Genomic DNA, 109,099 nt, shown 5'->3' with positions numbered 1-109,099 from the left:
CCGACACCTGCATGCATTACACCACATTTCCGGGGGGCAGGGCGACCGATATGCTCCAAGTAGAGCACGGCAGGCCCTGTCCCTGGCTGGAGTGGGGGGAGGGAACACCGAGGAAGGGGGAACCCTGTAGTGCATAGGAGGGAGAGGGCAGTTCCTGGGTGCACCTAGAGGGAGGTATAAAAGGTGGGCACCATCTTAGTTCAGTGAGAAGTCAGTGGGAAGTCAGTCAGCTCAGTATCTGGGAGCAGAGGCTCTGCATGAGCTCTGCTCCGCAGGCAGGCCGGAGAGGGCGGCCGGAGCCTGGAGGAAGGAGAAGGAGGAAGAAGGAAGGAAGAGGAGAGGAGGAGGCTCCAGGAACAAGGAACGAAGGGACCCCAGGGGTGTGGACCGGCGAGTCGCCACCGCACGCCCAAATCTACCTGCATAGAAGGGTCAGGCCAAAGGGGGAGACCGGTCCCCGAAACTAGTGGAGGCGGGGAACTACCCTCAGCTAGAAACCGGAGGCTGTGACATTTCACGTGGCGCAGCCCCTCGCTACACCCGCTAGGAAGGCACCATATAGGGTCAGGGAAACTGGCGCCAAGTTTACCAGAGAAGGCCCGAGGCAACCGGACAGAAGCGAGGTCACTGGCGGGGTATGACAGGCCAGAGGAAGGACAGAAGGGGGTCCTGTGAAACGCTCCAAAGTTATCTGGGAGTAGACCGAGCCCATCACCTGGTGAACACAGTGCGACGAGGGACGTTATGACCAGCTGTAGTAACGTGGATAAAGAACTGTGAGTAAATACCCTGGACTGCATTACAGGACTCTGTCGTTACTGCTGCTCTCGCGCACCATCACCCCCAACATCTCCACTTGCTGCCCTGAGGCTATACTCCTCCCGTGGGGAGTTATACTATTTCCTGCTGCACTCACACCAGCCTCAGCGGTCTGCCCTGCAGTGGCGGTTCACTCTGGCCGCAATCCACGGGTGGTTTAGTCGGACATTTAATATCACAAAACCCTATAAGTAGACTTCCATTTGAGTTGACCACCCTGAGCCACGGGACCGGGTCCCCGCCACGCAAGGACTACAACCCCCAGCATCCGCAACGGGTCCGGTTCTGGGTATCCCCACACATGCGCGGCACAGGGGGCGCGTCAGGTACCTCTAAGCTTTTTACCTCTCGTGTACTTCTAAGCGCCTCTATATTAGGTTCCTCACATCTTAGGTATCGCTAGGCTCCTCACTTCTTAGGTTCCTCACATTGTAGGTACCTCTAGGCTCCTCACTTAGGTGCCCCACATCTTAGCTACCTCAAGGCTCCTCACTTCGTAGGTATTTAGAGGCGCCTCACTTCTTAGGTGCCTCTAGGCTGCTCACGTCTTAGGTACCTCTAGGCTCCTCACTTCTTAGGTACCTCTAGGCTCCTCACTTCTTAGGTACCTCTAGGCTCCTCACTTCTTAGGTACCTCTAGGCTCCTCACTTCTTAGGTACCTCTAGGCTCCTCACTTCTTAGATACCTCTAGGCTCCTCACTTCTTAGATACCTCTAGGCTCCTCACTTCTTAGGTACCTCTAGGCTCCTCACTTCTTAGGTTCCTCACATTGTAGGTACTTCTAGGCTCGTCACTTAGGTGCCTCACATCTTAGCTACCTCAAGGCTCCTCACTTCGTAGGTATTTAGAGGCGCCTCACTTCTTAGGTGCCTCTAGGCTGCTCGCGTCTTAGGTACCTCTAGGCTCCTCACTTCTTAGGTACCTGTAGGCTCCTCACTTCTTAGGTACCTCTAGGCTCCTCACTTCTTAGGTACCTCTAGGCTCCTCACTTCTTAGGTACCTCTAGGCTCCTCACGTCTTAGGTACCTCTAGGCTCCTCACTTCTTAGGTACCTCTAGGCTCCTTACTTCTTAGGTTCCTCACATTGTAGGTACCTCTAGGCTCCTCACTTCGTAGGTATTTAGAGGCGCCTCACTTCTTAGGTGCCTCTAGGCTGCTCACGTCTTAGGTACCTCTAGGCTCCTCACTTCTTAGGTACCTCTAGGCTCCTCACTTCTTAGGTACCTCACATTGTAGGTACCTCTAGGCTCCTCACTTCGTAGGTATTTAGAGGTGCCTCACTTCTTAGGTGCCTCTAGGCTGCTCACGTCTTACGTACCTCTAGGCTCCTCACTTCTTAGGTACCTCTAGGCTCCTCACGTCTTAGGTACCTCTAGATTGTTCACATCTTAGGAACCTTAGGCTTTTCACCTCTTAGGTACCACTAGGCTGCTCACCCTTTAGGCTCCTCTAGACGCCTCTCTTCTCAAGTATCCTTATGCTGCTCAAATTTTAGGAATGTCCGGGTTCCTCACCTCTTGGGTACTCCTAGGCTTCTCACCTTTTAGGTACTGCCAGGCTTTTCACCTCTCAGGTACCTCTAAGCTCCTCCCTTCTTAGGTTCTGCACATCTTAGGTACCTCTAGGCTCCTCAATTTTTAGGTTCCGCCCATCTTAGGTACCGCTGGACTCCTCACATCTTAGGTGCCTCTAGATTCCTCATATCTTAGGTACCTCTAGATTCCTCACATCTTAGGTACCGTTAGGCTCCTCGCCTTTTTAGGTACTTCTAGGCTGCTCACTTCTTAGGTTCTTCACATCTTAGGTACCTATAGGCTCCTCGCTTCTTAGGCTTCTCACTTCTTGGGTACCTCTAGACTAATCACTTCTTAGGTGCCTCACCTCTTAGGTTCCTCTATGTTCCTCAATTCTTATGTACCTCTAGACTCCTCACATATGATCCATAAAATTTCACATTATCATAATAATATCACCCAATCATACAAAAATCTGTTACCGAGAATAGATTAAGGAACATATCCCAAAACTACAGACAATCTTGACATACATTACCAGGGTCGTCCATTTCAGACAATTCCTAATTATTAGTCTAATTATTAGTAAATTCTCTGACAAAAAGTTGCTCACAAAGTGTTGCTGGAATCCCCAGCAAGCAGCTATAACATGTATGGACATTTGGAAAGAAGTGTTCTCAGTTCCTGGCAGCACTATGATGATATGGAAAATGAAACGTTACACTGTGCCCATTCATAACCATGAGTTGTCTGTGTAATGTCGGATAGGACAGGTCCTCCAGGGTGAGAGACGCTTTTTGTAAACGCTCTCCACCTTTCCTAAACCAGACACCCCCTTTATTTGAATACCTGGAAATATTTCAGGAAGACCCCAAAGCATTGAGGAAACCACAAGACAATGTAAATTGCATTACTTGACTAAAGGGACCATAAACACCACAAACCTTTTAGAGATCCTCCCACTTGTCTTAAGGCAAAAAAAAAGACATGAACACTCAAAACTTTTACTTGAAAATACTTTTAATCATCACCGTCAAACATGACCACATCGGGAGACCAAAGCAAGTCCACCTCCAGCTCCATCTCTCCAATATCACAGTCATGATCGGCAGCTATGACTTTTTTGTGTGCAAGTTATTGAATTTCATTAAAACAGAACAGAAAAACAATATCAACATCATAAACCAGAAAAAAAGCAAATATAGGCAAAAAAATCTATAGAATGATGGGAGGGTGGTAAGTTCCCGAGAAAGAGGAAGGGAGACAATGAGATGAACTCTATTAACAGTTCCCAAGGTCATTTTACTTTGACAGAGGAGAACATGTATCCACAATCCATCAACAATGTCCTTAAAGTTTTAGTAGAGTGGTCCACAGTTCAAGTCCCTGGATGGTGGAGGCTCCTAAGGCTGGTCATACACATTAGATGTCTGTTGGCTGAACGATGCTTTGGCCAACAGCCATCCCAGCCGACTTTCCCATACACAGAAGCGCTCGTTCGGGCAAGCGGCTTATGTGAGGGAAAACAATGCGATTGGCAGTCCCAAATCAGACATGCCAGATCGATTTCTCTCCCGACCATCCGTTGGCCGATGGCCCCCCATACAGATTCGTTGGCTGAACCCGAACTTATCGAAGCCTTAAGACATAGGAGAAGCCTCAGGGCACTCGTCCATTCTATAATGTAGTTCTGCCGATGACCCAAATTACATCTCAACTCTACTGCTCATTTAGATATCTCCAAAATTCACCTTAAAACGTAGCTTTATCTGTTTAATACAGGTCCTACAGAGCAAAATACACTCTTTATAAACGCTCTTCACCTTTTCTCATCCAGAAATCTCCTTTATTTGGTCAAGCAAGAAATCTAATCTCATGTTATGTACCTTCCCGTCTGAGGAGGAATGCAAGTCAAGAGTGAGAGAAGGGTCTCCTTCAAGACAATGGGATAATCTTACAGATTACAGGGTTCAAAATGTGACTGGTCAACATCTAATCTTATCGCTTCGTGTATTTGTGCAGATAGGGCTGGACCTCCTTTCTTCAAATGTCTCACCTTAAATCAATATTCTCAAGACAAAAGAATTTTCTCATTAGCAATGATAGAATAAAATAGAATAAGAGGAGGGGACACAAGTCAACCAGTGGGGGAGATTTCCTATTGTTTAGTAAATCTTAGGTGATCCGCTCAGTCGGGTCATCTGAAGTTCCTTGGCAAAATGCAAAATCTCCATCTCCATGTGCTGTTTTGGGGGCATGGCTGAAAACCTGTAACACCCACTATTTATTAGCAGACCCCTAGGTACATGAATTACCCCTAATAACTACAATGCTCTTCTTGTGTTTGGTAGAGGTGCATCACAGCAAAGTGACCATGACATCCATGACACGTTACTGAAATGGGCTCTAATGATCACCCAAAGATGGTGATCTATTTTCTCTGTTGTCAAACACTTCAGAGCCAGACTCCAGGATCAATGGGATCACCGACTGGAAATTAAGACCAGAGTGGTTAGTCCTCAGGAGACTAAACTGGACACATTGTGGCAAACCGTACTTTTAACCCCCCTCCTGACATAGGACGTACAGTATGTCCTACGTCGGGTGAAGGCATCTGTGGCAGGTGAGGTTTTTTTGAGGTGGTACAAAATGTTGAATTTTCTAGTGGAAATTGATACAGGATTTTTTTTCAGGAGTTTTTTGGAGTGGAAAAACTCCCCAAAAATTGTTCAAGAACACAACTTTACAGTGAGGGTGTAGGCTGTGTCATACAGCTGGCACCTGCCTCTAAAAACAGTGACCAGAGCTAGCTCCGAATGCAGCTTTCCAACCCCTTAGATGCTGCTGTAAATGTCTAACAGCAGCATTTACATAGTTTTCAACTATATGGGTGTCCGCCCTATACCACCTGCAGCTTTAAGTACCCTAGGGGGACTAAAAAATGATGTGAAATGTAGTTAACATATATATTGTGTGTGTATATATATATATATATATATATATATATATATATATATGGAAAGAATATATTAAGGCACCACTCCAAATAAGTTCAATTCTTAGAAAAAATTGACTTTATTGAGCCCAAATGGCAACGTTTCGGTTCACAGAACCTTTCTCAAGCTTGAGATCATCAGGTCATGTGACAAATGATACCAAAATAATTTTTTTGGTATATACTCCACTCGCCGTCTTTGGAGGAAGAAGAAGGATAAGTACAACCTCAAAAACACTATCCCAACTGTGAAGCATGGTGGGGGAAACATCATACTTGGGGGTGCTTTTCTGCAAAGGGGACAGGACAACTGCACCATATTGAAGGGAGGATGGATGAGGTCATGAATCGTGAGATTTTGGCCAACAACCTCGTTCCCTCAGTAAGAGCATTGAAGATGGGTCGTGGCTGGGTCTTCCAGCATGACAATGACCCGAAATACACAGCCAGGGCAACAAACGAGTGGCTCTGTATGGCCACAGCCCCAGTATCAGTATTTGGTCAGTATTCGGTCTGTATTTTTTCTCAGGAGTGGGAGCCAAAACCAGGAGTGGGTGATAAATGCAGAATTGGTGACTTGTTTCTATTATACCTTTTCTCTGATTGTTCCTCACCTGGTTTTGGTTCCCACTCCTGAGAAAAAATACTGACCGAATACTGATAGTGGGGCCGTGGCCTAAGAAGCATTTCAAGGTCCTGGAGTGGCTTAGCCAGTCTCCAGACCTGAACCCAATAGAAAATATTTGGAGGGAACTTAAACTCAGTGTTGCCTGAAAACAATTCTGAATGTCAATTCCCCCAAAAAACTACAATTTTCTGACACTGAATGGCTTGTTTTATCATTTTTTTAGGTTTTTTCTAAATTTAAAAGCACAGACCATTGACATAAAAAGGGTTAATATATATGTAATATAATTGCATGCAACAGTGACACCTACAGTCCCACGGTGGAATTGCGTCTTCTGTGACTTTTAAAGGGCAATTGTATTTTCTTAATTCTCTGTAATTTTGGCATGAGGGTGATTAGTTTACATATTTTTTATCTACTAATGAAGACTGATCATTTTTTGGGGAAATATGCAATTCATGTTCATTTTTTTTTCCTACAAGAATATATATCAAGGAATTGTTTAAGGTAGCAATCCCATAATGCAATGTTATTATGGCAATTAGCAGAAGTAGTACAATATAATACTATATCGGGGGGGGAAAGAAAAATCTCTTAATGGCAGGAGAAATGGTGTTCTTTTTTCAGATACAGCGCCACTCATATCAGTAGGTTGTGTCTGGTATTGCAATTCAGCCCCATATTAGTGTTGTAGACCAATTAGAATTACCCGATTGTAAATTACTATAAGGAAGACACTTAAACGTTTATAATAAATAATTATAATAGGAAAGTCCCATTTTTAGTGGAGTTTCCCTGTAAACTGGCCAGACAGATACAAGCCTCAGCCACATGTGCTGGCGCTTACTCACCCGCCTGTGATACATGGGGCAGAAAAGGTGACTTGTGAGCAATGATATGATCTACGCCATGCTGTCTGTCTAATTATTGGCTAAATCGTTGAATTGAGTAGAATATTTCCCATATATATATATATATATATATATGGTAAAAGAAAAATATATATATATTGTAAAATTATTGATGTCCTACCCCTAATTACCTATGTACCTATGTGTGCAAACATGGCAGCCTTTTGTGGCTCTTCCTCCTCCCAGGGCCATGAAAGCGCCATGAACTCCCTGCATTCGTGTTGCTGGGGAGCCAGTAGGGTCAGAAGAGACACCTTCCCCCATTTCTAGCATCTTAAGTGCTGCTGTCATAATTGACAGCAGCATCTAAAAGGTTGAACTTCTGCAATTGGCGCCAGCTCTGATATAGGCTGTATAACACAGCCGGCACCCCCGCTCTGTACATGCATTGCTCACATATACATAAATGTCGTGAATTGGAATCTGGGAGGAGTGAGCCCCCCAGGGGGCTGTGAACCCCATTACTTGCCCTGGTTCGCCAGGTGCTGGTGATAGCTTCACCCCCAGACAGGGTGCATCGTGCAAAATTGTGACTAAAGGTGCAACAGTGTTGATTTTTTTGGGATGGTCGCCGCAGCCTTGTGGTCATCATGTCACGCAGGCAGTGTCGCCATGTAGCCTACGTCGTTTACCGATCGGATTAATTTATTTTATATATTTATGTATAATTTTTTAATTGCTTTAATTTTAATGGGGCAAAAATGGGGTAATTTTAACTTTTATATCTTTTTAAAACATTTTTTCCCCTTTATACTGTATTTGTTTGTCCCCTTAGGGGACTTGAAGCTGCGATTGTCCAATCGCTTGTACTATACACAACAGTGCTACAGTAATGCAATGTATAGCGAAAATCACAATCTCCTATGAACGTCAGACACAGGCAGGCTTTCCATAATGACATGGACAGGGGTCCTCAGCAGACCCCCAGCTGTTGTGGTAACCCATTGACCCCCCCCCGTGATCAAGTCACAGGCACGCCGATGGGCTCATAGAATGATGCGCCCCCCTGCCGGCGCGCATTATGTGCTGCTGTCAGAGACTGACCGTCATTTAACAGGTTAACAGCCGCAGGCAGAGCTCCACTCTCCCCTGGTTGTTAAGGGCAGAAGATCAGGGACCCGACATAAGACATAATTGTACGTCATGTGTCGGGAAGAGTTTAAAGGGTTATTCCTCATCTTTATAGATGGATATTGACGGATAGAGCTTGTAAATACAAGCAGTTTTGCAATTTACTGCTTGTTTAAATTTGCATCTGTTCTTGAGATATTAACATTTTTCTATTGTTTACTACTCGTTGCCTGGGAGACCGACTAGCTTGTAAGCACTGTGCTGAAGCTGGTGGGGATTAGGAGGTAACGGCACGCTCCAGAAATCCTGGCCAGCATGAAAACAGCGCTTACAAGATCAATAGAAAGTAGCTTGTAAGCACAGTGCATATTCTGCTGTCCGACAGTGGTGGTCGGTCTCCTAGGCAATGCGTTGTAAACAAAAGAAAAGTATTAATATCCCAAGAACGGCTGAAAATTTTAATAAGCAGTAAATTACAAAATTGCTTGTATTTATAAGCTCTATCCGACAATACCCATTTATGAAGATAACGGAATAACCCTTTAAGTCACCCTCTTATGTAATCAGGTCATAGTGACCCCGGTCTTATCTGTCTTCTGATAAATCTGGAGCCATCGCTGGGAAGAGCAGGAATGTGCAACACAAGAAAGAAAATGTGTCCATAAAGCACTGTACACACCACTGGGGTATACAGAGGGCTGATATGAGGGTCCTGTCCGTACCCCGTATTCGCCTGTGCTTGTACTCGTGGATGCAGCCAGACCTCTATCTGCATGTTAATACCTTGCAGCGTCCTTCCCAATGGCAGGAAACCTCCCTGTTTTTTCTCTGCAGAATAACACTGCGCTTTTCGCTAGTTTGTCAGACGTGACCAGAATTGTACAGAATTGAAGTGATTCAGGTTCTCAGACACAGGCGGTATATAGTGAGCTAATACTGCCCCCTGCTGGAGATCAGCACCACGCACCACTGATTACTCACCACTGAATCTGGACTGATTTCTATCCTGGATCTATAAGACTCCAGTTTCGCCAAATTAGCAAAAGCGGAGTCCTCTTCACATTGAAGCCACCGTGGTAATCTAGATCTCAGCTGGAGGGGGGCTTCTCACACCCCTGTGAATGGCGTACCTCCAAGCTCCGACCGTCAGAAAAGAGGCGCACAGTACCCCAAGGAAATTTTTACACTCCAAACTCCTAACCTCCTCAGTCCTTTTGTGCGCCCACACAGAAATAGTGTCTTTAGTGAAGCCCCATAGTATTCCTCCCACAGTTTAATATGCTTTTTATGCCCCCCACACAGTATGACATCCTCACAATGCCCCATCACACTGTATGATAACTTTATATATATTTTGATAGCCGCCAATACCTCCACTCCATTGCCCCCACAGTATGTTGCCTCCAGAGTGCTCACCTTACATATTGTGAAGCTCCACAGTCTATCCCCTACATGATGCCCCCACAGCATGATGTCTATACAGTAGTGCCTCCCTTACATATCATATACATATCATAGTGCCCCCCAAAATGATGCCCCCATACATATTAAGATGCCCCCCAGTGCCTCCCACACAGTATGATGCCCCATAGCCCTCCACGCACTGTATGATGCCTCTCATACAGTATGATGCCCCCCCAAAAAACTACACACAGTATAATCCCCTACAGTGCCCCACACAAAGTATAATGCCAGCACAGTTCCCATACACAGTGTATTGTCCCCACAGTGACCTCACACAGCACTATGCCACCACAGTCCCAACACACAGTATAATGCCCCCACAGTGCCCTCACTTGGTATAATGCCACCACAGTCCCCATACACGGTATACTGCCCCCACAGTGCCCTCATATGGTATAATGCCACCACAGTGCCCATACACAGTATAATGCCACCACAGTCAACACACACAGTATAATGTCCCCACTGTGCCCTCACACAGTGTAATGCCTCTATAGTGCCCTCACACAGTGTAATGCCTCTATAGTGCCCTACACACAGTATGATGCCCCCACAGTGCCCCACACACAGTATAATGCCTCCACAGCGCCCTCCCACACTGTATAATGCCTCCACAGCGCCCTCCCACACAGTTATGGGCCACACAGTATGATGCCCACACATGATGTCCCACAGCGCCCCCTGTGCCCCTGGTATGGTTCTTCTCCATACCACCTCATGTCTTAAAGACGCTGCAAGAAAAATTTAGTTTTACATCTCACCATCAAAAGGAATGGCTGCCCATGTCTGTCCTCCAGAGACGCTAGTAGTGGCCCCCCGCTCTGGCTCACGGAGGGAGTAATAAGTGTGATATTTAATCTATGTATATAATGCCTGGAGAAAGGCTCTTAGAACAAGAGGACACCTGCCCGACTACCCGAAGAGTTAGCAAATTATATGCAAAAGCGTCCTAAAACCACCCGGCCAGTAGAGCAGACCAGACACACACAGGCCTTAGATGCAATATCTCTGCAGTTGTATATACTGTATATAGCATCACATGGCACTGGCTTGCACATACTGGTGCTCTCCGGTCACCCACATCTCCCTCCGCCTGCTTTATGCTTTCAGAAGCCAGGCAGTGACGTCAGAGCAGCTCCTGACCTGTTTTCCAGTGCTAGCTGCTCACTGTAGCCTGCCAGCTTCATTCATCTTTCAAGAATCCAATTCATGTTTAATGTGCTCCATAGAGGAGAGATCCGGATGGTGGGAGCCAAGCTCGGCTCTGGGGTATGATAGCGGAACATGGCATTCTTTAGATCTGCCGGCTCTGGGCCTGACGAGGGCTCATTAATGACAGGTGTCATTCAAGGCCAGACGCGGAGTCCTGATCTAGTACAACACATGCAAAATACATTGTACTCAGTCCCTATAGGCCTAAGCCAATACAGTAAAGCAAGCTGACCCTAATTTTTGCCCTACATTTTTTTCATTAGGATTTTAAAGTGTATCTATAGAGGATCTGTACTTTCCATAAATATATAATATTCTTACCCGGTGTAAATGTCGCTGTTCTCCTGAATCCGGCGATGTTTTTCTTTTGTTCCTGCACCTCTCCATTCCTGAGATATGGCCTCCTCTTCCCTGTGTATACATCTAGTCTTCTTAGACAAATGAGTGTGTTCCTTGAATCTTTTGTGGCCGTCTACTTAAGGGCCACGCCCACTTAGCGAAATGGCTGGATTTACATACAGCAAAGAAGGGGATGTATCTCAGGAACGGAGAAGTGCAGGAGCAAAAGAAAAACAGCGCCGGATTCAGGAGAACAGCGGCATTTACACCAGATAAGAAAATCACATATTTATTGCAAGTGACAGGTCCCCTTTAAGGTAAAAATCCACCATGTTCTTCTTAGTTTCACCTCTAGAGAGAGCTTACTGACTACAGGTCAGGGGTGGGACCATGGGTAGGAAGAGATGAAGCTCAATTTATGGTATTGATGTAGTGTTTCCATGTATCAATAGCATACTATTGATTCATTGAGAATGACGAAAGTAACAGGACCTAATCTGTCAGATGTATTTCCTACCCTAATATTTAAGGGATTATCCAAGACTTTAATATTGATGATTTATCCTTACCCTTAGGATAGGACAACAATAACAGATCAGCCCCAGCAAACAGCTGATTAAATGGGCTGCAGGTCACTGGGATGTATTGGTTCCCCCCTTTAATATTGATGATTTAGGATATCCAAGAGGTTGGACCCCCAGTGATCCTGAGAACAGTACTCCAAAACTTCAAGAACTGACCCCTTTTTTTGAATGATGAGGAGGTGCGCATGTTCGGTCTCCGCTCCATCGGAGCGCTGTATTTGGATTCCGCGGTCAGTTACATAGACAATGAATGGAGTGGAGGCTGATCATGTCCACTTCTACATCATTCAAGACGGGGTTCTGCAGTCAGACCCCCAGAGATCAGTGATTTATTGGATAGGAGATACCCCTCTACAGGATGTTTTGGGGTGCTTACTCTTTAATAGTGCAGAAAAGGGTTTGACTGGCTGAATGCCACGTAACACAACTAGGGAGGGGACAAAGAAAAATCTAATATAGAATCTATTGAGAAGGATGTGCAATATCTCTCATACTATGACCCTTTAACGATCTTTGAAACGTGACTAAGGATTCTAGCCAATGCCAGACGCCCATATACAGACAGCTGTTCCAGTGTACTTACTCCTCATCAGTGCAGAACAAAGTTTGGCTATCTGAAAGAGATCATCTTAATACAGCTTGAGAGGGGGACTAATGACCCTATAAGCCAGAGATGTATGTACGGGCAGCTGTTTCTGTATAATTAACCCTCATTAGTGCAGAACAAGGATTGCCTGGCTGAATGAGATGCCCTTAACACAACTTGGGAGTAGGGATTAAAAAAATCTAAAATGGAATCTATTGAGAAGGCTGCGCCTCTGATCCTATGACGATGTAAGTTATTGTCTAACACTTTAACAAGCCTTTAATGGTGACTAAGGATATTAGCCAAGCCAGGCACACATGTTCGGGCAGATATTTTGGGGTACTTACTCCTCATCAGTGCATAACAGGGTTAACCTCTTAATGCAGCTTGGGAGGGGGACTAAAGACCCTGACCCTATAAACCACACAACCATCCAAACGCAGCTATTTTGGGGTGTTTACCCCTCATTAGTGCAGAACAAAGTTAGGCTGGCTGAATGAGAAGTCCTTAATACAACCAGGTAGGGAGACTAAAAAAAAATCTAATTTGAAGTCTATTCAGAAGATTGTGCCATATCTCTCATCCTATGACCCTATAACGAGCCTTGAAATGTGACTAAGGAAATTAGCCAAGCCAGGAAGCCATCTATAAGGAACTAAACATTTTGTTGTACTTACCCCTCATCAGTGCAGAACATCTTTTGGCTGGTTGAATAAGATGCCCATAACACAACCTGGGTTGAAATCTACTGAGAAGGCTGTACTATATCTCTAATCTTTTAAGTCACTGGTGGACACAGACAGAAGAGGGCCCCTGTGCAAGAACAATATATGGGCCCTATTGCAGTCCAAAAGCTCATCATAATGTAAACTTCCACCTGCTATGGGGGTGGAAGTGGGCCCCCCTACCTCTCAGGCCCCTGTGTGGCAGCACAAGTTGCACCGATGATATATCCGCCCCTGCTTTGACCTAATGAGCTTTGAAAGACAACTAAGGATATTAGCCAAGTCAGACACCCATCTGCAGACAGCTGTTTCGAGATGCCTACCCCTCATCAGTGAAAAACTGAGTTTGGCTGGCTAAAAGAGACCCTCTTGATATAGCTGGGGAGAAGAACTAATGACCCTGAGGATACAAGCCAGACACCCATCTACAGGCAGCTGTTTCTGGTCACTTATCTCTCATTAGTGCAGAACAAGGATTGGCTGGCTGAATAAGATGTCCTTAACACAATTTGTAAGGGAGACTAAAAAAAACCCTAATATAGATCTTTCACCCTTTGACCCTTTAGCAAACCTTGAAACAGAACTAGGAATATTAGCCAAGCCAGACACCCATGTACCGGCAGCTGTTTCTGGTGACTTACCCCTCATAGTGCAGAACAAGGTTTGGCTGGCTGAATGAGATGTCCTTAACATAATTTGGAAGGGGAGCTAAAAAAAACAACCTAATTTGGAACCTTTCACCCTTTGACCCTTTCACAAGCCTTGAAACATAACTAGGAATATTAGCCAAGCCAGACACCCATCTACAGCAGTTGTTTCTGATCACTTACCCCTCATCAGTGCAGAGCAGAGTTTGGCTGACTTAAAGAGACCTTCTTAATATTGCTTAAGAGGGAAAAATAATGACCCTAATCTTATGACCCTGAACTAAAGCCCTTATTGACCCTCGGGGTGTATATAATTGGAGGATGGATTAAAGTGACTTGATTCTGCCTTTCCCACTGGCGGAGCCGGAGACGCATGTCCCCCCTTTTGATTATGCAGATGTAGCAGAGCTTAGTGTGTCACTGCAGCTGAGCAGAATTGGTCATTTTGTTCTCTGCCAGCTCAGAATATCACTTTTTTTCTGCAATCCAGGTATTCTTGCTCACAGATACAAGTGCGGCAATGCTTTCTGTATCTGATATAACATTCCAATACGCTGCAGAGACATTTTTTTTTTTTTCAGCAATGTCCTTATAAGGATGGACCCCTTTAAGGGAGATGGTTGATAAAGGGGTGGAGAGAATGGATGATAGGGAGGGAGAGAGGGAGATGAGAGCCAGCTCTACAGTTTGCTGGCCTGGACTGTAGGGGATGAGAATGTTTTAAATAGCATGGAATATGTTCACACAGTCACACAGCTCTGCATCACCAGAGACGGGCAGCGTACCTCCCGGCAGACGAGGTTAATGCCCTACTGATCACCGCCAGGTAAGTGCCGCTTCCCCATGCACGATTTAAAGGGCAACACAAAATCCAAAATCTTATTTTACGGATTAAGTCAGATATGAATTTTAGTGGATTTTTCCCATTTTTTTCCATGTTGCAGCTCCAGGATGAGCGATGACAGCAGGAATGCTTCTGACTTGTTGCAGTTTGCTTCCTGACATTGTTTCGGTGAAGTTGTGCCAGGGTATATATTCTACTCCAGATGGTGAAGTTGTGCCAGGGTATATATTCTACTGTAGACGGTGAAGTTGTGCCAGGGTATATATTCTACTCTAGACGGTGAAGTTGTGCCAGGGTATATATTCTACTGTAGACGGTGAAGTTGTGCCAGGGTATATATTCTACTCCAGATGGTGAAGTTGTGCCAGGGTATATATTCTACTGTAGACGGTGACGTTGTGCCAGGGTATATATTCTACTCTAGATGGTGAAGTTGTGCCAGGGTATATATTCTACTCTAGACGGTGAAGTTGTGCCAGGGTATATATTCTACTGTAGACGGTGAAGTTGTGCCAGGGTATATATTCTACTGTAGACGGTGAAGTTGTGCCAGGGTATATATTCTACTCTAGACGGTGAAGTTGTGCCAGGGTATATATTCTACTCTAGATGGTGAAGTTGTGCCAGGGTATATATTCTACTCTAGATGGTGAAGTTGTGCCAGGGTATATATTCTACTCTAGATGGTGAAGTTGTGCCAGGGTATATATTCTACTCTAGATGGTGAAGTTGTGCCAGGGTATATATTCTACTCTAGACGGTGAAGTTGTGCCAGGGTATATATTCTACTCTAGATGGTGAAGTTGTGCCAGGGTATATATTCTACTCTAGACGGTGAAGTTGTGCCAGGGTATATATTCTACTCTAGACGGTGAAGTTGTGCCAGGGTATATATTCTACTGTAGACGGTGAAGTTGTGCCAGGGTATATATTCTACTCCAGATGGTGAAGTTGTGCCAGGGTATATATTCTACTCTAGATGGTGAAGTTGTGCCAGGGTATATATTCTACTCTAGATGGTGAAGTTGTGCCAGGGTATATATTCTACTCTAGACGGTGAAGTTGTGCCAGGGTATATATTCTACTCTAGACGGTGAAGTTGTGCCAGGGTATATATTCTACTCTAGACGGTGAAGTTGTGCCAGGGTATATATTCTACTCTAGACGGTGAAGTTGTGCCAGGGTATATATTCTACTCTAGACAGTGAAGTTGTGCCAGGGTATATACTCTAATCTAGATGGTGACATTGTGCCAGGGTATATATTCTACTCTAGATGGTGAAGGTTTGCCAGGGTATATAGTCTACTGTAGACGATGAAGTTGTGCCAGGGTATATAGTCTGCTGTAGACGGTGAAGTTGTGCCAGGGTATATATTCTACTCTAGATGGTGAAGGTTTGCCAGGGTATATAGTCTACTGTAGACGATGAAGTTGTGCCAGGGTATATATTCTACTCTAGATGGTGACATTGTGCCAGGGTATATATTCTACTCTAGATGGTGAAGTTGTGCCAGGGTATATAGTCTGCTGTAGACGATGAAGTTGTGCCAGGGTATATATTCTACTCTAGATGGTGAAGTTGTGCCAGGGTATATAGTCTACTGTAGACGATGAAGTTGTGCCAGGGTATATATTCTACTCTAGATGGTGAAGTTGTGCCAGGGTATATAGTCTGCTGTAGACGGTGACGTTGTGCCAGGGTATATATTCTACTCTAGACGGTGAAGTTGTGCCAGGGTATATATTCTACTCTAGACGGTGAAGTTGTGCCAGGGTATATATTCTACTCTAGACGGTGAAGTTGTGCCAGGGTATATATTCTACTCTAGACGGTGAAGTTGTGCCAGGGTATATAGTCTGCTGTAGACGGTGACGTTGTGCCAGGGTATATATTCTACTCTAGACGGTGAAGTTGTGCCAGGGTATATATTCTACTCTAGATGGTGAAGTTGTGCCAGGGTATATATTCTACTCCAGGTGGTGAAGTTGTGCCAGGGTATATATTCTATCCAGATGGTGAAGTTGTGCCAGGGTATATATTCTACTCTAGATGGTGACGTTGTGCCAGGGTATATATTCTACTCTAGACGGTGAAGTTGTGCCAGGGTATATATTCTACTCTAGATGGTGAAGTTGTGCCAGGGTATATATTCTACTCCAAGTGGTGAAGTTGTGCCAGGGTATATATTCTACTCCAGATGGTGAAGTTGTGCCAGGGTATATATTCTACTCTAGATGGTGACGTTGTGCCAGGGTATATATTCTACTCTAGACGGTGACGTTGTGCCAGGGTATAAATTCTACTCTAGACTGTGACGTTGTGCCAGGGTATATATTCTACTCTAGATGGTGAAGTTGTGCCAGGGTATATATTCTACTCCAGGTGGTGAAGTTGTGCCAGGGTATATATTCTACTCCAGATGGTGAAGTTGTGCCAGGGTATATATTCTACTCCAGATGGTGAAGTTGTGCCAGGGTATATATTCTACTCTAGATGGTGACGTTGTGCCAGGGTATATATTCTGCTCTAGACGGTGACGTTGTGCCAGGGTATATATTCTACTCTAGACTGTGACGTTGTGTCAGGGTATATATTCTACTCTAGACTGTGACGTTGTGCCAGGGTATATATTCTACTCTAGATGGTGAAGTTGTGCCAGGGTATATATTCTACTCCAGGTGGTGAAGTTGTGCCAGGGTATATATTCTACTCCAGATGGTGAAGTTGTGCCAGGGTATATATTCTACTCTAGATGGTGACGTTGTGCCAGGGTATATATTCTACTCTAGACGGTGACGTTGTGCCAGGGTATATATTCTACTCTAGACTGTGACGTTGTGCCAGGGTATATATTCTACTCTAGACCTATACCTGCTCTGGTACATGTCTCCAGCACCAGCCGGGGGTCTCTGAAGTTGGTGCAATGATTCTAAAGACTTATAGGAAGGATGGCAGGTGAATACTGGATGCCCAAGTTTTGCTCTCAGGTGGATATAGAACTTCAGCAGATGGATGTATCGAACATCAGTTACGTGATGCGTTTCGGGAATGGGGTGCACTCTGAAATGCCTGGTGCAGCTGAAATAAAAATAATGATGTTGAAGTTTTATGTCCACCTGAGGGCAAAAATTGAGTATTGAGGTCCCTTCCTGGCTATATTCACCTGCCGCTCCCCAGACATATCTATGTGAGTAGTTTTCCAGTGACTGTGGCACCCTGGGCTTTGCCAGGCTAAATAAGTCTCTGTGTCTTTACGCAATGGCACAAGGTGGGCAGCTGAATTTTGTGGTGTCTCCTGGAAAGTACAATTGATTAGATGTGTCCACAACCCCCATCGTCAATCAACCATGATGTCAGGGGTTGTAATCCATCCTAAAATCATCTGAAACCTTAAGTATCTTCATGCATCTTACAAAGCTTCCTTCTCCCTGTGTCTGACTATACAGGGGTCCAGGGAGCTGAGATTTGGGGGCTTATATGGCAGGGTCCCCACCCTAAAGGTCTCCTGGAATATCCTTTTCCTATAGATAGAAGATAGTCGCTCTGCCAGGACAAGAATAGGTTTCTCCACTGTTTTTTCTTACTTCTTAATGAACAACCTGACAAACAGAACACTATATCTCAGCTTCCAGGATCCCCATCACAGTAAGACAGATACAAAAAGGAATATCGGGGAGAAAAGCCCACGCTCCGGGATAAAACTGGAGTTATAGATCCCCAGAGAAGAAGGGATTCTTATATTTTAGAAGGGAGGAATGTTATAGCAGCGTATAGGTATATACTAATATATGGTATATACTACAGTACTGATACAGATAAGTATACGTATATATGATATATACTACAGTACTGATACAGATAAGTATACGTATATATGATATATACTGCAGTACAGATATCGATAGGTGTATACTAATATATGATATATACTACAGTGCAGATATAGATAGGTGTATACTAATATATGATATATACTACAGTGCAGATATAGATAGGTGTATACTAATATATGGTATATACTACAGTGCAGATATAGATAGGTGTATACTAATATATGGTATATACTACAGTGCAGATATAGATAGGTGTATACTAATATATGATATATACTACAGTACAGATATAGATAGGTGTATACTAATATATGGTATATACTACAGTGCAGATATAGATAGGTGTATACTAATATATGGTATATACTACAGTGCAGATATAGATAGGTGTATACTAATGTATGGGATATACTACAGTGCAGATATAGATAGGTGTATACTAATATATGATATATACTACAGTGCAGATATAGATAGGTGTATACTAATATATGGTATATACTACAGTGCAGATATAGATAGGTGTATACCAATATATGGTATATACTACAGTGCAGATATAGATAGGTATATACTAATATATGATATATACTACAGTACAGATATAGATAGGTGTATACTAATGTATGGGATATATTACAGTGTAGATATAGATAGGTATATAGTAATATATGGGATATATTACAGTGTAGATATAGATAGATATATACTAATATATTTTATATTCTACAGTGCAGATATAGATAGGTGTATACTAATATATGATATATACTACAGATAGATAGGCATACATTATATATTATATTTACCTTGAGAAACAGTTTTATTTCTCGCTTTCACCCCTGAACTATCTATGTATCTATCTCATATCTATCTATCTATCTATCTATTATAAAGTATACATATTTTTTATTAAACAGCTGGGTATATACCTTGAACAAACCCTCTTATTAACAAGTGATATAGCCATTAGTGGGGTAATTAAAATATAACCTTTATTAAGTCAAATATAAAATAAGCACAAAATATTAATTGAATAACACAAAACAAGAACATATAAAGCACGAGGTGCTCCTCTACCGACACAGTCAGATCCGGGTGGAAAATCAGCCAAGGATGTTGATCTCAGTGGCACCTATCCGATTCAATAGATTGTAAGGTGGGGTTCAACAGAATCCTACTCATCTCCATGCCACCCAATACCAAACCGGCACGATAATAACCGGGAATTTAGTCTTCACAACAATTAGTGTCAGTGTTAGTTATTTAAAACATAAAATGAAATTTATCAATTTCATTTATACTCATCCCCATAGGATTATACACACTTGCTAGATGGTATAAAACAGGGGTGTCAAACACGCGGCCCGCGGGCCGCATGCGGCCCCTCCGGCTGTTTCTTGCGGCCCGCAGGCACAGACCCCATAACGATCGCGGCTCTCTCCAGCCGCCGCCGACATCAGCGCTGTAGTGCAGTGTATTGCCGCGCAGAGACCGGCTCTCTGCACAGCAATACCAGTGTCAGCCGCCGGCCAATCAGAGGCCAGCAGCTGACATCTGCGCATGGCAGTGACGTCATACGCCGCTGCGCTGGGACGCAGATGTCAGCTGCTGGCCTCTGATAGGCCGGTGGCTGGCACTGGTATTGCTGTGCAGAGAGCCGGTCTCTGCGCGGCAATACATTGCACTACAGCGCTGATGTCGGCGGCTGCTGGAGAGAGCCGCGATCGTTACGGGGTCTGTGCCTGCGGACCACAGGTGCAGAAAGGACGCCGAGGGAATGGAGGACAGGTGAGAATCTTTTTTTTTTATCTGTCATGTGAAATATAGCACACAGGACCTGTGCTCAGTATGGGGGGGGCACTGTGCGCAGTATGGGGGGGACGGGGACCCTGAGCACAGTATGGGGGACGGGGACCCTGTGCGCAGTATGGGGGGACGGGGACCCTGAGCGCTGTATGGGGGACGGGGACCCTGAGCGCAGTATGGGGGGAAGTGGACCCTGTGCGCAGTATGGGGGGAAGGGAACCCTGTGCGCAGTATGGGGGGATGGGGACCCTGTGCGCAGTATGGGGGACGGGGACCCTGAGCGCTGTATGGGGGACAGGGACCCTGTGCGCAGTATGGGGGGGCGGGGACCCTGTGCGCAGTATGGGGGGACGGGGACCCTGTGAGCATTATTGGGGGGACAGGGACCCTGTGCGCAGTATTGGGGGGACGGGGACCATGTGCGCAGTATTGGGGGGACAGGGACCCTGTGCGCAGTATTGGGGGACGGGGACCCTGTGCGCAGTATGTGGGGCGGACCTGGATGGGGGACATGTTTGCAACATGGGGACCTGGATGGGGGACATGTCTGCAAGATAAGGACCAGAATGGGGGACCATGTCTGCAATATGGGGGACCATGTCTGCAATATGGGGGACCTGGATGGGAGACCATGTCTGCAATATGGGGGATTTGGATGGGAGACCATGTCTGCAAGATGAGGAGCAGTTCAAAAGGTGTATAGAAAATAAAATGGTATCACTAAAAATGTCACTTTGTCATGCAAATAATGCGGCCCCCCAAATTAAATGTTTTTCCGTGTGCGGCCCATATGCTCAGCTGAGTTTGAGACCCCTGGTATAAAATAACTAAATTACCTTATTAGAAAAAAAGGGAAAGTTCTCGCCCAAATCTCCAGAGGTAAGAAAGATTCCACGTAGTTCCTCCTAGTACAGTGGACAAGGAGCCTCACTATTCATGCCCTTCGCTTATCCATGTCGGAGGTACTGTATCCAGATTATCTCCCAACGCGTTTCCTCTTATTGACTCATCAGGGGAGCTGCTGGTGACGGCAGGGATCTCTCCAGTCACTGCTAAATCCGCATATAACCTGGGTTCTATATCCTGACACATGACACGTAGCCAGGCGCTAGCGACGCGTACTGTGGCGGTTCACAGCTGGAGCGTGCGTTTCACCGCCCAGATGTGACTTCAGGAGCTCCGGATATGACGCGACCGTGAATTTGAGTGTGGCACATACAAAAGGGAGAGGGGACTTAACATATACGGCAGAATATAGGGATCCAATAACCGCAACTTTGTTGTAAGGACACCTGAGTATAGCAGTAAAAGGAGAGATCACTGCTGTCACCAGCAGCACCACTGATGAATCAGTAAGGGGAAACGCGTTGGGAAATAATCTGGATACCGGACCTCCGACCTGGAAATCTATGGGATCACTTATCTTATCTTAAGTTTTAGTAGTTGTCGGTTTTTCCGATATAGTTACACAGAGTTAAAGTCGATCCATCAGCTACCCTGGCAGCTCTGTAAATCCTTGTATTCAGGATTAAATAATTCTGGCATTCTGGCACATTTTTTCTTATAATGTCACGCAAGGTGTAGGAAAGACTAAGTGCAACACGAAGTGAAGGGGGAAAAGGGGGCCCAGGCTCTAGGGAAAGGGGGGAGTGGAGACCTCCTAGGCTGATCTAATATCACCCTGACTCCACTAACATCCCTATATTAGCTCTTCACCAATCACCGCACGTGAACCTCGCCCCGTCTTTCCCTGGCGTATGGCCCTGGCTAGGGAAGGGAGGGGGATGAGCGCTAGTCGATTTCCGCTGACCACTACAGACAACAAGGGGGAACAAACAAGGGAAGATAGCTTAGCTTTAGTTGACTTCAGAGAGATGAACATCCATCCTCAAAGCTCCAGAGAGGAAGAAGTAATGTACTTGCTCCGAGCCTTCACAAGGGGTAATGTGAGTATCGCCGGCACCTCCCTCAAGCAGACAGCAGGTATTTATACACCCAGGCCAGGGTGTTAATTAGCCAGAGGAAGGTAGCCGCTGGGTCCTAGAGAGACAGCCTTTAAGAAAGCGTCTGTAATGCCAAACGTAGAGATCTCCTGCAACCAACTGCAGGGCGACTGTCTGTCACTTCTGACACACCCGTGCCATATAATTCTCAATTATTCTTTCCCACAGTTTTTCCTCCTGAGAAATTATGAATAAATTGACAACTGTGTATTATCATTTGTGGGTGTGTCCCTGCATAGTCTGACACCGACAGCACTGATTGGACAATATCAGATTCTGTAGGGATACACCCTCAACTAGTAACACCCATTTGTCAATTTATTCCAAATTTTCCAGGAGGAATAGTAGAAGGAAATATCACAGCACAGTTATGAGAACAGATTCTATTCTGTATTGTATCCGGGAGGGTGTCCAATTTGAGACCTTCATGAATTAGCTAAAAAAGGAGGGTGGCTACAAGAAGGTCCTTATTTTGTGTACTATTAGTAAAAATATACTTGCCACTTAGAGAGGATCTGACCAGTCCTCAGCCTCTGCCTTTCCAACCTGTCACTACTTATTACGGTGCAATGTAATAGCGAGCAGTGTAACCATTAATTACTCATTATTTCTGCCCATAGCTTACATAATTATAGACAAGCTCCTTGAGTGACTGAAGACGAGTGTCTACAGCTTTCCTTTCTACAATATAGCCAGGATGACCTACATACATAGAGATCAGTGCCAGATTCGCCTCTGCTACATCTCTGCTTATGGTTCCAGGCGGGGTGTCAGTTCATGTAGTGCATTGTATTTGCAACTACAGTACTCACTTTAGTTGATAATGATTCTCGATTTGAGATAATTAAAGGGGTTGTCCAGGTTTAGGAAAATGACTGCTTCGTCCCCAAAACAGCACCACTCCTGTCTGCAGGTTGTGTGTGGTATTGCAGCTTAGTCCTATTTACTTTTAATAAAGCTGACTTTCAGTTACTACACTCATGGACAGGTATGGGGAGAAAGCAGCCATGTTTTTCTAATCATGTACAACCCCTTTAAGGGAAATCAAAAGATAATTATTGATTGCCTGTTCATTAGTTTATGGAAGGGAAAGTAAAGAACATCTTTTTTGTCCTGTGAAATATTAACCCTTTTCAGAATGATGATTAGCTGATCAGCCTATGTCCATATTTTAACTGTGGCCAGATGGGTATTTTTCCTGAGAAAACCCAAGCAAAAAAACAAAATGAGCATATACCCTGTTGTAAGTAAATAAGTAAATAGTAATAGTAAATGTAAGTAACATAGGGGACATAGTTAACACTATTTTGATAAAAAAAAAACCTTAAAAGCCATCCCACCGCGACAAGGTGACCCAATCGAGATGGTCCTATCCTGTCTCTAGTATTAAAACCTTAGCTTGTGTCAGACGACCTCAATGTGAATGAGGGCAGAGCAGGACCCAGGCCCGATTGTTGGGATATTTTCATGCAGCAGCCATTACAGGGGAAATGTAGTATTACATGGTAGCGATTCAGATAATTACAAAGACTGATGGAGTCTACTGATACGGTACAACTCTCCATTTTGATTTATACAGGGAGATCCTGAGTGAAGGAGTCCCCGCTATGATGTCCATATGCTATAATAGAGCAAACTGACAGGAGTTGTCTGCATGATGATTTTATAAAAATGCATACTTGCTAACTGTCCCAGGGATCCCCAGGACTCCTAGGACAAATTTCTAAATCCCTCCCCTAAAACTGGCTCCAGAGGATGTCTCACCTTTCATGGGAATGCCCCCAGACCATAGTGGAACATCCACTTTTGGGTGGGGTTTGCATAAACCCCACCCTATTTTTGGCCCAGGAGCCTCAGAAATTTCTGTGATAGTTGGCAAGTATGAAAGTGTATGAACTAAGGTAGTCTGGTAAAAAAATGATGCTGAACTGTCTACCGGGGAGCCATCATTTAACAATTCTTAGATTAGTGGAACGAGTGAAAGGGATTATTTATACAGAGGATCTTTCGCGAGGTCAAAAATGGCCAGTTTTTGCTCTTATTTTATTCCCTCTGCTCCCCTGAGTATTCTGTTTTTTTGTTCTTTGGAAATCAGCCATATGGTCCCAGAGATATAGGCCTTTTTATTTAGTGCTAATTTTTATGGTCTTTACAGGGAGCCTGGCTCACAGGATCCTCAGGGGCGTGTCTTTGGGCTGCTCTGCATTATTACCCTGTGAGCCATGCCCACTTGTAAAGACCACAAAAATTAGCACCAAATAAAAATGACGATATCTCTGAAACCGTATGACGGATTTGAAAAAAAAAAAAAAAAATCCCCAGAATACTCAAGGGAACAGTGGGAATACAATAAGAGCAAAAACTGGCAATTTGTGACCTGGTGACAACTCCTCTTTAAATGGCGGTGGGAATACATTTAGAAAGGTCTCTTCTTGTCACGGTTGTGTCAGGTGTGATAGACGGTCGCTCTGGATCCGGCTGTAGAAGGTCGCTGCACTTGGCATTGCAGAAGCCTTCTTGATCATCTCATCTCTGTAGTATAGTTATATTCTTCTCCCTTTAGGACCCAGCAGCGACCTCCACCTTCTGCTGCTGATTGACACACCCTTGCTTGGTAGTTAAAAACTCAGTTTCTCCAGAGAGTCGTCAGTGATAGTTCTATGTACCTCTGTGCAGGCTTGGAGTACTGGCAGTTGGCTAGTCTCGTCTTTGGTGACCTTGAAGGACAGTTGGCGTTATCTCTCTGGTGTCTGCTCAAGCTAAGTGTATCCCGTTTGTTTACCTAGTTGTCTTTAGTTTGTAGTGGGGCTTGACTAGTGCTCACCAAGACCTCTCCCTATCTAGGGCCTAGCTCTAGGGACACTCAGGGTTTAGGTTCCTGCTCGGCGGTAGGTGCAAAACCTATATAGGGATGGTAGGGTAAGCAGGATTATATTAGATCTGCCTAGGGGTCTCCACTCCCCCTTTCCCTAGTTGTTGGGCTTCCTTCCTCCTCTTCCCGTTGTTGTACACTTATTCCTTCCCTCACCTTGCGTGACACTTCTACTCAACACACTTTGAGAGGTCTTCGAACAGTGGCTCTACAGATATTGCAAGAATAGACTTCCAAGCCTGGGAGTTGTAGTGTAGAAACGGATGGAGATCCACACGAAGGAAACCACGACCTTTGATAAGCCGATGGACGTGAAGTTCAGATGGACTTGTACCACTCTCCGGCAACTGAATAGAACTACAATATACAAAATTCACTGATTTTTTTTGCGATTTCTTAGGAGCTAAATTGGTAGTTAGACCCTGTCATGAATAATCCTGACCAGGCCACTGAAGGCCCCTTGATGGTGCAGGACATACGGTATTTTCCCTCTTTCCCACCTATAATCCAGCCCTGGTTGCTCGCAGTCTATTAGCGAACATGAACTCCAGCGGCTGCCCTTCTGTAGCGGCTGGTTCATCCGCCATGAGAAAATCACATACACTTTGCAGCAGGAGATTTAATTTTTCCAGATGCTCTTGTTCCTGTCAAAATGGTGTTTTAATAGTTTGAAATATTAATAACCATTTAGCAAAACGCGAGATGTCCTGCTCGTTACATAACCAGACTAAGTGTGTCCCAATTAGTGGTTCTTCATCCTTGGCCCAGGAATAGTTTCTGGTAAGATTCCTCTTTGGTTAGACATGAATGTATGAGGTTAGCCCAGGAGCCTAAAAAATGTCTTGCACTTTTACTTTATGTACTTATGTTGCATTTTATGAATTATGCCTTACCTTTGCAATCTTATCTTATAATTAAATGGTGGTATACAGTATGTCTTATGTTTGTGCATCAGGCTGGGCCACATTGGGGCCACTTTATCACTTTAAGGAGCTTCTCCAAAACCCTCCTCAAAAACAGTTGGAAGACTCTTTCTAAAGCAGGGATGTCAAACTCAGAATACACAGACGGACAAAATTAAAAGCTTGGACAAAGTCGAGGACCAAGCTCCAGACAGTATAATGGCCCCACATAGTCCTCCATACAGTATAATGGGCTCCACATAGTCCTCCATACAGTATAATGGCCCCACATAGTCCTCCATACAGTATAATGGGCCCCACATAGTCATCCATACAGTATAATGGCCCCACACAGTGCTCCATACAGTATAATGGGCCCCACATAGTCCTCCATACAGAATAATGGGCCCCACATAATCCTCCATACAGAATAATGGGCCACACATAGTCCTCCATACAGTATAATGGCCCCACATAGTCCTCCATACAGTATAATGGCTCCATATAATCCTCCATACAGTATAATGGGCCCCACATAGTCCTCCATACAGTATAATGCTCCCCACATAATCCTCCATACAGTATAATGGTCCCACATAGTCCTCCATACAGTATAATGGTCCCACATAGTCCTCCATACAGTATAATGGCTCCATATAATCCTCCATGCAGTATAATGGGCCCCACATAGTCCTCCATACAGTATAATGCTCCCCACATAATCCTCCATACAGTATAATGGTCCCACATAGTCCTCCATACAGTATAATGGCCCCACATAGTCCTCCATACAGTATAATGGACCCCACATAGTCCTCCATACAGTATAATGGCCCCACATAGTCCTCCATACAGTATAATGGCCCCACATAGTCCTCCATACAGTATAATGGCCCCACATAATCCTCCATACAGTATAATGGTCCCACATAGTCCTCCATACAGTATAATGGCCCCACATAGTCCTCCATACAGAATAATGGCCCCACATAGTCCTCCATACATAATGATGGGCCCCACATAGTCCTCCATACAGAACAATGGGCCCCACATAGTCCTCTATACAGTATAATGGCCCCACATAGTCCTCCATACAGTATAATGGCCCCACATAGTCCTCCATACATAATGATGGGCCCCACATAGTCCTCCATACAGAACAATGGGCCCCACATAGTCCTCTATACAGTATAATGGCCCCACATAGTCCTCCATACATAATGATGGGCCCCACATAGTCCTCCATACAGAACAATGGGCCCCACATAGTCCTCCATACAGTATAATGGGCCCCACATAGTCCTCCATATAGTATAATGGTCCCACATAGTCCTCCATACAGAATAATGGCCCCACATAGTCCTCCATACAGTATAATGGCCACCACATAGTCCTCCATACAGAACAATGGGCCCCACATAGTCCTCCATACAGTATAATGCTCCCCACATAATCCTCCATACAGTATAATGGTCCCACATAGTCCTCCATACAGTATAATGGGCCCCACATAGTCCTCCATACAGTATAATGGTCCCACATAGTCCTCCATACAGTATAATGGCCCCACATAGTCCTCCATACAGTATGATGGGCCCCACATAGTCCTCCATACAGAACAATGGGCCCCACATAGTCCTCCATACAGTATAATGGACCCCACATAGTCCTCCATATAGTATAATGGTCCCACATAGTCCTCCAGTATAATGGGCCCCACATAGTCCTTCATACAGAATAACGGCCCGACTGGCATCGCAGGCTAAATATTCTCACCCTGCGGGCCAGAGTTTGACATATGTGTTCTAAGGCAAATCCATTTTGTTGTTGCAATGAGGAGTTTTTTTTAGATTTTTTTTTACCCTAACAAGTACATGTCACTTCCTTTGAAGTGTATCCTTATGGAATCTGCTACAAATTAGGCACTGGCCAATCAAAAGGCTGCAAAAAGCCTATAAAGGTATTATAGACACTATAAGAAACAGGAGGTTTAGCCAAAAAATGAGTTGGCCTATGCCAGGAAGTTGGCTTCTCTGATGTGGAGACAATGGGACCATTTATATGGAGGAGCCTAAGATGGTGAAATAAGTCTGAGCCAGGAGCTCTGGGTTTGAGGCTGAGACTGACACAGCGGCTTGCACTGAGTGGACTGGAAGTCTTGTCTAGAGCTTCGAGCGGTAGACACGAAAAGTTAGTAGTAGGGGCTGATAGGGACCCCTTTTGCCAAAAAAAGAGCAGATTGACCAGGAGGATTAATTTAGTGGTTGCAGTTGCACCCCAGCCATGAAGACTTCCTAAAAGGCCACTTTAACCCACATGAGAAGACCAATAGTTGGTGGCCCTCGTGCTGGTTTCGCAATAGCCTCACACACTTCAAGATTCGCCACTGAGACTGAAATGCACCAAAACTGAAAATTCAGGCTCACATTTTTGATATGACAGATCGGCTACAGCGGTCCACCACAATCGGTGTGATCATACGATTGGTGATTTTCCATGTGGTCTTCTCATTCAGTATGTCCACGCGTACAGACCGTTAACGAGAAGTCGTTTATTATATGGCCATCTAAGATCTCTGGCTTACGGGCGGTGTCTTTCCTAAAGTCATTGGCTCATTATATACTGGTAATCCAAGGAAATATTTCTATATACAGAGCGTGGATATGGAAGTTATCAGTTTATTAACAGCATATGGTAGGGTCATGTTTTTCCCATATGGAGCGTCTCTGTTATCTTCCATTTCTTTCCCAGAGTTTAGCAGGAAACGTTTCCTGCACATTTCTCTCTATGATGTCGCTGGTGTATTGTGGGGCTCCGTATGGATGGTATCGTATTCTTTTAGGAATGGGGACAAGGATTTTATTTCTTGATTTGCTGCCTGTAACCTGTAAAATTGCTGATACCAGAGAACAATAGGATGATGACTGTATTGTTTATGAAGATGAGATGGACCTTAAATGTTATGTCTTTTGGAGAAGACCCATCACTTGCCATAAATATGTAATTTTTTTACCCGGTGTAAATGCCGCTGTTCTCCTGGATCCGGCGATGTTTTTCTTTTGTTCCTGCGCCTCTCCATTCCTGAGATATGGCCATATATAAATATCTAGACTTTTAAGCCAACTGGGTGGGATATTCAAGATGACAGCAACAAAGAAAATTTGAAGACCATGCCCACTTGTCTAACAACACTAGATTTATATACAGGGTAGAAAAGGCCATATCTCAGGAACAGAGAGGAGCAGAAACAAAAGAAAAACATCTCCGGATTCAGGAGAACAGCGGCATTTACATCGGGTAAAAAAACTACATATTTATGGCAAGTAATGGTCCCATTTAAGGTTTATTTGGTACTGTCCAAGTCATATGTATATGTTTATATATATATGTTGGTGCATATATATATATATATATATATATATATATATATATATATATATAGTAACATGTAATTAATTTTCTGTGCCTTTTAACTTCTACTTAGAGAGTAATCGTCGTTTTAATTTTTATTTCATAAATCAATAGTACACATGAAAATAAGAAACTTTGTAATATATATCAGAATAATCCGCTTCTTTCTCCTCCTGGACTGACCCTTCACTCTCAATTCTGTATTCAGAGAACACAGACTTTCCCATTACTAAGATAGAAGATGACATTTGGTGCTTTTGAACTTCTATGGAGGAGGGAGGAGATAGAGGCCGACACAGATATTCTGCTGCAAGTTCTCCATAGAACTTTATAAGCACCAGCTGTCATTTCCTTTCTCTGTAATGGGAAAGTCTGTATTTACTGAATGCAGATTTTACCATGAATTGAAAATTTTGAGAATGAAGGATCAGTCCAGGAGGAGAAAGAAGCAGATTTCTCTGATAAGATACATTACGAAGTTTCTTATTGACTTATGGAAAATAAATAAGTAAATGCAATGCCGGTTACTCTTTATTCTCCATATCACCCTTGGGGACAACTCCTTTTCAGGCAAGTAAGAGGCAGGTTTATTGCTCCTACAAGACCCAGGCAATAAAGGGTTGCCTTCTGATGATAGCTCTCTTTGTCATTTCCTTTACGCAGGTTTCCAGTCACACTGAGTTACGGCCATGCCTCTCGGGAAAAATGGAAAAAAGAAAATTGAGGACATCAATATGGTGTACAACATCAAGGAGAAGCTGGGAGCGTGAGTATCATTTAGTTCTACAAGACTGGGCTTCCTCCTTATTGCATCTTTAAGTCAAAGTGTCTTCTTTGTACTAAGACATATGAGAAGGAGCCAAACAATGGTCTTAAAAAAATGGCACGAATACTTGTAACAACAGTAGGAAAGATGAAGGAGATTGCTTTCTTTTTTTTTACAGGAATTGTCCATTGTGTGAGATCTGTAGAAATTGTGGTATTTTTTTTTAAAACATTTTCAAGTTTTGGCAATATCCTGAAATTCATATTTGTTGTATTGCTGAGACATTTTCTCAGATGATGACATTTGATGACCCACTGTCACTATTACAAGTAGAGATGAACCTGTCAATTTTCAGGACCATGGTCAGTATTCCGTGGCTGCTGGACCGGAGGAGCCCTGAGAATCGCCTTCTTCCTGACTGCATCCCCGGACCCTCTTCCGATTAGCCAGCCTGGTGCTACATCATGCATGCATCACGCTACAACAATGCCGTTGAGCCGCAGATGCAGTCAAAAAGGAGGCGGTTTCGCAGGGCTCTCCACCAGTGGCCGTGGACTAGTCATAAGTGACATCACATACATGGGAGGCTGGACCCCAGAAGAAGCTTGGTTCCTTGGTGCATGCACCTTGAAAGTGACTGCAGGATGGAAAGTTTCTTCCTAAGTCATAGTTAAAGGGAGTCTGTCACCACCAAAATGCATTCTAAAAAGTTATAGTGTGATAAAGGGATGGATGGTTGACTGGATGGCATGTGTACATGGACTGGTCGGCAAGTGCACCATGTAAACGTAGGGGCGCTGGGTGTTGGAATTGGATTCTTTGGAGTTAATTTACCTGGAACACAGTGTAAGAAATAAAATAACTAAGTGCCAGCTAGTCTCTTCCTAAAGTCTAATGGTTGTGACCATGGGGATGGTGGACAGGTATAAATGGAGGTTCTTGGACAGTGGTCCCCAACTTGTGGCTGCTGGAAATCACAGACCCACAGTTGACTCTTGGTACAGAACAGGGTTCCCCAACTCCAGTTCTGAAGAGCCACCAACAAGTCATGTTTTCAGGATTTCCTTAGTATTTCCCAGGTGATAATTGCATCACACGGACAGGCAAGAATTCCATCACCTGGTTAATACTAAGGGAATCCTGAAAACATGACCTGCTGGTGTCTCTTGAGGACCGGAGTTGGGGAACACTGGTAAAGAACATCATCAGCTTGTATTATGGGCAAAAGCTGGACCAGGGTTCTAAGTTCCGACCGCCCTCCTCAATTATTTTTCTTCCCTAGACTTATGAAATATTCATTTTTATAATTGGGTTTCATTATGATACAGTACATATGAAAACTGCGCTAACTGGCAGCACTTTCCGTAATCAATGTCCTCCGAATCTGAAGATGCCTATAAATACCGACTGTTCCTCATGTGATTGGTGACATCTAACGTATATCGATCAAAATGCTGCCCGAAAACAAAAACTGTTGACGTATCTGGTTTCTCCTCCAGTAATTACATCTATTTATCATTGTCAAAGTGGCCACTACATTGAGAAATAGATAGGAAAACAACCTAGAAGCTTATTAGTCATGAATATACTGTAAGTATGTGAACCCTCAAGGCTGCCCAATGTCTATAGACGTCAGTAGGACCTAGATTTTTCCGCTCCCCTTTCCCTCCTTCAGAGCTAGTGCATGCGAGGAAACAGGACTGTATAACAGCTGGGTGTTTCTGTTTTGGCTATCGATCAAAGGTGTCCAGATGCAACAGGCTCCTTCCAAAACTGCATTGTCTGCAATGAGGGCCAAGCAAGCTAAGTATAGTTAAAGGGAGTCTGTCACCCCAAAATGCATTCTAAAAAGCTATAGAGTGATAAAGGGACTTAGCCCCTATGCAAATCTGCAAAAATACATTTTAATTCAATTGCAAATGATGGGGCTTGGGTGCACCCTTGACGTGAACATGATCTCGGTGCACCATTATGCCCCCTCAATATGCATTTTTGGGATATCCCCCGATTATGATTGAAGAGAGGAAGAGCAAGCGCTTCCTGTACTCAGCCCGTATGTGTGTGCATGCGCACTGACACTGCCTATGCCCGCACACACGCGCATGCAGTGTCATTTTGGGTGCGCAGACAATGGGCAGGCACATTTTTATCCTTGGCTCTTATCTGTGGATTCCGTTCACCCAGTAGCATAGTGAGCAGCGTCAGCAGAGAGGAGCCATAAAGGAGAAGATGCCTGCCCACTGTGGGCACGCCTGCAATGATACTGTGTGCGTATGTGGCCAGGCTTTAGCAGTGTCAGTGTGCATGCACACACACGTAGGCTGAGTTCAGAGAGCTCTAGTAAGCGAGCTCTGCCAATTAGAAGCAAGGGAAGACCCCAACATGCGAAATAATCGTGCATCAAAGCTCCGTCATTTACATTCAAATTAAGTTATTTTCTCAGGTGCAGTGCTGGTGAGATTTTTATAGGGAGGGTATGTCCCATATATCACTGAGCAAATTGTTTAAAATGCATGTTTGGGGGTGACAGACTCCCTTTCAATTAAACATGCATCCTAAGATGGAGGGGTTCAGATGGAGCTAAAGCCCGATGTTCAATGCCCGAGGTGTAAGGACCTAAGTCCACGATCGGCAGCATTTATCAAGGTTTCTAAGAATTGCAGAGGGGGGGATGTACTGGACTGAAAATTAAGTAGACTTTTTAACGAGGGCCTGATCTTTGGATTTACGATTTGCATCTAAGTGCAGAAAGTTTTGGCACTTGGTAAAATAAAATACCAGCTAGTATTCTGGTCATCAGGCTACATATTAAGTGTCCGGCATGACTCTTTTCCAGACCTGTGAATACCATGGCCAGAGGTGTAATGATAGGGGGTGCTGGAGTAGTGGTAGCATCCAGGCCCTGGTGCCATAGGGTGCCCGATAGCCCCTTGCCCACATAAGACACCTGTATTATATATGGCTCATGGTGCAGAAGTTTGGTGGTGGGGGCTGTTGCAGATTTCGCATAGGAGCGTCTGGTTACTTTTCTGGCCAGGGCTAGCCAGCAGCCATATAACTGCAAACACCAGAATATTTGTAGATTTCCCGTTACTTTCCAATTTACTCATGATTCATATCCGTCTACAGTATCTGGATATAAAATGTGCAGCTCAGAAGAATGGTTTAGTGCAGAGGGAACGTCTCTTGTCCTGGACAAGGGATACACGAGAAATTAGAGGATGTTTGGGCCCCGAAGACTGAATGACAATGGTTGGAACATGCTGCGAGGGACGGGAGCAGGGAGAAGTCCGCTCGCTCACTTCACACGGCGCTGTCACACACGCTCTCATGTTGTCCATCACTTTATGTCTACAGAGCCTTTATCGTGTCTCTTGTTATTTCCATCGTTTCTCTTTATCTCTCCGACTGCATTTACCAGTTGAGGGGTAGACAGGCTGCAGCTGAAGGCGAACTATTCCGAATTTTTATGTAGAATTATTTGAAGAGACAACCAGCAGCCCTCAGGAAGTTATAAAGTACAGCTATAAATCCCAGTTCATTAGAGCAGAAGAGACAGTCAACACTTATCTAGTAACTGCGGGTTGTTACTCTCATGTCATGTAGCAAGCAAACATCCTATAGAGTAACGAAAAGATAGCTACGAAGGAATGGAAGAGTTCTTCAAAGACCCATACAAGAAGCCCACTATTCTTCACAGACCCATACAGGAAGCCCACTCTACCAACAAACCCATACAGGAAGACCACTCTGCTTCACAGACCCATAGAGGAAGCCCATTCTGCTTCACAGACCCATAGAGGAAGCCCACTCTTCTTCATAGACCCACACAGGAAGCCCACTCTGCTCACAGACCCATACAGGAAGCCCACTCTTCTTCACAGACCCATACAGGAAGCCCACTCTTCTTCACAGACCCATACAGGAAGACCACTCTGCTTCACAGACCCATACAGGAAGCCCACTCTTCTTCACAGACCCATACAGGAAGACCACTCTGCTTCACAGACCCATACAGGAAGCCCACTCTTCTGCACAGACCCATACAGGAAGACCACTCTGCTTCACAGACCCATACAGGAAGCCCACTCTTCTTCACAGACCCATACAGGAAGCCCTCTCTGCTTCACAGGCCCATACAGGAAGCCCACTCTACCAACAGACCCATACAGGAAACCCACTTAGCTCTACAGACCCATACAGGAAGACCACTCTGCTTCACAGACCCATACAGGAAGCCCACTCTGCTCACACACTTATACAGGAAGCCCACTCTGCCTCACAGACCCATGCAGGAAGCCCACTCTGCTCACACACTTATACAGGAAGCCCACTCTGCTTCACAGACCCATACAGGAAGCCCACTCTGCTCACACACTTATACAGGAAGACCACTCTGCTTCACAGACCCATACAGGAAGCCCACTCTTCTTCACAGACCCATACAGGAAGACCACTCTGCTTCACAGACCCATACAGGAAGCCCACTCTTCTTCACAGACCCATACAGGAAGACCACTCTGCTTCACAGACCCATATGACGCGCCCCTGGGCCTGTGTCGCGCTGCGTTGCGCATGCAGGAGCTTACCCGGAGCCGGATCTGTTGAGGGTTGTAGTCTCGTGGCGGTGACCCGGTCCGTGCCCAGGGAGTCAGACTAAGTGGCGCTGTATCAGCGGTAGATGATGGACGACTACGCCACCCGTTGAATGCAGCTATGGAGCTGCCGCTGCAGGGCAGACCGCTGAGGCCGGTGGAAGGATGGTGCAGCGTGGATGGTATAACCCCCAACGGGAGGGGTATGGCCTCAGGGCAGCCGACGTGGATGATGGGGGTAGCAGGAACCACTCAGAGACGATGCGGTGTAGTTCAGGGTCTTTACTGGTGACAAAGATAGACCCTCCCGGAGTACTGGCTAGCGGTTGGGGCCTGGTCAGTCCTTGAGCAGATGGGATCTCCCCTGGCCAGGCGGAGTTGTAGGCCTCCCAAACTAACGATACTCTTCTGGCTACCTTGCTAGAAGCGAGTATAAGTAGCCCACGTCCCTGAGTGTACCGTGTCGTGCTCACCCGTATGGCCGGTGACTCGGGGCCTTCTAGTAGCTTCCGCTCCACGACGGCGGTGCTGGTCCCATGCGTGTGACCGTGCCTTCGGGTTTCTTGGCCAGAGGACCTGAAATCCCCTGCCTGACGGATTCTGCTGCTGGGTAGGAGTTAGTCCCCACAGCCTCGGACTCCGGGTCCGGTAAGAAATCTTCTCAGTCAGGGCGAGCTCTGCAGCTGCCAGCCCCTGACTCTTTGTAACACTGCTCCCACAGAGCTCCTGTTGTTTCTTCCTATGCTGCTTCTCTTCTCTACTTCTGGCATGGCCCAGGAGCTGGGCCCAGCCGGAGCCACAGCTCCCTGTCAGCCCTCCTGGCTGAACTCTCCCTCTCAACTCTCTAACCCTGCCTCAGCCCCTGGTTTATATAGGGGAAGTCCTTCCCCTCCCAGGACTGGGCAGGAGGTGTGGCATGCATAGGATTCCTGACCAAGAGACCTCCCACCTGCTCTCAGACATAACATTGCTGTTACTGTGGAAACCAGACCCCTGGGGTGCCACATTCCCCCCTAGTGAAATTTAGTACTCCGGGACTAAACATATTTTTAGAAAAACATAACAAGGTATAAACAATAATAATACAATAAGAAAAACACATAAAGATGGTTACGGCGTGTCCGCAACCGGGTGCAGTCTTTGAAGAAAAGTAAGGTGTCCATTTCACCAAAACAGGGAGACGTAACCAGGTAGGGGTCTGTCCTGCCCCGAGTCCTTAACAGTCTTTAGTCCATTCCTAGGTTACGCTCCAACCATGTACAAGGATTCCCGGTAAATCCACCAAGGACTCCTAAAAATAACTAGAAACACATAATTATTTACAGGATATGGCCGCTCTCAGTCCTCGGCCAGGTAGAGGGAAAGAACGACCGCTCTCAGTCCTCGGTCAGTGGGGATAAGGAATGGCTGCTCACAGTCCTCAGCCTGGTTTAAGATAGGGGAACATGGGGAACAATTCACTAATCCCAACGGGGACCATATTTTAATTAGCAGCAGTCCTTGTACCCTTACGGGTAACTATTTACAGCTCTTTATTCACGCTACTTCCCTTCAGTAGCTATGTCCTCTTTGTGCTCCCTCCTGAGGGTAGTCCTCAGACCCGTCCGGGTCATCTTGGCTTTCCTCGTATTGGTAGTACTGCAGCTCCTCCTCGGTTAGCTGGGTTAGTATCTCTGCGACAGTCCTCCTCCCAGGTGGCCAGGACTTTACCTCCCTTTGGGCTGCCCCGGTTAATTGGGCCACCAGGATGCTCACTTTTTGCTCCTCTGTGAGGGGGTACACCTGGAAGAGGCTATCCAGCTTTTCTCTAAAGTCATGCAGGGTATGTGACTCCCCTGAGTACTGGGGTAGCCAGGCTGCCCCCGGGATATAGGGCATGGTGAAAGGCATGACCGCAACAGCGGTGGCGCTGGCGGGGGTTGAAGCGGTGAAGCTCTCCTCCGTATCCGGCATCCTTCTCCCCCCTAGTGGACCGTGGCCTACCTTGCGATGATCCTCTTCCGTAGGCCGTGGCTCCGCAGTGGATCGTCAGGGTTGAGGACCTTCCGTCACGCTCCTGTGACGTCGGCGTCTGCTGGGCTCCTTCCAGGACCTTACGCAACGTCCGGACGTGAGGCGGGGCTTCTGTTCTCGCGCGCTTTCGGAGTCCACGCCCCTCTTCTTCCCGCGCGGCGTCTTCAAGATGGCGTCCAACGGCAGGAAAACTCCACGGATGGCGGGAAGAAGGCAGAAGATGGCGCCGGATGGCGGGAAAACTTCGCGGATGGCGGGAAGAAGGTAGAAGATGGCGCCGGATGGCGGGAAACCTCCACGGATGGCGGGAATCTTCACCACTGGTAAGTTTGAACAGTCTTTTTCAGGCACGCAGTACCCGGTGGTTGCGGGCACAAAATCCTGCCGACTACGCCAAAAGTTGACGCGCCCCTGGGCCTGTGTCGCGCTGCGTTGCGCATGCAGGAGCTTACCCGGAGCCGGATCTGTTGAGGGTTGTAGTCTCGTGGCGGTGACCCGGTCCGTGCCCAGGGAGTCAGACTAAGTGGCGCTGTATCAGCGGTAGATGATGGACGACTACGCCACCCGTTGAATGCAGCTATGGAGCTGCCGCTGCAGGGCAGACCGCTGAGGCCGGTGGAAGGATGGTGCAGCGTGGATGGTATAACCCCCAACGGGAGGGGTATGGCCTCAGGGCAGCCGACGTGGATGATGGGGGTAGCAGGAACCACTCAGAGACGATGCGGTGTAGTTCAGGGTCTTTACTGGTGACAAAGATAGACCCTCCCGGAGTACTGGCTAGCAGTTGGGGCCTGGTCAGTCCTTGAGCAGATGGGATCCCCCCTGGCCAGGCGGAGTTGTAGGCCTCCCAAACTAACGATACTCTTCTGGCTACCTTGCTAGAAGCGAGTATAAGTAGCCCACGTCCCTGAGTGTACCGTGTCGTGCTCACCTGTGTGGCCGGTGACTCGGGGCCTTCTAGTAGCTTCTGCTCCACGACGGCGGTGCTGGTCCCATGCGTGTGACCGTGCCTTCGGGTTTCTTGGCCAGAGGACCTGAAATCCACTGCCTGACGGATTCTGCTGCTGGGTAGGAGTTAGTCCCCACAGCCTCGGACTCCGGGTCCGGTAAGAAATCTCAGTCAGGGCGAGCTCTGCAGCTGCCAGCCCCTGACTCTTTGTAACACTGCTCCCACAGAGCTCCTGTTGTTTCTTCCTATGCTGCTTCTCTTCTCTACTTCTGGCATGGCCCAGGAGCTGGGCCCAGCCGGAGCCACAGCTCCCTGTCAGTCCTCCTGGCTGAACTCTCCCTCTCAACTCTCTAACCCTGCCTCAGCCCCAGGTTTATCTAGGGGAAGTTCTTCCCCTCCCAGGACTGGGCAGGAGGTGTGGCATGCATAGGATTCCTGACCAAGAGACCTCCCACCTGCTCTCAGACATAACATTGCCGTTACTGTGGAAACCAGACCCCTGGGGTGCCACACATACAGGAAGCCCACTCTGCTCACACACTTATACAGGAAGCCCACTCTGCTCACACACTTATACAGGAAGCCCACTCTACCGACAGACCCATACAGGTAGCCCACTCTGCTCACACACTTATACATGAAACCCTCTCTTCTTCACAGACCCATACAGGAAGCCCACTCTACCAACAGAACCATTAAGGAAGCCACTTTGCTCACACACTTATGCAGGAAACCCACTTAGCTCTACAGACCCATACAGGATACCCACTTAGCTCTATAGACCCATACAGGATACCCACTTAGCTCTATAGACCCATACAGGATACTCACTTAGCTCTATAGACCCATACAGGAAACCCACTTAGCTCTACAGACCTATACAAGATTCCCACTTAGCTCTACAGACCCATACAGGCAGCCTACTCTGCTTACAGACCCATACAGGAAAACCAATCTGCTTCACAGACCTATGCAGGAAGCGCACTCTGCTTCATAGGCCCATACAGGAAGCCCACTGTACCAACAGACCCATACAGGAAACCCACTTAGCTCTACAGACCCATAAAGGAAACCCACTTAGCTCTACAGACTCATACTGGATACCCACTTAGCTCTACAGACCCATACAGGAAACCCACTTAGCTCTACAGACCCATGCAGGATACCCTCTTAGCTCTAAAGACCCATACAGGATACCCACTTAGCTCTACAGACCCATACAGGATACCCACTTAGCTCTACAGACCCATACAGGATACCCACTTAGCTCTACCGACCCATACAGGATACCTACTTAGCTTTACAGACCCATACAGGAAACCCACTTAGCTCTAGAGACCCATACAGGAAACCCACTTAGCTCTACAGACCCATACAGGAAACCCACTTAGCTCTACAGACCCATACAAGATACCCACTTAGCTCTACAGACCCATACAAGATACCCACTTAGCTCTACAGACCCATACAGGAAGCCTACTCTGCTTGGAGACCCATACAAAAAAACCAACTCTGCTTCACAGACCTATGCAGGAAGCCCACTCTGCTTCATAGAACCATACTGGAAGCCCATTCTGCTTCATAGACCCATACTGTAAGAGCACTCTACTTCACAGACCCATGCTGGAAGCCCACTCAGCTTGAGGCTCCTGTGACAATCTAGTTAAATATTTTCTATACTTTCCGAGTCAAGAGTAGGGTAAACTTAGGTAGGATCGGGTCTGGGTTGAAGTGTTACCAGGGCATTATCTTATATTGAGGCTGCTTCCTAATGCTTTTTCATATAGTGGCAATAATTACAACCATGCAGTGTGCAAGTAGCCATACCATCCAGTGCCCAAAAAACAAGGCTAGACAATTGCCTCAATGACGCTTCAGGAGCTTTGCCTATACGTTAGGTTTGGGTGCCAAGGGTGGTATTGGGCATGTCAGCTCTGTCTGTCCAAGCTATCAGTGCCAGTGTCGCTCCCTGTGACTCTGTTGTCCAAGGATCCACATACACCTAGAGCTGTCCCCAGCGCCATACTTCCTTGGTTGTTGCTCTCGTCCAGTGAAGCTCCTGAGCTGCGAAGGCGGCCATTATCATTGAATGGCCCAAGTCATACCGCCCTTCTCTCCTTGGAGGAGGATAAAATACAAACCATTTTTTTCCCCTCATAATAGGTACACACTCATTATACAATGTCAGAGCCCCCCTAGAGGGTCAACGACCATGTTGCTTGGTTCCTGTCCAAACATTTCTGTTGGACTTTCTCTGTGTGAAATGAGGATGTGTACATAGAAAGGCTTCTACTCCAGTGAAAGAGATATTATCACGAAAGATTTCCCTGTCCAGAAGGAGGCTTAGAGAATACAAATGAGATCAGTGTTGTTGGTTGTAAGAGTTAATCCAATGGCTTATAGGAGAAAAAGATTTGAAAGGGAACTCAAATCTACTTCAAAATTTACTTCAACAAAAGATTCCATTACACAATGGTCCTGACAAGTCTTTATTTCAATTTTCTGCCTGGCAAGATTCAAAGATTTGAGTATCCTAAGACAGACTTATTTCTGACGGGACTCCTAAATGAACAGCAAAAATATCTGCATGTGAAAATCCATCTTGGGCGGCATGCATAATAACTGCTATGGGTTTCGTCTCAGCTAGTGTAAAAGTCCCCTCAATAGTAAGGGATAATTAGGGGTCACTGTGTGTTAAGGGCTCACCTGGTGAGGTGGATTGTGTAAGTCGAAAGACTTGCAGCAGACAAATGGTTAAAGCCAGAGTTGTATGCAATCAGCAGACAAATGGTCAATAGCAGAGACAAAAGCAGCCAGCAGACTTGTGGTTAATCGCCACTCAGTAATGATGAAAAAGCAAACTGGATACTTGCTTGCAGAGAAAATTAAACACAGCTGCAGCAGAGTAATAGTGTGAATAGCACCAGTATAGTGAAGAAGAATTTGTAATGCTTACAGTAAACAAATGGTTAACTGCAGTTCTGAGCCAGGAAGTAAATACAGATAGTTGATAAACAAGCAGAAATTTTCAGAAGACATGATGAGCCTGCTGAGTGAAGTGCATGGTGAGGTGGTTGTGGTAACTGAATGCTGGCTGTCTGATTCAGCCCTAAAAGGGTCATGATGTCAAAGTTGGTTACCAGGTCACTACATTACCCCTTAGACCTCAGTCCAGAGCCTCTCACCAAGCCAAATCAGTTCTCATACTTTGCACTGACGAGGGCCAACAGCTCGAAACACTGTGTCTGCAAATTGAGATTCTGATTTGTCTAATATCCCAAGTCATATTGCACGACTCGTTAAAGGGTCGATTGTGACTTGTAGGATTGCAGCTTCCAATAGGTGGCGTAATAGAGTTCTAGTCCTCTTTTTCTCTGAAGAGGCAATTTGCAGGTCACTACAGAAATGCAGAGCAGACTTACCCAAAGGGATCTGGACTTAGGAGAAGAAACCAAGAGCCTGCGCCTGTCGAGTCAGGCAGGTGGGTAATACTGTGGATATTGCAGAGGGGCAGAGAAGTTCAGAGTGGAGAGTCCACGAAGAAAGGAACTCACTTGGCAAAGTTCGTCATGGGTCAATGATAATGAATTAAATTTTTTCCTATTTACTAGTTTACAGTTTGAGCACTTCACTAGACATAGGAAAATAATTCATCTGTCCTTGTAATTTATTATAAAGGGACAAACATCTAAGTAATTTATATGATCACCACAGGCAGGACTGGTCACGTCAAGCTCTCTTTGGCCCCCCAAAAAAAGATGTTTCAGAATGCACGCCCACAATCTTCTCCGTGTGTAATGTTCATATATAATATACCTGTTTGTCTCCACTGCATATATATATATATATATACAAGCTATCTCTACCTTTTATATATAGGTGGAGCCAATCTCTTTTTAATCAATAAATTGTGTCCCCCATCTGAATAGAGCCTTAGAAAACCACCTACTCTGCCTACCCCCTCTCCTGGCTGGCACTGCCTCCTAAGACAGTGAGGATAGAAGACAATAGAAGTAATTTTAAGGATTTTTTTACGTTAGTTATTGACTGATCTTTTTGATAGCAAAACTTAAAAAAAAAATAATAAAAACGTAATAAAAAAAATTAAAAAGTAAAAAATATATATTATCTTTTTCTTTTTTTATTATTGCACTTATTTTTCATCTTGTGATAAAAATGATAATATATCTGATATTCCTGGCTGCCACTCGCATATGTTTTTTGATGTTTCGCCCGCTGTCTTAATTATCTGTTCAGCCCACGATGTGCCACAGGAGGGGAGGCTGGCCAGTCATCCATGCTTAGCTACTGTATGAGACATTTACTGTATCGTGAGGCCGCTGCGATCGCGGAAATCAGCATGATCCTGGTATTAGAGCGCTGCAGCGTTCCTTCCTCCGGCTTATTAATCCAATATCTTCTCTTCCTCCGCTTTATTTGCCTGCCATCGCGTCTGCCTGGCAGGGTGCCGTTGTCACTGCCCTCGTCCTCCCACACAGTGCCATCGTCCGTGGGAGATGATGCCAGCCTCCCTCTGCTAACGAGGAGGACTGCTAGTTAGTGAGCTAGGGATATGTTGTGCGTGGGCGTGGGAGCATAGTACCGTGCGTGGGTGGATGTCCCTTCAGAAGAGCACAAAGTCACAAGCAAGGAAGCAGCGTGAAACAATTACCGGGTATTGGCAGGGATAGGGGCGCTAATATTCAGCAGCTGAATTTGGTTTCTCGGTTACGTAACAAGCGCATACGAGTCCAATATTCCTGAAGACGTGATGTAGACCCTTGATGAATGTTTAGAAAAGTTTTCGTAGATTGCAGAAAATTGTTTGATAATTTTAGATGTTTTGTGACTTTTTTGTGTGCAAAATTTCAGTTTTTCCTATGATGCCTAGAGAAATTGTGATCTGGCCCAAAATGATTGCTCTTCACTGATGCCACACTGATGTCAGGGCTGGGAAAGGGAGAGGATGCATCCTAGGTGGCCATTGAGGCTGCGGGCAATGATTTAGATGGATTTTTGAGTATGCCGGGGTCAAATGGACACCAAAGACCAATACATAAGTCGGTATATTCACAAAACCACTACTAGGGGCACCAAGGAAACATGTCCGTCCCTTGCTTTCTACTTTATCCAATTTTGTATGCTTCTTCACTAATAATTGTTTTTATAAAGACTCATGTTTGATCACCAATGTGTGAGGGTTGTTATTGTAATAGCAGTAACTTCTGTGGATATTCAATATATGACTCCTGGTGGTAAGTGTTAAATCTGGTTCATTGTACCACTGATCCGGTGCAAGAACAGAATATAAGCCCTCATCATATTGCACCCTTGTATATGACTTTAACAGAAGCTGTTTGCTGCTTTGGAGTTGGAAGTGACCTCCTTACTTTTTGGGCCATTGTGGAGTTGTACAGGTTGTGCCAGTAATATGTCCATCCCTGATATGGTGGTTAGGTTAAAAAAGTATTCATGAAATAGTATTAAAAAGCTAATGGTTAACTGTGTAGTTAGTGTTAACTCCCTGGTGGTCAGTGGTACAGCAAATGACGCGCCCCCTGGGCCGTGGGGTACTCGGCAGCCGGGCCTCTGTGTCGGCCGACGGGGGATATCACGGTGGCTGGCCCGGTCCGTGACCCAGGGTGGTCAGTAAAAAGGGGACTAATAGGGGATTTGGAAAGTTTGTGACGCCACCTGTGGAATGCGGCTAAGGGGTGCTGCTGCTGCAGAGCAGTCCTCTGGAGCTGGGATGGTGTGGCTCTCCACAGGTAGAGCTAGCTCCAGGGCAGTGTAAGGCGGTGTAGGTTGCGCTGGGCGTTGTAGTGCAGGGAGGGAAAGATGGCGCAGATAAAAGAATGGACGGAGGCAGTGCAGTGCAGTCATCCGAGTTTTTACTCACAGTTCTTATGACAGTTCCACTGGTGCACTGTACAGTTGTCGGCCTCTCACGTCGCGCTGCGTTCACCAGGCAGGGGTTCAGCACTTCCTCAGGCAGATTAGGAGCACCTGGCAGAACCCCACTTTCTCATGTTCCTAGCTAGACCATCTTCACACTGGATCTTTCTCCTTCCTGCTCTGCGCTTCCCACTCTCAATCCTGCTCAGGTGCTCTGAAGTCCCTCCGGGACGTTGGAGTTCCCGGACCTGCTTGACCCTCACAGGGATTAGAATGAGGCTTCAGCAACTGACTATATAAGCCAGAAGCCTCCGGTTTTCCCAGCTGAGACGTAGAGTAACACGGTTGGTCCAGGGGCCGGTCCCCTTCTTGCGGCCTATGATCCCTCTGTCTTCTGACAGATGCGGGGCGTACGGGTGCCGTCCTGCACTCGTCGTACCCCCTGGGATCCCTTCTGTAGATCGGAGCCTACTCCTCTGTTCCCCTCCTGGGCCTCTAAGACTGGGCCCTACTTGTGGAGCAGAGCTCCTAAAGAGACTCTGCTCCCTGACTGACTGTCCTTCTGAACAGACCTAACCTGCCACCCTAAGATGGCTCCCCTTTATATACCTACTACTATAGTGCTCCCCTGAACTGTTTCCTCCACCCACACCCACTACTGGTTCCCCCTACCTCTGGGTTCCCCCCACTCCAGCCAGGGTCAGGGCTCAGCAGCTGCGCTCATGCATGTTGCCCCTCCTGCCGGCCTGGAGCAGTGTAGTGTTGGATGCAGGTGTGTGGGTCCCGGGCAGCACTCCCTCCTTACCTGAGAGAAGGAGATACCACACCTCTGGCTGAGGTGCAGTACCTCTGTGGCGACTGAACCCTCAGGGGCGCCACACAAACATTCAAGAACATTGGGGGAAGAAGAACATTCAGTTCATCTAATACCTGCTGGTCTGTCATATTGTCACTGTATCATGTCCCTTGTGGTCACATATATGTAGTCATGTAATACTGCTACTTCTGAGGATATTCAGCGTATGATTCCTGGTGGTAAGTGGTAAATCTGGTTCACTGTACCACTGATCTGCTGGTTAGGTTAAATCAGTGTCTGGTCACTGATGATTTTTGGAATAGTAAGCATTGAAAATCGAATGGTTAATGGTGCAGTCAGTTTTTATTCGCCGATGGTCAGTGGTACAGTCAGAATTCACAAAAAGAAGAGAAAGAAGAATGTTTAGTGAGTCCAATGCCCGAGAGCCAGAACCAGTTTCTGGTCTCTGGTGGTCATTTTGGTAACTTTATACTGTATATTAAAGAGTTACTTCATTACTTGCTTATCGCTTCAGGTCTGACCATTGGGACCCCAAAAATGGGCGGCTGGAACTCTGAAAACATCCGGAATGGAGCAGAAGTGTGCATGTGCAGCCTCCGTTCCATTTATTGACTATGTGACTGATGGAAGTGGAAGTCTCATAGACGATGAATGGAGTGAAGGTCGCTCATGCACACATCTGCTCCATTCAGCCCATTCTCAAGGTTCTGGAGCTCTCCCATCAACCATGGATAGGGGATCACTTGATTTTTGAGAATAACTATTGAAGCAGAAGTAAAACCCTGGAGCTCAGTGGTATAATCAGTATCTGGTATCAATTGTCCAGGGATAAAATCATTGACTCTATCTAGTGTAGGAGGGTCAACAAAATATAGCTCAGTGGAGATAAGTCCTGATATTCATAGTGATCCAGTGGAAAGTTATAATTCTTAGTGCTTGTAGTCTCTGGTTGCTAAGTTTAGGTGAAAGGAACTTAAAAATATCAGTGTTACACGCACGCCACTAGATTCAGATAGGGCGGGTTTCATGAATTCTTTGGAATCCTGGGGGAACCGTTACTCAGGGCGACCATAGGCTGCAGCTTCTCTCAGGTACACGATAGATTCAATTGCTAACCAGATACATCTGACAAGAGTCTTTTTCAACAATTTAACAGTGGAATTTAATCTGAAGCACAGCCAGTGCAGTTCAGGGATATTACAGTAATAATCTTCATTACAGTACAGTCTGAGTTTCTTGAGCAACCAGCTCCAGTAACAATACAGTAGTTTCTTCACAAGGCACAGAATTAGAGTCTCTTCAGTAGCATAATTCAGCATAGATTAGATCTCTTAGCAGCACACTTCTATGCATACACAACCACAGGCTTTTCCTTCACAAGGACACAATAGTACACAGCATTCTTTATCCTGCATGGAGATGGATGGGGGAGGGTTTGATAAGGGAGATGATCCCTGTGACGCAATTCCTTCCAGTCTTTATCTTCCTGCCCGATAATACTCTGCGCTGTTAGTTCAGGGAGTTTATCTGACCTGTGTTTAGTTTCTCTCCTGATCTGAATCCTGTTCAGTTGCTTTCTGTCAGATACAGATACTGTAACATACCTGGCGGCGCTCTTGCATAGGGCACCATCTCCCACTATGCAAGATTGCAAACTTGATCATCAGTCCAGTCTGCTAGCCTGGCTTCTTTCCATGCTGCTTGCCTCTGTTCTGGCTGCTTAGGGCAGCGGCCCGGTCACTTCCTGTTTCTTGTAGCTGCTGTGGGCTCACCCCTGATGCGTCCTCAGCCTGTTGCTGTCAGTCATTGGATATTTTAACCAGCTCCACATACAAGCTGGTGCCTGAGCAACTTTAACATTCAGTGTGCTCCTTGACTCTGAATGTGCCAGGTCCTGTTCTGTTTTTCCCTGCCTGTCCGCCTTCCTGGAGGCTGTATTCCCAGGCCTGTCTGAGCACGCTCCTAGCCTGTTCGTTTCTGCCTCTGGGGGCCGTATACCCAGGCTCGTTCCTGTATTTCGCTGCAGTAACAGTTCCTGTCTGAACTGTCTCCTAACCTGTTACTTGTTTTGTTTCTATGCCCGTTTCCTCCCTTTTGCTGCAGTGTCTGAACCAGCTCTTGGCTATACCTAGGCTCATTCCTGTATTTCGTTGCAGTACAGTTCCTGTTTGAACTGTCTCCTGACCTGTTACCTGTTTGGTCCCTATGTCCGTTTCCTCCCTTTTGCTGCAGTGTCTGAACCAGCACTTGGCTATACCTAGGCTCGTTCCTGTATTTCGTTGCAGTACAGTTCCTGTCTGAACTGTCTCCTAACTTGTTACCTGTTTTGTCTCTTTGTCCGTTTCCTCTCTTTTTCTGCAGAGTCTGAACCTGCACCTAACTCCTACTCGTTGTCGCTGTACTTCTGTTTGTGAGTTTGGAGTCCACTCGCTACTTCTTTGCAAGTACCTTGTGTGTATCTGGTTCTGCCTTTCCCTTCCAGTCTGTTCCGTGTGAACAGAGCTCTGTCCCCTCTGCTCTGTCTTTGCTCACCGCTTGGGCAGTTTATCTCTGCTCTGCCTTACTTACCGCTCTGGCGGTTTCTGCTCGTTCTGCTCTGCTTTGTCTACCGCACTTGCGGTTTCGCTCTGCTCAGCCTTGTCCACCGCGCCTGCGGTTTCGCTCTGCTCAGCCTTGTCCACCGCACCTGCGGTTTCGCTCTGCTCAGCCTTGTCCACCGCATCTGCGCTTTCGTTCTGCTCAGCCTCGTCCACCGCATCTGCGGTTTTGCTCTGTTCTGCCTTGTCCACCGCATCTGCGGTTTCGCTCTGCTCTGCCTTGTCCACCACATCTGCGGTTTCACTCTGCTCAGCCTTGTCCACCGCACCTGCGGTTTCGCTCTGCTCAGCCTTGTCCACCGCATCTGCGGTTTTGCTCTGCTCAGCCTTGTCCACCACACCTGCGGTTTCGCTCTGCTCAGCCCTGTCCACCGCATTTGCGGTTTCGCTCTGCTCAGCCTTGTCCACCGTACCTGCGGTTTCGCTCTGCTCAGCCTTGTCCACCGCACCTGCGGTTTCTCTCTGCTCACTCTTGTCTACCGCACCTGCGGTTTTGCTTTACTCTGCTTGATTACCGCATCTGCGGCTCTGAACCCGTCTCCTAGTCTGTACTGGACCCTATCCAGCCTGTGCTCTAACCTGCTTGTTCCTGTATTCCCCGGTGTGGGTCAACAGCCGTGTCAGGGGTCTGACCTGGAGTCGCACCTGGTACCTCTGCTCAGTTCCTCCCTGGTGCACGGCGTCGTAGCCGTCGTGCGACCTGGGTCGGATCGGGTTGATACTTAGTTACGCCCCTCCAGGCACTCTCCGGTTCATGGCACAGTGGGATCACTAATCACGCACACGCCAGTCAGTCCGGGCGTGTGCATAACAGATAACACACCACCTTTCTCTTCAGCTTCAGCCAGACTACAATAACAAGTTCCTCACAAATCCCCCTGGGGCTCTGCTAAAACACTCCCTGTCTCTTGTGACTGTGTTAACCCCTCTAGTTGCTGGATGCTTCTGAAGCACAACACTTCCTGTCTCCTGTGCTTGTGTTATTTGTGATAGTTGCTGGATGCTTTTGAAGCAACAGCACTACTTCTGCATGTCACATTAATTGTTCATACCATGGAATGAATGGCTTCTGTATAGTTTTAGGAGCTTGTGTGTGTTCCTTGTGGTACCAGATATTTTCCAGTGGTAGGTTACCCTACTCCTCTGTATTTCAGTGTGTTAGATATATAAGTGCCATGTAGAGATATGCACCGATTGTCTGCTTCCTGTGACTTTTCATCGTAAAGGTGATGAAACGAGCGTTCCGGCTGGGAGGGCGTAGTGTGATTATCTGTCTACCGCTTCGGTGCTGATGGATAGAACTGGGGGCAGAAGACCCTCTCCATGTCACACAGGAGGTATTATGCTCTTATAACAGCACGTATGGATGGCAATCAAAACACATAATTTTTAGGCTGCGGTAATTACCACCAGAGATGGATAAAATGTGCTTTACAATCGCATCCGCTCATCCATCAGCTCTCTCGGAGGAAATGAGGAGAGTCCCAGTCTTCCACTGCTGAGTAGAAGGAGATAATAAAATCATTTATTCAACACTATTTATCACATAAAACATTGGAATGAAGCATCGTCCTTGAGATTTCACCTCTACAATTCCTTGAATCAGGGTTAAAAGATGTTAAATAAATCTCCTAACTTTTAGAGAATGTTCCCCCATAATAGACCTTCTTTGAAGGAAAAACACCACCTGGCCATTTTGAGGCATTTGTAGACCCAGCGTACTTTCGGAGTGACCACAGATGCCTTCAACTTATTTAAGGTGGAGCCACCTTTTACCACGTCATGGTCTTATATTAAATGATATAAGGGTGGCCCTATGGATAAAGCAGCACTGAACACCCCTTATAAAGCCTTACAACTTTTTAATAATGCTGTAGGCATCGACTACCATTGAACAGGCTGTTGTGTTGGTTTCTTCTTGGTGTTCTCCAACAGGGCCATCATTAAAATAATCAGGATCCACTGGGCAATTTAAAAGATTTCCTATGATTTATTTGTTGGGCGACTGTGGTTGAAAAGAAAGAGAGTATAATATGTTTTTGGTCATTTTTTTTAGACCTACACCTTGCATGACATGGTTCCTCCAGAAGGTGGACAGAAGATCTTTTAGGGTCTGTGAAATATAGAACCAAATATTTGCATGTTATTGAAAATTATATTGGGTTGGTTACACTCATAAGACTGACACCCTTGCTCAGTGCCACCTGTACTGCCCCGTGGCAGCCTTCTTCTCCAGGTGTCTATCTGTCCAATTTGTCCAACTGTGATTATGCGGTCTACGTTGGTGACCAACTCAATGACTGTGGTCACCAGTAGTCGTGGTGTGCAGCACAGTGGATGCCAAAAAAGTCTTGTTTTACTGTCTAAGCTACAAAATATAGAACATACCAGATAATGAGATACTAGAAGAGTCATCACCAGGCGGAGTATGGGAAAGAACCAGGTAAGGATGGACCACCCATGAAATAGGGTAAAAGGTTTACAAGAAAGGCATAGGGCAAGAACTTGTGTAGGTCTGAACAGTAGGATGGACACAATAAAGAGACACTAATCTATTTTCTATTCTCTATAGGGGAGCGTTTTCTGAAGTTGTCCTGGCTCAAGAAAAGGATACCGAGCATTTGGTAGCCCTAAAATGTATCCCAAAGAAGGCTCTACGTGGGAAAGAAGCTGTGGTGGAAAATGAGATCGCAGTTCTCAAAAAGTAAGGAGATTACTACAAATATTAAATTAGGGATCAGAAAACAAGGCACTTTTTGTTCCAGAAGCAGCGCCACTTTTATTCATAGGATGTGTCTGGTATTGCACCATTTATTAATTTCTCCGTTCAAGAATTGTTCATAAAATACATTGCTATTTCTACTTTTCACTTTCTAAAGAGTCTTTAGAGTATTTAAAGAAGGGTCTGCTTCCATATTTATAGCATATGTGTTATGTCTGTCCCTGACTGGTCAGGTAAATGGGACTAAGCTGCAGTACCAGTCACAGCCGATGGACCAGAGTGGCGCTGTTTTAGTGGAAATAAGCAGATCTTTTTTTAACTTTAGGCAGCCCCCTTAAACTTACTTTACCTTAATCAAGGCCTGTGATACTTCTATGCAATGAGGGAGGTTTATCGGTTCAGTTTCTGGTATATTTCCATTAACCAAAAATGGCATTCAGTATAAGTGTCATATTTATAAAGGTTTGAAACTTTCTTTATAGATGATGTAGGTAAGATTGAGGTCTGGCTTCAACTATACTGTCAGCGCAACTGATTTGCAAAAGTATTTACTACTGAATCATACCAGGCAAAGCTCATACATTGTGTTTGGCCTGATGAAGGATCCGCAGGGGCGGGCACGGCATAGTTCTATCTTTGGATTTCTTTTATTCACTGTGGCATGGCCCACCCCTGAGCTTTTGCACTAAGTATAAAATAGTGCATGTTACCAGCATTGCGTGTCATAAAGGAATGGCATAGTATGTCTTTTTAGTCTACAGAACATCTATAATTTTTTGGCAAAGTATGAAATAATAGACAACAGGGGGGCGGGCACTTTATTACCTATTTGAAACCTAAAAAACCCAAACTAATGAATAGTATAATAGACAACAGAGATTAGAAATTCTTATCTGAAACCTAACACAGCATCATTTTTATAGGGTCAGGATTAGGAAATGTTTATACTTTCCAAATCTCCCTCAACATCTGGGAGAATCTTAGAAAAAAAGACATCATGGACTCCCAAAAACCATCACAAGTCTCCTGAGCACCATACAAACCATCCCACAAGGCAGCATTATCCCATCACTTGCTTTGCCATGACATCGGGATACTACATAATTAGACTTAGCTCCTCAGGGGCGGGGACATTGTGTAGAAGAGGCGTGACCTGTAAAAAGGGGTGTGGCTATGCAAATATATCCCTTCCCCCCAGAAAAGAGGTAACAAAAGTTAACAAGAATGGAAAGTGTATATAGATTAATTTACTTTATACATGGGCTTTACGTTTTAGGCTGCAGCTTAGTCGTCGCTTGCAATGTTTAATTCTTTAATTTATTAGTTAATGTATACAGAGTAACTTATTTTATTTTTTAGATGCTTTTTACCTGGAGTATTTCTAGTGGATCACTAAATGTAATGTATATTGGGGCTCAGATATTTATCTAAGTAATCTGCTCCGATATAGTCCCTATGTTTGCATGGGGCTGCCTTTTATATTCATGAGCTGTATACGCCGCTCTTTGTCTTTTTATAACATAAACCTCACTAGCTTAGCAGTGCGGACGTGATGGGGAAGATGGAATAAAGCCGTATAATGGCTCCGAGGGAGTTTTCCTGTTTAAGGAGCGCTGGATTTGCTGTCTCGGGTCCCTGGGCATGTCTTTTACATGCAGGTAGATATACCAGAGGAGAGCCGTAATGCAGGTTTGTTATACCGACAGTATAAAATGATTGTAAATCTCCTCACGTTTTCCTGCATGTGTAATTGTCTGAGCGGAGGGATGCGGCGTCGCCAGCTGCCTCAGTATGTAAGGTGCGTACTACAGACATCCCACGCTCCTCTGATACTGCGCTCTAGGCTGATTTTTATGTCCCGCTCTGATTTTTTTTTCTTCTCTTTTACGTCTTTTAGGATTCTTTCTTATTTTCTCAGTTTACAGTCTTTCGGTAGTTTATAATCGTGCCATCCTTGTCCTTGAAATGAATCTCTTCCTGGTGAACTAGTGGAGAACTTGTGCCGATATTCAGCAGCCAATCTGGATATACAGAGCTGCAGTGTAAAGCATGTGGGATTGAAGCTGAAGGAGTCCTATAAAAGACAATTGTTACCCCGGAAGGCCATGTAGAGTCAGACATTACCTATAGATGCAGCATTACTGTTACATATCTGTCACGGCTCCAGGGCCGGGCTCTGCTCCCTTCCCCTATGGCTGTTGCCCTTTGCTGTGCTCCATGTTGGGTTTCTCTTTGTTTCACTGACATCATCACCTAAAGCCTTTTAAGGTGTGTCTGAGTATTCAGTCCATGTCATGCTCACTTGCTGTCTGTTTCGGAGTTTGATACCATCCAGTTCGTCCAGTTGTTGGGGTGCAACCTGGGTCCCAACAGGTAAAGACATACATTTGTAACTCCAAACCTGGTGGAATTTTGCATCATGATGAGTTATTGGACTTAAAAAAGTCCATATACTGTTCTTGCACAGGAGCCTCTTCTGTCTGTGTCCTCTAATGTTGATCTGCAATCCCCTCTGCAAACTCCTGTGGTTTCTACAGCCTGCATCTACTTCTACAAGACAACCCCACTTTGAGCATAAGTCTTCTTGGCAGTCTTCTTTATTATCCAGAGCAGAGAGCTTCTAACAAACTGCAACTCTACCTCAATCCCATCCATGTATTACACTTCCAATCAGTCAAGGTCAGCAGCGTCCAGGACCCATGGGAGTTTTCACTGGAACTCCATTCAATTAATACAATATAGTCTGAAAGAGAAGATTTCACCATTTTTCCTATGATATACAGATTATTTATGCATACTTGCCAATAGTCCTATTTTCCAGGGCAATACACAAAAAGGGATGGAATTTAGCAAAAACTACGCCTCAAAGTGGCCATCTTGGAGACCTTTTTTGAGGAAAGGCTCAAATTTGCCATTCATAATGTTGGTAATTTTGTTTATGCAATGCTAGGTCTTACCCCATTTTACAAAAGATTTTACAAGGGAGGTCTCTGCATTTCAAATTCACCTTGCATGAGTCCCAGATAGAGAGGAATCCAGGACTCCTTACTCCATGATTGGCCTATAAGACTGCACATTACCAGCAGAATGGATTCCTAAAAGCATATTAAAGGGAATGTCCACCTCTTTGTGGACAATTTTGTACACACATGCATCTATTTGGGCTTAAAAATCATTTTTGAAATTTGGTTTCATTAAAATTTTTGCACTGCTTGGCTTTTACAGGATCTTTGTTTCCTTGCACCTTCAACTTTGATATGGTCTGTGGTCATTAATCAAATGAGAGAAGCTCATAAATCGGACCTTTAAAAGGAGCTCACTGACAGATTCTCAGTTAACTCATTCTGCAGTTCGTAATGGACAGTTTAACACAGAGGCTATAGAAGGCAAACAGTGCAAAGTTCTTAATGAAATCAAATTACAAACGTTATTTCGACAACCCCTTTGAAGATTTTGGGGCTCCAATAGGTAACCTTGATATTCTGTATTTTCCTTTCTGTTTAAAAACTGCTGACGGTTGGTTTCCCTTTAAGTAACCGAAAATATAAACTGAGGTTGCCAAAGATTTGTCAAGATGAAATAGGATTTAGTGTTTCTGCAGAAGGGTTCAGCGTTCCCGTCACGCTATATAATATATGGCGCCCTGTGCTAGTATTAACAATAGCGCTGCGAGGTCGAGGCGGACATATTTCACTCTCAGGAATAATCCTGGGCTTACAGTAACATTCTCGGGATACAGAAGAGAATGCGGACTGGATATGAAGTCACTTCTATCATTTTCTTGGTTACTGGATATTTAAGGACAATAGTTTGGTTTTAGTGGGTTTTTCTGAAATCCTGTGTATGCATATAGGTCGTTATAAAATATCAAGGTCACTTTATAAGTGTTATGTCTCATTGCCAACAAGGGTGTCCAGATCTGCTGCTCTCATGGTCAAACCTCCTACAATATCCTTACTCATATCACCGCCCATATCAGTGAGAAAGTCATGAAAGTCTCTTGAGGGCGACTTTTTTATTCCAGCCAATTATTGTTGAGTGTGTCCGTTAATGGAAAATCAAAATCGGCCTTTTAATAATTGTCCTGTTTGGGGGTTGGGTTTGATCACTTATTTTGGACGTACCTGCCACCGGCATAACTTGAGTCCAATGGGCTCAGGGGCAAGATATGGACAGGAGCCCCCCCTTCATCCTGGTATATATATACATATGTGTGTCCTCCATCCTGGTATATATATCCCTTATCCTGGGCCTTATCCTGATATATATATCCCCAATCTTGGTATATATATCCTTCATCTTTGTATATGCCCCTCCTCCTGGGCCACATCCTGATATACATACATTTGTGCTCAAAAGTTTACATACCCCGGCAGAATTTTTCCTTTCTTGGCCTTGTTTCAGAGAATATGGTTATTGGTTGGGTGAAGCCATTTATTGGCAAACTACTGTGTTTTCTCTTTTTAAATCTTAATGACAACCAAAACCATCCAAATGACCCTGATCAAAAGTTCACATACCCCAGTTCTTAATACCGTATATTGCCCCCTCTAACATCAATGACAGCTTGAAGTCTTTTGTGGTAGTTCTGGATGAGGTTCTTTATTTTCTCAGATGGTAAAGCTGCCCATTCTTCTTGGCAAAAAGCCTCCAGTTCCTGTAAATTCCTCGGCTGTCTAGCATGAACTGCGCACTTGAGATCTCCCCAGAGTGGCTCAATGATATTGAGGTCAGGAGACTGAGATGGCCACTCCAGAATCTTCACTTTGTTCTGCTGTAGCCAACGACAGGTCGACTTGGCCTTGTGTTTTGGATCGTTGTCATGTTGGAACGTCCAAGTACGTCCCATGCGCAGCTTCCGGGCTGATGAGTGCAAATTTGCCTCCAGTATTTGCTGATAACGTGCTGCATTCATCTTTCCTTCAACTTTTATCAAGTTTCCTGAGACGGTACGGTGTAGTTCAGGGTCTTTACTGGTGACAAAGATAGACCCTCCCGGAGTACTGGCTAGCGATTGGGGCCTGGTCAGTCCTTGAGCAGATGGGATCTCCCCTGGCCAGGCGGAGTTGTAGGCCTCCCAAACTAACTGTACTCTTCTGGCTACCTTGCTAGAGGCGGGTATAAGTAGCCCACGTCCCTGAGCGTACCGTGTGGTGCTCACCCGTATGGCCGGTGACTCGGGGCCTTCTAGTAGCTTCCGCTCCACGACGGCGGTGCTGGTCCCATGCGTGTGACCGTGCCTTCGGGTTTCTTGGCCAGAGGACCTGGAATCCCCTGCCTGACGGATTCTGCTGCTGGGTAGGAGTTAGTCCCCACAGCCTCGGACTCCGGGTCCGGTAAGAAATCTTCTCAGTCAGGGCGAGCACTGCAGCTGCCAGCCCCTGACTCCTTGTAACACTGCTCCTACAGAGCTCCTGATGTTCTGTTCCTATATTTGCTTCTTTTCTCTGTCTCTACATCTTCTCTACTCACTAACCCTGCCTCAGCCCTAGGTTTATATAGGGGAAGTTCTTCCCCTCCCAGGACTGGGCAGGAGGTGTGGCATGCATAGGATTCCTGACCAAGAGACCTCCCTCCTGCTCTCAGACATAACATTGCTGTTACTGTGGAAACCAGACCCCTGGGGTGCCACATTCCCCCCTAGTGAAATTTAGTACTCCGGGACTAAACATATTTTAGAAAAACATAACAAGATATAACAATAACAATACAATAAAGAAACACATAAAGGTGGTCACGGCATGTCCGTAACCGGGTGCAGTCTTTGAAGAAAGCAAGGTGTCCATTTCACCAAAACAGGGAGACGTAACCAGGTAGGGGTCTGTCCTGCCCCGAGTCCTTAACAGTCTTTAGTCCGTCCTGGGTTACGCTCCAACTATGTACACAGGATTCCCGGTAAATCCACCAAAGACTCCTATAAACAACTAGAAACACATAATTATACACAAGCAACAAGAAAAACAGGTAACCACAAATAAAACAATTTATACACTTCAAATCCTCCAACGTGCGGGTAACTGGCCTCTAGTGGCCCTAGTGGACCTACGGAGCTGACTGTCTGGCCCTGAACTACAGGGTGTAGGAGCTGTCAAGGGTAAATTGGGCAGCTGTCTATGGGCCCTTTGGCTCACTAGGGATATGGCAGGCTCACTGCAAGCAGAGGGTTGATCCTCCTGATCTGCTGGTGTGGGGTCTTCTGCCTCCTGGACCGGCTGTTCTTCCAGCTCTACCTGTTGCTCCGTAGGTGCTTGGGATGCTGGTTGGAGGAAGGTGAGTACGGGTACCACAACTGCACCATTGACTTGAGTCCAAGACCGAGGGAAGTCTCCGAGCACAGTACTAACCATATCTTCCCTTTCCTCTACGGGTCGATGGTCTTCTTGTTCCTCTTCAGGGTTCCGTAGCTGTTCAGGACACTTCTTCAGGTGATCCCGGGATACAATGGCTGTGGTCTCCCCTCCGTCTTTACTGATGGTACAGACCTTCGGGTTCTCGTGGCTTGAGGGCAGTACGGTGTACGGGTCCTTCTCCCACTGGTCGTCCAACTTGTGGAGCCGTCTTTTCCTCTTCAAGACCTGCTCTCCGGGCACCAGGGGAACAGCGGGAGCATACTGGTTGTAAGTTTTCTCTTGTCTCTCCCTAGCCTGACAGAGACTTCGCTCCACGCTCTCCTGTACTTTCCGGTACTGCTGCTGCCTCTCTGTGTCCCAGTCTGCTTCTGGTGAAGTGTCCTCGGGTGTCAGGACTCCCATTTCCAGGTCAACAGGTAACTTACCAGGTCTCGCCGTCATTAGGTAAGCCGGGGTACAGTTGGTGGAACCTACCGGGATGTGGTTGTATAGGTCCACCAGATCGGGCAGCTTCTCAGGCCACAGACTGCGTTCTTCCAGGGGCAACGTTTTCAGAAGATCCATTACCACCTGGTTCATTTTCTCACAAAGTCCATTAGTTTGCGGATGATAGGGTGTCGTCCTTATCTTCCGGCAGCCATACAGATTGCAGAATTCCTGGAAGACCTCCGCTTCAAAGGCAGGTCCCTGGTCCGTCAGCACTTGGTCCGGGTACCCGTGTGGACGGCAGAAGTGCTGCTGGAAGGCTCTAGCTGCTGTTTGAGCCGTTAAGTCCTTGACGGGGACGACAACCAAGAACCGGGAGTAATGATCCACGATGGTTAACGCGTAGACGTAGCCACTTCTGCTTGGGGTCAGTTTTACATGATCCAAGGCTACCAGTTCCAACGGCTGCCGGGTGACGATGGACTTCAGGGGAGTCTTCTGGCTGGCACGGTCCTTCCTCCTCAGGTTGCACGGGCCACAGTCTCTGCACCACCTCTCGATGGTTCCCCTCATGCCTACCCAATGGAACCGCCCGCGCAGCAGGAACTCCAGCTTCTTCCATCCGAAATGCCCAGCTCCATCGTGGTATGCCTCCATCACCATGGCTGCGTCTCGTCGTGGCACCACTACTTGCCAGATTAGTTCATGCGTCCGGGAGTTAACCATCCTGCGGCACAACTTCCCCTTGTAAAGGAACAGTCTACTCTTTTCTGCCCACAGTTGCTTGGCTTCCTCCGGAGCGTCTGGGTCAAGGCGAGCCTCTGGCCGAGTCAGCATCTCCTTCACCAGCCGGACGGCAGGGTCACTGTCTTGCGTTTCCGCCCAGTTGTAGTGAGGTAAGGGGTTAAGCGTAGCGCCTTGCTTACTCCTTACCCGATGGGAATACTGGATAGTCCCATGACGGTGAAACGCGGGGAGTTCGACTTCTTCCAGTCCCTCTGGATCTTCTCCTACGTCCGGTAGGTTTGGCATCCTGGACAGGGCGTCCGCGTTGGTATTGGAGCGTCCTGCCCGGTATTTGATGGTGAACTCGTAGTTGGACAGGCGGGCCATCCATCTCTGCTCTAGGGCACCGAGTCTTGCCGTGTCCAGGTGTGTCAACGGGTTGTTATCCGTGTACACGACGAACCGAGAAGAAGCGAGGTAGTGCTTAAAGCGTTCGGTGACTGCCCACACCACTGCCAGGAACTCTAGCTTAAATGAGCTGTAATTCTCAGGGTTTCTTTCGGTGGGTCGCAGTTTTCGGCTGGCGTAAGCGATTACTCGCTCTTTCCCCTGCTGGATCTGGGACAGCACGGCTCCTAGTCCGATGTTGCTTGCGTCGGTGTAGAGGATAAAGGGCTGGCTGTAATCCGGGTACGCCAGGATTTCATCCCCCGTGAGGGCCATCTTCAGCTGGCGGAAGGACTCTTCTTCCAACTTCTCCCATCTGAAGGGCGGCTTCTGGTTCTTGGCCTTCCGGGACTGGCCTATCAGGAGGTCCTGCATAGGAGCTGCCTTTTTGGTGAAACCGGGGATGAACCTGCGGTAGTAGCCTACCAACCCGAGGAACTGCCGCACTTCCTTTACACTGGAGGGACTTGGCCATTCCTTAATTGCGGTGATCTTATCAGGGTCGGGAGCCACTCCATCAGCGCTCACCACGTGTCCCAGGTACTGCACCTTTGGTTTCAGGAGGTGACACTTGGAGGGTTTCACCTTTAGGCCGTAGCTTGCCAGAGCTTCGAACACTTCCGCCAGGTGTTTCAGGTGGTCCTCATAAGTCTTAGAATATACGATGACATCGTCCAGGTACAACAGGACCGTCTCGAAGTTTCTGTGGCCCAGACAGCACTCCATTAATCGTTGGAAGGTTCCTGGTGCGTTGCAGAGTCCGAACGGCATACAGGTAAACTCGCTAAGTCCCATCGGGGTGGTGAATGCGGTCTTCTCCCGGTCCGCCTCTGCTACAGGAACCTGCCAGTACCCACTAGTGAGATCCAAGGTAGAGAAGAAGTTAGCAGATCTTAAAGCAGCCAAAGACTCCTCTATCCTTGGTAAGGGGTACGCATCCTTGTGTGTGATACGGTTGATTTTCCGGTAATCTACACACATCCTCATGGTGTTGTCTTTCTTTTTGACTAAGACTAGTGGAGCTGCCCAGGGGCTACAGCTATCCCTGATCACCCCAGCTTCCTTCATGTCTCTAAGCATCCCCTTGGCGTGTTGGTAGTGTGCAGGGGGTACGGGTCGATACCTCTCTTTTATGGGAGGATGGTCTCCCGTGGGGATGTGGTGTTCTACCCCCTTGACTCGCCCGAAGTCTAACGGGTGTTTACTAAACACTCTCTCGTACTCTTGAACCACCCGATAGACTCCCTGTTTCTGGTGTGAGGGAGTGGAGTCAGTACCCAAATGTAGTTGCTGACACCAGTCCTCCATTGTTGTCTTAGAGCCGTTACCTTCCTCCGGGTGAGATGGAGGCAAGGGTTCCACAGATTGTATAGCATTTTGGTTAATGGTATATAATTTGGCTAGCGTGGCATACCGGGGCAGGTACACTTCCCTCTTCCCGATATTGATTATGCGAACGGGCACCCTCCCATGGCGTACATTAACCACCCCCCGTGCTGTCAAGATGGTGGGCCTACTGTCTGAGTAAACTGGTTCTACCATTGCCTGGTAATCTCTACCTCTCAGACCAATAGCTGCCCGGCACCAAATCATCATTTCACTTTTTGGGGGCATGGCAATAGGGAAAGGGTCACACATTCTCACGCTACCAATCTCACCGCCGGAGAGTTCCACCTGTTGCCGTCGCATCAGTGCCCGGATCTCTTTTTGGAGCACTCGCTGCTCGCCAGAGCTGGCGTTCTTGGCAACCTGCTGTAAAAGGAAAATCACCTCTGCAAGACAATTTTCAATTACATTAGTTCCTAGAGTTATCTTTGGGTGACTCTCGTGTTTGTCAATGTCTACAATGATCAGTCCCTGTGCTGCCAGTTCAACTCTACCAATTTTAATGGTCACCTCTTTAAATCCGATCTGTGGCACGGGCTGACCATTGCTGGCGATGATACTCAAGTCGTCGTCAGGGTAGCGGGTAATATCCGAGTCATTCCAGTACTGCTTGAAGAGCACGTACGGGATGGTGGTGACCTGTGACCCGGTGTCCAGTAGGGCACTCATAGGAATGCCATCCAGTACCACAGGCAAGACTGGACGTCCTCCCACATATTTGTCGCGCCAGTTCGATGGGCCTGATGATCTTTTTCCTAGGGGTTGGCCCTCTACCCTAGGTTGTGCCAGTTTAAAGGACAGTACCTTGCCATATGTCCGGGTTGATTACAGCGGCGGCAGATGGGTCGTCCGTCCTCGTTGTATCGGTCGCTGGGTCTTCCTCTGGCCGGTGGGGTCCTCCTTGGTCGACGCCACGGGATGTCCTCCGGTCCGGATGCCAGCTGGATCTTCCCTGGAGTAGAAACCTGTAAAGACTGCACAGTTCGGGTTAGCGCAGCAACGCTTTTAGCTAGCTCTTGGACCTGATGGTGCAGTTCTGGAGCCGGGTCATTGCTCAAAGCCTGCGCATCAGCTCCCACAGGCCCTGCCGACAAGGGCGCCGCCTCCTGGTGGTAAGTAGTAGTGGGGCGTCTGTGGGTCACAACGCCACCTGGTGCCGGTTCTCGGAGCACCCGGATGGCTCTGTCCTTGAACTGTGCAAATCCCAGATGAGGGTCCTGTAAGGCCATTGCCCGCAACTGGGTTCGGTGGGCATTGCAATATAAACCCTCTATAAATTGTTCAGTCAACAGCCTGTCCTCGTCTCCCACGCCGTCAGGGTCGGTCTGCTTAATGGCTCTCAGGGCCTCTTGTAGGTTTAATGCATAGTCCCTTATACTCTCATGTCCCGCTGTTTGCACCCTTAGAATCTGAGCTTGATCTCGGCTGAGGTGCGGGTATCAAAGGTGTCCCTCAGCCGGGCCAGTATCCCTGCGACAGTCCTCCCCCCAGGTGGCCAGGACTTTACCTCCCTTTGGGCTGCCCCGGTTAATTGGGCCACCAGGATGCTCACTTTTTGCTCTTCTGTAAGGGGGTACACCTGGAAGAGGCTATCCAGCTTTTCTCTAAAGTCATGCAGGGTATGCGATTCCCCTGAGTACTGGGGTAGCCAGGCTGCCCCCGGGATATAGGGCATGGTGAAAGGCATGACCGCAACAGCGGTGGCGCTGGCGGGGGTTGAAGCGGTGAAGCTCTCCTCCGTATCAGACATCCTTCTCCCCCCTAGTGGACCGTGGTCTACCTTACGATGATCCTCTTCCGTAGGCCGCGGCACCGCAGTGGATCGTCAGGGTTGAGGACCTTCCGTCGCGCTCCTGTGACGTCGGCGTCTGCTGGGCTCCTTCCAGGACCTTACGCAACGTCCGGACGTGAGGCGGGGCTTCAGTTCTCGCGCGCTTTCGGAGTCCACGCCCCTCTTCTTCCCGCGCGGCGTCCTCAAGATGGCGTCCAATGGCGGGAAAACTCCACGTATGGCGGGAAGAAGGCTGAAGATGGCGCCGGATGGCGGGAATCTTCACCACAGGTAAGTTTGAACAGTCTTTTTCAGGCACGCAGTACCCGGTGGTTGCGGGCACGAAATCCTGCCGACTACGCCAAAAGTTGACGCGCCCCTGGGCCTGTATCGCGCTGCGTTGCGCACGCGGGAGCTTACCCGGAGCCGGATCTCTTGAGGGTTGTAGTCTCGTGGCGGTGACCCGGTCCGTACCCAGGGAGTCAAACTGAGCGGCGATGTATCAGCGGTAGATGTTGGACGACTACGCCACCCGTTGAGTACAGCTAAGGAGCTGCTGCTGCAGGGCAGACCGCTGAGGCCGGTGGTAGGATTGTGCAGCGTGATAGTATAACCCCCAACGGGAGGGGTATGGCCTCAGGGCAGCCGACGTGGATGATGGGGGTAGCAGGAACCACTCGGAGACGGTACGGTGTAGTTCAGGGTCTTTACTGGTGACAAAGATAGACCCTCCCGGAGTACTGGCTAGCGATTGGGGCCTGGTCAGTCCTTGAGCAGATGGGATCTCCCCTGGCCAGGCGGAGTTGTAGGCCTCCCAAACTAACTGTACTCTTCTGGCTACCTTGCTAGAGGCGGGTATAAGTAGCCCACGTCCCTGAGCGTACCGTGTGGTGCTCACCCGTATGGCCGGTGACTCGGGGCCTTCTAGTAGCTTCCGCTCCACGACGGCGGTGCTGGTCCCATGCGTGTGACCGTGCCTTCGGGTTTCTTGGCCAGAGGACCTGGAATCCCCTGCCTGACGGATTCTGCTGCTGGGTAGGAGTTAGTCCCCACAGCCTCGGACTCCGGGTCCGGTAAGAAATCTTCTCAGTCAGGGCGAGCTCTGCAGCTGCCAGCCCCTGACTCCTTGTAACACTGCTCCCACAGAGCTCCTGATGTTCTGTTCCTATATTTGCTTCTTTTCTCTGTCTCTACTTCTTCTCTACTCACTAACCCTGCCTCAGCCCTAGGTTTATATAGGGGAAGTTCTTCCCCTCCCAGGACTGGGCAGGAGGCGTGGCATGCATAGGATTCCTGACCAAGAGACCTCCCTCCTGCTCTCAGACATAACATTGCTGTTACTGTGGAAACCAGACCCCTGGGGTGCCACACAAGCGACGGGAGCACATGATATCACTGCCATGCGCCCCCAGTCATGTGCATGCCAACGTCAGCTGCTGGCCTCTGATTGGCTGGCTGCTTGTATTGCAGTGCACGGACCCGACGGCTCTGTGCGCCTCAATACACTTCAACTAAATATGCGTCCGAGGATGCACATCCAGTTGAAGTATCTGCTGACGTTGGCATGCACGTGACTGGGGGTGCATGGTAGTGACATCATGTGCTCCTGCATGCCACCTGCACGAGCCCAGTCACGGTCGTGACCTCTGCGACCATGGTCATTGCGCCCTTGGTTCTTGCACCTATTGGCTTGGGGATATATGAGTGAGTTGACTCGGAGCTATGGGTTGAGTATGGGCGAAATATGAAGAAGGGGAGTAGAAAACACATAGTACTTGGTCACAGACAATGCCATGAGGATGGCCTCAGGTTGAAGGGTTTCCTAATCTGTTGGAACTCCCTATTTTGTTCAAAGTAGCAGCGCCAACTGCCTATTTAGTACTAATAATAAAGTGCAGAAATAACCGAACCCTAAATTACCCAAAGTAATCAACTCAATAAATCCAAGGGAAGATGCAACTACCTCTACATAGGTCTCCCAGGTGTGAGCAATTTGACCCCTCTCCCAGTGGTGAAGCTCACACGTCCAGGTCCAACTCTTGGGCCATGGAGGTTAAACAGTTGTTTAGACGTGACCTTTCCATATTGAAGATGATTCTGATCTCCGCGGTTCTGGCGAAACATTTTTTTTACTGGAGCAGTCCATTTTTGGCCATTTACGTGATACATGGATGGATCTGGTACACCAGGGAAGGATCCTAAGAGGGAGACCCCAGCGAGCCATCAAATATTATAATAATGCATTTTGCAAAGTAGTTGCCTTGATACAATCTGCCGTATTCATTCTACATGAATAAGAAGCAAATAGATGCCAGGCTCAAGCTCCCGACTGCCGAGGAGACAATAGAGAAGAATGGGCATTATTTTTGCAGACACTTTTCAATTCCCAATCCCCCATCGTTGAAAAGGCAGATTGAATAATTCTGTCCTGGGCATTGGCGTTTAGTATTCCGGCGAGTTCAGATTAACCTGACAAGTCTGAAATAAGACGTTGATCCCAATCAGTATTCCTTCCAACATACAGTAATAACATGGTGTATGACTACATCACAGCGGGAGGGGGTTATCTCGCTGCTCGGAGAGCACTGCGGATAAGTGGCGGCTTTAAACATCTCATTATATTCTTTATGGATATGAAGCTTAATACGCTTGGTATGGCGGCATTATACCTTGTGCTGGATATTCAGCCCGGGTTATCGGACTGGTTAATTGGAGTACATAGCGGAAGGTGACATCTTGTTACATCCTTGCACTGGTACAGGTTCAGGCTTTAGAAGACCATCTGGAGGTTTGTTAAGTACAAGCCTCAGCACAATATATAGCATTGCCTTTTCTTTTTAATGGTTATAGTCTTTTGAGCTCAGTATGATTCCCTGTACATTTGGTCAGAAATAAGAGCCGTAATGACCTGCCATAAAGAAGCCTCCTAGTGTGCGTTGCATTTCAGATGGACTTGACAACTTGACACAAATTGACAATGAGATTTGGGATCTTCATAGAGTTGACAATTCACGTGTACATAACATTGGCATAGAGGGGGCAGTATAGTAATGATCAAATTGAGACCCTCATTACGGCGTCAGGTTTCACCTCTGAGGGCAGAAGAGCCTGGTGTTTGACATCTTCTTGTTATGACACTTTGGCCAACTTCTCACCTCCTTCTTGTCTAGAAGGGAGGTCCTGTGCAGGGACTCACCAGCGAATTGTAAAAGAGATAGGACCAACAAGGACTAGTCCCCTTTCTCCACCATCCGCACAGCAGCCACATTGGTCTACCGCCTAGACAAGTTGTAGCTAAACTTTGGAGAAACATCTTATTGGTAGAAGTTTATCAGTAGTGGCACTCTCTTTCGAAAAGTTTACTGATGACAGCCATAAATGGAGTCCTGCCAGTCAGGAAAAAAGTGGTTGTCTGCTTCTTGGTCGCTGTTGGGCGGTGGAGTAGTAGAAAGTAGGCCAAACATGTCTTGTGTTCTCCATTGTTCTCTAAAGGAATTGTGAAAACAGCCAAAAAGGGCCACCATTTATTGGACGCCTAGGACATATAATTGTCCTGTAGACCTCATTAATACTTTAGGTTTTTCTTTTGCCTTAAAGTGGACATTCCTGTTAGCAACCCTTTTAACCATGCTGGCACAATCATCTATAATCATAGTCATCTGTGATCCTGTCCAACATGATGTGTGGGCAAGGGCAGCTTCTAAAGTGGCATATTTTGGCAACAAGGAACTGTGTCCAACAAAGAAAGAGGTTTACTCTGTAGTGGATTTGGTTTAAAGAGGACATGTCACCTATTGAAAAGCAGCCAGTTTTTGCCTTTATTTTATTCCCGCTGCTCTCCTGAGTATTTCGCTGTTTTCTTTTTAAAAATCTTCCATACAGTTCTAGAGATATTGGCCTTTTTAATCAGGGCAAATTTTTATGGACTTGGCCAAGAGGGCGGTGCTCACAGAGTAATAGTGAAAAGCAGCCTAAAGACACGCCCCAGAGGATCCTGCCAACCACACCTCTTTGGTAAATATGCTAAAAATTAGCGCTAAATAAAATGGCCCTTATTTCTGGGACCGTATAACGGATTTTAAAAAGGAAAAAAATTAAAATACTCAGGATAGCAGTTTTGGGAAACGTATAGTTCTCTCATTGTCTGCGAGCTTTCAAGCTGTGAGCTATGGCGATGATTGTATATAGCACCCGTGGAAATATGGCATTTTGTGTAAATTTCAATGCTCCTAACTGCATGAAATTCTTCCTATCTATTTCATCATCATCGTTAAAGATTTGCTGAAGGGTCTATCTCCACAAGCCTTTAAATCAGTCCTGTTCTGAAAGTCTGGCGAGCCGTTATCTGATCAAAAATTAATCTTTTTGCAGCATTTCTATAGCTCTTTCATACTTGTGCCCAAAAGCCGAACTTCTATGGTTGTCATGGCAACCTCGGAACTCTGAGCCGTTTCTCCGGTCTCTCGGGAAAGCTGAAATTACTCAAACCAACATCCAACCTTTTTTTTCTTCTTACCCATCTACCTTATAATTAATTGTGTGTGATTACAGAGACTGGGAAAATAAAGATATCACACAAAATGGCATTAATTATGTGTTATTAAACAATACTATGAAGAAGAAACTTTGTGACTCAGCTTACAGCACCTCTGCAAAGATTTAAGGACTACTGGCTGAAAATACCCCTGTCTTAGAACCTATGAGCGCCTGCTTATTATGGCATCAGTTTTCATTATGTTACCAATGTACATAGTAGGTGTGAACCTTGTTGCAGATTTTTTTTTATTGGGTCCAAAGAACTTTAAAGGCTATGGACAACTTTGACATGGGAATTTTTTTTTTGTTACATGCAGTATGTTAGCGGTTATCTTTAGTTAATAAAATTGCACTAAGTTTCAGGCTGTAATCTTTCATCCTTCATTTGTTACCAGATCTCTTGATATGCCCTTTGCAGCAGATTTTTCTCTAGTGAGAGTTTCTTTCTTTGTAATATAGGCTGGACGTGAGGTCTTTGTGTCTCTTCCAGTAATATAGGCTGGATGAGAGGTCTCTGTGTCTCTCCCAGTAATATAGGCTGATCCCAGTAATATAGGCTGGATGTGTCTTTACTACTAATATAAGCTGGATGGGAGGTCTGTGTCTCACCTGGTAATATAGTCTGGATGTGAGTTTTCGCTGTAATATAGGCTGGATGTGAGCCATGTGAGTCCTTCCCAGCAATATAGGCTGGATGTGAGCTTTGTGTCTCTCCCAGTAATATAGGCTGGATGTGATGTCTGTGTGTCTCTCCCAGTATTATAGGCTGGATGTGATGTCTGTCTCTCTCTCCCAGTAATATAGGCTGGATGTAAGCTCTTTGTGTCTCTCCCAGTAATATAGGCTGGATGTGAGGTGTGTGTGTCTCTCCCAGTAATATAGGCTGGATGTGAGCTCTTTGTGTCTCTCCCAGTAATATAGGCTGGATGTGATGTCTGTGTGTCTCTCCCAGTAATATAGGCTGGATGTGAGGTTTGTGTGTCTCTCCCAGTAATATAGGCTGGATGTGAGCTATGTGAGTCTTTCCCAGCAATATAGGCTGGATGTGAGCTTTGTGTCTCTCCCAGTAATATAGGCTGGATGTGATGTCTGTGTGTCTCTCCCAGTAATATAGGCTGGATGTGAGCTCTTTGTGTCTCTCCCAGTAATATAGGCTGGATGTGAGGTGTGTGTGTCTCTCCCAGTAATATAGGCTGGATGTGATGTCTGTGTGTCTCTCCCAGTAATATAGGCTGGTTGTGAGCTATGTGAGTCTTTCCCAGCAATATAGACTGTATATGAGCTTTGTGTCTCTCCCAGTAATATAGGCTGGATGTGAGGTGTGTGTGTCTCTCCCAGTAATATAGGCTGATCCCAGTAATATAGGCTGGCTGTGTCTTTACTACTAATATAAGCTGGATGGGAGGTCTGTGTCTCACCCAGTAATATAGTCTGGATCTGAGATTTTGCGGTAATATAGGCTGGATGTGAGCTATCTGAGTCTTTCCCAGCAATATAGGCTAGATTTGAGCTCTTTGTGTCTCTCCCAGTAATATAGGCTGGATGTGAGGCCTGTGTGTCTCTCCCAGTAATATAGGCTGGATGTTAGCTCTGTGTGTCTCTCCCAGTAATACAGGCTGGATGTGAGATCTGTGGGTCTCTCCCGGTAATATATGCTGAATGTGAGGTCTGTTTGTCTTCCCCAATAATATAGCCTCGATTTGAGGTCTCTGTGTCTTTTCAGGTGATATAGGCTGGATGTGATGTTAGTGTGTTTCTCCCAGTAACATAGGCTGGACGTGAGCTCTCTGTGCCTCTCTCAGTAATATAGGCTGGATGTGAGCTCTCTGTGCCTCTCTCTGTAATATAGGCTGGATGTGAGGTCTGTGTGCCTCTCTCAGTAATATAGGCTGGATGTGAGCACTGTGTGTCTCTTCCAGTAATATAGTCTGAATGTGAGCTCTGTGTATCTCTTCCCGTAATATAGGCTGGATGTGAGGTATGTGTATCTCTCTCAGTAGTACAGGCTGTATGTGAGCTCTGTGTCTCTTCCAGGAATACAGGGTGGATGTGAGGTCTGTATGTATTCAAGGTTATGCTATCTTCACTTGCCTTTATGTATCCGCACAACTTCTATCCTCTGCATGTGCTTTCCTCATTCATTGCCTTTTTTTCTGCCCTCCATAAAGCTTTTGATACTTTCACCTTTCTCCACAGCAATTCTGAGTACAACCCTCCCTCCTTCCACCCTCACCTCTAATATTTCTAACACTGAGAGTAGGGAGGGGAAGCATAGAGAGCAATTAGGAGCAGGAGCTCTGACAGATTTGTATATTCTTTTTTTTATTATTAATTTGCTTACTAAATGCAAAAGTTGTACATTGCCTTTAACTTATGCCATTGCCTGTCCTATATGATAGCCCTGGGATCTCTAGCCTTTGGTGACCCTGGTGGTTCAGTGTCTGGCTCATTGAACTTTCTCCATTGCATTATAGGAGCAATACCAGACTGTACCACCATTGCTCTTGGGAACTCTTAGAAGGTTCCTTTGATTTAAATAGAGAGGCGACACATATACCATCACCTCTGAACTGAAAATGGGGATCTGACCCCAATTATATTATTATGACATGTCTGACTATGGGAACATTCCTCAAATACTTCTTTTGTATTCTGTAAATTACTCATTTGAGGAATTCCAACAGTGCGACACGGGACCTCTTGCTGGTCCTAAGCCCACAATTCTGTGCTAAACCCTTTCTTTGAAAAAGATAAGAAAAAGAACTTTGTTACTGAGATCCCCGAAAGTAGCCCCCAGGGGCAAAATTAACGAGACAGTTTAATAAGAAATTAGCTTAGAGAAGTTGGTGGAATACATTTTTTAAGGTAGAAAGGAAGAAAAACAGTTTCTTCTAACTTTCTCCTTTATAATACTGTATATATTGTATTTTTGTATCTTTGTAGGATTAACCATAAAAATATTGTGGCCCTGCAGGATATCCACGAGAGCCCCAGTCATCTGTACCTGGCCATGGAGCTGTAAGTATCTGCCCCATCCTATGTAATACATGTGAATATTACAGGAACTTCATAGAACGTGATATTCCCAATTATGGTGACCCTATAGAAGATGCTGTGCATGAAGTCCCACCAGACCCTGGTGCCAGATGGGACCTAATGGTCCCAATTCAACATTGGTACTATAACAGGCACATTGAGAGTGGAGGTTCTTGGTCCACCAAATTCATCTGAGTGCCAGGACTTCAAGTTACACGTTTGGTTGATTTTATACTGTTCTTAGAGGGACAGTAATGGTGGCCAGTAGATACAGGATCATTTTTCCAATCCTGCACAACCCATTAAGGGATCTTTTTACCATTATCTCCTATTGGAGAAAGTGACCATAACATCCAGTATGTGCCAGCAGTGATATCCTAGGTGTGAGAGGACTCTTCATTTTGCTGATGGACTCCCTACCCAAAGGGTGCGTAACCGGCAAGAACCCAACCTTCTGGTCAGGAGCACAACTGGTTGCCTGACCTCCGGTGCCTGCCTTTGCAGGACTGTAAAGCGCACGTCCCTATGTAGTAAATGAAAAGTGAGAGTAGAGTGCCCACTATTATGCCGACAGCATGCCCCCATTATTAATTCCAATAGAGTACCCCTTATTAATTCTTTGGCACCGCACCATAGTTTTACAGCACTGGAAGCCTGCTGTGAAGGGTCAGCTCCATAAATGTATGGCATGCTAATAAAGAGTTTGATTGACAGCCATTGTCCACTGGCAGATAACGCAGATCTTGGCTGATTAACCCCCTTAGATGCCACTGTCAACAGTGAGTCTGGAATCAAAGTAATAAAAACAAAGGATCCCCCCATAACGGACCCCAGCTAATAGCGTGAAAAAAAAACACAATAAGCAATGACACATTTACTTCTTTTTTTCTGCTTTCCCCAAAAATATAAAAATTAAACTCTAAGATGCAATATATGCATCCCATAATGGTAATTTGTGGAGATAAGCAGGACCGTGGCCGTGCAGCAATTTCTTGTAATGACGTATTGTCAGTGGAAGGCTGGCAGCACTTAAAAGAGTTTCCATGGATAGGCTTTGCGCTAATCACTCTGATTAGCAGGTCACTGGGGGACCCTGGCCTTCATCTTTGAACCCCTATATTGATATTTAGTTTCACGCAGAGCCCCTAGGTTGAGTCCACAGAGTGGCTGCTGGCCGGTGAAGTGGGCTGGCAGAGGATTGTCAGACAGCTGGGAAAGTACCAAGAGATCAAGATAGGAACAAAGTTGTCAAGCAGTAGAATGGTCAGAACACAAGCCGAGATCAGTAACAGGATATCACGCAAAGGATCAAGGAAGTAGAATGGTGAAAACATGAGCCGAGGTCAGGAATGGAATATCAGTGAAGCAGAGGTACTAGGACTGAACCAAAGTCAGGTTAAACCTACAACTGGCAATGGAAGCAGGGAGCTAGGGGATGTAAATAGTGCAAGGCCCTGCTGAGGCTCAAAGCAGGGAGTAAACAAGATATAATATCAACCACAAGCTTATTGCTGTACGACACCATAAGTCCCAGAATGCCAAAGAAAAGCTGAAGGAGCGAGTACAGGCCAATGCCTATATTAGATATTATAACCTGACAGCTGACAGAATGCATCCTACCTGCCTGCATCCCTGGCATCTCTTCTGGTTTGTAGATCCTGTAAGACGTCATTGTTGTGTCCTGACATAAACATGACGTCAGTCTGACCCTACAAATCGTAAGAGATTCTGGAGATGCCGGCAGATAGGGGGCAGTCCGCAGGGCTTTGGTCTGGTAGCCACAAACTACTGACCGCTGAACCAGGGTCCTGCAGATCCTTTTGCTCATCTCTAATAATATTAAATATAATAATATGTCTATACTATTAACTTTTTAAGCAGCTTAAAGAGGGTGTCCTATAAAGAATATAAATCATCTATACAGGGGATAAGCGATAAATGTATGGGTGTCCGACTGTAGTAGTGGTGGAGGTGGTAGTTTGCCCCTGATACTAAAAAGGGTTAAAAGAACGTTCCCGAAGTTAGAACCCGCTGGGGCTGCAGTTTGGCCTAGATAGGGTTAACTGTGACAGCTCGCCCAGTAGAGGGAAGGGGAACTGAGTGCTAGTGTGAAGTGCAGGAAGTGAGCACAGTCGGTAGTGTGTAGTACTGCAGAAAGCTAACAGGCTTTGTAGAGACTGCTAGGGTAGACATGGGCCTAGTATCCCGGACAGTGGATCACCAGAGAATACCTCCACAAGAGTCCTTAGCCGACCTGGGAACCTCAAGAAAGTCATCAGGGGCCTGAGGGCACATTCTGTCTGCAAAGCTGCAGAGGAAGTCAGGACTCAAGTACTCAGAGGTGAAGAGAAATGGGATCCAGATATACTGTCATTGGTGAGGAAGAGTCTCTAGGGCTAGAGAAGAAAGAAGCAGAGATGTTTCACCTAGATTGGGAACCAGGGCTGAAGTTGTATCCGGTACCTGTGGGAAAGATGACAACCCATTGGGCCTTATCCTTTATACCTGCCTGTAAATACTGCCAGTTACCAAGTAAAGTTCTGGTTGTTTTCATGAACTCTGTGTCCTCTGAATTGATTGCTGCTCTGGTTACAGAAGAGTTCCTGGAGTCAAAAGAGGCCGGCTGGCCAGAAGTAAGTGGGAAACGCCACATACACAGTAGCACACCAGAGCGAGGTCACACTTTGTCTGTAGGGTGCCAATGCGAGCATGGGCTACAGCTCGCCCACGACTACCTCGCTTGGGCACCTTACACGACCACTGAGACCACCAAAAGTGTGAATGGAGCCTTAGTGAGCATGTGCAACCATTGCTCCATTCACTGTCTGTTGCACATGCTCAGTAACAAAGTCTGCACACAGGGAACTTTGGGTGCGGCCAGTTTCCCAATGATCATATATTTATCACCTATCATGGGTAGATGATAAGTGCTGTTTAATGGAAACCCCCTTTAAGTTTTATTGAAGAACAATATGACAATGCTGCTCTTAGTCCATATTGTATAGTGTAGACTTGAATTGTGTCCCCGACCCTTTCCTATATGGACACCGCTGATGGACAGATCCATTTCTTTCCTCTACAATGTGCCAAGGAAAAAAGACTTCCTAGAAGAAAACCTTAAATCAGAATTAATAGACAGATGACATCAGTTCTGCCCCCTCTATGGAAAAAGTTAATGGCGAAACGCAGCTTGTGGCTTTATATTAGGTAGGAAGAGAGTGGATTAAGTGAGCGGGCAGGTCTCGTTATCTGCTGCCTACGGGTCCTAGGCAGAAGCACATTTAATCCACGTGCACATAGCGGTTCCTCCAAGTGACTCACATGCCCAGAAATCCCTGTGCTGCAATCCCAGCGGCTTCTAGTGGCAGATAATTCACTGCCGTGACACCCGGTGTGAATCATGACACGTCTGTATCTCACAGTGTCACAGGCGGCGAGCTCTTCGATCGTATCATTGAGCGGGGATATTACACGGAGAAGGACGCCAGTCAGAATATCCGACAAGTCCTGGACGCTGTCCAATACTTACACAACATGGGAATTGTGCACCGTGACTTGAAGGTAATGAATTATAGATATGGATTTAATTTGTGCTTATACTTTTACAGTATACATAAAAAGCCACTTTATGAATATATGACATTACTTATAGCCTGTTTTATACTCCAGAGCTGTATTCGTAATTCTTCTGGCTGTCAATAAAAATAAGCGAACAGATGTTGATTAACACCCCCTTAAGAGCTAAGAGTTATATCGCAGAGAATAATATAATAAATGATAATCAGCATGGATTCGGGACTACAGAACAGGAGAAGGACTTGGGTATTCTGGTTACAAGTAAGCTGAGCAGCAGTACTCAATGTCAAGCAGCAGCCGCAAAAGCAAACAAGATTTTAGGATGTATAAAAAGAGAAATAAAATCCCGCGATCCCAATGTATTGTTACCCCTTTATAAATCACTGGTGAGGCCACATCTGGAATATGGGATCCAGTTTTGGGCTCCACGTTTTAAAAAGGTTATTCAGAAGTTAGAGTCAGTTCAAAGGCGGCAACTAGATTATTACACAGGATGGAGGCCTCTCATATATTACACGGGATGGAGGCCTCTCCTATATTACACAGGATGAAGGCCTCTCCTATATTACATGGGATGGAGGCCTCTCATATATTACACGGGATGGAAGCCTCTTCTATATTACACGGCATGGAGACCTCTCCTACATTACATGGCGCGGAGGCCTCTCCTACATTACACGGGGCGGAGGCCTCTCCTATATTACACGGGATGGAGGCCTCTCCTATATTACACGGGATGGAAGCCTCTCCTATATTACACGTCATGGAGACCTCTCCTACATTACATGGGGCGGAGGCCTCTCCTACATTACACGGGGCGGAGGCCTCTCCTATATTACATGGGATGGAGGCCTCTCCTATATTACACGGGATGGAGGCCTCTCCTATATTACACGGGATGGAGGCCTCTCCTATATTACATGGGATGGAGGCCTCTCCTACATTACACGGGATGGAGGCCTCTCCTCTATTACACGGGGCGGAGGCCTCTCCTATATTACACGGGATGGAAGCCTCTCCTATATTACACGTCATGGAGACCTCTCCTACATTACATGGGGCGGAGGCCTCTCCTACATTACACGGGGCGGAGGCCTCTCCTATATTACATGGGATGGAGGCCTCTCCTATATTACACGGGATGGAGGCCTCTCCTATATTACACGGGATGGAGGCCTCTCCTATATTACACAGGATGAAGGCCTCTCCTATATTACATGGGATGGAGGCCTCTCCTATATTACACGGGATGGAAGCCTCTCCTATATTACACGTCATGGAGACCTCTCCTACATTACATGGGGCGGAGGCCTCTCCTACATTACACGGGGCGGAGGCCTCTCCTATATTACATGGGATGGAGGCCTCTCCTATATTACACGGGATGGAGGCCTCTCCTATATTACACGGGATGGAGGCCTCTCCTATATTACATGGGATGGAGGCCTCTCCTACATTACACGGGATGGAGGCCTCTCCTCTATTACACGGGGCGGAGGCCTCTCCTATATTACATGGGATGGAGGCCTCTCCTACATTACATGGGGCGGAGGCCTCTCCTACATTAAACGGGGCGGAGGCCTCTCCTATATTACACGGGGCGGAGGCCTCTCCTATATTACACGGGGCGGAGGCCTCTCCTACATTACACAGTGGCGGAGGCCTCTCCTATATTACATGGGGCGGAGGCTTCTCCTATATTACACGAGATGGAGGCCTCTCCTACATTACACGGGGCGGAGGCCTCTCCTATATTAAACGGGGCGGAGGCCTCTCCTATATTACACGGGATGGAGGCCTCTCCTATATTACACGGGGTGGAGGCCTCTCCTATATTACATGGCATGGAGGCCTCTCCTATATTACACGGGGCGGAGGCCTCTCCTATATTACACTGGATGGAGGCCTCTCCTATATTACACGGGATGGAGGCCTCTCCTATATTACACGGGGCGGAGGCCTCTCCTATATTACACGGGATGGAGGCCTCTCCTATATTACACGGGGCGGAGGCCTCTCCTATATTACACGGGGCGGAGGCCTCTCCTATATTACACGGGACGGAGGCCTCTCCTATATTACACGGGGCGGAGGCCTCTCCTATATTACATGGGACGGAGGCCTCTCCTATATTACACGGGGCGGAGGCCTCTCCTATATTACACGGGGCGGAGGCCTCTCCTATATTACACGGGGCGGAGACCTCTCCTACAGTACACGGGGCGGAGGCCTCTCCTACATTACACAGTGGCGGAGGCCTCTCCTATATTACATGGGGTGGAGGCTTCTCCTATATTACACGGGATGGAGGCCTCTCCTACATTACACGGGGCGGAGGCCTCTCCTATATTAAACGGGGCGGAGGCCTCTCCTATATTACACGGGATGGAGGCCTCTCCTATATTACATGGCATGGAGGCCTCTCCTATATTACACGGGGCGGAGGCCTCTCCTATATTACACTGGATGGAGGCCTCTCCTATATTACACGGGATGGAGGCCTCTCCTATATTACACGGGGCGGAGGCCTCGCCTATATTACACGGGATGGAGGCCTCTCCTATATTACACGGGGTGGAGGCCTCTCCTATATTACACGGGGCGGAGGCCTCCTATATTACACGGGACGGAGGCCTCTCCTATATTACACGGGGCGGAGGCCTCTCCTATATTACACGGGACGGAGGCCTCTCCTATATTACACGGGGCGGAGGCCTCCCCTATATTACACGGGATGGAGGCCTCTCCTATATTACAAGGGGCGGAGGCCTCTCCTATATTACACGGGATGGAGGCCTCTCCTATATTACACGGAGCGGAGGCCTCTCCTATATTACACAGGATGGAGGCCTCTCAAATATTACACGGGACGGAGGCCTCTCCTATATTACACGGGGCGGAGGCCTCCCCTATATTACACGGGACGGAGGCCTCTCATATGATGAGAGGTTGGAAAAGTTCAGCTTAGAAAAACGACGCCTCAGATATCTCATTTACATTATATGTGTGGTCCGTACAAAGGACTAGCACATGACTTATTCCTTCCAAAGACCATACTAAGGACCAGGGGACACTCATTACGGGTGGAAGAAAGGCGATTCCGGCACCTAAACAGGAAAGGGTTCTTTACAGTCAGAGCAGTCAGACTGTGGAATGCCGACCACAAGGGGTAGTGATGGCGACACTATAACAGCTTTCAAAAAGGGGCTGGATGATTTCCTCGATACACATAACATTGTGGGTTATAGTTAAATTAGACAAAATATTACACCTACAGTAGTACATTTAATACGATAATAGTAATTACATAACTAGTATTATAATTAGGTTTGATCCAGGGTTCTAGGACTGATTGCCTTTCCTCTGAGTCAAGAAGTAATTTTTCCCCGTGACGCAAATTGACTGAAGGTGTCCTGAGGTTTTTGCCTTCTTCTAGATCAACAGATTTAGGCATAGGGATTTTAGTCATACCACTATTAGAGTCACAAGAGTAATACAAAATATAAAGGTAATCAAAAAAATTATAAACGGGTTAATTTTTAATTGTAATAGTGCAGCCATAGTAAAAATGGTAATAATACATTTGTGAGGCCTAGTCCCAGTTAGTTAGTGAAGTGTTAGTGTAGAGAGTACAATTGGGGGAGGAAGGTTGAACTGGATGGACCGAGGTCTTTATTCAACTTACGTTACTATGATTCAGTCCAACTGTTACTTTAATTTATTTTATTTCAGAATTTTATATTATATTCTTGGTGCTGAAAGCTTAAAAATGAACCGACGGGATTTCAGCTCTGAAGCTAGCAGACTTGTGAATGAAGCTCTGGAGTATCTAATTAAATTCACACTGAGGTCTCCTAAATTTTTGTGTATTGATATATAAATAGAGTATATAAGAGATACATACATGTAGAGACTTCCACATACCATAGATGTGTCATTAGTAGGGTCATAATTGGAACTATCACACTTACTGGGCCTCCATAAAAAGTATGGAGGTAACCTGTGAAGGTGGATGCATGCCAGGCCCTGTAATGGTGGGAATGGGCATTGGGAAGTAGGATGCAGAACGAGGAGGGTCCATGGGTCCAACATCCTTATATCAGTCATGTCCTTCATGGATTAGGAGATCTATGGGAGGTGGGAACCTGTGCTTGGTTTCCCCTGTCTACTGGCACCATTGAATTGCAAAAGAACCTGCTCAAGGAGTAAGTAGGAGGTGGCGAGGACCTCCATGAATTTAGGCCAGCAATCTCCTTTCTTATATTATTACATTTGTAGCGAACAGGCTTCTCGTACATTCTGATTGACTCCCCCATTCATTCGCAATTATCGTGATGCTTTTAGCCAGAAAACCTGCTCTATGCAACTCCTTTTGAGGACTCAAAGATCATGATCAGCGACTTCGGCCTGTCTAAGATTGAAGATGGTGGAATGATGGCCACGGCTTGTGGGACACCGGGCTATGTGGGTAAGGACTGTTTCAGGGGTTTTTATGGCATCTTAAGTGATAATACATGTTTTTATACTGTGAAAACGGTAAAATGGTGTTCAAAGAGCAACATAGCCTTTAATACAGCATGTGTATAGTCTCTGATATACAGTAGGTGTAAGTAGTTATCGCTGACACTATAGGTGTATGTATTTATCACTGACACTATAGGTGTATGTATTCATCGCTGACACTATAGGTGTATGTATTCATCGCTGACACTATAGGTGTATGTATTCAGCGCTAACACTATAGGTGTATGTATTCATCGCTGACAGTATAGGTGTATGTATTCATCGCTGGCACTATTGGTGTATGTATTCATCGCTGACACTATAGGTGTATGTATTCATCGCTGACACTATAGGTGTATGTATTCATCGCTGACACTATAGGTGTATGTATTCATCGCTGACACTATAGGTGTATGTATTCATCGCTGACACTATAGGTGTATGTATTCATCGCTGACACTATAGGTGTATGTATTCATCGCTAACACTATAGGTGTATGTATTCATCGCTGACAGTATAGGTGTATGTATTCATCGCTGACAGTATAGGTGTATGTATTCATCGCTGACACTATTGGTGTATGTATTCATCGCTGACACTATAGGTGTATGTATTCATCGCTGACACTATAGGTGTATGTATTCATCGCTGACACTATAGGTGTATGTATTCATCGCTGACACTATAGGTGTATGTATTTATCGCTGACACTATAGGTGTATGTATTCATCGCTGACACTATAGGTGTATGTATTCATCGCTGACACTATAGGTGTATGTATTTATCGCTGACACTATAGGTGTGTAACGGGTCTGGGAGGTGGAACCTCTGAGCAACGATACAAAGGGGCAGTCCTTGTAAGGAAGCGGGTGACTCCCAGGGTAGGCGGGCAGGTAGTCACGGCAAGTGACGGGGACAGTCTCTGGGTAGAAGGGCAGGAGGTCACGGCAAGTGACGGGGACAGTCTCTGGGTAGAAGGGCAGGAGGTCACGGCAAGTGACGGGGACAGTCTCTGGGTAGAAGGGCAGGAGGTCACGGCAAGTGACGGGAACAGTCTCTTGACAGGCGGGTGGTCACGGCAAGTGACGGCTAAGCCTCCAGATAGGCTAGCAGGCGGGTAGCAGGTGGACGCTCCCAGGTGAGCGGGCAAGAGTCTCTGGACAGGCAGGTGGTCACAGCAAGTGATGGCTAAGCCTCCAGGTAGGCTAGCAGGCAGGTAGCAGGTGGACGCTCCCAGGTGAGCGGGCAATAGTCTCTGGACAGGCAGGTGGTCACAGCAGGTGACGGCAGAGCCTCCAGGTAGGCTAGCAGGCAGGTAGCAGGCGGACGCTCCCAGGTGAGCGGGAAAGAGTCTCTGGACAGGCAGGTGGTCACAGCACGTGACGGCAGAGCCTCCAGGTAGGCTAGCAGGAAGGTAGCAGATGAGCGCTCCCAGGTGAGCGGGTAAGAGTCTCTGGACAGGCAGGTGGTCACAGCATGTGACGGCAGAGCCTCCAGGTAGGCTAGCAGGCAGGTAGCAGATGAGCGCTCCCAGGTGAGCGGGCAATCAGATCCATAGACAGACTGGCAGGGCTGGTAGACAGACTGTCGGACCGCAGGAATGCAAGTAGATAGACAAGTATCAGGCAGGTATCAAGCAGGAATCTGGCAGGTAACTGGCAGGTAACTGGCAGGTATCTGGTAACGGGACCTGAGGGCTGAAGCAGAGTGATAGGCTATGCAACAACATTGCTCGGGCACCTCCATTTTGGAGGAGGTGCCTTATATATGGTGAGGTCCTCCGGCCATTGGCCGGGGACTCCTTAGGACGGCGCGCGCGGCCCCTTTAAGAGAGGGGGAGCGCGCGCACGCGCGCCCTAAGCACAGTGGCCGGGAAGCAGCGCGCGCTGCCAGCAGAGCGGGAGGAAGACGCCGGGCACGGAGCGGAGAGGTGAGGGGAACAGCGTCCCTGCCTAGCGGGAGGCAGGGACGCCGACGCTACAGTCCCCCCCCCTTTAGGCCCCCCCTTTTTTAGGCCAGACTGAAATTAATCAAGGATAAGAGGGGCATGGATGTTCTCCCGGGACTCCCACGTTCTCTCCTCAGGACCAAACCCCTTCCAATCCACTAGAAAAAAGGTCTTTCCTCTTACCCTTTTGGTGGCCAGAATGTTCTCTACCTCAAACTCGTTTACAGCAGAAACCGGAGCAGGAGGCGTACCTGTAGACTTGGAAAAAGAGTTAAGTACCACGGGTTTGAAGAGAGATACATGGAAGGAGTTAGGGATCCGCAAGTTGGCCGGGAGTTTCAATTTATAGGCCACTGGGTTGATTTGTTTGATAACTTCCAGTGGGCCGATGAACCGAGGCCCTAACTTGTAGGAAGGAATCTTGAGCCGGACATAATTGGACGAGAGCCAGACCTTATCCCCTGGACGGAATTGAGGAGGATCCAGACGTTTTTTGTCAGCGTGTCTTTTCATCCGCTCGGACGACTGAAGGAGTGCGGATCGGGTACTCTCCCAAATGGAGGAGAATTCGCTAACGAGAGATTCCGCAGCCGGATTGTCCACCGAGGTGGAGACGGGAAATGGGATCCGAGGATGCTGACCGAAGACTACAAAAAACGGGGATTTGGAGGAAGATTCGCTCTCGTGATTATTGTAAGAGAACTCGGCCCATGGTAGGAGATCCACCCAGTCCGAATGGTGGGCATTAACGAAGTGCCGGAGGTAACTGGTCAGGATCTGATTGATCCGCTCCACTTGACCATTGGACTGTGGGTGGTAGGCGGAGGAGAAGTCCAGGGTGACGTCCAGCAGCTTACATGTGGCTCTCCAGAAGCGTGAGGTGAACTGAACACCACGATCCGACACGATGTGGAGGGGCAGGCCATGGAGACGGAAGATGTGGCGGATAAAGTCTTTAGCCAGCTCGGGTGCAGACGGGAGGCCCGGCAGGGGAATGAAGTGAGCCATCTTGGAAAAGCGGTCAGCGACCACCCAAATAACCGTACAACCGGCAGAGACAGAGAGATCCGTTATAAAGTCCATAGCTATATGCTGCCACGGGGCAGCACGTACTGGAAGAGGAAGGAGGCGACCGGCTGGCAGATGTCTCGGAACCTTGTTGCGGGCGCAGGACACACAGGCTGAAACAAAGTCTATTACGTCCTTGTGCAGGGTAGGCCACCAGTAATGCCGGGCAATAAGCTGGAGGGTCTTTTTCTGACCGGTGTGGCCAGCTAGCTTAGACGAGTGACCCCAGTGTAGGATCTTCTTCCGATCAGGTACTGTTACGAACGTCTTACCGGGAGGGAGACGATTTAGATTCACGGGGGCCACCTGCATTACTCTGGCGGGATCAATGATGTGCTTAGGCTACTCCTCTAGATCAGACACCAGGAAGGATCGGGACAAGGCGTCAGCTTTGATGTTTTTGTCTGCCGGGCGAAAATGAAGAACGAAATCAAAGCGGGCAAAAAACAAGGACCATCGGGCTTGGCGCGGGTTAAGTCTCTGGGCGCTGTGGAGGTAAGCCAAGTTCTTGTGGTCCGTGTAAATAATTACCGGGTGAAGAGCCCCCTCGAGCAGGTAACGCCACTCCTCCAGTGCCAGCTTAATGGCCAATAACTCTCGGTCTCCTATAGAATAATTGCGCTCAGAAGGGGAGAAGAGTTTGGAGAAGAAGCCGCAAGTTACCATTCTTCCGGAAGACGACTTTTGGGTAAGTACCGCACCGGCTCCAGAGGAGGAGGCGTCCACTTCCAGGAAGAATTGTTTGTTGCCGTCCGGACGATGCAGCACCGGGGCGGAAGAGAAAGCCTGTTTTAAAGAAAGAAAGGCTTCCTCTGCTTCGGGCGGCCATTCTCTGGGTTTAGTGCCCTTACGGGTGAGCGCAGAGATTGGGGCAGTCTGGGAAGAGAAGTGCGGTATGAAGAGGCGGTAGTAGTTGGCGAAGCCCAGGAACCGCTGAATAGCCTTCAACCCCTCTGGTCGGGGCCACTTCTGGATGGCAGACAGTTTCTCAGGATCCATTCGTAGGCCGGTCTGAGAGATTATGTAGCCCAGAAACGGAAGCGAGGTCTGCTCAAAGAGGCACTTCTCATATTTAGCGTAGAGGTGGTTCTGCCTGAGCCTGAGCAGGACCTGACGAACATCCCTCCGGTGAGTGAGAAGATCCGGAGAGAAGACCAAGATGTCGTCCAGGTACACCACCACGCAGGAGTAGAGAAGGTCCCGGAAGATGTCATTGACCAACTCTTGAAAGACGGCGGGAGCGTTACAGAGACCGAAGGGCATTACCAGGTATTCATAGTGGCCGTCCCGGGTGTTGAATGTCGTCTTCCATTCATCCCCCTGACGGATACGGACCAGGTTATACGCCCCACGGAGGTCCAGCTTGGTGAAGATTCTAGCCCCCCTCAGACGGTCAAATAATTCCGGAATGAGCGGAAGGGGGTATTTATTCTTCACCGTGATCTGGTTAAGGCCTCTATAGTCTATACAGGAATGGAGTGAGCCGTCCTTCTTTTTGACGAAGAAGAAGCCTGCTCCCGCCGGGGAGGTCGATTTCCGGATAAATCCCCGGGCCAGATTCTCCTCAATATATTCAGACTTGGACCGGGTCTCAGCAGCGGACAAAGGGTAAATACGCCCACGGGGAGGAGTAGCGCCGGGCATCAGGTCGATTGGGCAGTCGTATGGTCTATGAGGGGGTAATGTCTCTGCCTCCTTTTTACTAAAGACGTCCGCATAAGACCAATAGGGAACCAGAAGACCTGGTAGATTGGCTGGGGTAGGAGAATGACGGACAGGATGGACGGGAACTAAACAAGTCTTATGGCAGTCCTGTCCCCAGCGAAGGACTTCTCCGGTCTGCCAATCTAGCACGGGTGCATGTTTCTGAAGCCAAGGTAGGCCTAGCAAGAGGGCGTGAGAGAGTCCAGGCAGAACATGAAAGAAGATGCTCTCTGAGTGCAGCATTCCCACCTGCAGGGTTATGGATTCGGTGATGAGTTGGATGGGATGTGGTAAGAGGCCCCCATCTACGGCAGCGACAGACAAGGGTACAGCTAGAGGTTTGGTGGGAATGCGGTATTTCTCTACCAGGGACTGAGAAATGAGATTTCCGGCAGCTCCAGAGTCAAGTTGGGCTAGTTCAAAATAACGGTTCTCCCCGCAGATGATAGAGACTGACAGCAACAGAGATGGAGAGGATTTATTCTTGTCTAGGACGACCTCTCTGAGCGATCCTAGACACAGGCGTTTCCCGACCTCTCCGGGCAGGAACGGATCCGGTGCCCCTTACTGCCACAGTAGAAGCAGCTCCCCTCGGCTCGGCGTAACTCTTGACGGGTCTTGACCATCTTGGTCTGGTCGACCTGCATAGGCTCGGGTGAGTGCGCCTGGGGAGTAGCGGGAGAAGTGACGGATTTCAGAAAGGTAGGGGCTAGACGTGGAAACCTCCTCTCACGGGTGACCTCTTTGGCGCGTTCCTGGAACCGGATGTCAATCCGGGTGGCAAGAGTTATTAAGTCGTCGAGAGTGGTAGGAATGTCCCGACCGGGGAGTTCATCTTTAATACGGCCGGACAGACCCTCCCAAAAGACAGACACCAGGGCATCGTTATCCCAGGCCAGCTCCGAAGCAAGGGTACGGAACCGTATGGCTTATTGGCCCACGGTGAGATTTCCTTGATGGAGGCGTAGCAGAGATGATGCGGATGAGGTCTTCCATCCCGGTTCGTCGAAGGCTTTCCGGAAAGCCGTGAGAAAGGCTGGCAGGTTGGACACCAGGGGGTCTCCTCTCTCCCATAGAGGATTTAGCCAAGCCAGTGCCTCCCCCGTGAGATGGGACATGATGAAGGCTACTTTGGCCCGGTCGGAGATAAACTGGTGGGACAGGAGTTCAAAGTGCAGGGTGCACTGGTTTATGAAGCCCCGAGCTTGAGCGGGGTCGCCTCCGAAGCGAGGAGGTGCAGAAAGCCGGGGTCCGGGGCAGGATGCCATGGTATTGGTGGGCAGCGGCGCTGCCGGGCTGCGAGTCATGACACTAGCGGTGGTTGCTGGTGGAGCAGTCATGTCCAGGCGAGAGTTGACATTCCGCAGATGACTCAGGATGGACTCCTGTTGGGACCTCTGATGGGACAGTTCATGACATAGGTCCGAGAGTGAGGGAGCTTGGGTGCCACCGGGTTCCATGGCCCGAGCAAACTGTAACGGGTCTGGGAGGTGGAACCTCTGAGCAACGATACAAAGGGGCAGTCCTTGTAAGGAAGCGGGTGACTCCCAGGGTAGGCGGGCAGGTAGTCACGGCAAGTGGCGGGGGCAGTCTCTGGGTAGAAGGGCAGGAGGTCACGGCAAGTGACGGGGACAGTCTCTGGGTAGAAGGGCAGGAGGTCACGAAAAGTGACGGGGACAGTCTCTGGGTAGAAGGGCAGGAGGTCACGGCAAGTGACGGGAACAGTCTCTTGACAGGCGGGTGGTCACGGCAAGTGACGGCTAAGCCTCCAGATAGGCTAGCAGGCGGGTAGCAGGTGGACGCTCCCAGGTGAGCGGGCAAGAGTCTCTGGACAGGCAGGTGGTCACAGCAAGTGATGGCTAAGCCTCCAGGTAGGCTAGCAGGCAGGTAGCAGGTGGACACTCCCAGGTGAGTGGGCAAGAGTCTCTGGACAGGCAGGTGGTCACAGCAGGTGACGGCAGAGCCTCCAGGTAGGCTAGCAGGCAGGTAGCAGGCGGACGCTCCCAGGTGAGCGGGTAAGAGTCTCTGGACAGGCAGGTGGTCACAGCACGTGACGGCAGAGCCTCCAGGTAGGCTAGCAGGCAGGTAGCAGGCGGACGCTCCCAGGTGAGCGGGAAAGAGTCTCTGGACAGGCAGGTGGTCACAGCACGTGACGGCAGAGCCTCCAGGTAGGCTAGCAGGCAGGTAGCAGATGAGCGCTCCCAGGTGAGCGGGTAAGAGTCTCTGGACAGGCAGGTGGTCACAGCACGTGACGGCAGAGCCTCCAGGTAGGCTAGCAGGCAGGTAGCAGATGAGCGCTCCCAGGTGAGCGGGCAATCACATCCATAGACAGACTGGCAGGGCTGGTAGGCAGACTGTCGGACCGCAGGAATGCAAGTAGATAGACAAGTATCAGGCAGGTATCAAGCAGGAATCTGGCAGGTAACTGGCAGGTATCTGGTAACGGGACCTGAGGGCTGAAGCAGAGTGATAGGCTATGCAACAACATTGCTCGGGCACCTCCATTTTGGAGGAGGTGCCTTATATATGGTGAGGTCCTCCGGCCATTGGCCGGGGACTCCTTAGGACGGCGCGCGGCCCCTTTAAGAGAGGGGGAGGGCGCGCGCCCTAAGCACAGTGGCCGGGAAGCAGCGCGCGCTGCCAGCAGAGCGGGAGGAAGACGCCGGGCACGGAGCGGAGAGGTGAGGGGAACAGCGTCCCTGCCTAGCTGAGGCAGGGACGCCGACGCTACAAGGTGTATGTATTTATCGCTGACACTATAGGTGTATGTATTTATCGCTGACACTATAGGTGTATGTATTCATCGCTGACACTATAAGTGTATGTATTAATCGCTGACACTATAGGTGTATGTATTTATAGCTGACACTATAGGTGTATGTATTTATCGCTGACACTATAGGTGTATGTATTCATCGCTGACACTATAAGTGTATGTATTAATCGCTGACACTATAGGTGTATGTATTTATAGCTGACACTATAGGTGTATGTATTTATCGCTGACACTATAGGTGTATGTATTTATAGCTGACGCTATAGGTGTATGTATTTATCGCTGACACTACAGGTGTATGTATTTATAGCTGACGCTATAGGTGTATGTATTTATAGCTGACGCTGTAGGTGTATGTATTTATCTCTGACGCTGTAGGTGTATGTATTTATCGCTGACGCTGTAGGTGTATGTACTTTATTTATTGCTGACTTGTGTAGCTCTTGCAGAGGTTAACGTCATTAGTAGCATGTTGGAAACCATTTGAGGGACATGAGATTATTGTGGAGCAAAAAAGTGTAGAGTGACCCTATTTACTAGTCTTCTCACATCTCTTTTTTGATATATGTAGCACCTGAACTGCTGGAGCAGAAGCCATATGGAAAAGCTGTGGACGTTTGGGCCCTCGGGGTCATCTCATACATTCTGTGAGTATCTCACATGAATCTTTCTATGTCACATGTAAGCAAAGTCAAAAGAAAGATTTATGGTGTCCTTGGCAAATAAAGGGGCATCTTTGCCCTATTGACCAAACGCTCTGAGTGGTTGTTCCCACTGCTCCTTAGTCGAGGCCCGAACAATCAAGAATCTCCTTAATTTTCATATAAGTCAAAAAAGAAAGGGTGAACCGCAAAAATATATAATTGATATTATTTTTTAAAGAAGATTGGTGGCCACTTCTTGTGTTAATATCCTAGAAATGGTCATGCATTTGCTTTAGTTTTACGAGTTGATCTCGCCACATCTAAAGAAACTCATACCAGCCAAACGGTGGACCCATCTGTAGACAGTATTGTTTCAGGGTTTTTGCCCCTCATCAGTACAGAGCTCAGGCGGATATTGGCTCTAGTTGATGAAATTCAACTCAGTATGGAGACTTATTCTCAAGGTAATGCTCCAAGGGGAAAAAAATTTGCAAAGTAGTTCACATAAGCCTTTGATAAGAAGTCTCCATACTGAGCTGGGTCTCTTCTGTGAGCTGCTTCTAAAGCATTTCATTCAGTGAATCCAGGACCTTGTGTTGTACTGATGAGGGGCAAGAACCCCGAAACAGTGCTGTATATAGATGGGTCACTGGTGTGGCTGGTATGTGCTACTTTACAGACTTTTTTTTCATTTCCATGCTAAATTTGGTATCTTCAATAACAGCCATGGTTGATATAGACAACAATTTTTCACACTCTGCGACTGAGATATGTGGAGGACCCCAGGTTAGTAAGGTGTGGGAGCCTCCCCTTAGATTTTGAGATAAAGGAAGGAAATGGAAAGTAAAACCGCCAAAATACCAGCTAAATTATAGTGCTATGGGGTGAATAAATAATACCGCTCTCCAATGCAAGTAACAAATAGATGAAATACTGTATTGTCCCTATATATTTAGTGGTAGACATACCAGTGACGTGAGCAAGGAACAGGCTCTATAGTGCACACATTAAACTGCTATATCATACCTACATAATATGTCATATAGGGAAGCAATAACAATGGCCTAACAACAGTATCTGAATAATACTGCCATGTAGTACCCAATTAATACCACATGCTGACCTAGTGATGCCAATGACAGCAGTTATTAAACTACACTTGCATTGTGGTAATCCTTCATTAATTGCTGGATTGCAGGATAATCCGTCCAGAAAAAAGTGAATCTTCATTGAGCTAATTAAAGAGTTATTCCCCAAAATCAAGCCATTTCTTATATATAGGATAGATGATAACTTGCTTATCACTGGGGGTTCGATTCAGAGATCCCAAAATCAAAGCACTGGAAGCCCCCCAAGAACTGGGCTCATTAGCCCCATCCTAAAAGGGGTAGAGGTGCGGATATGCGACCTCCGCTTCATCCATTATCTACAGGACTTCCAAGTCCAGCTCTCAGCTGTTGCTCTCAGTCCCATAGACAATGAATGGAATGGAGCCCAGTTCTGGGGGTTCTAGAGCACCAATATCGGGATCGCTGGATGTCCCAGTGGTCGGATGCCCAGCGATCAGCAAGTTATCCCCTATCCATTGGATTTTTTGGGGAATAACCCTTTAATTATGGTTTCCATTGAGGCAGGATGATCCTATAAGCTAAGGTACTGTTGATGACGGATGTGTCTCTTCTTCTTGTACCATTCTCCAGGCTTTGTGGATACCCACCGTTCTATGACGAAAATGACTCTGAGCTGTTTAATCAGATCCTAAAGGCCGAGTATGAATTTGATTCCCCATACTGGGATGACATTTCGGAATCAGGTACAGTACCCTTGTGTCTGGTCATCGAACCATTTTACCATTTTATGGAAGAAATTCATGAAAACCTCCTATTTTGGAGAACCTTTCATCTCATGTTCCTGCCACTTTCCGAGCCACATGTTTTAAACTCCCTCAAAGTAAAAGGATAACCTTTTTATATCTAATGAAAAAAAAAGGAAAAACAAGAAAATCTCAAGAAATGAAGGTTTAAGATAGGAAAGAAAAAAAGAGATCTCGCCTGAAATAGATGGAATAATGAGATCTCCTGGGGATTGAAGTGCAAGTGCTCCTAGAGGTTCCTTCACAGGAGTCATGTTGAGGACTAATTCCTTGATAGTCATCCTGGCAGGAGAACACAGGGGTTATCTACAGGAATTTTAGTGTTTGATGTAATAAGAATCTTTCTTGATGAATTAGTCGTTCCTTTTGATTTTGGACTTTTTATAAAACCATAGCCATTTTTACTCCACAAACAAAACTCAACTCACTGATTGCAAGGTGTCCATGTGTGACATGCAAAAGTAGTGCTTTTACTTCCAAAGCATCCAGCAACTGTTACAAATAACACAAGCACAGGAGACAGGAAGTGTTGTGCTTCAGAAGCATCCAGCAACTAGAGGGGTTAACACAGTCACAGGAGACAGGGAGTGTTTTAGCAGAGCCCCTGGGGGATTGTGGGGAACTTGTTATTGTTGTCTGGCTGAAGCCGAAGAGAAAGGTGGTGTGTTATCTGTATCTGACAGAAGGCAACTGAACAGGATTCTGATCAGAAGAGAAACTAAACACAGGTCAGATAAACTCCCTGAACTAACAGTGCAGAGTATTATCGGGCAGAAAGATAAGGACTGGAAGGAATTGTGTCACAGGGATCATCTCCTTCATCAAACCCTCCCCCCCTCCATCTCCATGCAGGATGAAGAATGCTGTGTACTATTGTGTCCTTGTGAAGGAAAAGTCTGTGGTTGTGTATGCATAGATGTGTGCTGCTAAGAGATCTAATCTATGCTGAATTATGCTACTGAAGAGACTGTAATACTGTTCCTTGTGAATAAACTACTGTATTGTTACTGGAGCCGGTGCCTCAAGAAACTCAGACTGTACTGTAATGAAGATTGTTGCTGTAATATCCCTGAATTACACTGGCCTTTGCTTCAGATTAAATTCCTCTGTTAAACTGTTGAAAAAGACTCTTGTCAGATGTGTCTGGTCAGCAATTGAATCTATCGTATGCCTGAAAGAAGCTGCAACCTATGGTCGCCCTGAGTAACGGTTCCCCCAGGATTCCAAAGAATTCATGAAACCCGTCTCGCCCTATCTGAACCTGCGTGTAACACATGTCCTTGGACTGAAAAAGCAAGCCCAAATCATCACCTATCCTTCCAAAGAAGCCATACTTGTTCAGTATTTTTCTAATTGTACTACCATGAACTTGAAAATTTAGCATGTTGAGGCCTTTAGAGTCTGAGCTGTAACTCTTGGGTTTTTAAAATTTCTCTGAACCGCACATGGACTGACCTTAGGTCGAATTTGGTGCGATATCCACTCCTAGAAAGATTGTCAACTGTCTTGAATGTTTTCGACTAGTGAATAATTTTTCTCACAGTAGGATGATGGACTCCAAATTGTTTGGGAATTCCATTAAAACCCTTCCCAAATTGATGGGCAGCAGCAACTGCTTCTCTAAGATCATTGCTGATGTCTTTCCTCCTTGACATTGTGCTAACACACCTAAATGCTCCAGACCAGCAAACTGCCAGAACTTCTGCTTTTATACTGGTGGTCACATGTGCTGATCAACAATTAATCAATGTTATTTGACTCCTAATTCTTATGGAAGCAGTAAGGGTGTGCTTAATTTTTCACACACTTTTTTTCCAAATTTTGGGTTTTTGGGTCTTCCAAACTTTGTGCATGCCCAACTTAAGTACGGCCAAAGCAGGGAACCTTATATATGCCCCAATAGGAGACACGGACAGAGGCTCAAAAGTTGGGACCATCCATTTATGAAGATGGTAAACTTGGGGATCGATTCATTATTTGCAGTGTTTTTTTTAAGTCCCTTTTCTTTTATTGTCTTGTACTTTTTCAAAATAACTGAAATGTTCATTAATTGTGTATTCAACCATTTTAGAAACGTTTTTGTGCAAAAAGTCACAGATTTTACTATAATGAAAAATCACTCGGGGGGGGGGAGGAGGAGGAGGGGGAGTACATTTGTGCAAAAATGTTGCAATTAACGAAGCGGCTGAAAATATTCAAAACCCACAATGACAAACATAAAAACACTGGCGAGCACATATAAAATGGACTATAAAAAAGGTGCAAGTTACAAAAAGAGTTAGGTGAAAAATGAAAAACAGGCAAAAAAACACCATAAAAAGCCTCACAAGTAAAAAAAAAGTGCAATATGCAATAATAAATCCTTCCCTTACTTTGCATTTTGTTGAATTAATTGAAAATACATTTGTTAAAGGCTGGAGCGTCTCCAGTAGAAACTGAGTGCCATGATATATTTTAAAGTAGTATGTGGTCGAAATTTATTTGAGTTAATAGAGGGGGTATCTCCCTTTTCAATAATTAGCAAAAAAAAACAAAAAAACAGCAATTGAAAAGATCGTCTCTTGCTCTGGAGGACCTAACAGTATGATTTTAATGGGCCCCCATGTAATGCTTCATTCTACCTGCGGAGGTGCTGCAGATAGGTTGCACACTTGCTGCCAGGTTCTAAGACTCTTCTAACCAAAAGAGGAATCTTCCGAAAGAAGCACTTCTTTAACGCATGGTGCCACTTATGTCTTCCAGCCAAAGATTTCATCCGGCACCTCCTGGAGAGGGAACCGGAGAAGCGGTTTACCTGTGAGCAGGCGCTGCAGCATCCATGGTAAGACGGCCGTCATCTGTCTATGAATTTATCACGTCGTCCTAGTTCCAGGCACTCGGCCAACACTTATAAGAGAAGCTTCGACGATGAGAACAAACCTCTTATTTCCTTCCGCTATCCTCAAGCACGTATTATAGTCCTGTGCCAAGAGGCAGACGGCTGGAGTGCGGGCAGAGCGCAGTAATGTTTTATCATCGCCTCGATTGCTTTCCCCACTCCTCAATATCTGACATTCTGTAACACTGCCCCCTATAGAGGTCGTATCACATTATAAATAACTTTTTCTTTCTTTTTTATAGAAACAGCGCCACTCTTATCTACTGGCTGTGTTGGCTACTGCAGCTTAAGTGAATATGGATAAGCTGCAATACCAAATACAGCCCCATTGGAAAGAGTGGCGCTGTTTCTATGGAAATAAAAGCAGACTAGTTTTTGGTCCTTTAATTACCACGTCATTTATCCTACAGCTCTCCAGCTTTTGTTGAACCACAGGTCCCAGCATGTGCTACCAAAATGTATCAGGACATGCTAGGAGTTGTAGTATGGCAACAGAAGGAGAACAGCAAGTGGCCGGTTAGATGTCACTGACTCTTTGGGATCTATTTTCTTCATTGTGTAGAACTGTTTTTTTCTAGGTTATTTCTAGTCTTTTTCTGTTACTTTCATTGGGATAATCCCATTAACAAGAGCTTAAAGGGAAAGTGTCATCAGAAAATGGCCTAAGGGTTAAATCAGGTTTTTATGTTAAACACAAGTTTTCTAATGTTTTTGGACAATTTTTTTCATAACACAATCTGTATTACAAAGGTTATTCTAGACTCCAAGTCATTGTGCAGAAACGGGGAGGGGGTGAGCTGTGATATCACCTATTGTGAATGATAGATCCTGTGTTATCTACTGTATATAGAGGTGTTATCAAGCATTGTACAGGAGGAGGAGGAGGTGAGCTGTGATATCACCTATTGTGAATGATAGATCCTGTGTTATCTACTGTATATAGAGGTGTTATCAGGCATTGTACAAGAGGAGGTGAGCTGTGACATCTCCTATTGTGAATGGTGGATCCTGTGTTATCTACTGTATATAGATGTGTTATCAGTCATTGTACGGGAGGAGGAGGAGGTGAGCTGTGATATCGCCTATTGTGAATGATGGATCCTGTGTTACTACTGTATATAGAGGTGTTATCAGTCATTGTAGAGTAGGAGGTGAGCTGTGACATCTCCTAATGTGAATGATAGATCCTGTGTTATGTACTGTATATAGAGGTGTTATCAGTACAGGAGGAGGAGGTGAGCTGTGACATCACCTATTGTGAAAGGTGGATCCTGTGTCATCTACTGTATATAGAGGTGTTATCAGTCATTGTACAGGAGGAGGAGGAGGAGGTGAGCTGTGACATCACCTATTGTGAATGGGGGATCCTGTGTTATCTACTGTACATAGAGGTGTTATCAGTCATTGTACAGGAGGAGGTGCGCTGTGACATCACCTATTGTGAATTGTGGATCCTGTGTTATCTACTGTATATAGAGGTGTTATCAGTCATTGTACAGGAGGAGGAGGAGGTGAGCTGTGATATCATCTATTGTGGATCCTGTGTTATCTACTTTATATAGAGGTGTTATCAGTCATTGTACAGGAGGAGGAGGAGGTGAGCTGTGATATCATCTATTGTGGATCCTGTGTTATCTACTGTATATAGAGGTGTTATCTGTTATACAGGAGGAGGTGAGCTGTGACATCACCTATTGTGAATGGTGGATCCTGTGTTATCTACTGTATATAGAGGTATTATCAGTCATTGTACAGGAGGGGGAGGAGGTGAGCTGTGACATCACCCATTGTGAAAGGTGGATCCTGTGTTATCTACTGTATATAGAGATGTTATCAGTCATCGTACAGGAGGGGGAGGAGGTGAGCTGTGCCATCACCTATTGTGAATAGTAGGTCCTGTGTTATCTACTGTATATAGAGGTGTTATCAGGCATTGCACAGGAGGAGGAGGAGGTGAGCTGTGACACCACCTATTGTGAATGGTGGATCCTATGTTATATACTCTATATAGAGGTGTTATTATTCATTCTACTCTGAAATAGCCCTCAGTGGCCAATGTGAAAATTTCACCATTTCTGTTTTTTCAATAGAGATCGTGATATAAAAAAATGCCAAAAATATTGAAAAAAATAATTTAACAGAAAAATATGATTTGAACAATAAGTTGTTTTCTGATGATATATTCAAGTGGTCATTCCTGTAAATCTTGGCAATCACGGAGCTATGGTAACACATTTACTTTTGCATGGGACTGTCCCACAAAATGTCCCAGCTCTTTGGGTTTTTCATGGGGCAGGTTTTATTAGTTCCTATAATTTGAGATTTATATGTTGGGGGTCCTGGGTCCCCGGGTATTGCTCCGCTCAGCCCTCAGTGTTCAGCATATTTTTAGAGACCCCCCTGGGTCGGGGCTTTCGCTCAGGTTTGAGATGAGGCTGACCCGGTTTACCCCACGTCCCTTTTTATGGTAACTGCACTCTCTTACCAGAAGTGAGAGCACACAATTATTTTTTTACTTTCCCGCTAATTATCTTCTGCGTTCCCCGATGTTTTGCTTCTGTATTTTTTCTGTTTGTATCGAAACAGAAAAATACATCTTCACCCGTCACAACAAGCCATCGTCCTGCGGCCCCATGGTGCTTGGCACGACTCCCAGCATTGCTCCCACTGAATTCTGGGAGAGTGGCTGTAATGAAATGAGTTTTTATGTTTTATGTGATGAGTAAATAGAAGACATTTAGAGCTAATTCTATTTTTATATTTATTAGATCCATGAAGTCGTTGCACTTGATAAATGTTTCTTTGCATATATCCCCTAGTTCAGTAAAAAAAACACCATTAAAAAGAAATATGATGTAATACAGACACCCCAGTCCTAGAGCTGGAGACGTGAGTCATAGATATTTCTTAATGAGATTTCTGTTTCCAGTACAATTTGGTTTTCTCGGTGGTATAATAAATCCTGCTGCCAAATTATGGACCCGTAAACCTAACATACAAGGTCCCTGTATAGAAGGATGGCCAATACCAAAATAGTTGCAAAGGCTTTTTCCATGTATACAGCTGAGGTTCTAAATTCTATCTGGTCTCCATGGTAACAGACTACAAACAAACCTTGAGTCCTCTGATCCTGCAGTTTAAATTCTAGCTGTCTCCATGGTAACAGACTACACACAAGCCTTGAGAGGTCTGATCCTGCAGTTGACTCCCTAAATTCCCTTTTCTTAAGAACCTACAGTCAGTTGGAGGAGACTAAAACTGGCCATACACTTCAATGGGTTTTCCCATTAACTACATTAATCACATATCCACTGGATAGGTCATCAATATATGATCACTTGGGGTCAATCTGCTATGACCTGCCACACTCCAAAGAATGGCAGTCCCAAGGTTCCCTATTTGAATCCACTCATGGTGTGGATGCATGAACACTGCTTCATTCCCTTCTCTGGGTCTTTGTGTGACTACCACTCCCATAGGCTTTGGGACCCCTATTTTTTCAGGGTTCGAACCCCCGGTGATCATACATTTAGCACCAATCCACAAACTCAGCTCATCTGAGCATATATAGTTTTTTTAAGGGGCAGAAGTGAATAAGAATCTCTCAGATACATATGTTGCAGGAACAAAGGATCAGGCATGTTGAAATCCAACATGTCTGATTTTTTTTTCTGTAAAATAACATTAAGGGGGTTTCCTCCTCCATGCATAGTAGATAATTGCCTAATCCCATTGATATTAGCTGGTTTGAATGGCACGAGTTTTTCGAATGTGTATCATCACCTTAAATTTGTGAATGTGCTGGATCAGACTGCAAACAGGGCTTGTTTGTAGTCTATTAGCATGGAAACACATAAATCTGCATCGGAGCTGAAAACATAAAACAGAAATAGGATATTATAATTCTAAATATCCAGCAACAATAGTTCCAAACCCACCTTTTATCGGAAGCCCAAATTCCCAAGGTTTTTTTTTCCCGAGACTGGATCAGAACCAGGCAGTTGGCTGGGATGATGTCTGCCAAAAATTTAGTCTGCATGGGGCCCACTGTGACTATTGTCAGGAGGACCACATACACCCAGCGTTTCCTATCTTCTCTGGTGATTTGATAAATGATGCCTTGTTACATTCCGCAGGATTTCTGGAGACACCGCTCTAGAAAGAGACATCCATGGGTCAGTAAGTGAACAGATCCAGAAAAATTTCGCCAGAAGTCAGTGGAAGGTGAGTCCAGCCTAGATTGGTGGTAGAGGGAGGTATCTTTAGACATGAATATACGGAAGATACATGTGTAAACTGCCTTGTAGACCCCATTATGGGACTAACATTATACAGATGGGCCTACATTACTGGTGACCAGGTAGGGAAGACCACTCCATGTTGGTTTTCTGGATCTATAGCATTTAACTAAATGTGACCAACACTTCCAATGTGGATGCTATAGTCCGAGCTTTAGTCTTATCAGATGAATGTTGAATACTGGGTTGTTGCTTTAATGGTCAGGAAATCTTTAAAAGGGTATTCCGATCGGACGAAGACATGACCTAGTCAGAGGATAGGTGAAAAGTACTAGATCTGTGTAAGGCACCAAAACATGTTGGACTAACGTCGGCCATACCTGCCGCTGTTGATGTGTCTAATGTGTATGGAGGACCTCAACAGATGATGTCACGAGAGATAAGGAGCCAGCACGTCCAATTTCGGACTGACAATCCTTTTGTTCTCTAAGAGGTAAGCCGTCATCCTAGATGTCTGAACACAAAAGCAGAGGTAGCGCTTCTGTATATGGAGGAGTCCGTGAGATACCTGCCTGCCGAATGATCAGCTGACAGTCATCTAATGTGTATGGGGGGGCTTTAGTCTCCCAGTGACCACCAGACTGGTAGACTTCAGTCCCACCACTTAAGTGGAGTGGTGGTTGAGCATGATCTATGATCCAGAGATAGCGCTTGGCTAGTCTCATGTAGAATGAATGGAGTGGCAGTCGACATGCCCGAACCCCGCTCTACTCAAACAGGGGACAAAAGTACCACATTGTGCCAATCGATGGGGGTCTCAGTTCCACATGTAGTGGTTAAAGGGAGTCTGTCACCTCAAAATCAATGCTAAACAATCTATACAGTGATATATGGGAATTAGCCCTTATATTTTGCAAATGAGGGGGCTTTGGTGCACCCAAGACCTCATTGCACCCATGACCCGTCACCTCATTTTGCATTTTGAGGCCTTTCCGCTAGTTCTGATCCCAGTGCAAGCACTGTCTGAACTGGGCTCGCACGTGCGGTTAGTTGGGGTTCACCTAAAACTGAAGATAGGGCTGTAATATGGTCCTAGTTACGGCCGTAGTGACGTGTAACTAAAGTATGTCTTTATATATCTATTCAGAGGGCCTTCAATGCAACGTCATTTCTGCGCCACATCACTAAGATGGGTCAAAGTGCCGAGACCGAAACGGAAGAAACACAAGGACAAGCCGTCCCGCATCAAAAGGATAAATGGTGATTAAAGGTGAGATGGTGACAATAAGGAAAAATGGGAACCAGATGTTGGGTGGATAGAGAGAACCTTAGATGTGTCCCTCAAAAATAAATTCTCACTGCTATCAAGAAATTAGAAACTTTCCATCGTAAAGATCAACCATAGACTTGTCCTAATAAAGAGAATGCAACTTCTCGGAGGTTACGAAATTGATAGACATATTTTTGAGTATGTGAACGTCATGACATGGCGTCTCTAACTTCACTTCCACATTTATGATATGAAAGGAATATTGGCATGTTAAAGGGGATCTCCACTTTGGACAATCCCTACTTGTTAGAAGGGTCCCTTGATACTAAACTGATAACAAAGTATCTCCCCTACTGTAGGGAAACCTGGTAGTGTTTAATTTCCATGTAGCGCCACTACAGGGAAACTTAGTTATTACATAGTGCCCATTGAAATAAAAGGAAGGATGGTCTGTATAACCCAGGACAGGACAAGTCCTCCGGAGCGAGAGATGTAACCTTCCTTCATTCTGGGTGTTAGAAGAGAATCCCGGACCTCCCTTTATTAAATGGGTATTCTCAGATTTGGAAGTTATCACCCATCAATGGATAGGGGACAACATCCCAATCGCTTCAGGTCTGACCACTAATCTCAAGAATCTGGGCTCTGTAGAGTTCCATGTCAATGGAGCGGTGGTTGACCAAGAGCACTGCCGCTTCGTTCACTCTTAATGGGACAGCCGGTGAAAGCCGGGCGCAGCACTCTGCAGGTCTTCAGCAATCCTATAAGAAGAAACGGACAGGTCGTTTTCATGATCGAGCATCACTCCATTCACACAGGGCTCTTCAGAGTCCCGATTCTTGAGATCGATGGGGGTCCCATGGGTCGGACGCCCAGCGATAGGGGAAAACTTCCAAACTTAAGACTACCCCTAACTCAGGATTCCCTAATAAGGTGTATGAAAGTGGATTTTCTAAATAGGAAAACACATTTAAAGAGGTTTGGTCTCTTTCTGGATACATTTCTAAACAGCATTGCCACATGCATACCAATCACGATGGACGTGGTCATCTAGAATTATGTGACCGCCACACTGACTCCCCTCTACCGGCAAATGCACTGAATGTTTTTAGAGACTCCACGGAAGACAGACACGGGGAAGCGGTCACGTGGTTACCCATTGGACCAATGCCATTTTGCTTGCTATGGATGCCACCATCCAGTGTTTACATCGCTGACCCATAGGCAGCTAAGGGTCTTGAAACTCTTCTCAGGGTCAAGTAATTGGGATATTTATGATTGTTCATGTCAGTAGAGAACACTTTAGGGCACTAGCCAGAAAGTGGACAACTCCTTTAAGGAACTACATATTGACCTTGTTACTGCTTTCTCCTCACAGCTGGAACGTAAAGACTTGACGTCTGGAGTACCCTCGTCCTAGGGATCTCCATGTCAGGCACTACACCCTTGCATGAGCTTGTGGTGACACCTGTCTGCATGATGCCTTCAGCGGCCATTGGCTGTTCTTCCCTTAGCCCACCACGGCCCCTTTTAACTTCCTTCCCCTCCAGCCGGCCCCAGTTTTGAGATGGAGCACAAACATCACTTCAGTATTATTGATTCCCATCGTGTCCTCGTACAACGGACCAGAAAGAGACCAAGAGGATTCACTTGCTGGGTATCCAATACTCTATTGTAATGTTGAAGACGATGAAACTAGGAACACTGCACTGTGATATTCTTCAAATATCCCCATCTAAAGCCCCTTTCTTACATTACTAATATCAGAACCTTCCATAATGATGACCTAATGGTCTTCGCGTCAAGTTCCTGAGATCCTAAGGAGCATAATGTTATACGTAGCTAAAGCCATATCTGGTGCCCAAGGACCTGACTTGTCAAAGGTCACCACTTAGCCATTGCGATTCTCTTCATCAGCCATTCTCATGAGCTACATTACTCTAAAAATACGATTCCCCCATGAAAAATAAAACTGAGGTACAAGAATATGCATGGAATCACTGGTGTCTCAATGGAGAAGACACAAAATAAACAAAGATGGTAATAAAAGATTACCCTTAAGACGAAATGTCCGGGACCTGGGAGGCTGGGAAGATCATGAACTGAATTTTCTTTGGGTTATGGACATCTTGGCTGTGTAACTTCTAGTGGAAAAATGTTGCCGTGATTGTAAACCCTGGGGTCTATGTACCAAACCACAGACCAAGAGCTCCACCATGCTTCCTTGTCCTAGATGTGACATCTATGTCGAGGAGACACTTTCGTGAAACACTTTGTGGACTCACCATCATTCATTGAAAAAAACCCTTCCCCCAGTGAAGATGTGCCAAAAATGTTGAAAGTGTGCTTAGGCTTCTGGTGTCATTATGAAACACATAGTTATTGGTGTATTAGGACCGTGGTTTAGTTTCTGGAAGAGTGTACTCTTGTGATCTTACTGTAATAAACTAAATACAAGTGCTAACCCCAAAAATACTATTGTGTCCAGTTTTTCAATGCTCTTTTTGTCCCATGCACCCAGGAGCATAGCCTTTGTGTTTGGCGGGGGTTACAGGGGTGTTTGCCAAAGGTGTCAAAAATTTGGATCCATAATGACCAGGAAGACCAATGCTGAATGAGTAAAGCAGCCGGCAGTGGATTTGTCATCTTGGTCACAGCCTCAAATTCTGATTCAGAGCGCAGCAGTCAAGAAGAGTTTGTCATCAGCTGCTGAGCTCTGCATAATGTAGGCAGCGTCTGAGATGACACTGACAGTGTAAGGAAGCAAGCTTTGTCATCTTGGTCTCTGCCTCTGCAGAGCGCAACAGCCAATGAAAAAGCTAATTTGAACTGCTGCGCTCTGCATAAGCAGCAACCGAGATGACAAAGGCTGTGCAGCTAATGAATGAAGAAAGTACTGAATCATCAGCTCTCTGCCTCTGCTCTCAATGGTAATCTTGCAATATCAGAGACCTGCCCCAATGTTAAAAGAGTGTCCGCTGTAAAACAAAAATAAACCCAATCCATTAGAAACATAATAATAATTTCTTATATTTTTGCTCATTTTTTCTAAACCTACCTAGGGTTAAGGCTAGGGATAGGATAATAAAATTGTTACCATAAAAAAAACACAGAAAATGTAATAAAAAAAAAAAGCGGGAAAAAAAAATTACAAATATATATATATATATATATATATCTTTTTAGTTTTTGAATTTTATGTTGGATTTAACAAAAAAATAGAGGGCCAAAGGGCGAACTATAATTACATATTCTTAAAATATAATATACAGTACAGACCAAAAGTTTGAACACACCTTCTCATTTAAAGATTTTTCTGTATTTTCAACAGAATGCCAAGAGTGTGCAAAGCAGTCATCAAAGAAAAAGGTGGCTACTTTGAAGAACCTAGAATATAAGACATATTTTCAGTTGTTTCACACTTTTTTGTTAAGTATATAATTCCACATGTGTTAATTCATAGTTTTGATGCCTTCAGTGTGAATGTACAATTTTCATAGTCATGAAAATACTGAAAAATCTTTAAATGAGAAGGTGTGTCCAAACTTTTGGTCTGTACTGTATATGTTGGAGGAGAAGAGGTTCAATACTCGACGCAAAGTATATACCGAAGCGTCTAATAATCGTACATATCATCCTATATAGACTGAGCGATACATTATGCAGCTCCTAGCATCCAGTTTTCTCCATATAAGGATTCACTTTCCTTCTGGAACTTTACATTAAAGGACATGGGATCTGTTAATACTTAGACATAACCATAGATAAGAATGCTGCTCTTATTATATAGATAGGACACTGACCAGACATGAAGATGTAGCTAGAAAGGGCCTATAGCTAAACATGTCTCAACTTTACAACTACAGATATCTAAATGAAGAATTACAATTAGAATTCTCCTTTTTTTTATTTGTATTTTTTTTTGTCTTTTTTTTTGTGTTTTCTTTGTTGTACAGAGCGCCTGCAGAGACCTAGAAATCTTGCAAAGTGAATGGACCATTGCTCCACCCATTAAAAGGAATATATCATCAGAAAATTATCTAAGGGTTTTTATGTTAAATGTATTTTTTCAAAAAGATGTTTGATATTTTTTTAAATTTTTCATACGATTTTTATAAAAAAAAAAAGAAAAATTCTGTAATTTTCACACTGGCCACTGGGGCGATTCTAGACTCCTACTTCCTGTTCTTACAGGAAATTCACATGTACATTAGCAGCAATAGACTAAGAGTCTATTTTTTTTTTGTACCGACGCATCTAATGAGCATGTGCAAAGGTCATTGTTAAGAGAGGGGGAGGAGGTGAGCTATGACATCTCCAGTTGTGATTGGTGATTTCTGTGTATGGAGATATTACCTGTCCTTGACATGCTGCCTCTGCTGATAAAGAGACTTCTAAAAAGTATTATTTAAAGAACAGGAAGTATGAGTCTAAAATACCCCCAGTGGCCAGTATGAAAATTGCAAGATTTATTTATTTTTTTTTAAATGAAAAAAAAAAAACATAAAAAAATGAATTTAACATAAAAATCTGATTTAAACAAGAGGTCATTTTCGGACACATTTGCTTTAAACTCTTACCCTGTTCTAAACCCTGTAGATCAGTGATGCCAACTTTACCGGAATGATTCCCAGAAAAGTCAGAAAATTTCCAGGGTCTCTCTGAACCTGTTTAAAACTTCCAATCAACAATTCCTGGAGGTTGCTTAATTCAGAGAGGCGTGGAGAGGATGGGAACAGGTGAGACTTTGGACATAAGTGTAACTACTGCTAAAAATTTGCTTGGTGGCATATGAAGACTCCTCCCTGCAAAAATAGTGTATAAGATCCTGGACACAGGTAGAGGCGGAAAAGCAGTAATCCAGTGATAGCACTGACCAAATAATAGTCATATTGTACTAAAATAATATCTCCATACAGCTGGCTGTGGTCAAATAATAGTGCTGTTACTCACCTGTCTCGGCTCCAGGGTCAGGCCTTGCTTCCTTCCCCTATGGTCGTCTCCCTGTGCTGTGGTCGAAGCCAGGTATTACAAATTCCAATGACATCATCACCCAAGGCCTTTTAAGGCCGACTCACACCCGTATGTGGCTGAGAATTCAGTAACCTTTCTGCTCAGTTACCTTGTGCCGTGGAGTTTTTCCCACTAGTTCTCTTAGCTCGTAATCATCTCAGCACACTACTGTTTGTTTTTTTCAATCTGCATTTACTTTCTGGCTCAGACCTGCAACAAAGATATGCTTTAAGCAAAAAAACCTCTTCTCTGGACTTGTTCACACTACAAACGCTGCTGCAAATCCTAAACTGATTATACATCCTGAGTGTCACTCCTGGCTCTGTATTTTCTGGTGTTCCCTGTGCCTCTTCTCTGCCTGCTGTCCTGTTGATCACTGTTTCACGTGCCATATGGCAAGTCCTGCCCACTGTGCCATCATCTTCAGTCTGTGCTGTTCACCCTCATCTGCTGCTTAGAAAATCCACCTCACTAGGTGATCCTATAACTGATGTTATCAAGAACCTCTAACATATCTTCAGCCATGTAAAACCTGATAGCTCCTGGAAGATGTGGTGTCTTTACAGACAGACTGAGGCCACAGGCTTACATAACAGTGCCATATAGTGAACAGGCAATACAGCCATACAGTGTCAGGATAATAATACAGTCAGCACCAAGATATACAAAAATCTGCAAAACCAGGATAAAAAAAAAGCGAAAAAACCTTCTGAGATGCCTGAACTGGTTAAAAAAACACAAAATACCGTGTGCACGTCTGATTTATCGGTCAGTGCTCAGTATGGCATCCCATAGCTGGGGGTTTGAGTCCGGAGAATCCCACAGCCACTTTAGTACTTGAATGGCCGCCAAGTCTCATGACTAACGCTATCTCATCTCTGAGTTCAGCTATTTGTAGAAGGAGAAACTATCCAGAGGCCGAGTGACCGAGCCGCACTTGTTCCTTGGCACGTGGCTCTTGGTGGGTTTCTCTACAAACAACAAAAAACAATTAGTGGTAAATACCTTAATACTTTTATTGTTATTCTCCATGGCCCAATTAATAAGGAATTGTTTAGTAGTGTACAACCCCTTTAATAAATCTCCTTGAAAACTATACTAATTTTTCATGACACTTTTCAAATTTGGCTCTAACTTTTTTTGCAAGCCATGATTTGGTACATTTTTTTAACCCCGTTACCCCCGGGCCATTTCCCATTTTTGCGCTTTCGTTTTTTGCTCCCCTTCTTCCCAAAGCCATAACTTTTTTATATTTCCGTCAACATGGCCATGTGAGGACTTATTTTTTGCGGGACGAGTTGTACTTTTCAACGACACCATTGGTTTTACCATATAGTGTACTGGAAAACGGGGAAAAAATAAATTCCAAATGGGGTGAAATTGCAAAAAAAAAGTGCATTTCCACAGTTGTTTTTTTTTTTTTTTTACCATGTTCACTGTATGGTAAAACTGACCTGCCATTATGATTCTCCAGGTCATTACGAGTTTGTAGATACCAAACATGTATAGGTTCTTTTTCACTTAAGTGGTGAAAAAAGAAATCCAAAGTTTATTTAAAAAAAAAGTCGCCATTTCCGAGACCCGTAGTGTCTCCATTTTTCGGGATCTGGGGCCGGGTCAGGGCTTATTTTTTCAGCACCGAGCTGTCATTTTTATTGATACCATTTTGCGGTAGATACAATGTTTTGATCGCCCGTTATTGCATTTTATTGCAATGCAGAGGTGAGCAAAAAAACATAATTCTGGCGTTTTGATTTTTTTTCTCATTACACCGTTTACCGATCGGATTAATTCTTTTTATATATTGATAGATCGGGCGATTCTGAACGTGGCGATACCAAATATGTGTATATTTTATTTTTTTGTTGCTTTATTTTGAATGGGGCGAAAGGGGGGTGATTTAAACTTTTATATTTTTTTAATATTTTTAAAAACATTTTTTTTTACTTTTTACCTGCTTCAATAGTCTCCGTGGGAGACTAGAAACTGCGATTGTCTGATCGCCTGTGTGTAGCAGAAATTCTCACTCGCTATGAGCACCAACCGCTGGGCGGCGCTCATAGCATCCTGGCAATGACAACCGCAGGGGTCTCCTGCAGACCCTGGGTTGTCATGCCAACCCATCGGCAACCGGCGGTCATGTGACACGGGCGCTGATGGGCGGGTCTAGTGATGTACTTCCGCCGCAGCCATGTTAAATGCCGCTGTCAAAAATTGACAGTGGAATTTAACATGTTGTTAGGGGCACATGACAGCTGATCAAATCAGCTGTGATGTCCCTGGAAAGATGCGGGCTCAGCGCCAGAGCCCGCTCCAAATGGAGAGACACTCCATATGCCGTAAATATGTCACATGTCGTGAAGGGGTTAATAAATTCTACACGAAAATGGTATAAACTATGTTGTATTTTTTTTTTTTAAACAATATACTAAGCTACAGTACCAGTGCCACCATGACCTTATATACGGTGTTGTGCCTGGGTAAGCAATAAAAGTGGGAATGGTGCCTGATGGAGTCAGACCTATAATAGGACACCCTGGAAAACCCCATTTAAAGTGAACGTGAATTAAAATGTCTGTTTCGGCCTCTAGCTCCTCCCTCCTCTTCATTGAACTTCATAAGCATCAACTGTCACCTTCTATCTCAGTAATGCGGAAATCTGTCTTCACTGAATACATAATTTAAAGAATGAAAAATCAGTCCAGGAGAAGAGAAAAGCTGATTTTTTGATAAGATATAGTACAAAGTTTCTTATTTTTACGTGTACTATCGATTTATGAAAAAAAAAAATTAGAATGACGTTATTTCAATGTGCTGTACTGGTAGCACCGCTATTTTTTCTAGGTTCTAGTGGTCTATAGTGGATGTAAGTTGAAGCTTTCCAGTTGTGTGTACAGCAGAGTAAGTTATCACAGAGTTAAGAGACTTACATTGGCTCAGCTATAGTATATACACACATTTCCTAACTGGAGCTTCTCTTGCGTCCTGGGTATAAACACTTCACTTTGATGCGCTCCATGGGAAAGTAAGTCACGAGCGGAGCAACCTCTGGTCTGGACTAAGCCCCTAGTTGTCATAACAGGAGGCATGTAGACATGGCATGCTCTCTCCCTGAGTGCATTATCAAGGATTGTTTATGGCAGATATGTAACCAACCCGACCCCCATCCTCATACCTCTCCTCTCTGCCGTCCGGCTCTGGAACATTTCACTGAGAGCCTCTACCCATTGCAGGCAGCGCGGCGTCTTCTGTCATCACCATACAGAGCTAACATTACAGGCACCTATGGAGTTATGTTACACAATGCTCCGATCATCAATATCATGGTGGAGCGAATATTAAGATGGGTCTCGCTTTATAATGCTGGGTCCTCCAGCTTGGACATAAAGCCTTGTGTCCGTATACACCGTAGACCCTTGCACCCATTCCTAATGACGAACGTACAGATTAATGTTGGCCTTAGTCATGTATCCTGGGCTAGGCAGAAAAATTTGGTTTGTGTCCCCTGGCACTTGGGTTGCATATACAGTAGTGTTCAAAATAATAGCAGTGTGTTCAAAAACATGAGTTAAGCACAACATCTTTATACTAGTTTTTATTTCCAGCATTGGGAACATTGCACTGTTTTCTAATTCAAAACATGAGGAGAAATGTATATAATTTTAACTACTTTACAGAAAATAACAAAAAAATGAACATTGGGCAGGATTTAGCATTCCTATGAATCACTAACCTAATATTTAGTTGTATACCCACAGTTTTTAGAACTGCTTCATATCTATGTTGCATAGAGTCAACCAACTTCTGTCACCTGTCAACTGTTATTCCAGCTCAGGATGCTTTGAATACATCTCACAATTTCTTGGTATTTGTTGGCTTTGCCTCAGATTTTTGATGTCATCCCACAAGTGTTCTATCGGATTAAGGTCCGGGGATTGGGCTGGCCACTCTATAACCTCAATTTTGTTTGACTGGAACCAAGATTTTGCTCGTTTACTGGTATGTTTAGGGTCATTGTCTTGTTGAAACACCCATTTCAAGGGCATATCCTCTTCAGCGTAAGGCAACATGACCTCTTCAAGTATGTTAATATATGCAAACTGATTCATGATCCCTGGTATGCGGTAGATAGGTCCGGCGCCATAGTAAGAGAAACATACCCATATCATGATGCTTGCACCACCATGCTTCACTGTCATCAGAGTGTACTGTGGCTTGAATGCAGAGTTTGGGGGTTATCTGATGAACTGTCTACGGCCCTTGGACCCAAAAAAGAACAATTTTACTTTCATCAGTCCGCAAAATGTTTCTCTATTTCTCTTTAGGCCAGTTGTTCTATGGCAAATTGTTTCCGCTTCAGTAGATGTCTTTTTTTAACAGTGGGACTTTGCAGGGACTTCTTAATAAGAGATTAGCTTCACACAGTCGTCTTCTAACTGTCACAGTCCTCACAGGGAACTTGAGACTGTCTGTGATCACCCTGGAGCTGATCATGGGCTGAGCCTTTGTCATTCTGGCTATTCTTCCATTCATCTGAATGGTAGTCTTCCGTTTTCTTTCACGTCTCTCTGGTTTTGTTTTCCATTTTAAAGCACTGAAGATCATTTTAGCTGAACAGCCGATCATTGTCTGAACTTCTTTAGAAGTTTTACCCTCTCCAATCAACTTTTTAATAAAAGTACGCTGTTCTTCTGAACAATGTCTCGATTGACCCATATTTCTCAGGCTTTCAAGGAGAAATGCATGTACAACGTGTGCTGGCTTCACCCTTAAATAAGGGCCACCTGATTCACACCTGTTTCTTCACAGAATGATTGACCTCACTAATTGAACTCCACACTGCTATTATTTTGAACAAATCCCCGTACAATTAATTATTCAAATACACAGACTCAAAAACCTGCAGATCATGAATGCGAAGTCTGGTGATTTTCTTAGAATCTACTGCACCAACTTGGAAATTGTTTGACATGTGGTGATATAATTCATAACAAAAACAGTGATTAATCTGGTCAGTCATATTGGACTGCTATTATTTTGAACACTACTGTACCACTAACCCCCTTCCTAGCTGCACCCCTTCCTGCTGCATGGTCCACCTCTTTTGCGCATATACCCTTTTCGTGGTGTCTGACAGCACGGATCCCAGAAGGGTTCATATATGCATGTATGTCACCGCTCCATTCATTGTCTATGAAACTGCTGGGAAAAAATGAGCACTATACTCAGCTATTACCGGTATTTTCACAGGCAATAAATGTGATGTGCATGTGCAGCCATTGCGCCATTCTCACAGAGCAATACAGAGCCCCATTCTCCGTCTCAGTGGGAATCTGACAGCTGTGACCAACACCGATCAGAAGAACATGGTTCGAAAATGTTTCGTCGAAAAGGGAGCGACAGCTGCACATGCACACCACCACCCAATTTATTGTCTACTGTTGGAAAAAGCCAAGTGCTGTACTCAGCTATTTCCGGTATTCTCACAGGCAATGAATGGAGCTGTGAAGCGTGTAACGTAGTGTGGGCAAGGTACTCGTCTTTCAAGCCATGGCACGCTACATGACAATGAGGGTCCTGGCTGGGTGTGTGGGTGTAATGCAGATGCCGGGATGCAACACACAGAGACACAAGGCAGGAACAGTCAGGGATTGCTAAAACCACTTTATATGTATAACAAGTATTATGCACGGGGGTTAGTAACAGGAATAATAAACAACAACTTGGAATAACAATGAGAAACAGTTTCAGTGAATAAGGATAAAGTTCTCTGCATAAATGTGATGCGCCCAGTCCTGGAAGTCACCACGTGAGTTCTCTTTGTATGGTCCTAGCTGGGGACACCGCTTCTTCCCGCTAGGCCGCAAGTCTCTTCTGGATAAAGTCTATCAGCTCCCGTTTATCCTACCATACACCAAACGGCCCCCTCCCAACCTGAAATCCTAATCCCAACTGTCCCCGATACCGTGAGTGGGAATAGGAAGTGACGGCCATGTTCACTTGCGCGATTCCTCTGCTACTGCTGGCGCATTTCTCCTGTCGCAGTCCTCTCTCAGATCTTCTCGGCTGGACCGTCGACAGTAGTCTCTCACGTTTGGGGTGCTTGGATCCAGACCTCAGCTCTTGACAGGCGGCGTTGGGGCCCAGGAACTTACTCTGTGTGGGGCGCAGGTCCTGACTCTGGGCCACTCGTGCAGGGCTCAGGGCGCTTCTGTGAGGAGTCTAGAACTTCTCAGGCGGCGTCTGACTCTGATGCAGCGCAGGCCTCTGGCTGGGGCTTGCCGCGCTGGGATCTGTGGTTCCTCTGAAACACGTCTGCTCCACTCTGCAGCCTGGCGCCAAATCTCCCTGCGTCTTGGCGCGATGGGCTTTTATACCCAGGAAATCCTTACTGGAGATGGTCTTCAAACATTGCAGAATAGATAATTATATCACCTAAGTATATCAAAGTGGCTTCAATGTTAAGATCCCCCAGCCATCTTTCCATCAGTCTTTGGAAGGTCCCTGGCGCATTTGTCAACCCCAACGGCATCCGGTTAAACTCAAAGAAGCCCATAGGGAGAACAAAAGCCAGGTCGAGGGAAGAGAAGAATTTGGCACTTCCCAGTGCTGATAGAGATTCTTCGATCCTGGATAAGGGATAAGAGTCCCGCACAGTGCATGCATTAAGTTTCCGGTAGTCTACACAAAATCTTAAGGTACCATCCTTCTTCCGGACCAACATGATAAGGGATGCCCAGGGGCTCAGACTCTCGAGTATCACGCCATTTCGCAACCTGTAAGCTGACAGTTCTTTCACCTCCTGATACATCTGAGGTGGGATCTGTCGATACATCTCTCGAATGGGAGCAGCACTCCCTTTAAGTATTTCGTGCTGAATGTCCTGGGTACACCCAAAGTCATCTTCATGCTGCGCAAACACTCCCTGATACAGCTGTAGTAACTGCTCAACCTGCCTGACTTGCTGAGAACTCAGTGAGGTTAGCCTCCATTTGCTCTAAGAGATGGCGTCCAGCAAGTGGTTCTCTCCCATTCTCTTGACTGTTGAGTGTCAGTCCTATAGTGTCAGCTCTTGTGAGGTCCTCCGACATTATACAAACTCAAGCCACCTCTTGTCAGGGCGATAACTGTAAACTTGCTCCGCTTAGGTTGAGGCAGCGTACGGGCACCCGCCCCTGCCGCATGGTGGATAGGGTCAGAGCAATCGAGTCCGAAGGTCGCTTCCTCTCCTTCTATTGGCTCAACCTGAACATCCACCCCCTCTAGGAATACATGTGCCAGTACTGGTATAGTGAATACAGTCTGTCCCACTGGCAGTGTCAATGTGGCTTCGGGCGGTATTAATACTTTACTGAGATATTTGGAGGCAGCGGGCAGCTTCTGATTTTGGTTGACTCGCACGAGATGTTGGGATATTTTCTTGCTGGCCGGATCACGAGTGGCGCGGGTCCAATTGTTTTTGTCAGGGCCCTTGGCTAAGAACTGTCCAACCTCTTTCAGCACATTCCTGCCCAAAGTCACAATAGGCCCTCCGCCTCCTGATCTCGTGGCCAACACAATCCCTTTTCGTCCGAGATCCTTTTCGCACGCCCGGACAGTCATCCATACTACTCCCGCTACTGGAATAGGTAATTGATTAGCTGCCACCAGCCGGACAGTGGGTTCTTTCTAGGAGCGAGCAACTTCAGGGAAATGATTTTGGAAATACGTCTCAGGCATAGTGGTCACCTGAGACCCTGTATCCATTAAACAATGAATCCTTCGCCCATTAAATTCAGCCCAGATGATGGGCCTCCCAGAGACAATGTCCTCAAAACTCCCTCTTCCACTCTCTGAGGCTCGGAACCCCACGGTATGCTCCACCACTGTGGGGCACCTTAGTTTAACGGCTGTCCCCGTCTTTTCCTTTCTCGATTTGGGCAGTCTTTGAAGATATGTCCTTTACCTCCGCAGGTCCAACACTCTGGTCCTCGCTCCTCTGACGGGCTAGGTATACGACGTGGTGGAGTGCAGTAGGAACGCTTCTCTCGCTCTGACCTCCGTCCAAGTGGGGCTGTGCGGTCTGTCAAGGAGAGGGCCGTGGCGGTCCTCTTAATATCGTGCCGCTCACCTCGGATATACCGGATCTCTTGAAGTATCTCCCATACCCAGTCGGGCTCTTTGTGGGATAATTCAGGAGTAGTCACTTCAGAGCTCCGGCTGCGGCCTCAAGAACAGGAACCTCTTTCTCCAGGAGGAGGTCCCGACTTCCAGGAAGCCCAGATCAGGACTCAGACGCAGTCGCTCCTTTAGAATTAATCTTAGGGAGGGGTCCTTCAGGCCAGCAATCAGTTGGTCCCGTAACACTTCGTCTAATGGCCCTAGTCCTCGGTTCTCATCTCGAGCCTTGTTACGCTCACGCCCGGACTGTTTGGAGTGAGTGTGGTTAGTGGTCCCACGAACCGAGGAGTGCCTGGAGTGGCGTGTCTAGGGGCCTAGCCAGATCCGACCACGGACGCACGGCGGCTTAATCGACTCCGCAAGTCTCTTCTGGATAAAGTCTATCAGCTTCCTTTTTAGTCTCCCACGCACCAAATGGCCCCCTCCCAACCTGAAATCCTAATCCCAACTGTCCCCGGTACCGTGAGTGGGAATTGGAAGTGACGGCCCTGTTCATTTGCGCGAATTCTCCGCTACTGCTGGCACGTTTCTCCTGTCGCAGTCGTCTCTCAGCTCTTCTTGGCTTGACCGTCGACTTTAGTCTCTCACACGTGGGGAGCGGGGATCCAGACCTCGGCTCTTGACAGATGGTGTCGGGTCCTGGGAACTTACTCCATGTGGGGCGCAGGTCCTGACTCTGGGCCACTGATGCAGGGCTCAGGGCGCTTCTGTGAGGAGTCCAGAACTTCTCAGGCGGCGTCTGACTCTGATGCAGCGCAGGCCTCTGTCTGGGGCCTGCCGTGCTGGGATCTGTGGTCCCTCTGGAACACGTCTGCTCCACTCTGCAGCCTGGCGCCAAATCTCTCTGTGTCTTGGCGCGTTGGGCTTTTATATCCAGGAAATCCTTCCTGGAGGTCACCTGATCAGGTGCAGCATCTGAATCTCTTCTGGCATAACTTGGTTCCGCTTTATTTCTTCTGGCCAGCAGATGGCAACCTTTCATCTTCTCTGACACATCCTGCAAGAATCCTCCTTTATTGCACTTTACTACATGGGCTTTGTCTACAGGGGTACTACATCCTTGCAGGCCGCATGATGCCGGTGACTTCGGCTGGCCAGGACCATATTTTGTAAATTTCAGCGAGGGAGACCACCACTCAAAAATAAACTGTCATTTACTGAACATCAACCTAGAGAGAGGTATGTACAGTGGATAGCGGGTACAAAACTTCATGGACATTTCTCTTAACACATGGAATATCT

At 46.1% G+C, this 109,099-nt stretch overlaps 1 protein-coding gene across 1 annotated transcript; it reads left to right on the top strand.

Moving 5' to 3' along the window:
* Positions 1-14,125: 14,125 nt before the first annotated feature.
* Positions 14,126-96,716, top strand: PNCK (pregnancy up-regulated nonubiquitous CaM kinase). Its single transcript, XM_073639940.1, has 12 exons — positions 14,126-14,322; positions 29,836-29,938; positions 49,377-49,508; positions 68,112-68,186; positions 71,627-71,765; positions 76,125-76,248; positions 84,353-84,428; positions 86,126-86,238; positions 89,041-89,119; positions 93,313-93,400; positions 94,562-94,684; positions 96,063-96,716. Exons 2-11 carry the CDS (start codon positions 29,862-29,864, stop codon positions 94,676-94,678), a joined length of 1,020 nt encoding a protein of 339 aa, XP_073496041.1. The 5' UTR covers positions 14,126-14,322; positions 29,836-29,861; the 3' UTR covers positions 94,679-94,684; positions 96,063-96,716.
* Positions 96,717-109,099: the final 12,383 nt, after the last annotated feature.

The sequence above is a fragment of the Phyllobates terribilis genome, unplaced genomic scaffold (genome assembly GCF_046119375.1).
Source record: "Phyllobates terribilis strain yellow unplaced genomic scaffold, ASM4611937v1 Scaffold_7__3_contigs__length_470593459, whole genome shotgun sequence".
NCBI lineage: Eukaryota > Metazoa > Chordata > Amphibia > Anura > Dendrobatidae > Phyllobates > Phyllobates terribilis.
The sequence above is the reverse complement of the archived record's forward strand: the minus strand, read 5'-3'. Positions and strand labels throughout refer to the sequence as shown.

Coding starts and splice junctions, on each gene's coding strand:
- PNCK (XM_073639940.1), top strand. CDS start 29,862: ATGCCTCTCGGGAAAAATGGAAAAAAGAAAATTGAGGACATCAATATG. Junction 29,939..49,376: donor ATCAAGGAGAAGCTGGGAGC/GTGAGTATCATT, acceptor TATTCTCTATAG/GGGAGCGTTTTCTGAAGTTG. Junction 89,120..93,312: donor CAGGCGCTGCAGCATCCATG/GTAAGACGGCCG, acceptor TACATTCCGCAG/GATTTCTGGAGACACCGCTC.